We start from the raw sequence: 139,844 nt of genomic DNA, 5'->3' as shown, positions 1-139,844 counted from the left end.
AATTGTAAAAGTGGATGTTATTTTCTTAATTAATATCATCATGGCCCACCATATGAGGTTGTACAAAATTAATTGGATAATTTTACACTTGGTGAAAAATCTTATTGAATTAGCTTAATTAGAAGACCCAAAACTAAGTTGCTAAATTCATTGAATGTTTAAGAGATGCTTTGTTAATGTAGCCCTTTCCTGTTCTGATACTTACCGTCTCTTTCCCTAATTTTTAGAGAAAGGTACTGCTTATTCTTCTGGGCGAGTTAATTTTCTTTGCTGCGGTCGTTCTTACAATCTTGATGGCAGTGCATGGCACTCACCTAAGGTCATTAGTGGTTGGAATTATCTGTGACATCTTCAATATTTTGATGTATGTCTCTCCTCTTACAGTCATGGTAAGTCAATATTAATTAATTCCTATCCCATACATATTCATATGAATTGTTGAATTCATATAAAAAAATCACAACAACTTGCATGAACAGGCAGAAGTGATCAGAACTAAGAGTGTCAAATACATGCCCTTCTCCCTCTCTTTAGCAAACTTACTCAATGGTGTGTGCTGGACAATATACTCCCTCATCCACCCCTTTGACCTGTTTATTCTGGTATTACATCTTTACTTTTTCTTCTATTTCCTTGTTAACTAGTCATTGTAGTTCCTGAATGAAATTCTTTTTACTCATTGTTACCTTTTTTTCTTGCAGATAAGCAACAGTGTGGGAGTATTTTCTGGAGTTGTTCAGCTCATCCTATATGCTTGGTACAGCTCCTGCAAGGGAGAGCAAGATGGTGGTGATGATAATCATGTCCAGGACCAGCAGCCAAAGAGGATTGTAGTCTGATTGCAGCCCTGATATCAGAGTTTTCTTCCTTCTTTTTGCCTTTATTCCTTGTTTGCTCTTACACAAAAGATGTTGGCAAAAAATTTACATAGATGTCTGATGTGATTACACAAAGTTGAGAAGGAGCGTTTAGATTTTCATTTTCAGCTTCATTGCAAACTCGATTTTATAGTGTTAGAATATTGATACGAATTTCTAGAAGTTACTGATCACTGATGCAAGAAGGATCTTGAAAATTGTAAAGCAATATCATAATCTGCTCTGACCCCGTGACAATATCTGGCTTTTGATGCCTTCTTTGATTGTGTTCTTCACTATAAATAGTACCATTACATTTAATAGGAAGATTCTTGCTCTATTTCCTAATTTGCATGACCTAAATTGTGAATTCTAGTAAGTACATTTAATAGGAAGATTCTTGCCCCTAATACTACAACAGGAAGTAAGGAAATACAAAGATTTGGTTCTATTAATTCATATTTCCTCGTTAACACTCATTCTCAATCAATCACTAAAAAGTAAAAAGTGAAGTAGTTATCTAAACGCATGAACTTATTTGCAATTTTACTCTACTGAGAAATGAAAACTAAATTTTGCTACATCTACATGGACCAAAAACTTAATAAACCTAAAACAAATGTAGAAGTTGTTTTGATAATTTAAGAGTCTAGGGTAACCTATGTTTAGTCCACCTTTAACATAAAAGTAGTTTATAAGCTCAAAAAAGTTGAGTCAAACGCTACCGTACAATCAATACTTAAACATTGAAGTCTTAATACTAAAATATTAAGGTAATTAACACCAATTAAAAAGTAGTAAGTCAAGATATTCAAAAGTACTAAGTCATAAAAATAAACATCTAGCTCCGCTTTGAAAGCAAGTCTTTCAAAAGTTGTATCACATCCGGTCCGTCAATGTTCTTCTTCTCCTCCTTGATAATCTTCCTCCGATCCGCCACATTATCCTACAAACATTGAAACACAATACACAAAAATTAGTACAATGGAAGGAATAAAACATAATAATATTAATGCCTTGCCCTTATCATTCAAGTGTATAATCAAAAAGTGGCAGCAAAGTAGGACTCACAGTGATTCCATTTCATACCATAGTGACAAAAATGGGCATATACACAGGTTGGAATGAACAAAGATGAAGTGGCGATTAGGGTCAGGTTGGAAGAATAAGATCGATTGATGTGTCCTACCCATTTTGCATATGTTCAATGGGAAAAAAATGGGAAAGTTTAATAAGGAAAAAGTAGCTTCTTTGACATCCAAAATCTAGTTTGATGAATGGAGATAACCACTACCAGCCTATTCTCTTCCATTGGATGATTCTGAAGCAAGCAGGGAATTATGTAATATATAATATTACCCTGTAAGACTATAACAACTAAATGATTGATAAACATTGAATTGAGTGATAAAATTAATTAGGAATTGATATATGAAACTGCTAACTTTTTGTAATCACAACTATACCTTCATCTTTAAATCTTATAACTCTTACAAAGAAAAAAATTATTCAAGTGTCCAATCACAACCAAGATTTGCAAATGACACCACTGAAAGCAGAATTTTCACACCCTTCTCACTCACTGGATTATGACACTCATCATCAATTTGAATGCTTTCAAATAGCATCAAAAAGCTCATAAAAAACACTTTTCTAAAAACCCAATTTGAATTAACTTATGGGAAAATTATCTCAGATGAAAAACACTGCTAGAGTTATAAACAACAACAACAACAACAAAAAATATGCAATTCCAAAGATAAAGTAGTAACAACTACCACAAACATAAAATCTCAATAATTTAATATTTTGGTATGGAAGCTGCATTTTTGAATCTACATCCACCTACATCCAAGCCACTACCGGATTGTGGCACCAAGACCTCCAACCTAGTTCTCACAACCACACACTCTGTTTTAGGAAACAAAGCATCTAAAGAGAGTCGGTTTTCCTCAAAACCATCACAACCAGCCTTCAAACACATACCCAACTCCAGTTCAGGGAACAAATCAGTATCCGCAAGCCTTTGAAACTCCTCGTAGCACCTCCACGATCCTGAAAACATGCACTCTTTAGCCTAGGAAAGAGAACGACCACGCTGCTCTTTGAACCTACCCACAACGACATCGCGCCACGAACGAGAGGAAACCAGAGCCTCATCTCCTCTGCCATCTCTTTTATGTGAACCCGTAGTAGCCCTTCTCTAAAGAGGAGGAAAACCCGTAAAATGGGGTGGCGACCCACTCTTCAGAGGAAACTTCGCCTCCTTCACCGATAAGAAGGCTCCGCCGACCATGGTCCCATTGAGGAGAGCCACCCCTGCCTCGGCATGAGACCTGGAAAGAAAATGGACGAACCCGAAACAAAATTGTCTACCCACCTTGCGAAAACGCTGCACAAAGACCTTCCCCACTCTTCCAATTTGGACGAAAAGCTCCTTGATTTGAGAATAGCCCACCAAATCTATAATACCATCAATGAACAGGGTAGGACTCTCCGAAAACGACGAACCCCACGATACGAAGCAGCCTCTTCCCCTTGCGACGAAAAACGACCTACCTTCGAACCACAACACTTGGTAGCAGACGACGCAGATAAGTAATGGCCTCCCTCTATGACCTTGAACGGAGGCCCATTCTCCCGTCTCAGAACTGGAACACCGCCTGTGTTTCCTGGTCGCTGGTCGTTGTTGGTCGTCGGTCCTCCGTCACCGTCCTTCGAAGTGGCTTCAAGGTCTGCATCGTCACTAGGGAGCACAGCCCTGACAGAAAGGGTTTCTGGGGAAGAGCAAGACATAAATCCAGTTAGACGAATTGATTTCTGAAACAAGTTTATGGGTTGGAATTTGGTTGAAGAAGGAAAGGGAATCGAAGAAGAGGATGTTGAATAACGCTTAAATCTTATAATTCTTACAAAGAAAAAATCATTCAAGTGTACGTATAATCACAACCAAGATTTGCAAGCTCATATTAAGAACTTTCCTATAAACCCAATTTGAATTAACTTGTGGGGAAATTATCTCAAATGAAAAACACTGCCAGAGTTATAAACAACAACAACAAAAAAATCTACAATTCCAAAACTAAAGTAGTAACAACTACCACAAACATAAAAATCTCAATAATTTAATATTTTGGCATGGAAGCTGCATTTTGTATCCGATTAAAATTTAGGTTCGATGAATGTAGATAACGACTACCAGCCTATTCTCAATCTGAAGCAGGGGATTATGTAGTATTTAATATTCCTATGTAACAAATAAATGATTGATAAACATTGAGTGACACAATTAACTAAGAATTCATATTCGAAACTAGTAATTTTGTGTAATCACAACTATACCTTCATCTTTAAATCTTATAATTCTTACAAAGAAAAAAATCACTCAAATGTAAGTATAATCACAACCAAGATTTGCAAATGACACCATAAAGGGAAGTAACTGAAAGCATAGTTCTCACACTCTTCTCACTCTCTGAATTATGACACTCATCATCAATTTGAATGCTTTCAAATAGCATCAAACTTACAAGGACCAGAAAACTCAACCATTACCTCATAACAAAAAGTTCATATTAAGCACGTTCCTATAAACCCAATTTGAATTAACTTGTGGGAAAATTATCTGAAATGAAAACACTGCCAGAGTTATAAACAACAATAACAACAACAATAACAAAAAATCTGCAATTCCAAAAATAAAGTAGTAACAACTACCACAAACATAAATATCTCAAGCTGCATTTTGTATCAGGTCAAAACTCAGAAAATAAGAAAATAAAATGAAACAAAACAAAACAAGTTTGATTGGGATAAAACGAAGATGGTATGAAATTAGCAATAAACAAAGATTGGGGTTCATTTACTTACCCTGTCCTGTTTCATTTGCAAAAGGTCTTTGAAGATTTCAAGGCGTGGCTTTGGCTCTGTTACATGTTTGAAGTAATAAGTTAAACCGTTGAGCAATCTTGACTGATGAATATAAGGACAGTAAGCTTGATGACCATGGCATGAACTTGTTCACGCATTTCAATATTTTCTCTCCTGATTTAGAAGATGTATTTCCTAGCATATTCTTGCTTCATGCGTAAAATTTTCTTCTGCTGATTTATTTTGGAGAACTCTGTGACCTTCATCAAGAAACCATCCCGAGCTATTATAAGCTACCATGTTCTACCCTTTACTAGAAGCTACCATGTTCTATCCTATACCCGAGTATGGTGAAAGTTAAGAATCACTCAAAGATTACGTCCCTAAGGATCCTTATGAGTTTGAACAATTAATTTTAACAACTATGATTGACACCCATTAGGTAGAATGTTTTATGGTAAATTGCGTATATGAAATTTTACAATTTTTTATTATTTTCTATGAAATTATAATGTTTATATTGAATAAGTAAATTATTATCTTGATGCATTTATCAATTAATTAATTTTACAAAATATACTTTTGCAAACTGCATACTAATTAAATGTTCATTATACAATTAACGAGTGGTTGATTCAAGTAGTACATGCTTGATTCTTCTTAAGCAAGGTCTCAGATTCGAGTCTTGTGGATGGAAGGAAATCCCGTTGCGTGAAAGAAATCTCGCTGCGTGAGTTAGCCCAACCATGATTTAGATATTCTCGATTGAAAAAAATCTCAATTGAATGCTTTCAAATCATCAAACTTACGAGTACCAGAAAACTCAACCATTACCCCATAACAAAAAGTTCATATTAAGCATTTTTCCTATAAACCCAATTTGAATTAACTTGTGGGAAAATTATCTCATATGAAACACTACCAGAGTTATAAACAACAACAACAACATCAAAAAATATGCAATTCCAAAAATAAAGTAGTATCAACTACCACAAACATAAATATCTCAAGCTGCATTTTGTATGAGATCAAAACTCAAAAAGTAAGAAAATAAAATGAAACAAAACAAAACAAGTTTGATTGGGATAAAACAGAGATGATATGAAATTAGCAATAAACAAAGATTGGGGTTCATTTACTTATCCCGTCATGTTTCATCTGCAAAAGGTCTTTGAGGATTTCCATACGTGGATTTGGCTCTGTTGCATGTTTGAGGTAATAAGCTAAATCGTTGAGCAATCTTGACTGATGAAGATAAGGACAGTCCAGATCAGTAAGCTTGATGACCATGGCATGAACTTGTTTACGCATTTCAATATTTTCTCTCATAATTTGGAAGATGTATTTCCTAGCATATTCTTGCTTCATGCGTAAAATTTTCCTCTGTTGTTTTATTTTGGAGAACTCTGTGACCTTCATCAAGAAATCACCCCGAGCTATTAAAAGCTATCATGTTTTACCCTCTACTAGAAGCTACCATGTTCTACCCTTTACCCGAGTGTGGTGAAAGTTAAGAATCTCTCAAAGAGTACGTCCCTAAGGATTCTTATGGGTTTGAACAATTAATTTTAACCACTATGATTAACATCCATTAGGTAGAACGTTTATGGTAAATTGCGCATATGAAATTTTACAATTTTTTTATTACTGTCTACGAAACTATAATGTTTATATTGAATAAGATAAATTTTTATCTTGATTCATTTATCAACTAATTAATTTTACAAAATATACTTTTGCAAAATGCATACTAATTAAATGCTCATTATAAAATTAACGAGTGGTTGATTCAAGTGGTACATGCTTGATTCTTCTTAAGCAAAGTCTCATATTCGAGTCTTGTGGATGGAAGGAAATCCTGATGCGTGAAAGAAATCTCGTTGCGTGAGTTAGCCCCACCATGATGTAGATATTCTCGACTCAAACAGTATTACCTCCTAAGGAGGATACCTATAAGTAGGGGTGCACATGGGTTGGGTTGGATGGATTTTTGTCAAAATAAAATCCGAACTGATCAAAATTGTTTGGGTTGGGTTGGGTTGGATTTCACGAATTTCTTCTTCGGACCCGATCCGAACCAACCCGACGAACCCGATCCGAACCAACCCGACGAAGTTCGGGTTGAGTTGGATGGATTGATTGGGTCACTATATTAAAATAATAATATATCTAAAATATTAAAAAATCTTGCAAATATTATTATAAATTCAGAAAAAGTTATAAAAAACACTAAATATGTTATAATACTAAATAACATGAAAATGACAAAAAAAGTTATACCAAATAGCATGAAATAATATCACATAAATGACATATAACAAAATATCATGAAAACATAAAACTTAATTACCAAATGACATGAAACAATCTAACATAAATAGTACCTAAAAAGTGAAAAGCAACACTAAATGTCATGTCATGACACTTAGAACTTAGATGTCTCCAACATGCCAAATAATATATATAGACAAATACTCTAAGTTCAAATATGATAAATAACTACAAATACTTAAGTCTCAAAGTTTCAAAAAGTCATCACTCCAACACTAGCACTCCAAGTATGAGTAAAATTATAAAAAAAAATTATTATTATATGTATGGATTCTGGGTTGGGTTGGATGGATTTGAACTGAATCCGAAATCCGATCCGAACTTGGTTGGGTTGTAGTAAAATCCATCCGATTAACCCGATTACCCGATCTAACCCGCATTTTTTCTATTGGATAGGATTAGGTTGGACTGGTTCATTGGATCTACCCGGCCATGTTCACCCCTACCTATAAGCACCAAATACTACTCTAAAAGCCAAAATAGTATTGACCCGCGAGTTGGCCAACTAAAGCTTGTTAATAAATATAAAAATACATTTAAAAATTCAATAAACATAAAAATACATTTAAAAATTCAATAAACATAAAAAATACATTTAAAAATTCAATTTTTAAAGTTGGTTCGACGAGTTTGTGGGTTGGTACATTCGCAATTTGGAATATCTAACTCACCTCGCCTAGCAGTTTAAGAGGGTTGCAGCTCGGGAGATCAAACTCATGTTGCCACTCCTAGTGAATGTTTGACACCCCAAATCAAACTCCACATTGTTAGAGAAATTAAGAGAAGAAAGAGAAATCCAAGATCTGAAATGTGAAAGGAAAAATGAGAGAGATGAAAATGAGAAGTTTATGAAAATGAGATAAAAAGAAAATGATGTGTGAATTAGTGTTTATGTTTTATTCACACTCTAAATCAAACTACATCTCATAATAAATAGACATAAAAGATGTTGATATGATGATTATGTTTAACATTTCAGCTAACTTATAAATTATTTGACTAGCTTAAAAGCTCTATAAAAGTGTTTGGTGAATGAGCTTATTTTAGTAGCTTAAAGCTTTAAGCTAGAAGCTATCTCAGGTAGCTTAAAGTTTAAAGCTTATAGTTTTTTTTTTTGGTATATAAGCTTATAGTTTATTAAGTATATTCTATTTTTATCCTTATTATTTTATTAAAATTTCACCTTTAGCCTTATATGGTTTTTACTAAACCTATTTAATATTTACTTATCAATTATCACACTTGTCTCGTATGCACACCGTTCCCGCACACAAATAATTACTACTTTGGAATAAAACAAATAAATTTATATTACAATTAAATTATGAATTATTTATTTTATTCTATTTAATTTGATAAAAATATAGAAAATTAAATAAGTAAAAATTAATATTACATTTTTAAGATGATAAATAACTTGAATGAAATTAAAATATTTATAATAACTTTAATATTAATATCATATTAATGTGAAAATAAAGTAATGTTAAATATAAAAAGAATTATATAAGTATGTCCTTTTATGTTATTTTACAATTTCAGATTGTTCAACAGCTAATTTTACCAAACATTTTTGTTCCAATTACGTAGCTTTTCAGCTTTCAACTATCAACTTTCAGTTAGCTTATCAGCTTTTAGCTAGATTTTTCGCTATCAGCTAACTTTTCAGCTTTCAGCTAGCTTATCAGCTAACTTATCAGCTAGGCGTGTCAAACATAGTCGATATGTGAAAAATAAATAGAAATAGAAAGAAAAATGAAATTGAGATGGAAAAGAAAGTGATATATTAATGAATAATAATATGTAAATAAATCAAAATCCCTAAGATTAATAAGGAAAAAAAAAGAGTGTATCCTTTACGTGGGCCCAATGTTATGTTATCTTATCTGCAGCATCAAGATGAATGGATGAAGATGTTCTTCTCATTTTGCTGCAGGTTTCTCTTTTACTACATAACACAATCTTCTCAAAACCTTATCTATGTAATCTAAGCTCAACTTCCATTTCCACTGTCTCTTTCTCTGTCTCACATGAGCTTTCTTCTCTGATTTCAATGGCAGCCATCACCCCCTGTCACTACTTCAATACCCACTCTACACGTCTAACCTACCCTCTTCCTCATACCAATGCTAGACTTCGTGGTTTCACTGCTCGTTGCTCTTACCAACCACCCCAACATTCTCAGTTTCAGAACAAACATGTAAGTCTCTTCAAAATTTGTTTTTTCTTAAAGATGCTGTTTGTTTCATATGAATGAATATTATACTATCTGGGGTTTAGATATGATACCCCATTAGCATTCTTTTAGTTTAATCTGCTTCAAAATGAAAATTTTGGGATAGAAAGAAAAATTGCATTTTAATTTAAACTTGTTATAAGCAAAGTAATAGTTTAGCACTATTACTAATGACTTATGCCCTGCTTAGTTTATGATTAGTTGTTATAAGCAAACTAATAGTATAGCACTCCTAACTAATAACTTGTGAATGCTGAATAGTTAGGAATCATATGCATTGCTAATACTAAATACTGTTCTGTTTTTCTTTTTCTTTTTTCTTTTTCGGGAAGGCCTAATACTTTTCTGTTGTTTTATATAGAAACATTTTATGAACTCTTAGAATGTAACTTGAGATTTTTTAAATGTATGATTCGAGTCCCATAAGTTATTGTGTTATGTTTTGGTACAGGAAGGGAGGTCATTTTCTTTAAAGCATTGTGCGGTATCAATAGCATTAGCAGTTGGATTAGTAACTGGAGTTCCTACATTGGGGTGGCCTACCGATGCCAATGCAGCTAGCCCGGTGTTATCTGATTTGTCTGTATTGATATCCGGACCCCCAATCAAGGACCCTGGGGCTCTGTTGAGATATGCTCTTCCTATTGACAATAAGGCAGTTAGAGAAGTGCAGAAACCACTTGAAGATATTACAGATAGTCTCAAGATTGCTGGAGTCAAGGCACTTGACTCTGTGGAAAGGGTAAGACATAAGATTCTTATTCTTTGTAGAGGTGTATTGCCCTTGGCTCCATGCGGATTGTGTATGAGCTTTTGTGTTTCTTTTTTTTTACCTTAAGGATAGAAACTGAGTTACTTTACATGGAATGTAGAATACAAGACAGGCTTCTCGAGCCCTCACGCAAGGGAAGACTCTAATTATATCAGGTTTAGCAGAATCTAAGAAAGAACATGGAGTTGAGCTGCTTAATAAGCTGGAAGCTGGTATGGATGAGCTTGAACTGATAATTCAGGATAGAAATCGAGATGCTGTTGGACCAAAACAAAAAGAGCTTCTTCAATATGTTGGAGGGTGAGTATCTTGATTACTAAGTATCTTACATGAACCATCTAAAGACCCCATCATTCTTAGATGTGCTAACCGAGAAAATAGGGTGGCTTTTTTCAAGAAGTAATAGGAAATAGGTTTGTGCATGTCATAAATCTTTTCACTGTATCTCGAGTACTATAAGTCAGTTATTTAGAATATGAGACTATTACTAGGAATAGCATTTTCATTAAGGAAAATTGTGTAGGTGCCTTATGATGATATAAAGCACTTTATGTTCCTTTTCTTACCATAGGAACTTCCAGAAAGAGGTCTGGTCTAGTGTTGGTTGCTTCAAGGATATAAGCAGGCTTTAAACCTGTTGGGAAAATCAATTAAACCACTCCCTTACATCAACTCTGTTAGGGAGCTGGGCCATTGGTACAGCAACTTGATCACCAATGAATAGAGCTGTCCGTGTTATATAAACTGTGCCTCAATTCTGAATATCTGACTTATTTTGCTGCAAGAGTATCAATTACACCATTAAAAACATTCATTTGTCTAAAATTTTACAAACCAAATGGCAAACGATTTAGCATGATTTCTCTAGATTGATTTAGTGGTTAAAAACCTTCTAAGTTTGATCTGCCTTGACTGCAGTTAATCCAATCCCAGTCCAGTTAGTGAACGGCTTTCCTTGGCCACTGATAACCCGGTTCATCAGTCTTAATTGCCTAGCTAGGTTTTGTGACTATGCTATTCATGCATATTTGATGAAAATCAAATCAACTTGAATCTTGATTGCTTTTGTCTGGATTGTGTGCAATCATAGTCCAATTAGAGGTCAAAATCTCCCTGGCCTTTGGATCACCGGTCTAAGAGACCGGGTTGGGCTGCGTTTTATAGCAATGCTAATGAGGGAAATAAACAGGATTTAAGATGTAAACAAAAAGAAGCGTACTCCTTTTAGCAATTAAAAAAAATAAGGAGGACTTTGAAAATTAATCTCCGTGAGAAAGATTTTCCTCATAGATAACCTTTCATTGACTGCAGCTGAGATGTTCCTGGGGCATTGCATTTCTGCAGTGTTGAAGAAGACATGGTTGATGGCTTCCCATATGAGGTGCCCGAGGAATACCAAAATATGCCTTTGTTGAAGGGGAGAGCAGAAGTGGATATGAAGGTCAAGGTTAAAGACAATCCAAACTTGGATGAATGTGTTTTCCACATAGTTCTTGATGGTTATAATGCCCCTGTAACTGCTGGAAATTTTGTTGACTTGGTAGAAAGGCACTTCTATGATGGCATGGAAATCCAAAGAGGTAAGAAATCTGATATTTATTGCCTTATTGGACATGGTTTGTAATTTTGTTTGATTATTGAAAGGTGTACTGTTTTTATGGGTATCCAAAATGGTATCTTTGTCTTTTTTCCCTCCCTAGTTAGTCTTTCACCTAGATAGTTTTGACCTTTTTGTATTGTTTATGCAGCGGATGGGTTTGTTGTCCAAACTGGCGATCCTGAAGGTCCTGCTGAGGGTTTTATCGATCCAAGCACAGAGAAAACGAGGACAATACCATTAGAAATTATGGCCGATGGAGAAAAGGCACCTTTTTATGGAGCAACTCTGGAGGTAATCTTCAATTATTTGTCACTTGGGGGTATGTTATGTATCATTATTCGTATTGATAGTGTTAGCAAGCTGACCCAAGAGTGAGCTTAGTGTGTGTGGGTCTAAGAATTACAAGAAAGATGTACGTTTGAATTTAAAATTCAAATTTGTGTGAAGTTTATGCATGCTTAAAGTTCAATGTTGAAGTAAACAGATAAAACCAATCAAACGAGGGGTTCATATATATAAACATCATGCAGAACTAGAATGTATTCAAATAAGCAAACTTTATTAGGAAAGAAGAAAAAGTACAGAAAGAAGATAGTGCTAAGATATTATTCTTAATAATTGCTACATAGCAAAGCTAAGTTACAGTGTTAAAAATCAATACCAAGGGGCTTTTCAACCTACCTGCTTTTCTGTAAGAGATTACCTAAAAAAAATGGGCTGAGCCCCAAAGTCAGACCCGTAAACAGTTATATCCTATAACAAATTTAATGACTGGGTCAGTGAGTGGGTCTTGAGAATAGGAGAATTTAATTGAAAAAATATACTATAAATAGTTGCCCTAGAGCATCTCCTTTAGTCCTCTCAAAGCCCTACATAATTATTCAGTGAAAACTGTCTCAAGCCAAGCTGACACGCCTATGTGTCACAACAAATTCCAAACCTATTCTGAATGGGATTGGCAGGCGTACAGTGGAAGAATAAGTCGGCATCTATTTTGAAGCTTTTATCATGCATAATGCATATATCATTGGAGAAACCAGATGTCTTGAATGGGCATTTCTGTGAAAATTGTATTTCCTTGGTGTTAGACTATGAATACCATAGCAACTTATAACCCCAAATGCAATAGGAAAAAAAAACACAGTGACTTGCTTAATGAGAGGTCCTTTACCTTGCTTCATTTATAGGCTAGCAGAGAACCTCATGGTGAAAGAAAAGGAAAGAAAGTAGCTATATATGGTTTATCTAATTGCTGTTGATAAGGAAAGGGTTTTATTCTAGAACTGATATGGGAAAATCAAGTAAAATAAGCTTGTCTAGGTCCGCATTGATTTTTAAGGCGATATCTTTTGCATAATTATGATTTGCTTAAAGTGAATACGTGATTTCAGCTTTTTACAATCTTTGTCACGTCTATTGAGGTGTCAATCACAAACTTCATTATATTATGAGAAGAATCAAGTTTCACTTTATACATATTTAACTGTATTTTATATATTCAAACCTATTCTTCATATGTTCTCAAAGTTGGATACTTTCTCATTTGTGCCAATACAGGAGCTTGGTTTATACAAGGCTCAAACAAAGCTTCCGTTTAATGCATTTGGAACAATGGCCATGGCAAGAGAGGTGAGAATCACTTCTTTGGACAGCCTTTCTCTAAGCATGATAATATTTTATCTTGTTTTCTTTTCTTTTCTTTTATTTATTTCTTGTGCTGTTGAATAGGAATTTGAGGACAACTCTGGCTCTAGCCAAGTATTTTGGCTATTGAAAGAAAGTGAGCTAACTCCCAGTAATGCCAATATATTGGACGGTCGATATGCAGTCTTTGGATATGTAACAAAAAATGAGGATTACTTGGCAGACCTCAAGGTTGGTGATGTCATAGAATCCATTCAAGTGGTCTCTGGCTTGGATAATCTAGTTAATCCAAGCTACAAGATTGCTGGCTAGTGATCTCTCTGTGCTTTTGCTATTAAATACTGCACATGAGTGTTTTTTGGCACTTGCTTCAAGAGGCTGTTACATTGCAAAGTTCACTTCCCCAAGCTTGTTTCCATTGTTCTCAGAAGCCAGTATTTATTTTACTTCCAGAACCTAGCATTCAGTTAAACTGCTTGAGATTATATTCTATTTAAAGACTGAATTGACAACGGCTTGTAACTTTAATTCCATCGATACAATTGTGATTGTTTAGTGAGGAAATTGCAGGTATAGCAGTTTCTGACATTCATGTACTGGAGCTATTTCATATGAGAAGAGAAAATGCATTTTATTTTATTGTCTACTTAGAACACAAACTCAAACCGGGAAAAGGAAACAATACTTTTGAGCATCATATCAAAAGCCCTGATAACAGTTATCTTCACCGTAAGAAATGTTACACAAATCTACATAGAATAATGTTTTGTTTACTCAACATAGTAATGAAGTCAACTATGTATGCTGTTGAAGCACTGCTTAGTGTGATGCATAGCTGAATCAAAAGTAGCGGCCAAATTGTTTCTGTTCATGTTGCTAATGTCTTATTAGTTGGAATTTCTTCTGAAGCTGTAATTGAAAAGGTGGCAAATAAGTTGAAGATATCATTAACAGACCAGAAACCATTTTTTGAATACCAATAGACTTCTCATGGCCAGCTCAACCAGAACCTCTAATAAAAGGATTTCATATACATGTAGTTAAAAACAAAGTTGCCCTAATAATGAACTTCTTAGATGACAAAAGTGAAAGATAATTTGAAGCAGAAAAACGATTCAAAACATGGTTTGTTTTAAAATGATGCTTGGAATCAAAAGTGCTACATGGCGGATATTTGATAACACTGATTGGAGGATGTAGCGTGAGCTCCGAAAGCTATGAAGAGTAGCTCTACTCTTCAATTTGAACCACGTGGATTTTATATTAAACCTAGATGCTTCATGTGTTTCACTCTGTGGTTACCATATGCAATTCATTCAGTCTAGTGGATTTTATGTTTTAGTTAAGTAAAAACACTGGATTCTTGGAATAGACTGTAGAAACCCCTTGTGGAATGTCTATTTTCTTAAAATAAATTTGTAGAGTTCCTATACGAAGTTCTTTTAAAGCAATTTGTATAATGAAGACTTTAAAAAACAAAGCAACAAGTATCATCTTTAAAAGCCAAATTCTGTATTTATGCCAAATATTATAGGTCATGTGTTTCTGTGCAGCAGCAAATCTAGCCCAAACAGATCACTACTACGATCAAAAGACATCAAATGAACCATCAGGATTCAGAACCTTGATATTAGTGTTGGAACAATCCATGCTACTACTATCAAGTGGATAACTTACATAGAAATATCATAGAAATGGGTGGAGTGAGGAACACAATTAGCTTTACAAAAATTATAGTCCAACAAAGTAACAAGTAATCTCAGAGCTCTTCATTGACTATGGCTTTCACACTTACTGTGTATTCCATCTTGAGTTCTTACCTATTCCTCCAATGAAATTAAATACAAACAGGTTTCCAGAATACTGTATAAGATCCTTCCATAATCGATTTCCTTGACAGTGAAAAATGTTTTCAAGGTCCTCGGTACCTGCGGAAACAAAGACAACCCTGAGGCTGATCATGAGGGATCATTCCTCCACCCTTTGAAGTGTCAATTGCTTCCAACATGGGCACCACTTCATCCATCTCTGGCCTCTTGTCAGGATTTGCATCCCAGCATCTTTTCATCACATTTGCCAGAGAGCTTGGACAACAACGCGGAATCTCTGGTCTCAGATTCTGCAGTTCCATAGAAATTTTTTAATTACAATAAGAACAGTATGTTGGGAGGTATCAGTGTCAAATAATGCTGGTAAAGCCACTTAATACATTTCATATACCTGTCGCACGACGGCTGATGTTACTTCTGAGAAGCTAAGGTCAGGATATGGCATGTCACAGCAGTATATCTCCCATAAGCATATGCCAAAACTGTACACATCACATTTTCTATTGTACGGATTACCATTTAGTACCTGCTCAATTTCTTCAGATAAGGTTAATATACCAATATCTAAAATCTGAAACCATTTAAACAAAACATGAACTACTATGCAAAGCCAAGCTACCTATAATTGATTCTATCATTCTAAAATACGCAGAGTAGATGAGAGTGAATGGAAGTATGGAACCTGCCCAGTTCTTCCAGTAATTATGTACCAAAACCAACACGGATGGAAATAATGTGATGATTATGTGGAAACAGTTTCTTGCTTTCCTTTCTCCACATAGTATAAATTCTATCTATATTCATCTTTTTTGGTAAATTTCCCCTGTATTTTTAAGAGCATAATATTCATCCTAGTTCTTTTACAATCAGGTAGGCTATAGAGCATGCCATGTGACAAGAAAGTGAAGAAGAAAGAGTGGTTACTAACATAGCCATAGGCTAGCGGTTTCAAGATCTTATGCGAGTAGAGGAAATGACTAGATATTAATAGGTGCTTGAAAAAAACCCAGAATATGAATACACAAGAAATGTACTTTTAATGGAATTGAAGCATGCACCTCAGGAGCCATGTAACCGAGGGTTCCGGTTTCCCCAGTCATGTCATGAGGATTGGATGCCTCAATACGAGCTACACCAAAATCGGCTATTTTCAACATTCGTGTCTTGTCGAGAAGCATATTTTCTGTTTTAACATCTCTGTGAACAATCTTCTTCATGTGGAGATAACTCAACCTATAAAGTAAATAATAAAAGTTCTCAGGCTAAGAAAGAATGATAATCAAATTAAAACTTGTGACACAGATTAGGGCATATGGATTGGACCCTCTTGCAAGGTCAAGAGCCAGTTGAACCACCACTTTAAAAGCCAGCTTCCTTCTCCGGTTTTTAATGAGATAAGACTTCAGTGCACCCCCAGGACAATATTCAACAACTACACAACAAACATTACTCGGCATGCCTATATGACCATTTTCCGTTTGTATCTGTAGATCTGATGTTCCGATTGTTGCCCCAAGAAACTGCATAATAGACATAGTAGGTGTGAATAAGAAAATTATGACATAAATACCAGAAGGTTATCCTAATGCTAGAAATTTCCTTCCGCCCCAAGTGCTTTAAACTTGCCTAAGATAGTTCAAATACATGTAATAATTTCCCCTTTCCTTGTTTGTTTATTTATGTACTTTGTGTTATAATCTTATTTGATTCATAGTAGAAAATGACGGGACGTGACACTGTCATTGTAGGCCAGTGTTGTTAATTGCATTGCGGAAAATAGCGGAAAGCCGAAAATCCGCTATATCAAACCCTATGAGCGGAAAATAGCGGTGAGCCCTCAGAGTGTTACGCTAAAGCGCCGGAATATCTGCTATTTCACAACACTGCCTAAGCTATTTGAATGTTCCACAATACAAGGTAAAGGGGTGACATGGTTAACAAGAAGAAAAGAATGAAGACCTAAGCATAAGAAAAGAATGAAGACCTAAATATTACCTTGGTTACATTAGGATGGTCAAGCTTGTGCCAAACAGCAACTTCTTGTGTAAAAGCTGCTCTCAGTGACGCTATTTCAGCATCTGATCGGTGGCCCTCTTCCCCCCAATCAAGGAGCTTAACTGAGAAAACAAAATGAAAGATAAATTGCTTGGAATTGAATCAGCTGGAGAGCATGTATTCACAAGTTACTTTAACCTGCTCATTCATTAGAAGTTCAGTAGAAAGGCTGCAGAGTTAAAAAGTGTACAATCCAGGAACTGTTAATCTAATCATGTTCAACACGTCATGATTGCATAGAAAACAAAAAAGGGAACTACTATCATTGATCACTTTAAGAAGAACATTTAATGAATTACGAATGTAGGCAGGAAACATAATAACCACACATTGCAAGTCAACAACTTCAATTAATTTTATTTTTATTTTGAATTGTTATACCATTAGTAAGATCAGGTGCACATCAGTCACAAACAAGAAACACATGAAAGTTCAAAAAAGAAAAGAAAATAATATTAAAGTTCATGCAATTAACTGTCAAGTCAACTGGATCTTGTGAAGTCTAGAAAAAAGAAAAGAATGAGAAGCAAAGTAACTCAATCTTGTGAATCACGGATTTTGTAAATCTCAGATCTGCAAAGTTACAATGCTGCTCCGGCCAATAAACAATCAATAAAATAACCAAAAGCTATCAACTTAGATGGTTTGTTTAAGAACTCAAGGAGATAAAAGACAGTATAATGTAGACTCTTGTCCAACTCTATTTACTTATAAAAAGAGCAGAAATTGTTGTTTTGACTGCAAAGCTATAAGTTGAAGAACCAGCAAAAGCAGCAGATCTGTTAGCCAAGAAAGACATATGTAACATGTTACACTAAAACATCTGTTTTAACAAACTCCTTATAACACCTAGTTGTACTTCCGTTGAAAGTTAAGACCTCAAATGAATAGGGATAACACATAAATTTGAGATAAGGTACTTCTTGTCTTTGAAATATTGGCATTTGCAAGAAAGAAGGCTTAGCAACCCATGAAACATGTTTCCCATTTCAGGAAGAGGAGACAAGTAGGAAACATTTTCACATTATGCAACAGTCTCAGTTGAAAACACCAACCAGTACATGAGCTTCCCCAAGTGAACAAAACTGCCTCTAGCATAAGTTGCATAAGTATATAGTACTAAACAAAAGAGGTAATGATAAAACTGTGCATACTCTATCTAAAAACAGTTAAAACACTCCAACAGTAGATTAATCCAAAGAGAGAGAGTGTGAGTGTGTACCTGCAACATCTTGGCCATCATAAATCCCACGGTGAACAGTGCCAAAAGTGCCACGAGCAATGACAGACTTGATGATGAGCTTAGAAGGATCAATCTCCCATTCTTGCCTGCTCCTTGCAGACCTTCCTCCTCCACCACCTCCTCCAACCTCATCATCTTCCTTCTCCTTGTTCTTCTCCATGGTCCATGCTCTACTCAGATGCCTCTGAAGCTGCTCATCCAAGCTCTTCAGATCTATCTGATCCGCTCTCACATACCCACCACCACCTCCACTCTCACTCTTCCTCATTTTTCCACCAAACTCAAAACTCACCAAACCCCACTATGGATTTTGACTCAGAAGAACCATGAAATGATGAAAAGAGATTAACTTTGGGTTCAAGTTAATGTTTTGAGCAGTTTTTCTTAAGTGGGTCTTCTCTGTCTGTCTTCTTCTAGTACTGCTGCTACTGCAGGTGGTGAAGCTAGTGTGGGTCATAAATGTAATGGAAAATGGTGGCTGTGTCTGTCTACAAGAACATGTATATATTATTATCACTCTCAGAACCTCTCTCTCTCTCTCTCTCTCTCTCTCTCAATCATCCATGTGGGCACATGGATTTTGCCTGAACACGACGTGTGTTTCTGACCACTTTGGTCTCCTACTTTGAAGTCCTTCATCACCTTCTAATTTATTGAAACCAAAGATCTCTTTTCTGCATCTGTGGCTGTACCTGATTGGCTGTTGTTTGGTGGTTTTTATTTTTTTTCCCTCCCTTTTTTCAACTTCCTTTATGGCAGTCACGCCCATTGTAAACTTTGCCATCTCTTTCAGGCTTTGGCCTGGTTGGGCTTTATCAATAGGTGATCATGCAAACAGTTAAAGGGTGTCAAACCATGATTAAAGAATTGGATAAACAGCCTCACTCAGATGACTCAAACACTTCATAGGATCATAGATTTTATTGGGTGAATTCATAAGATTATAATTGGAAGTATGTTTGACCTTCATATGTACCGACAACATTTTTGTGTTGTTGCATTGTTCTTTAAGTGGTGATTCAAGGATAACTTTTCGGTGTTCAGTCATTTATGGTAGTATTAGACCGTCACAAAATAGAAAATTAAAAAAAAAGGTTTAGAGGTAGTGTAAAATCGCCACAAACACTCAATGTCGTAAAGTTTACATACTTGTAGTGTGTGTGTGTGTTTTTTTTTTCTAGTTACTAGTTGCAATCTATAAGTAATTTTAATGACTTAAGCTGAATCTAACTAATAATAATCACATGTATTGTGATTTGTGAGGAGTGTAAAAGTTGTGTTTCTATACACACATGCTCAGGTTTACGTTGCGGTTGTAATCACGGTCACGGTCGCTAACTCGCTATTGTGTCATGAAATTGCAGTTAAAATACAGGTTGATATGATTGTAATTGTCATCACAATGTAGATGTAAAGATTCCAAAACTCGTTATGCTACAATAGCAAATTATTCCAACATACAATTTTGACACTCGTATACATTTCAATAACAGATAATTATATTTTAAGATTTATTATAGAATTGAAAACTACTACCATATAAATTATAGGGTTAAATATGTTTTTAGTCCCTATAAAATAGGGGTGAACTGAATTTGATTCCTCCAAAAAAAAATTTCAAAGCTTTTAGTCCTCAACAATTACAATAAGTGAAGTTAGTCTTTATCATACTTTTTGTGGCGGGTTTCATGCATTAGCGGCAATTTTACCGCTTATTCTTGGTTTTAGTGGCGGTTTAAAAAGACACAAAATGAACCGAGCACTAATTTCACTCATTTCATTAATGTTGGAGACTAAAAGCTATGAAATTTGTTTAGAGGAATCAAATCCAATTCACTTTATTTTATTGGGACTAAAAAGATATTTAAACCTAAATTATACATAAATATATTATTGATTTGATTTTTTTAATATGTTTTTTATGCCTCAAAATTAATGCTAGAATACTTTTGAAATTTATAAAAATGGGAATTATTTTATTATAAATTTACTACTATTTAATAATAATAATAATTCAACAATTGGATTAATAAAAATCATATTCTATCTTGTATTATTAAGGGCTGTTCACCATTGTTACTTCATCCCTCACACATATGTATAAACTTCACAGGTAGACTTATTTTTTAATTGGAATTATTGCATTCCCTTTGAAATTATTGATATTTATTTTAGGGATGAGATTATTTTGAGGAAACTATGAGTGTGGAATACTAATTGAGGCAAGACTAGCTAATTAGAGGAGCCTCCCTTGGATGTTGTTCCTCTTCTCGCGGATGACTACCGTGACACTCTTTTCTTGAGGCGCTAGTATTGTAGTCTTTTTGTTTTTCTTTAAGCCGTTTTGTACCAAAAAAAAATGATCAAGGAAACAAAACAGCAATAAAATATCAATGATATTCAAATGGATAATAAAACAGAGAGTAACATAGTGGTGCATTTGCAATAATCTTTATTTGCTGGCTAATATAAAAAGTCCTACTTAGACAATAATAATGTATGCATTCAGGTGACAACAAGCAAATTGATTATTACTTCTTCCTCTTGCACTCATCATTCAAAATGTCAAATGTATTCTCATAGTTTGTTTTCCCTTATGGTCTTTTTTCTTACTGTGTTTAGCCATCAATGCCATAATAAAGGAAGAAGAGTTCTTTTTGCCGAAAGAGAATTTCACTAAGAAGCTTTAATAGGTTATGAATCTGGGGAAGGTTACATCTGAAGTACTTTGATGTATATAAAGCAAGGGAAAAAAAAAATTAAAGAAGCAAACTGAGAATTTTAGCCACTGAATGTGTTCATTAATTCTATGTTACTTATTCTTCTCGATTGGGGAGAAAGGTTGCTCTTTACAATTTAGCATTCTATATATAGCTCAAGGACGTCTCAAAAAAAAAAGTATGTCTCAACTCTCAAAAGAACTTGGTGGTGCAATGCAGAATCAAACTAATTTATGGATTAGTGACCATAGTTGTTTACATAAGCTAGAGCCATCATATTTGATTGAAAACTAGAATATATAGATGGATGAACTAAAACCAATGATTTAATTTGAAATCATTTCCCCTTATAGATGCCTTTAATTTATAAATGATCGATTAAGTTTGGTTAGTCGGTGTGTAACACTTTGGAATCGTGGAATAAAAAACATAACAGATCAGATTGGTATAATTCAGAATACAACCTTCCCTTGATATGTCTTCAAAAAAACATTAGAATATCTTACTCAATTAGTGATAGCCATTTTAAATCCCCGAAGAAAATAAAGAAAATGCTTGTTGATTGGTGCTGTTGAGCACTATTCTCAAGTGCAAATGTCAAGTTTGGTGTGATTTCAAAAAAGGTTTATAAAATTCATCCTTTTAAATTAGAAATTTGGTTACTTAAAAAATGTTAGGCCACTGAAGTTTTTGGTCTATATTTGAAAATCTAATGTACCACCGTTTAAACCACTATGATGATGATCTAGTGGGAGGCAAGCTAAACCCCCGTAAGAATGAGAAACAAGTTCAAACCCCGGAAAAGACATTAGTTGGAAGGGACTATCACAGGAAATTGAAGGATTGACACCCATTAAAAACAAAATAATGTACCACCATTTGAAGCATGATAATAAGCCGTAAATATGATAATCACTAATATCAAATATGATCAACATCACAAATTGTAATTACAATTTGTAAATTTGAAAAACTCAACATTCATATTCATGTGACAAGCCTCATGTCTATCAATTTCTATACAAATCAAATTTTAAAAAAAAAGTTAAAAGGAAACTTGCAGTTTTAGGCATTAACTTTGCAATGAATTAAAGTGTAAGTAGCATGGTTGTTTCCATGTTGATATGCACAATGCTTGCCCGTGAAAGCCTACTTTCTCACTTCAATGTGACACAGAAAGATGTCTCAACCGACTCAAAAATCACGAGGCCAAGTTTCAGCTGAATCGCAAAATACTAGATATTTCATCAAGTGCTATCAGTAGTAATAACTAGTAAACCCGTGATCTCAAACAGGCACGACTATCAGAAACAAAAACAAAACAACAAAGACCCATCCCGACACACACAATGCAACAAAAAAAAAGGGTGCGAGAAAAAAGAAAAAGTATATATCATTGAAAAAAAATTCATCATCGGTGATGTAGTTATGAAAGATGTTAAGATCTTAAGATAAGCACTGCAGTCTATGGCTTCTATGCCCTCAGAACCACAAACTTTCATGGTCACAAGACACACATGCAGTAAGATTTTCAACCACAAGGAAGGAGTCAATAATGTAATCCAACAATATTTCCTTACGCTGTGTTCATAGAAATCCCGGAATCAGTTTTATCCAATAATTTTGAGTCGTAAACTAGCTGAAGTAAAAGGACATTCATAACTATAAACCAAACTTAGTAGTAATGGTAGAGATGCACAACTAATCAGACCTATGGCGCATCATTTTCACCCATGCAAACTTGAGCAGGTTTCAGGAATCATCAAATCAAACAAAATTTGGGAGCATTTGCAAAGTAAAAACTGCAAATTAGCAATGACAAAAAAAAGATTGCACCCGCTGACAATTACAGCTAACCACCGAAACAATTAATTGCTATACATGTAATAGGTTGTTCTTGTATAGTAAACACTATAGTCTATTACAGACTCCAGAGTTGTGGCATTCGTTTCTGGTGTGGAATTAACACCACCTTTAATACAAAACAGCTGCTATTGACTCAAACTATATTCAACTGTGTAAAATATATGTACTTGTATACTTCGATAAGAAGGAAAAGAAGTCTCTTACGAACAAAAAGAGAGCCCAGAAAAGTAGCAATACAGCTCTTATGTACAGCTTACTTATTGTATCGACGCTTCTTCTTGTCTGGTGTTGCATGCACCTGAGCCTTGATCCCGTACATTTTTAATTGAAAATTTTCAAAAGCCTCTGAAATTGCTTCAACCTATAGGATTTTCAAAGCAGAAGGTTAGCAAGCTTGTTCTGAACGAATAAAGACAAGAAAATTGGGATTAGATTTAAGTCCACTAACCAGTTCTGGCTTTTTGGAGTACACCCTAACTATCATATCTTGATAATATGTAGGCAGCAAGTGGCTTATGCGATCATCAGGTATTGTAAATTTTTCGTCACTATCATAGTCCTGAATAGATTATTGAACCCATTAGAGAAATATAGTAAACATCAAAGTATAAATCTTCATTTTTTCCTACCACGCTGTAGAACTGATAAACTGGCTCACTCATCATCAACATAGCCCTCAAAATCAGGATTGACATACAGAAAATTTTCTTACCATTTTTGTTAATGAAGTGATATTATTTCTCACATATTGCCAAACTATATTGCACTATTGTTCCCAGGGCATAATTTTGATAGAAATTTCGTTCTCAATTAGATAAAACCAAACACCAATTAAGAGCAACCAAAACGCACCCACAGAGACACAAACATTAATTTTTCCTGTAATTTTCAACAAAGGCAGCCAAGTACTAGCTGGATAACCAAATTTCAAATTAATGTATATACTGACAGAAGTACAAAAAAAAGGGAATGAACACGATCTAATTATCTAGGAAGAATCATTTAAAAACTACAACAGGTCAAACTGCTCATCATTAGAGGTTTTGCTAGTTCAGAAAGAAGACATAATCCCCTAATACAATATAGACACCGCAAAACCAATTAAAATATAAGAAGCTTATTAATCAGATATTATGATATAAGGTTCATAGTTGTACCTTGAAAAAGTGGATGCTGCCACAAAAACATGCACCAGAAGAGAGAAGAAAAGAATATTTTAATATATGATATTAGGAAGTTAAAACAAACAGAAAGTATTAGTCAGCATGTATAGCCATTCTTTATTGAATACCTCTGCAGAGGATTATCCTTTCCACGAGTCAAATCAATTTTAACATTACAAACCGCTACATCCTCCTCTTTCAGAGTAACTCCGCCACTCTTCTGTAAATAGTATTACATGGAAAACAATATGGAGTTCCTGATTGAACCTTGGCAATAATCAAAAGTAAATGCAAATACGAAGGTTTAAAAAGATTAAGGACCTGGGAACAAACAATATCCTGGGCGGTGACTTTCTTAAAATTGTCCATTATATCCCTTGGTACAGCATACTCGTTACAAAACTGCAAGACAATATAAAATAGAACCTCCTGAGCATCGGCAACACTAAATAATAACAATTGAGTAGACAAGAAAAAACTCGGCTATGTTGTGGCATAGCCAGTCCTAAGCTCGGATAAAGGAGAAGGGTTCTGTTAGGCCTATGGCAGGCAACGTAAAAATGACCGTATTTTTAATATGGATCAAGTGAACCATATAGCCGACCTCACTTAGTGACATAAGGCTTTTGTTAAGTATTACGAGTAGACAAGAAAAATGTTAGTTACACAAATTTCGAAAGTTGTAGGTAAATTTAGATGCAGCCAGATGACATTTTGAGCTTAACAGATTTCGAAATTATCACTACCCAATAGATAATTACTGCATGCAACTATTATTCATACAAAATAACTAGTGAGAACATGCCTGGTACAGATCCCTCCTTCGAATGCGGAGGATCAAATCCCTAGCTTCCTTTAGTTCTGGACATGGAGCTGTCTCAATGGTTTTAACTATTGTGTCATCCAGCTGCATTTTTCAGAGAAAAAAATATTTATGATTCGAGAGAGCATTTTAAAATGTTTTTAATACAAGTTTATTTGGATGAAGCCCTCAGAACCTTCCAATATTCAGAAGGATTATGAATGTGAGATGAAATCTCCAAATAATCATTTGCTTGAACAAGTGCATCAACCACCATAAGCTCTATTGCCTGGAAACATCAAGATGACATTAGAAACAATAAAAGCCAAGAAAGGATTGTTTGCATATGTTAAAGAGATGAAAAAGGAAAATAAAAGAAAAGGCAAGGATAACTACTCCATACCTTCACTTTTGGATGCATATAAACTGTTCTATACAGATCAGCACGAGTGGCAAATAACTTGTGGACGGTGAGATCTAGTAAATTACACAGCCAGACACAAGAGACAATCAGAAACATAAAATTGAAGAAGAAAAGCATCAAAATATGTTTGACACAAACACTAACAGTCTTTAGCACGATAGCAAATCTCATCATCCAAAACCCGCATGGTCTCCAGTAACCTGTAAGTATATTACAATTTAAGATGTTAAGAGTGATATATAACCTCTATGTATACCTTTAGTTGCTAGGAAAAATTCTTCAAAGTGACATTGATAAGAAAAAATTATTTTGGAGAAATTCATGCAACCTTTGAAATTCAAAGTTGCATCCCAGACCACAAGCTCGACAGTCACGAGCTATATAATCAAATCTGTAAATCAATAGTTTCCGCAAAGCATTACAATATAGCATAAACTCAGATGCACAAACACCTAAAGAATACATTAAAGAGACAGGATAGAAAAGCAGTACAAACCAGATTTGACTGTTCAAATTTTATCTATTTACTTACTTGTCAACATCAATTCCATTTCGTCCATTTGCAACAATATCATACAAGAAACCTTTCTCACTTGAGCTCTAAATAACCAACAAATGGAAAAAAAGAGAGAAAGAGAGAGAGTAAGAGACAGAGGTTGGTAATAAATACCTATGATAAGAATAAACAAAACTGGTTGACAATTCAAAAAAAGAACCAATCTTACCCTGGGAAGAGCAATTTCAGAGCTCGCTAGTATCATCTCCTGCCAAATAATCACCCATTAGGATAAAGATGCAAACCTATTCCTCAGTTTTGTTTATCTGAGTGATGCAACATGCTAATATGCTTACTTTTACATGCAAAAGTAGAAGCTCTTTCAATATAGAATATCATAACTAGCACAGCGAATGTACGGGTAAATGTATCTAGACGACCTTCTATTGAACAGAGAGCTACCATGGCTATCTGCATCAGTTTTCAACATTTTACATATCCAATGTATTAATTCAAAAAACCTCAAATGCTTCTAAACCTAATAGTTTTTTAAAAGTTCACTTCAACTAAGCACTCAGTCTCTTATACTGACAACTTTATCAACTAATTTACATCAAAGTTAATGCAAATGATGCTTGAGAAGTGATATTTAGGAATTTAAGATACTTGATATAAAACAGGCAAAGTTAATTGGAAATAGTATTTTTACCTTGACTCTTTTTAACATCTGAGAGTCAATATCAATATGGTGTTCATCAACTATATAATCAACCATATTGACTGACATTGGTTCATGTGACCTACAAAGTACAAAATAAGAGACATTGTATTATAAAGATCACAATACATTTTAAGGAAAAACATATAAAACATACATATCTCTTTAAGGATTTTAGAAACAGAAGAAAAATGTCTCTATAACATGACGAGAAAAAAATGCAGACAAAAATTAAATGATTTACATCATTAAAGTCAAGAGTATATAAAAATAAAAAAATAAATACCAATGACAATTGCTGACAACTTGTGGAAGAAACTCTCTTTCAAACAAGTGACTGAAAGGGCCATGTCCCACATCATGCAGAAGTCCTAAAAAAGAAATGACGACATCAGTAATAATTAAAAAAATTAATTGAATTAAAATCATGAGTACTTCTAAGAAAAAAATTGTACCTGCAAGTTTCACTGTTTGAATATCAAATCTATCAATATCAAGCTCTCCCTGTTAGATCGGAGACACGCATATGAGGATCCCATAAAAACACATTATTATTTCAAAGGGTAATAAATTGATAACATCTAAAATGTGTATACTTGATAACTTTTAAGCTTTTCAACACATTGACCAGCAAGCCAATACACTCCAAGAGAATGCTCAAATCTTGAATGCACAGCACCTGGGTAAACCATGTGTGTAATACCTGATACATGAAACAAAATGATCTATAGGAATAGGAGAGATCATACAACTAAAAATTCAAAAGTCATATCAAGCCATGCGTGCATTAGAGGCATAATGGTGTCTGAGGCAGTTTTAAATATTAGAGTATATACAAACAATCCTCCTTCCAAACTTCATAGGTAACATAAAAAATAGATATAAACAACTTAAAAATCAAAATAAGCCTAGTATTTTCTGAGTGATCTGGCATAAATGCATAAAATGGTATTTCATTTAAGTTTCTATAAAACTCAATTATGTGTGCTTCCGCTCATCTTACAAAACAGGTATATAATAATAATAATAATTACCAAGCAAATACATGAACATACAATTTTACATCATGTAATTATACTTAAAAAAACACGCGCACACACAAATAATAATTTAAACTATGTAATAATAACCGAAACGCACATGACTGTATGGCCATATTTGTGCAATTAGAAGCTTGTGGTAAAGTAAGCACAGTTTCACTAAATTGTGAAGCTATACTCTTGAACTTCAGTTGCACTTTATTTGCTAAAAACGAAAGGACTATACAAGATTATATTAGTTCAATGTTTGATTTCAAAAATGATATTAATAAACTAAGATATTAGATATAACATAAAAAATCATTAGTTACTTAATAAACCAAGGGAAAACTTTTTGACCAACAGCAGAACACAATCCAAAGGTAAAGCATAACATTTTTTTCCTCTCCCTCCCATGCAACAAGTCCCAAATTTCAATTATCTCTTTCTGATATTAGTTCATCCTTTACTTTCAAATTTGTCTCTTTCACAACAAATATCGAACTGCAATCTGTCATATTTTCACCAGCATATGTACTTTTATTCTGGCAAGAAATACTGCATGGCTTCAGTTCTGCTAAGATACATTTGACAAACCCAAATAAGCATCACCATGCACAATAGTTTATTCTTCAGTTCTCAATCTGCCACAAATGTCAGACTGGGAAACACAGTGAAGTTTGCAAGATCTGTGGCAGCTTTGAGGACTAAAGAATAAACTATTGTGTAATGGTGATGCTTATTTGGGTTTGTCAAATGTATCTTAGCAGAACTGACATCTGACCTTGCATCACCATTGCAAACTTCCATCTCTTTTGCGCTTGTTGTCTAGTCAAACAAAGCTTCAAAGAGAATTTCCAGTGACATAATTAATGAACGACTTTAAAATGTGAAAAACTTGCGCTGTGTCTTTTTAACGCAAAAACAAACACTGCATAGTACAAAAGGTATTTTCGTAAATTTCACATTATTTTAAAGTACTTATGCATAACAAACAACATAATGACAAAGAGCTGTGTTATGACTTGTGACTCAATTACTTCTCCTGTGCTACTCTACTTAATATGTTCATCAAGGTGCATCAAATGCATCCTTAGGTTGTAGGCAGGTTAGAACAAGAAAGAAATAAATAGCTTCAATTCTATGTTCAGTACATATTAAAAGCAGAACAAAGATGGACATAAAATATATAAAGTGGAGAGGGTGGTGGAACCAAAGAGAACAAAACATAATAGGTTGTTTCATTCCATTCTATCTTTGTGCCAAATTCAACCTTAGTGTCATTTCAATATCAAAGCTAACCATAAAATGAGTTCAAATAAAGCATTCAAAACAAAAAAAAACACCACTCTAACAAACTGCAAATCTTGTTTTACATCACAAATGCAGATTACTCTTTTTCCTGCCAGTATAACTCATTATTAGTATGTCCAGAAAGGAGTGTAAGATTTCCATGAGACATGACAAATTCATGCGTACAAATAAAAAACTTTTAATTAATGATGAATATTTAATGATCATTAAAAGTATCTTCTTCTGGTGTCTCTTAGATTGAACTTCAACATCAAATTCTTATACTTCTTAAATATTTGAAATCTCAAAGGAGAAAATATATTTCCATGCACCAGTTGAGGAATTTACAAAGCCAAACAAAATCTTCAAGCCTAAAGGAGAAACACAGGTCTGATTAAAACAAAATGACAAAGTTGTATTCAAACTGTCTTTTAGGAATGATCTATATAGGTAAGTATAAGTAGTATAGTAATTATTCTAATTATTATATGAAATTTTTATCATAATATCTTGAAATTATATAATGATCACTGATTAGTGATTGACTTATTTAAAGATTTAGAAATGTTAGTCTTTTTATAAGATTTAGGCTTATATGTCTATTAAAATAGATCTATGACTTGTACAAAAAAAGAAAGATAGATCTATGGCCTATTTAAATACATTATTATGAGGTAGACTTTAAGCTTTCAAGTCATTAAAAACAATTTGTCCTCAGGTTTGAAAAGCAAGTCATGCTAAGACCTTAGAAAGCCTAACCTATATAGTTCAACCAATTTCCATCCCTACATATAAATCACAAGATAAATAAAAATGCAAAATGCTATAAAACGTAATTAACAATAACTCTTCAAGTGCATTTCAATTCCATAGTAGCTTCAAAAGGACTTGCAGACATTCATTGAACTAATAGCACATTTGGATGAGTTATGAAGCTCTCAAATCAAAATTGAATTTGTGTTCATACTTGAGCAGAAGTAATGACAAGTAACCTATGCATTTGTACTGAAAATTCAAAATAAAAGTTTCCAGACATACATCACTTTGCTTCAAACTCAATTTTAACCTAAATCAATCTCAAAAAGTAAAGTTCATCCAAGCACAATTTCACAAACGCTAAGTCGAATCCAAACAGAGACTAAACGAATATTAACTCACCGAGTTGTTTCAACTCGCGAAGCCTGCAAATGCAATAAACCAAAACCAAAACCAAAATCAACAAATCAACTAACAGGAAAAGATTGACGAAGTGACCTAACAAGTAGAGTAACAAAAAGTTTCTTCACCTCTGAAACTGCTCAGTATCTATGAACTTCAAGCTCAACTGCAAAACCGAACAATCAAAACGAGAAACAAAGAAATGAAATTAGCATTGTGACATAGTAGAAACTTTCTTTCAAACTGTAGAATTCAATGCATGAAGAGAAGCACGAAATTCGAAAAATGAATCGATTTATGGTTGATGAAATTACAGGATCGAGGAAAATGTTGCCGTGGACGTTGTCGTGAACATGCTTGCAGAGCCGCGGGTCTCGGACGGAAGCGGCGTCGCGCGGTGGCGGAGGAAGAGAACCGTCGCCGTTGGCACACGCTACCATGCTTTCTTTCTCTCTGGATAGCGGTTACTCGGAGAAGAAACGATTCAGTTCAGGTTTGGGTACTTGCTTTTTCTCTTGTGCAGTCCCTATTTATAAGCTTCAAATTTAAAAATAATAAGTACGCATTTTTTATAATTGATATTTATTTTGGAAAAATAGCACATTCTTTAGAAAATAAATATGAAAAATAGCACATTCTCTAGAAAATAAATATGTGCAGTGCTATATGGTACGACAGGATGTGAGATGAAAGTGCACGAGCAGCAGTTAGTGGCGGTTTAAGTTGTGGTGCCAAAAAAAACCCAAGGTTTACACATTTCTGGCGGTTTAAAACCGCCAGAAACGGCCTTGTGCTCCAATCGTGCTTAGATCCTCGTGCTCTCCATCATTATCCAAAATATATTTTGGGCATGCACTGTGTTTTCCAATAAACTCAATAAACATTTATGAGATAAGTGTGTATTCTTTAATTTATTGTTAAAGTGCAAGAAAAAAGAGTGTTTGGTTGTATCAAGTATCCAACAGCGACACATTAGGTGAGTAGATCTCTCTCAACAAACTTTTTTCTATACATATCAATTAGTGATCACCGCCTAAGGATCAAATTCTGAACGAAATGCTTAAGGAGTCCAACTATTTATTGAAAAAAATAGAGTTTTATATTTTAAAAAGAATTTCGTTATTTATTATAGTGATAAAAATTATGGTTATTCCAAGTAAATAGGAATATACCATACTAATGGTTTTGGCGAGACCATAATTACTATTTACTAACCAGGATTCAACTGAAACTAATCATTATTACTACTACAATTTGTGTGGTTACATAATTTTCATTCACACCATGTAACCTCTTGAGTCTAGCTGTTACTTATAACAAACAATGGTTTTAATTAATTGAGTATTATTCATCATTCATGTTTTCATTTCACTTGCATTCGCTTACATCCTTTTTTATTTTCATTTCATTATTTATCATATCTTTCACTTATTTTCCTACATCATAATTCACACATAATATGTTTCATATGTGAACGAAACTTTATAACTTGCTCCTTTTTTTCTCTAAATTTTAACCGTCTATTAAATTTACTCTATTTCTCAATTTTCAGGTCTCGTTTTTGTCCTATTTTTTGTTTACTTTTATTCGTTTTGAAATTTATTGGGTTATAAAATGCCATTTAATTTCGATGAAATTTTCATTTGGCCGGAGAGTTGTCGAAACAGAGAAGTGGGATATCTGGAATATTCTTACAATTATTGAATGTTTTTCTAACACATCACAATTATTGAATGTGGTGTACTCATGACGTAACTGCTTTTTTTTTGGACAAGTAACGTAACTGTAGAAAATGATAAAGTTGAAGCAATTCATAGGGCTCAAAGCCTCAAACATGTGACCTTTCAGGTGCCAGATTCTAATTCTGTTTTACTTCACTTGACTATGGTTGTGAGTTGTGACTGTGATTTATTTGGTACTTACTTTGAAGTGTTATAAAAAACAAAACAAAAAATTATAGTAAAATGAAAAAGGGCAACAAGTATCTCTCACTCTCGATCAGTTTTGTTTGTTTAATTAATCCATATACTTCTGACCTTTCGTATAGTTAAAAGAAAAATATTGAGTTGAAAACATTAAGATAAACGAATTATTTTTTTTTTTGTCAAAGATAAACGAATTTAAATATTATGTGTGAGCCGGTAGTGGGCTACCTCAACGTTTAGAAATAAGCCCAGAAGAGCTATTATCAGACCCAAGTGGATGAATAATTTTACATTTAAGTATTTCTTTTACTTTTTAGAATATTCTAAGTCGTGGGATTGTGCTACTTGTGCCATATGTATTAGTGTCCTTAGTCTATGCTAATTTTCCCTAAAACTCCTGTATTGGACCGTTGGATGAATTAATCATAAAATTGAAGTTGTTTTTCTTTCCTTTTTCATTCCAGTCCTATCAATTTAGAGCTTTCATCACTCTCACTTTTCTTTATTTATGCCTCCTACAGAAGAATCAGCTTTTTCACTTGAAGTGGTGTGGCTGCTGCCTGCTGCCATTGAGAAGTCGTCATCCTTGGCTTCCTGTTCTAGGAATGAACATTGAAGAAAGGTATAGTACCAAAGGGTAGAGAGATTGAGCTAGAGAGAGAGAGAATTAGAGAGTGAATGCTGAATTTCAAGTGTGTATTTCTCCAAATGAGCCAAAAGTCCCTTACAATTGATGACTACCTCCTATTTATAGGGCTTGGGCACTACCTATTGGGCTGGTTGGGCCTCCGGAGTTGAGGCCCAACCCAAGGCCAAGCTCTCGCTCTTTGGCGAGCTAACCCCTGGGCGTTGCCCCTCTAAGGGCTCGCCCAGTCCACAAGTCCACAAGACACCGAGCGCGAAGTATGAGAGCTGAGTGTGTCTTTTAAATGTCTTTACATGTATCCCATAATACACCGGGATCTAAGCTGCCAACATGGCTTGAGAAAGAATAAGTAAACTATATCGCCAACATGGCGTAAATGAAAGGAAACAAGCATTTTTGGTCTTGGTGATCAACCCAAACCGGCGAGTCTACAAGTCCACAAGCGGCGAGAGCGATCGCTTCATACCGGCGAGTCCACAAGCCCACAAACGGCGAGAGCGATCACTCCGTACCGGCAATTGGTTGGAGTAGGTGAGCGATCATTCCCCGATGAGAAAGGTGGCGAGTATTGACCAGGTACTGATCACCCCAGTGTCGGCTGGCGATGTCCCTGGCGAGCGACTAAACTTTAATGCTAGTATTACTTGTTAGGCGGTGGCGTTTCCTTCAAATCCTTAACTGCTCCACGTGACTCGTCAGTTACATCAGTTTTCCTCTTTCTCCGGAACCGTCACTTCACTTTTCATAACTGTCCCATCGTGCACAGTAAACCCCATCACACGCGCTCCACTTCCCCAAAAACCATCATGACTTCCAACCTTCCCCACGTGTCCAACACGCGTCACCCTTCCAACTTCTCCCCCCTGCCTATAAAAACCCTTCTTCCCTACAATCACCCCTTTCCGAGACCGCTTTTTACCTCCCTTATTGCCTACCAAGCTCCTTCTTCCAACTTCCGCTCCGGTGCCGTTGCCTACCACCCCTTCCGCTACCCACTCTACACATCCTTCTCCGGTGAGTCCTCCTTCCCTTACTTCTGCATTATATCTCAACTCATCCTTTTCCCCTTTCCTCATTTGGCCATAGAAGATGGCTTCAAACCCTAACTCCCCTAATCACTTTTCCTCTTCTTCCGGGAGTGATCCCGACTCTACCGCGGCCGGCGGTCTCCGCTTAGAGGTCTCAGAGATCCCTCAATATAGATTAAAAACTTTCTCAACCCTGCCCCCTCCAGTCCAAATAGCGCCCTCACACGAGGCCATTGACCAACCTTCCGTCTTCCAGGATAGGGAAACTATCGTGGAATTGTTAAGTAGCCTTGGTGGTTTATCTGATGATGACGAGATAAACGCCAAGCTCCGGATTTGGCCCTGTAGCCCTGAAGTTCGCCCCTGGCTTCACCGGGCCGACGGCGATGTAAAGGGATCTCATTTCTTTTTTACTTATGAGTATATGTTCAGCGAGCTTGGAGTCAGACTTCCTTTTTCGCCCTTTGTACAAACCGTTCTCCGTGATATCAACGCGGTTCCTTGCCAACTTCACCTCAATGCCTGGGCCTTCATCCGGTGTTTTGAGATTGATAAGCGCATAATTGATGCACTTTATGTGTGTCTTTCTAAGCTTCATTATATACATTCTTGTGCTTAATTGTTATAACTTAGCCATGTTTTGACCATTAGTGTTTATTTGGATTATTCATGGAAAAGTGCTTAATTCTACACTTTTAGTTTCTGTGACTGTTTTGCTAGAACAGGTTGAATCGGGAGCTACAAATATCCAAATTATGTCATTGGAAAGATAACTCGAAGCCCTACAACTTTCATGTTCAGCATAATTCAAGAATCAGCCTCAAACTTGGTCAGAATGTCCTTGCAAAGTTGCTGTCGCTAATCCTGCGAGTCTGGAACAGTCTGCACTAAAATGATCATATCGCTACAGAACTCCGAATTAGGATCCGATTGAAGGCCTGCGAAGCTGACTTAAAGAGCTACAACTCTCATGTTTACCTCAATTGAAGATTCAGACTTCTTGTGTGACCCGCGAATGCCTGATTGTTCAGCAGCTTACTCCTTTATGTGGGCCCGATTTTGTGAAGATTTAGAAAAGATTTAGATAACAAAGATTGTTACTTGATGAACAAGTTTATTTATTAGTATAAATAAGTGAGTTTAGGCTTTTGTTAGACACCACCACCTCACCACATCTCACCATCACCTCCTCCACCTTCTCCTAATATCTCTCTCCATCTTTTCTACTATGAGTTGCTAAACTCCATAGTTAGTCTTAGGATTTTTAATATTCTTGTGTTTGCAAACTTGAGGTTCTGTTCTTAATGCAAATTTCTTTCTTTATTAATTCTTTTCATCTCTATTTCTGATCTAGGGTTTGCTTAATTCCTTAGGTTTAGGAATAAGAGTTGGTGCATGTTCGCTTAGTTCATGTTAGTTCGTAACTGTTTCTTAATCGCTTAGTTTAGGAAACTGTGAATTAATTTCCGCTTAGTTAATTAGTTCTCACGAATTAGGGAATTGATAAGGAAGAATTAATCTTTTGTAACCAATGAAGGTTTGTTGCACTTGAATGTTATAATCCGATGACTAACGTTTTCTCTCTTCTGTCTAGTCTATTTAGTTATTGCTTTGTTACTTTTCAATCCAATCAATCAACCCCTTTTAGGTTTCTTGTTTTACTCTAATATCAATTAATAATTTATCAAGTCCTTGTGAGATCGATCCTGGTGTTCATCACCTTGTACTGCATTCAAAGCAGAATATTTTGGCACGCACCCGCGACAGTGCGTTCGTCAAATTGGCGCCGTTGCCGGGGACTTCGGTGATTATTAATTGTTTTTAGAGTATTTTTTTTATTTTTTTTTGTTTTATTTATTTTATTTTCGTTTTTATAAAAAAAAAACAAAAAAAAGGGCTAGCGGTTAGGATTAGATTTTTTATTTATTAGATTTTTTTTATTTAATAGATTGTTGGTTGTTTTTATTTCATATCTATATCTAATATATCTATCTCATATCTTTTATCTCTATCTCCTATCTTCTAATTCTTTTTCCTATCTTCTATTTTTAGATCACTATCCTTTTTTTTTTCTATATCTTTCCTCTCTTCTATATTAGTTTGTTATCTTTTCTATCTTCTTTCCCTTTAATATCATTCTTATTATTAATATTTGCTATTCTTTGTTTTTTTATATACGTTGCTAACATTTTTTTTTTCAGAGCAATATGAAGCACATCAAGCCCAGTTTTGCCCAGGAGTGCCAAATGCTAAGTGTGGGGGTATTTGATAAGCGCATAATTGTTATAACTTAGCCATGTTTTGACCATTAGTGTTTATTTGGATTATTCATGGAAAAGTGCTTAATTCTACACTTTTAGTTTCTGTGACTGTTTTGCTAGAACAGGTTGAATCGGGAGCTACAAATATCCAAATTGGGCGCATAATATGTCATTGGAAAGATAACTCGAAGCCCTACAACTTGCATGTTCATCATAATTCAAGAATCAGCCTCAAACTTGGTCATAATGTCCTTGCAAAGTTGCTGTCGCTAATCCTGCGAGTCTGGAACAGTCTGCACTAAAATGATCATATCTTGAGCTACAGAACTCCGAATTAGGATCCGATTGAAGGCCCGCGAAGCTGACTTAAAGAGCTACAACTCTCATGTTTACCTCAATTGAAGATTCAGACTTCTTGTGGGACCCGCGAATGCCTGATTGTTCAGCAGCTTACTCCTTTATGTGGGCCCGATTTTGTGAAGATTTAGAAAAGATTTAAATAACAAAGATTGTTACTTGATGAACAAGTTTATTTATTAGTATAAATAAGTGAGTTTAGGCTTTTGTTAGACACCACCACCTCACCACATCTCACCATCACCTCCTCCACCTTCTCCTAATATCTCTCTCCATCTTTTCTACTATGAGTTGCTAAACTCCATAGTTAGTCTTAGGATTTTTAATATTCTTGTGTTTGCAAACTTGAGGTTCTGTTCTTAATGCAAATTTCTTTCTTTATTAATTCTTTTCATCTCTATTTCTGATCTAGGGTTTGCTTAATTCCTTAGGTTTAGGAATAAGAGTTGGTGCATGTTCGCTTAATTCATGTTAGTTCGTAACTGTTTCTTAATCGCTTAGTTTAGGAAACTGTGAATTAATTTCCGCTTAGTTAATTAGTTCTCACGAATTAGGGAATTGATAAGGAAGAATTAATCTTTTGTAACCAATGAAGGTTTGTTGCACTTGAATGTTATAATCCGATGACTAACGTTTTCTCTCTTCTGTCTAGTCTATTTAGTTATTGCTTTGTTACTTTTCAATCCAATCAATCAACCCCCTTTTAGGTTTCTTGTTTTACTCTAATATCAATTAATAATTTATCAAGTCCTTGTGAGATCGATCCTGGTGTTCATCACCTTGTACTGCATTCAAAGCAGAATACTTTGGCACGCACCCGCGACAGTGCGTTCGTCAGAGATCCTGTGCGCCGCGGTTGGCACCACCCCATCTCCCACCAGTTTCTTTTACCTCTACGATGTTGACGCCAAGTCCATAAAAAATAAAGGGTGGATTTCCTTAAAGGCCCGGGCTGGCCGTAAATGCTTAAATCCCCACAAAAGCAATGCCAAGTCCTCTTTTGCCCGGAGATACTTCCGCGTGGCGGTCCACCCCGCCTACCCAGAGGCCTTCACCCTTAGGGACGGGACTGCTCTTTTTCCCCTTTACTGGACAGAGAAGCCTAATGGGATTACCGATCCTTCAGAAGAATCTTTGTCTGTCAATGACAAAGCCTTTTTAAATCTCCTCGCCCCACTTCCTGTTCTTGACTGCTCAACAGTCCTCGAGGGTGCTCGCCTCTCGAGGACACCCAAATATCTAGGTCACCTATAGTTTACTCTTATCACCTTTATTTTCTTTCCCGTTTCTTATGTTGCTACTGACCTCCCCCTTCTCCTTTTTTAATGTTGCAGAAGATATGAATTTCACCAACGCTGAGCTCCTGAAGGCTCGCGAGAGGAGAATGGCTCGTTTTTCTCCAAAGTTCAACAACGAGGGCGATGGGAAAAAACGGGGCGGTGCTGAGAACCAAGCTGAGGGCGCCAAAGCCCCCAAGAGGAGAAAATTGGTCAAAGCCTCCTCCGTCGCCGGCTCTTCCAACCCTGGCGCTCAGCCCACCACTGCTGCAGCGTCTAAAGGCAAAAATGTTGCTGAAGCCTCCGTCGCCGCGGCTACCGAGCCAACCACCGTCCCAACTTCCATTTCTGCCAACGCAGGTGCGGCCGCTGCCTCTGCCGCCGAGTCCACTGCTGGCGCCACAGCCGCCTCCGCCGGTGCCACAACCACCTCTGCTGACCAGCCACCAGCCACTGACACAACCAACAACATTTCTCAATCCTCAGCTGTTGAGAAACTTGTCGCCGCCAATGCCACAAAAACTGCTGCGTCACCCGACACTCCTGTTGGGGAGAAAGAAAAAGAAAATGAAACCCCAAAGTCTCCCTCCCGCCAAGACGCACCTCCTAGCCCGCCCCCGGGCTCCATGCCTTCTCCGCCTCAACAAGGAGAAAAATCCTGTCCTGGCGCCGCCATTACCTCCAAAGCAGCCCGGATTGAGCAAGCTCCTGCGCCCGAGGGCAGTTCTTCAAGCTATTATAATATGCTTCCCAACGCCATTGCCATTGAACCTTCAGAATTCTTACTTACTGGCCTCAACCGTGACGCTATAGAAAAAGAAGTTTTGAGTCGGGGCATTAATGAAACCAAGGAGGAGACTCTTGCTTGTCTCTTACGCGCTGGGTGCATCTTTGCCCATGCGTTTGAAAATTTCAACGCCGCCACCGCCGAAGCTGAGTGGTTGAAGGCCGAGAGTGCTCAGCATCAAGAAGCCGCCGCTGCTTGGGAAAAACGCTTCGACAAACTAGCGACGCAGGCAGGAAAAGACAAAGTCCATGCCGACAAGTTGATTGGCTCGGCGGGAATTAAAATCGGCGAACTGGAGGATCAGCTGGCGTTGATGAAGGAAGAAGCGGATGATCTTGATGCAAGTCTTCAAGCTTGCAAAAAGGAAAAAGAGCAAGCTGAGAAGGACCTGATCGCCAGCGGCGAAGCGCTGGTTGCTAAGGAGTCAGAGCTCGCAATATTGCGCGCTGAGCTGGAGTTAGTGAAGAAGGCGCTGGCGGAGCAAGAGAAAAAGTCTGCTGAGTCCCTGGCCCTGGCGAAGTCTGACATGGAGGCGGTGATGCAAGCCACGTCCGAGGAAATCAAGAAGGCGACCGAAGCTCATGCTGAGGCCCTCGCCACGAAAGATGCCGAGATTGCTTCCCAACTGGCAAAGATCAAAGTGCTAGAGGACGAGCTGGCGACGGAGAAAGCCAAAGCCACTGAGGCGAGGGAACAAGCCGCTGACATTGCCCTTGACAACCGCGAGCGCGGTTTCTACCTCGCCAAAGATCAGGCCCAACATTTGTACCCGAACTTTGACTTTAGCGCTATGGGAGTAATGAAAGAGATAACCGCTGAAGGGCTGGTTGGTCCTGACGATCCTCCCCTGATTGACCAACACCTCTGGGCGGCGACTGAAGAAGAAGAGGAAGAAGAAGAAGAAACAGGAGAAAGAGAAAGAAACAATGAATAATGTAATTTTAATGTCACTTAGCCTTTACTGTCCTCTTGTAGTGCACTTTTCCGCCATTCATATATATAAGCAACCTTTCGCCATAGTTTTTATATCGTCGTTGAATATTTTGTAAATTATGTTGGAATGCTTTCGCCAAATATTCATTCGCCGACCTTATATCTTGCGCTATTTTTCACGCGTCATGTGATTGAATTACGCCTAACGACTTCGTGCATTAGTTTTAACTAGGACTTGCTGCTTGGTATTTCCCCGCCAAGACTTTAGACGTTTTCCTCAAAGGAATAAACGGCCTCCATTCTCGAGGGCTTCGCCCGGGGCTTTGCCCGCTCGGGGCTTACAATGCTTGGGTCCCAATGGCCATTTGGGGGTCCCAAGTCTTTTGCCTAGTTTACAGTGCTCGTCGTATTCTGGCGAGACTTACCCAGCACGTCGTTTACGGGACCGGCGATCACATCAGACTTTCCGGGGGGTGATTCCCAGGCGTCAAAGGCCCTTTGTGGAATCGCTGCCGCCTTCAGGGTTCCAGCAAGCCCCTTTGGGGATCAAGCTTGTCCCACCTAGTGATCGTCGTAATTCTTTATATCGATCGGCAATTCCGATCGTCAGGGAATCCCTGGGATTTTTGGATATGAATCTCATGAACTTACGTTTTATTGATGGAGCGCCTCGTTAAAAAACTCCTTTCGGAGAAAAAGAGCGCGCTTTTGTTACAATGGTAAGTTTTTGAGGTATTCTTTAGAGAAATTGAAAATAAACTATCTTTGGCGAATTCGTTTTGCTCATCAAAAGTTCTACCCTGAAGCTTCCCGCCTGTCCTGCCCTTCTGCTCCCTGATCAGCTGTAATAATAGCGCAGACTCAAACCGTTGAATGACCTGGGTAGCCACCTTCCATCAAGCTCCTCTAAGTGATAGGCCCCTGTACCGAGAACTTTGACGATGCGATAGGGCCCTTCCCAGTTCGGAGTCAACTTGTTTCCTGGGGCTCCCGATCGCCACTTGAGGACCAGATCACCAACCTGCATGTCTCGGACGCGAACCCTGCTATTGTACTTGGCAGCCACACGCTGCTTCATCGCGGTTTCTCGAATGTGCGCTTCATCACGCGTTTCAGACAGGAGATCCAACTCCGCCGCCATATTGGCTTGATTCTCCCCTTCAAAATCTTGCTGGGTTCGCCATGTGAAGTTGTCAATCTCCACCGGCAACATAGCATCAACCCCATAGGTCATTCTAAAGGTGGTTTCTCTTGTAGTGGATTGCACAGTGGTGTTGTACGACCATAGCACCACCGGGAGTTCCTCCAGCCAGGCTCCCTTAGCCTCCTTGAGCCGTCGCCTTAATCCACGCAAAATCACCCTATTTGCGGATTCCACCTGTCCGTTCGTTTGTGGATGCTCCACAGAAGCGAACCTCATTTGTATGCCCATTTCCTTGCAAAATTCCCTCGTTTGGTTGCTTGAAAACTGGGTCCCATTATCGGATACGATCGCCCTTGGGATCCCAAACCTACAAACAATACGCTTCCAGTAAAAGTTGACTATTTTTGCAGAGGTTATTTTGGCCAGGGGCTCGGCCTCAATCCATTTTGTGAAATAGTCCACCGCCACTAATATAAACTTCATTTGCGACTTGGCGATCGGAAAAGGTCCTACCAAATCCACGCCCCACATGGCGAAAGGCCAAGGGGCGCTCATCGTTACCAGCTCTTTTGGCGGTGCCTTGGACAAATCAGCAAACACTTGACATTTTTTGCATCGCTTCACAAAGTCCATACAGTCCTTCCTGAGGGTGGGCCAATAGAAACCAGCCCTTAACACCTTGCAAGCCAAAGATCTCCCACCAATGTGGCTTGCACACACTCCCTCATGCACCTCAGACATTATTCCCTCGTATTTTTCCGGCGGTACACACTTTAGCAATGGCGCCGAAAAACCACGGCGATACAAGTGTCCGTCAATGAGAGTGTAGTGGCTCGCCTCTCGCCGTTGTTCCTTCGTGCATTGCTCCACTTCCGCTGGGTCCCCCGCCAAGATGGACAATATAGGTCCCATCCACGTCGCCCCTCTATTCACACATGCCATGAGCTCGCCTTCAATGCTGGGGCACGCCAGCGTTTCCTGAATCACACTTCTGTTGTTGCCGGGCTTCCGCGTGCTCGCCAATTTGGCCAACGCGTCCGCCCGCTGGTTTTCAGCTCGAGGAACATACTCTACTACAACCTCTTGAAAGAGTTTCATCAAATATCGCACTCGCTTGAGGTATTTGATCAGATTGGGATCTTTGACCTGGAAAGTGCCCTTCACTTGGTTTTCCACCAACTGCGAGTCCGTTCTTATCAACAAACTTCCGATCTTGACTTCACGTGCCAGCTTCAACCCGGCGATGAGAGCCTCATACTCTGCCTGGTTATTCGTGGCCTTGAACTCGAATTTCAGCGATTACTCCAGCACTAGATCTCCTGGTCCTTCCAATGTTACTCCCGCGCCACCGCCACTGCTATTAGAGGATCCATCTACAAAGAGAGTCCACTGAGTGTCCACCCTTTCAAACCGATCTAGGGTCAATTCCACCACAAAATCAGCCAGCGATTGTGCGCCAACCTTGCCTCGTTTATCATATTGCAACCCATATTCGGACAATTCAACCGACCAGGCGACCAATCTGCCTGACAAATCCGGTTTTTGTAACACTTGTCTCAGGGGTAAATCCGTTCGCACCTTTACTGGAAAACTCTGAAAGTAAGGTCTCAACCGCCGGGCGGTGACGAGGACCGCCAATGCTGCCTTCTCGATTTTCTGGTATCTGACCTCTGCGCCCTGGAGTGTGTGGCTAACGAAATAAATAATTCGATGCTCGCCATCCACTTCCTGCAATATCACAGAACTCAGAGCACTATCACTCACAGCAAAATACAAGTGCAGCGGGTGCCCTTGTATTGGTTTTGACAAGATCGGCGGTGATGACAGGAGTTCTTTGAGGCGAACAAAAGCTTCCTCACACTCCACTGTCCACTCGAATGCAACATTTTTTCGAAGACACTTGAAAAATGGGAAAGATCTATCGCCAGACTTAGGGAGAAACCGAGACAGAGCTGCTATTCGCCCTGTTAAACGTTGGACTTCTTTCACATTAGAGGGACTTTTCATCTGCTGAATCGCCTTGCATTTGTCTGGATTTATCTCTATTCCTCTGGATGTGATCATGAATCCCAGAAACTTGCCACCCTGAACACCAAAAGAGCATTTCTCCGGGTTGAGGCGCATATTGTGCTTCCTGATCTCGCCGAATGCTTCTTCCAGATCTTGATGATGATCCAAACCACGTACTGACTTAACGATCATATCATCAACGTAAACTTCCATGTTTCTCCCCACCTGTCCAGCAAAAACCCTATCCATCAGCCTTTGGTAGGTCGCACCAGCATTCTTCAATCCAAATGGCATCGTGCGATAACAATAATTGACTCTGGCGGTCATGAAAGCCGTTTTATCTTCGTCCGCCGGGTGCATGCGAATTTGATGATAACCAGAATAAGCGTCCATTAAGCTAAGCAGTTCGTTGCCCGAGGCACCATCGACGAGACCATCAATGCTGGGAAGGGGATACGAATCTTTTGGGCATGCTTTATTTAAGTCTGTGTAGTCTACGCACATCCGCCATTTCCCATTCGCCTTCTTCACCATCACGACGTTCGCCAACCACGTCGGATATTTCACTTCCCTGATGAATTCTGCCGTCAGCAGCTTGTCAACTTCCTGTTGCACCGCCTTCCCTTTGTCGCCACCCAAGCGCCTCCTGAGTTGTGAAACTGGCTTGACACTTGGATTCAATGCTAATCGATGGCAGATGAAGTTTGGATCGATTCCAGGCATGTCTTTGCAGCTCCAAGCAAACAAATCTAGGTTCTCCCCAAGCAGCTTTTTCAGGCGCGTCTCCTGCTCTCCCGTCAGTCTGGTCCCAATCTTCAAAGTGCGATCGCCAAACTTTAGCGCCTTTGTTTCCTCAATTGGCGTGGGCCTGTTTACCCGCCCCTCGCCACGTGGGTCAAGATTTTCATCCGAAGCTTCAATTTCATAACATCTATGACCGACCAACGCACTCTTCTTGCCGTACAAGTTAAGGCAATTATTGTAACACTCCCTCGCCATCTTCTGGTCCACCTTCAGCTTTCCAAACTTTCCACTGCTTAGCGGATACTTGACCGCCAAGTGGGCTGTTGAAATTACAGCACAAAGGCGATTCAATGTATTTCGCCCAATGATGACATTGTAAGACGCCACCACCTGGAGAACCAGATACATTACCTTCAAAACCCTGGCACACTCATCTTCCCCGAATATTGTGTCTAGATCAATGTATCCTCGCACCATTACTTGCTCCCCCGCGAAACCTACCAAGGTTCCTGCATATGGAGTCAGATCATTGTCAGTTAGTCCCAACTTGTCGAATGCATCACCATAGATAATATCAGCCAAACTACCCTGATCCAGGAGTACCCTTCTAATGTTGAAACTGTTCATCCTTAACTGCACTACGATCGGGTCATCCTTATGAGGCTTTATCCCCTCAAAGTCTGCCATCGAGATTGTTATGTCAGGGTGTACGAATCCAAAAGCGACCTCATGAACGGAATTAACTGCACGAACATGGCGTTTCCGCGCTGCATGGGTGTCGCCACCGCCGCCAAATCCTCCAGCGATGGTGTTTATGGTCCCGACGGGCGGTCCTGAGTGTTGAGCGAACATGTCATCAGCCCCTTTTTTGGCGATAGCCGCTGATTCTTGCTTTTTCTTGCCCTTAGTGTCCGCTCGCTCCTCTTCTCGCTTATGCGTTTTGTTGTGGTCGCCGTTGTTGCGCCACTGGCCTTGGCGATTCCCTTGATATCCCGCCCGAATCAATTTATCAATTTCCCGCTGCAAAGTCCAGCAGTCGTCCGTGTCGTGCCCGACGGACCGATGGTATTCACACCACTTCTTGGGATTGGCGTCCCGTGATTGATACTTCGGGGCCTCTGACTCATCCACTAGATTCGCGCCCCTCGCTTCGCGGAGTATGTCTGTCAATTCAGTATTCATCACCATGTCAGCTTCCTCCCGCTGGCGATGGGACTTGGATTGCCAAGGCCGGTGTTGTTCATAATCATCACGCCGTGGATACAACTGCTCCTTGGTCGGCCTCAATGCCGCCTTCCCTTTATCTTGCCTTTGCTGCTTCTCATCCCCCTTATCTTCGCCATTCTTATCTTTTTTCGCGCGCTTGGGCGACGTGTCGCCTTTTTCCAACTTCGCGCGCTTTCTTTTGAAAGCGTCGTCCTCCTCGTCAAGAATATAAGTGCGGGCGCGAGCACGCATCTCTTCCATCGAACGCGCCGGCTTACGCGTCAATTTGTTGTTCAACCCTCCCGGTAGCAAACCGTTTTTAAATGCTAGAGCACAAGCTCGAGGCTCCTCGTCCTCTACCTTGACCGACGCAGCGCTGTACCTTGCCATGTACTCCTTCAGTGACTCTCCTTCTTCTTGGCGAATATTGTATAGGTCATTGATCGTCACCGGCTGATTCTTATTCGCCGAGAATTGCACTAGAAACTTGGATGAGAAGTCTCTGAAATTCGAAATCGATCCGCGCGGCAAAGTTGTGAACCACGCCATCGCCGTCGATTTGAACGTCGATGGAAACATCCTGCACTTCACCGCATCTGACGCCGCAATTATCACCATCTTCGTATTGAAATACAGAAGATGATCCTTCGGATCGGAATCTCCGCTGTAAGAATCCAGAACTAACGTTTTCATATTATCTGGAATCGCCACACTCTCAACATCCTCCGAGAACGGACGGAACTCAGCTACGGAATCTGCTTCTCTGCTTCCATCGTCCTGTTGCTCGCGACGGTAGAAATTCAACTGAGCCTGTAGATGCTCATTCCGCTGCTGGATGCTGCCAATGCTGCGCATCAGATGGCGCCATTGCTCCTGTGTCACCGCCGGTTGTTGCTCCGGAGCAGGTGAATTCTCTGGTGAGCGCTCCAGAGATCCGACCTGCGAAGGCGATGGAGGAGGTGGTGATGGAGGAGGAGAAAGCGGCACAGAAGTGCGTGTAGCCTGTACTCCTGCCGTTCGTATCGGAGAATCCAAGACAACTCGATGAGGCCGTCGAGGCGGCGAGATTCGCTGTCGCACTGGTGAATGATGCTGCTTCCTGCGTCGAGTCTCCATCTAAACAGGAACAACGCAGACTCGATCGAAAGACGAATGCCGGTCACGGAATCAGAATCGGAAAATTAGAGAATTGCCTGATCGTGATCAGAGATAGCTTCTTGCACAATCAATCCACGTGAATGGGTGTAGAAAGTTTATCGTCCCCACAGACGGCGCCAAATGTTCTAGGAATGAACATTGAAGAAAGGTATAGTACCAAAGGGTAGAGAGATTGAGCTAGAGAGAGAGAATTAGAGAGTGAATGCTGAATTTCAAGTGTGTATTTCTCCAAATGAGCCAAAAGTCCCTTACAATTGATGACTACCTCCTATTTATAGGGCTTGGGCACTACCTATTGGGCTGGTTGGGCCTCCGGAGTTGAGGCCCAACCCAAGGCCAAGCCTCGCTCTTTGGCGAGCTAACCCCTGGGCGTTGCCCCTCTAGGGGCTCGCCCAGTCCACTTCCTATCTTCAGACAAACATAGATCTTGCTCTTTCTAGCATGTTAGAAAATTATCAAAATAAACTTTTTGAATTTATCGTATAACATAAACGCATATATGTAAGTTTTAAGAGAAGTTATGTGAATAGTTTATAATTATTTAGGACTAAGTAGGTAATTTAACACAAACTTTATTTATATAATCCTTTTTAGATACAGAGTAGAGACTATAGAGAACTTACTTATTGCATTGGAATTGGAAGTATTTACTACAAAAAGCATTTGATACATTATCAAAAAAAAAAAAAAGCATTTGATAGAAGACATAGTCATGGGCAAGTTAATAAAAATATAAAATATAATATATATAGGGCAAAAACTGCAAAACTGTGCTACATTCTGATCATGTGTACAGATAATCACACAAAGAATCTAAATGATTATCATCTAAAATAGAAAGCACGTTACCTCTATGAGTGGACTGATTTGATTTCTCTCTTGTCTTGTTCGAAACTATTATGTAAATTGTAAAATATGTTAAAGCTCCAAGCTATTGTTTAATAATAATTTAAGGTGAAAAAAAAAGTATATATATATATATATATATTGTTTAATAATAATTTAAGGTGAAAAAAAAAGTATATATATATATATATTTAGAGCTCCAAGCCCCAACCTTATTTTCTCTCAGTTTTGACGACAATTTCAATCTTTCAAATTATTAACGACTTTGGTTGTCTCTAACAATTTCAAAAGCCCACCAAGTAATCATCCAATGATAATTTCAATTTTTCATCGCTATTCGTAAAGTTGTCAGTAACTAATGTCTAAATTTTCAAAAGTCTCTCAAATTATCTGTTGGTGGTTAGTTAAACTTTTTTAAATTAGTGACAACTTTAAAAAATTTCAAAAGCATGTCAAGTTATCGGTAATTCGACAGTAACTAATCCCGCTAAATTACTGACGTTCGTTGCCATCAACAATTTTTTTTTTGGAAAACACGTTGCTGATGGTCAAACGGCTTAACCGTCGGTAACAACAGGATTTTACGACGATTTATAAGTCAACGGTAAAAATTCATGAATAATTACATGTTTTGTTGTAGTGATGACTTGGTGTGTAAGGTGATTTTGTGCACATTGAAGATACCGACTAGTGGTGAAAGACCTTTGGGTTCGTAGGGCCTAGAACTTAATGTGCTCGCTACTTCCCTTTCCCATCATATCTGTCTCAACATCTTCTTGATATTCTTAGGGCGCAGAACTCTGACATGAAGGATACTTGGTGTTGGAAGGGCAATAGTGTGATGCCTCGTTTATGGAGGTTTGACGCCTCAAACTGGCAAAAAATCTAAATTTTCCTTTGGTTACTGCTTCATGAATATATTTTCCTACCAATAATCTTAGGCATTCGCGAAGCCTTGTCATTTCACCGCATTGCACTCGTTGCTTAGGCCTTCATGACACATCCAACCATTGTTTTGGGGTTTGTTGCCATGCCCATGAAATATGGAACCAAGTGCACTATCCTCCACTCTGTTGTTTTTTTGCACAAACATCATCATGAGCATTGTAGGTTTGTTTTTAACATTTGGTGGATTTGGCGTTGGTGGAACAATGCAACTTTTGATGATAATCCTTAGACAATTGATGTCGTATTGCACCATCGTTAAAAGATTGTGATATTTTCTTGGACAACATCGCCATTTCTTACCGGGATCAACTTCCTCACTTGGTCTGTCTTATTGTCCGGTTCACAGGTTAAGCTTAATATGAATGGTTGTTTTCGCTCGAGTAGCAGTGCGATCAAGGCTGGACGAATCATTCAAAATGCGTTCTATGAGTTGGTAGAAGCCAGAAGGTTTCTCAATGATATTTCATGGTTCTTGTGCTCTACATGTCAAATACTTACACCTTCCCACATAATAGTTATAATAGTTATTATTGTAAAAATTTTATTATGTTAATTAAGCAATTGAGTGTAAATGAATCAAAAACCTCTAGATTTTTTATTTATTTTAAATCTTCAATCCAAAGACCAAAAAAAGAACAACCCGGATAACATATATAAACGAGAGGCCAGGAAACAAACTCAACGAGATTAACCTCCAAAACCCTCTCCCTCCTCTGTTTTCCAAACATGGTGGTGTTAAAATCCACTTCTCCACTATCCCCATCTTCATCTCTCCAACCCCATCATTTCTCCAAACTCACCTCTCCATCTTCTCTCCTCTTCCTCCGCCACCATGTTCACCCTCAACGCTCCGCCACAGCTTCCAGAGCTGCAGCTCACTTCACCATCAGAGCTTACATGGAGAAACCGAACTCGTTTGCCAGCTTCGCTAACAAGGTCATCGGTGCGCTTCCAGTAGTTGGCCTCCTCGCTAGGATCATGGCTGATGAAGGTGGTGTTGGTGATGACCTCGTTGATTTTGCTGAGTTTCGAAGACGGGTTGGCAAGAAGTGTAGTATTGCTGATTCCAAAGCTTTTTATCAGTTCCAAAAGCGACGAGGAAAGGTATTGGATTATTTAGCTTGCACCCCGTTAACAAACTCTCATCTGGGTTTCTCTAGTTTTAACTCATGATGTTGAAAGTATGCTCAAAATTCTATCTTTGTGTACTTAAAGACAAGGTTGACAATGAATTATTTAAATTCGCCTCGTAATCGAATTTGGACCTTGGGTGTTATATTTGAACTTAAAAGAAGTTGATTTCATGGTCAGAAGTCAAAACTTGAACTGTATAAGCTTAAATTTGATGATGCCCCGTTTGGAGGAGCTTGAGTTTAGCTTATATAGCATAAGCGCTTATGCAAATGTTTGAGAGAGCTTATGAATAAGCGGCTAAGCGCTTATGCTTATCCATAACTTATTTTCAGCTTTATTTCAATAAGTTCCTCGAATTAGCTTAGTTTATGAATAAGCGCTTCTGCGATAAGAGCTGACCATCCTAAGCTGTTTACCCAAACACACCCGAAGAATGGTAATGAATTGTTTAAGCCCCAGTCCATAATCAAATTTTGACTTTTGGGTTTTGAAGTCAAACTTAATGAGGCTGGTTTCATGATTTAAAATCAATCTAGCACCCTACAAACGATGAAGGTTAATCCATTTTTTTTCCCTTTTTATTCTGCACATTGTTTTGTGGTATCAGTTGGTTTTGGTTTTGGTGTGCTAAAACTGGAATGGGTGAATGATTGTGTGTCTGACTTGGTGTTATTTTGTTGTGTCTAGGAAGGGGAGCCTCTCTATGTTCTGTTATGCTGTTGGCTAGCAGCCATTGGTGCAGGTCTTCTCAAAACTGAGGAGATTTTGGAAGGTGCGGCGAGGCTCCGCGTCTCGGATGACATTGAATTTGAGGAGCAGACGTTCATAGCCTTGATGAATGAGGCAAGAGAGGTTGGTCTCCATCTCCCGATGAATATCACTGTGACCAGTTGTTGTGTATCCATCTTTGAAAGCCATTCCATTTTAAATCATGCTGCATTTGAAGGGAACTACTCGTATGTCAGTTTGCATTAACTGACTGAGTCACTCTGAATATCTTGTCTGAAGTCTAAACTCTAAACAGTTAACACAATAGTCCGAAGACATGTTGGCTTTAAAGGGTTTCTGCAAAGCTTATCATTATTCTCTTGTTTGATACGATCATTAGCATGGTTCTAACACCATCTTAGATTTGGGTTAGGTAGTACGCTACCCTAAAAGTTAGCTTAGGTGTGAGGGTTGCTCTACCATTTTTAAGGATTTAGTTTATCACATCTCTAGTCAATGTGATACTTTTCGACACACCCCTTCATGACTAGAGCTGGGCATTTGCAGGTGGCCTATATATGGATGGCCTCCGATAAATTGATCCAAGATTGACTCTAATACCATCTTACAATTTGAGTTAGACTTAACTCTACCCCCAAAAACTGGCTTAGAGGTGATGAACTGATGATTGCTTTACCCTATATAAGGACTTATTTGGCCATATCTCTAGTCAATATGAGAGTTTAACAGGTTAATGTTTTACTCCAGCCTAAATAAATCCTCTATGTAATGAAAATAAATTTGTACAATAGCTTACCACAATGGCAAAAAAACTGCTAATGGAACATTCTTTTCTTGGCATCGTCAAATAGTTACTATAAAAAACTTACTTTTCTAGTAGCTCTTGCACTGTGATTCATTGTGTCATATGTATCAACATCATTTCCATCATTTGTGAAATGGGCCTTCCAATAAAACATAAAATTACGTAGATGTCCATTCATTCTGTATTCAGGGAGTGCTGTAAATGGTAAATGGTCCAGCTATTTATGTCACTAATGCTCCACCTGTATGCTTGATGCTTTGATTTCACTGAAGCTGAAAGTTATAATTATATGCTACTGCCCCAACGACTGAAAAAAATTATGTTCAACACTGTAGAGACGGGCAAAGCTAAAGACTGCACCTCCGGCTTTACCAATGGAGATTCGAGTCCAGAAGGCTCTTGATGCTATCTATGTTTGTTCTTTTTGGAAGGACCCTGTAGAGCAAGAAGACGAGTTATTGCTGACTACTATGCTTAGTACTGTTTTTCCATCAGTTCAGGGACAAGAGATCGAGCGCCTTGTCAAAGAAAAGGCAGAGAAAGTAGCAGCAGGAGTTATTGATTATGATGTTCCAGATTTCAAGCTCCCATCAAAAGAAGCTGTTGAACTGCAGATGAAAGATCTCCAGTTCCTTAGACAAAATAGTGAGACTTAACCAGGTGAAGCCTGTGATTTTTAACACTCGTGTATTGAATGAAATTATACCTCGGAAACTTGGCTGTTTTAGCCTTTCTGGATACTCACAGAGAAAATTACAGTGATCCCCCCTGATCCTAGATCTTATTCTATTATTTTTCAGATCCATATTGAAACCTGGGGTATTACTTTTTTTGAAGATGCAGATATTCCGTGTAATTATTTTACAATGTTAGTAAAAGAACAAAATAATAAGTTGTTTCTCAAATCCCCCCCCCCCCCCCCCCAACTTTCAAGTGATCCAGTTCTTTCCTTCATCATCCTGCTTGTTAGTTGTTACAAATTGACAACATGTATTGTGGCAATTAATAGACACCAGAAGGTGTTAAAAATAATTAGCTAATCAAAAGTGAAAGGGTACATTAATAGAGAAAATGTAAAATTATAATCATTAATTGGAAGATTAATCAAGTGAGAATACAGTAAGATACATATTTAGAGATTGCCATAACTTATTACTGGTACAACTTCTTCTAAGATTAATCTTTAAATCTTCCAAGTTATGGAGTATATGTACTCAAAAAGTAAAATGAGTAACACTTGTAACACCTCTATCTTTTCCAATTATAGCTAGAAATACATTCTTTAATATTATTGTATGAAATTAATGTGAATCTCACTTAGATTATATGTTCTTCACTCCTTATTTGGTAGAACCCACAACTTGAGTGATGAGACTCACATAAATTTCATTCAGTAACAAGGAATATGTTGAAGGGAAGGGGGTGTTTAGAGAGTGTATCATTAGCATCATCATTATTTATTATTGGTCTTCGAAAAAAGAATAGTGACATAATGCGTGAGTGAATATATTCTTTTCTATTTAGAGTGACGAGACTCACATAAATTTCATTTTATAATAGAGATTATAGAATATGTTGAAACTTGAAAGGGAGTGATTTGAGAGTGGATCAGGATTATCAACATCATCATCATTTATTTTTTATCTAATCAATTGAAATCTTAAACTAATCAATGATAAGAATATTATTTCTTCAATACCTTTTGGAACAAATTCTATCCTTTAGATTTTATGAACAATATTAGTTTAAGATTTCAATTTCAATAGTTTATTACTTTAAGATAATATATTCAACTTCATCTTCAAGATAATGTATTCAAATTGTGGATAACTTATCCAACTGTGTCAATCTTTAACAAGAACATGAAAGTCTAACATTTTATTAATTCATCGATTAATTCGCTTATTTTGACTCTTCCATCCGATAAAAGCAAGTACATCAGTAAAATGCCCTACATATCTTTATTTAGTCTGGCCTTAAAAATGGAAGATTGGAACCACTCTGATACACACTACTTCAACGATATTGGCTTGCTAGTTGACCCTCCTTGACAATGTAGTTTTGTTCAGGGAAGTCTTCACCCTTAAAGTGCCTCTCCAGCATATCTTTGACCCCAGCAGCATAACGTAACTGAGAAAGATTCATTGATAATTGTAAGTACTCACCAAGAACAGAACAAATGTATTGAAAAAACTCAGTCATACTCATAAGTAAAGCATGTTAATATCTAAAAATTTAAATTACCTGTGCATCAATGGTGGTACCAGAAATGTGAGGAGTCATAGCATGGTTAGGCATGTAGCGCCATGGATGATCTTTTGGAGCTGGTTGCGGGAACCAAACATCGCCACTATAACCTATAGACAAAATTCAGTGTGTTAGGTTACTTCAAAGATAGTTTCATGTTTGGCTGGAAACACACATATTTTGTCATCTGTTTTAGAATTACCTGCAATGTGCCCACTAGAGCAAGCATCAGCAACTGCTTGGGTGTCCATAATTGCCCCTCGAGCATTGTTAACAATCAAGACACCCTTCTTCAACTTAGCAATTCTATTTTTGTCGAACAATCCTCTGAATCACAGAAAACATTAGTTCATACCACTCATTAAAGGGAAATTATCAAAGAGTTCGAATATTCATGTATAACCCCTTGTTTCACCAATAAAACAAAAAGCCTGGAATAATGGAATATAATACATGATTTCACATTCCAATAGTAAAAAATAATTTTAGTAGATTGATGTTAAATTATACCTTGTCTTATCAGTGAGAGGGGTGTTGATAACAATAACATCACACTTTGGAAGCATTGCATCTAGGTCCTCCTCAAACTTCGCTCCAATTTCCTTCTCCAATTCGGGTTCCATCTTAAGGCGATCATGATATAGAAGATTACAGTTAAAAGGTTTCAACCTTTGGAGTAAAAGCTTCCCAATTCGTCCGGCACCAACCGTTCCTATGGTCTTTCCTTCAAGATCATAAGCTCTATGAGCAATGCCAGCAACATTCCATTCTCCAGTAATGGCCTGATGGTACCCAGGCAAGAAATTCCTCACTAGAATGAGGATTCTCATGAGTTCATCCTCTGCAACGGACACGGTGTTGCTTCCCGTGACCTCAGCCACAGTTAAACCAGCAGCAGCGGCAGCATTGAGGTCAATGTGATCAGAACCAATGCCAGCAGTCAAAAGCAGCTCTAAATTTTTCGCTTTCTTGATTCTCTCAGCAGTCACATAGGCCGGGTGAAATGGGGTAGATATGAGGACATGGAGATCAGGAATGTGTTTCTCAAGTTCTGCCAACAGGACAACCAATAATCATATAAGTTCAAGCAATCATAAAAACTTCAGAGATAATAGCACTAACCTCCCTTGAGGCAAACATTAATACAATGACACTTTTCTTGTTTAGAAATTTACACTTTGCTCTCTTGTTTTATTATTTTCAAAGAAGAGGGTGAGTGTAGCTGGTGGTAATTTCAAAATGCATGAGCCTAAAGCAGATAATTCATTCAGTATTTGTGAGAAGAAATTAACAATCTTGAAAAGACTTAACCTCTATATGACTGATTCATGCTTTCTCAATTGCAAGTTTTTTAATTCAGGTAAATTTACAGAACTGTGTAAGATCAAAAAGAAGATAATAAATTGTTTAAAAAAATCTTAAAATGACACCTATCATATTGGATTAAACTACTTTTCACTTTCAAGATAATGTTGTTATATGAAGGTGAATAAATGATTTGGCAAAATTTGACAAAATGCGAACCAGAATCAAGTCCTTCTTTGTCATCAGTGACGATATATTCATGACCCTGTGCTTCGAGCCACTCGCGAATTCCCAGTGCTCCTTCAACACAACCCACAAAATTGGGATTGAGGGCAGCATACTCATTAGCCTTGTAGAACACCCCCACAATCTTCTTCTTTCCACCAGAGGCCTATAAACATGGGAGAAAAACACACAATTAACCAAAGTACATGTATAATTATAAAATAAAATTATTCCCTAACATATATTTATTCCAATGCAAAAGCAAATAAAAAAACCTAATAAAAATTAACAAAGACATAGTTGAGAAAATTTCAACGCAAGCATCGCGTGAATGTCACGGATCACGCATGCAAGAGAAGAAAAGCAATCACAACTTGAGAAATAGCACAATCTATATTACAAGCTGAAGAATGATAGGTTAATTTGAAGGAAAAGACAAGTAAAACAGAGACAGGGTTTGAAAGCAAATACATACATGAAGGTTCCTAGAGAAAATGGAAGAAGAAGGGTTTGGTGTTGGAGCAGTGAGAAGGGAACGAACAGCAGAGGAAGCAGCACGTTTCATGGCCATAGCGATGGTAGTTTTCACTGAAATTGGAAAATTGAGAGTGAGTGAGTTGCATTGAAGTGTGAGAGTAGAAAGGGGTTTATATAGTGAAAGAGAAAAGAGAATCAAATTAGATCAGCAGACATTACAGTAAACGGAGGCTGAGAGAGAAAGAAAGAGAGCGTACCTGAGGAAGGGGCGAACTGAAGAAGAGTACTGTACAATACAACAGTTGAAGACGAGTACTCGCTCTGTTCTTTGTACTTGTCGCGTTTCAACTAATAAGTTCAATTTATGTTACTGTTGTTGCTTTCGTTGCCTATGTTCAACTTACGTGTCACTATTATCTACTTTTTTATCTTATTTAATTAATACCACCACAATTTTATCTTTTAATTTTTTTTGAAACATATTTTATCTTAATTTTAATAAATGAGAAATTGAAAATTTTTAAAATTATTTGTAGATATAAAAAGTTATTGATGACTAATTCATATTATTATTAATGTAAAGGTCATGTCAATTTTACTTATTACTATTACTATTGAATTTTTTTTCCTGAATTTGTGATTAGTAATTAAAATTTAAATAATACTAATGTTTAAATTTAAATATGAGAAATTAAAATATTTGTTAATTATAATTAATATGATGAATAATATAAAAGGTTATTGATAATTAATTAATATTATTATTAATGTGGAGGTCAAGTCAATTTCACTTTTACTACTTACTATTATGAATATTATTATTTATGAAAAATTTCTTAAGTTGTGATAATAATTGTAATTCAAATTAATAGTAATTTTTTTAATTAATATGAGAAAATGGATATTTTTACAATTAATAAATAAAATAATAAAATATTATTAATTATTAACTACAATTATTATTAATGGATAGGTCAAGTCAAATTTTCTAGAATTATCTTCACAATTTTCTAGAATTATTAATGGATAAGAAATGAATGATCATTCCATTCATTTCTTGTTTTTAGAACAAGAATTAATTATCAATGTGATTTTCGGAAAAGATTTTGAAACAATGGTTATATTCTCAACAACCATGATCATTTCTTGTTTCATTCCAAGTTGTGCTAACAATAATTCACCAACTGGGCAATTCGGTAGGTCCTCCATATAACTTGACTGATCCATTTTTGGAAATTTGAAATTAACTTGATTGATACTTGGGTACATGGAACTTGGCGAATTATAATTGAAAACGTGATGGATAGTATACATATTTGAGGGTTATTTTAGTAATGTCGTATTATAAAGTTTTAAAAGTTGTACAAATGTCTTTATTTATGAACTCATTGAAAACACTTTCGGCAATAGTAGCTTCGTCACCTCTACCAATTGGATTACTTGGATGCACGAGTAGGGATGATAATGGGTATCGGACCCATAGGGTACCCGCTAAAAATACCCACAATGAATAGGGTAAAAACCTGTTAGATGGGTATGAGGTTGGGTATGAGTAACTACCCGCAAAAAAATAGTGGGTACGGGTGCGGATATGGGTATTATAGTACCCAACCCGCCCCATACCCACACACACTTTATTAATTAATTTTATTATATATTACACACTTAGAAGTATATATATAACAACAAACTTAATTAAAGTCATAACTTTCTAACTTACTCTTTTAAAAATGAATTATTTTAGTTATTAAATATTTGGATAGACTTTTGTATTTTTAATGAATACTCTTTTTTTGCTACCCAGAGGGTACGGGGACGGGTACGGGCATTCAAATTGCTACCCACGCGGGTATGAGGGCGGATACGGGTATCTTTTGAAAACGCGGGTACGGGGATGAGTACTATAGTACCCTACCCACTGCCATCCCTATGCACAAGCCCCTCAAAATTAAAATATAAAATCATGTGACTTTTTCATAACTTTTAAATTATTTTAATATAAATGTTTCTTAATTAAATTTAACCGTCGTAATTTATTCTCATATTTTTATATTACCTTCGGCTGCACATTAGAAAGGCTAGATGCTAATATTTTCATGGCTTTGACAAATTCTTCTGACCATAAAGAGTTAAGACTACAACATAAAATCAAATAATAATTTTGTTAAAAAGTGAATGTTAAATATATAACTTTCAATATGTACCATTCATGTATGAAAATGTGATCATAATTTAATATTCTCACAATAGTCACAAGCTCACAATAGAACCTCTATAAACCTAATATCACTTCGAACATAATGGTAATTTAGACCAAATATTTCACTTTCGATCATAAGCATTCAAATTATTTATTATTATATATTATAAGAGTTTAATGAATATGCACTGACAGTGTAAAATAGTTTTACACAGACATCCAATTGAATTCCGCCAAATCAGAAAATATCTTATTCTTTTAATTAAAATTAAAGTCAAATGTAATTAGCTCTCTTATGTGGCATGTTTTGATTGGATGACTGTGTAAAACTATTTTATACTGTCAGTGCATATCCATTAAAGTCATATTATATATAGGATCTAAATATGTTAATTCATCATTCACAACCTATTTGACTTACCTGACCTCCCCTTTACTCTTTGTTTTAGCTTTTAGGTGTAATAATATAATATCACATATTTTTGTCACAACAATAATAATATTACTTAGGGAACAAAATAAAAATCATCCAAGTGGTTTGGGCCTGGACAAAGGGTCATTCACAGGCCTAGGCCCGCCCATTCCCCAAGGTGAGAAAAAAAAAAACGAGACGCTTCTTCTCGCAGTTTCTACTGACAAGCCACTTCACAAATCAATACAGTGACGGACACTTCACCACGAACGGAGAGCGAGATGGAAGAAGCGGCGGCGACGGCGACGGCGACGGCGACGGTGAGTCAGCGCGATCAGTGGATGGTGGAGTCGCAGGTGTTTCAGATTTACCAACTCTTCGCCACCATTCCTCCCAACGCACAATCCCTCATGTCAGTCCCTCTCTCTCTCTTCACAATCTCTCCATCCTCCATCTCCTCCGTCACAGGTTTCTCATCTCTTCTCTGGTTGTCTTTGCAGGGTGGAGCTGCAACGTGATAAACACGCTGAGTATCTCTCCAAAGGCCTCCGCCACCTCGGTCCCGCGTTTTCCGTCTTGGACGCCAAGTCTCTCTCACACTCTCTGCTACTGTTTGCAATTTTCTGTTATTCTGAAATTAATTGTGTGTTTTGGTTTTACAGTCGACCATGGCTCTGCTATTGGATTCTCCACTCCATTGCTCTCTTGGGTGAATCCATCGATGATGAACTCGAAGATCACACCATTGATTTTCTTAACCGTTGCCAGGTTTCCTTTTTTGCTTCTCAATCATTATTTTTTCTGTTTTTGGCAAAGGAAAATCATGGGTGAAATTTTATTATTACCATGTTACAATGTCTAGAATGCATGTTTTAACAATCCAGAAATAGGCTTGGACTGTTTGCAGTGTAACAATTTTGATCTTTTCCTTCTTACCCCATTGTATAGCCCTTCATGAATCTTGTTTTTTTGTATACTGACAGGATCCAAATGGTGGATATGCTGGGGGACCAGGCCAGGCAAGCAACTACTCTTTATTTTTGCCCTATGGTCTAGTTTAATTTGATTATAAGCTTCTCTTTGATTGCATTTTATTTTCTCTAGTTATCAACTCTTTTGTATAAGAATAAAATATTAGCTGATACTGTGACTGTGCTTAGTTGTAAAGTAAACTATGCTTCCATAATAGCTTCTTATTTTACAAAGACTAAGGAGAATATGTCCAAAAAAAAGGAGAATATGTCTAAGGGATGTTTAACAGCATTGTTGAATTTGATTGGTTTGAGGTGGAACCAGTTCTGTTTAATTAGTTTTGACTGTATTTTTATCCATTTTTTTCTTTATTGTTGAATGTTGATTGAGTTCTAGTCAATTAGTACCTTTTAATTATGGCTTGTAATTTTGGGGTTAGTTTTCTTTTTGCTGTAACTAAAGTCTTGGAAAGTGCATTAAACTTCTCAAGATTTTAAGTTGCATTTGTTTTCTTTGCACTTTTTCATTGTTCAAAAAGCATAATGATGATATCATTGATGTTTTCTTCAGATGCCTCATCTTGCTACTACTTATGCTGCGGTCAATACACTCATTACTTTGGGTGGTCAGAAATCTTTGGCATCAATTAATAGGTGGTCAGTTTTTGCTCTTCCAATCAAAGATTTTACAGTAGCTGTATATTTTTTATGTGCTGGAGTTAGCTCTCATTCATTTAGAATTGATTTTTTTGATACTTTGAATATATGATCCTCAGAGATAAATTGTACGGGTTTCTGCAGCGGATGAAACAACCAAATGGGGGATTCAGGTTTGATATCACATTGACCTCTGTAGCTTCATTTAACAATATATATGAAGTTATTTCAATCATTCAATGTCCTATATCCATTTTTAGTTGTATCTGGTGGCTTGATGCGGTAATGGTTAAAGTGCATATATTTTGCACACATGGATTGGACACACACTATTCACCTTGAATGTTGACAGATTTTGATTTGCTTGTGTCTATGGAGCTAAATCTGCAGAAATTAAAATCTGCCACCATGCACAAGTTTGAATAGTGTGTTTAGAACCTTTCTTAATGCTAATTATCGGCCTTTTTGACACATGTAGAATTTATTTGGGAAACCATCTTTTTAACTCTTTTTTTTTTTCAATTGTGAACTACTTTATTCAGGATGCACAATGAAGGAGAAATTGATGTTCGAGCTTGCTACACTGCCATTTCTGTAAGTTGATTTATCTCTTTATCTGTCGTCGGTGCGTACATGCTTATGTGTAGATACATATATATGCTCAGACATTTCTGTTTGTGGATCATCATCATGCATAAATCTCATTATTAGAAAGATTATTTCCTTGTATTAGGCATGACTCAGATAGCATGTTAGGAATGAAGATGTAAAAGTTGAGGCTTACTAAGACCTTTTTCTATCATTATCCTCTATTATTTTCATTGTGGTAGGGGAGCTTTTTATGCTATATCTGGTATAAAAAAGTATCTAATACATAACATAGAGAATTTTGTTGGATTCAGTTTACAAGTATTTTGAACATTTTTATCTGGTATAAAAAGGTATCTATTACATAACATAGAGAATCTTCTTGGATCCAGGTTGCAAGTATTTTGAACATTTTGGATGATGAGCTGATCCAGAACGTTGGGGACTACATTTTAAGGTTAGTTCAATTTTGTCAGTAAATCTGGATGTATGTTTCCATCTTGGAGAGCATTGTTTAGATCAAAATCTTCATACAACTTAAATTCATTATTTTTGTTTCTTCAATTCTACTGCTTTGATTGTTTACTAGTTTTCCTTAAGATCAATTTGTTAGCATAGCTGGCATTAAGAAAACATAATTGTGATCTCTTCATCAACTATGTGGAGCTTCACATTGGTCCTTTATGTAAAGACCCTGGTAACAATTAAACGCTGCATTACTCACAACAGCGGTGGTATGGCATATTGTGCCACTGAATTCTCTCTATTCTTATTTATTTATTTGCTCTTTTGGGGTGCTTAAATATTTCTTTGGCGTCAAAACAAAATGTTTTATAATACAACCCTTTCATGAACTGTTTTTGGCCTTAAATGGGGCTTTTAAGTATAGTCACCGGTAGTAATTGAGATTCCAAATAACCTCGGTTTTGGTGGCACCGTGGCATTGTTATTACTGAATTCTCTCCATATTTTTTTTGTTTCTTTAAAATGCTCTTGGATTATTTTGTTTGACGGTGTTATTTTGGGTCGTTATTGTCTGGCTATTTGACGGTTTTGCAGCACTTTGGGTTTCTAGCTGTGTAATAGCTTGTTTGTTTTTACATTTGCACATTGCAAAGTTCAGTAAACCGAGCTTTATAGTTCCTTTGCAAAAACTTAGTTTTCAGGTGCATAGAAAACCATGCACTGTACAATTTCTATGCAACACTAATAATCCAAACACACTATAAATCAATTCTGTAGTCAACTGAAAAAAGTAATACTTGCTTTATATACTCTATGCAGCTGTCAAACGTATGAGGGTGGCATTGCTGGTGAGCCTGGTTCTGAGGCTCATGGTGGGTATGTATCATCATATGCCCCCCTCCCCCAACTCTATCTTTTCAGTTTCCACTGATATTATGTGGAATTCAAGCCAGGACGTATAAGAAGTCTTCTTATATTTTCACTGTTTTTTTTATCAGGTATACCTTTTGCGGATTAGCTGCAATGATTTTGATTGGTGAGGTTAATCGCTTGGATCTGCCTCGTTTAGTTGTAAGAGAATCGTTCCTGTCATAGTGGCTTCCAATTAATTATAAGAACTTCTTTTGACGTAGTCCACACTTTATGTAATGTGAATGATTTAATCATCTGTTGCCTTGCACCTTGCATTAGGAGTGGGTGGTATTCCGTCAAGGTAAGGAGTGTGGATTCCAGGGAAGAACGAATAAATTGGTGGATGGATGTTACTCCTTTTGGCAGGTGATTGAAGTTTCCTATTTTTTTCATCAGCTTCTTTGTGATATAGTTGGCTTATCGTAGCTTCATACTAATCAGGGAGGTGCTGTTGCACTATTGCAAAGATTGCATACCATTGTAAATAAACAAATGGTAGAGGCCTCACAGTTTTGTACGATATCTGGCGAATCTGAAGAAAAAGAAAGTTTGGATGGAACCTCTAGTCATGCAACTTCCCATATTGGGCATGATGGTAGGTTGATTCGAAGTAGATGTTTGAAAATTTATACCACCACGTTATTAAATTTTTCGTTCACTACCTTCATTTATTTCTAATTTCATTTGTCATGTCCTTGCAGGCTCATATGATTTTAAAAATATTGGTTATGATTTCATCAATGAGTGGAGAGCAAGTGATCCACTTTTTCATAGCATTGCCTTACAACAATATATTCTTTTATGTTCACAGGTATGCATTTAATGTATTAGTTTCATGTCTTGATCCATGTTTATCCAAGATTTGAACATTTTAAGTTTTGATTTATCTAGCACTATATTCAGTAAACATGCATATGGATGAAGGTATAGATTTTAAATTGGGTTAAATATGTTTTTAATCCCTGACATATAGGGGTAAATCTAAATTGGTCCCTGAATTTCTTTTATTTGATAAGGACTTGACGTCATAAAGCGTGTGTTATTTTTCGCCCAGTCACTAGGCTATGTGGTAATCCTAGTCCACGAGGACTTTTTCAAATCAGTTTTAGTCCCTGCAAAATTTGTCAAATCTGTTTTGGTCCATTCTCTTCCTCTTCCCCCAAACCTAAATATCTCCTCCGGCGGCGGCGGTGGCCATGGCTCCACCGTTATCTGGCGGTTTCTTTGACCTTCACCTCCACCTCCCCTTTCCCCACCCACCCCCTGTCTCTCCCAAACGTAAAACTTCATCCACTTTATTAGGGCTTCCTATTAATTCGTAACTCTTAGAATCAAGCCCTGCGATCTGTGTTTCAAATTCCAATCTTCCTCAAGGTCTTTTTTACATTTCTGTTTTACGAGCATCAATGATGGGCAATGCCAATTCGTTATCCTTGCACTTTGATTGTCAGTGAAGAAGCTTATGGGGGATTATTAGTCTGAGGTGCTCTTTCTACAATCTCTCGTATGAATTTTTTCTAATAAAGTCCTAGCTTCTCAATCCGTTTTTTCTAAAATTTATTTTTTATGTGGTTAGATATATGGATCAGTGATGTTACTGTTAAACTGCGTTATCTATCTGAAACTTCCTTATGGAATTGAAGATAACCATAATCTGCTGAGATCCAACGAGATTTGAATCTATAAGGTGGGAGCTTAAAGCTACCGGAAGGGAAAAATAAATTCCGGCTGTTACTTTGCTTCTGCTTGCTTGATTTGGGTGGGTTTTTAATTTTTTTTTTCCACGGGTAGAGTTTCAGGTCTTAAATGGGAATCGAATGTCTTGGTTTTTTTAAGCTTTAAGAATCATGTGAATATGTTCTACCTATTTGTTTGAGCATGCTATGCACCGTTGCCTAAATTTTCCCTTACCCTAAATAGGCCTTGCCAATAAGGTGCAACATTCCAACCAAGCAATCTCTTGTTTTTCTTTTTAAAACTAAGTTACCTTGCTTCATCTTCCTATTGAGTCAGATCTTCTAGGTGCAATTAGTTTAGCCGTGTACTCCTTGATGTGTGCTGCTACCTCTCTGATTTCTTCTATTGAATCCAGGTTCATTTGTAACCCTCCATTCTAAATCGGATTGTTTTACTTTCTCCTGCAAATTTATATTCTAGAGCGAGGGAACATGTAGGGGAAATTGGGGTAGGTGGGGAAAGGGGAGGAGAGATGAGAGGTTGAAGAAGCCGCTGGAAAATGGTGGAGCCATAGCCACCTCCGCCGGAGGTGGTGTTAGGGTTTGGGAAAGGGAAAAAGAGGAAGAGAAGAGACCAAAACAGACTCAGAAAAATTTGCAAGCACTAAAACTGATGTGAAAAAGTCCACATGGACAACCTTCACCTGACTAGGATTACCACGTGGGGTTAATGAGTGATAAAAAATTAAGCCACATGTGTCATGCCGTCACATGTCCTTATTTCAATTTTCTTTGGCTTAATTGCACTTTTGGTCCCCCAACTTTGTCCTTCATGCGAAAATCGTCCCCCAACTAAAAAATTAGCAAAAACTATCCTCAACGTTTATACTCTGTTGCAAAACTGGTCCGCCGTTACAATTCCGTCTGAAAACTAACGTTTTCAGGGTAAAAAATAAAAAAATAATAAAAGACACATGAACTTCATCATCTTCATCTTCTTCCTCTCAGTTATCTTCATACCTTCAAACACAAAATTCCAGAAAAAACAAAAAAAAATCTAAATTCAAGAATCTCATTTACAATTTTTTTGAAAGCAATTTGAACCATTGAATTGCACATATCAGATGTATCCAAGTACATCAACACCAATGCCACACAACCCTCAAGTGTGTCCCCAAGCCGTGGCCTCAAAGCAGCTGAATCCTCATCATAAGAGCAAAAGTTAGCACCATATTAGCACCCCCAAATTGAACACCCTTTATCCCCCAAATGTAGAACTCTCAAATTTCATGCACCCAAGATGAGAATTCCAACCAAAACAAGAATGAGAAACATGAATTTGTCAATTCACACACCAAACAAATCTATCCCAATGCAAATTGCAAAGTTCTTGATTTATTGCACACCCAGAATTCGAATTGGCCTCTGAACTTGTCCAAACGGTAAGCAATTGCATTTGCAATGGGTTCTTTGATGATTTAGAGAACATTCAAAACCAAATAAAAAAATCCCAAATCCAAATCCTACCCCAGAATCCCCAAATCCAGATCTGATTGGTTCCTTTGTTTCCCCCTCGAGATTCGACCTTGCAGTTCCTCTTAGAAAGCAAAAACACCCAGATCTGAATGCATCGATAGTCAGCAACACTCTTCTACACTTCTCTTTTGCCTTTATTTGGGTTCGATGGTGGTTGGGGTGGTGGGTCAGTGTGGGTTGGCTGGGTTACGATCTAGGGGTGGGGGCAGATGAGGTTGCGATTAAGGGGTCGAGGTTGTGGGCTGCGATTTAGGGGTGGGGATAATGGAGGTTGTGGATTTTGATTTTTGGGTGGGGGCGGTGGAGGGTGTGTGGGATGAAGATTTCGTTTTTTATTTTTTCTGGAATTTTGGGTTTGAAGGTATGAAGATAACTGAGAGGAAGAAGATGAAGGAAGAGATGAAGATGATGAAGTTCATATGTTTTTTATTATTTTTTTATTTTTTACCCAGAAAACGTTAGTTTTTAGACAGAAGTGTAACGGCGGACCAGTTTTGCAACGGAGTGTAAACGTTGAGGATGGTTTTTGCTAATTTTTTAGTTGGGGGACGATTTTCACAGAAAGGGCAAAGTTGGGGGACCAAAATTGCAATTAAGTCATTTTCTTTTTGGCGGAACCAAAAGCTATGCGAGAAGTTTTTAGGGACCAATTTAGATTCACCCTTATATGTGATAGCCTAAAAACATATTTAACCCTATCAAGTTTATGTAATTGTGACCTTTGGGCTGAATCAATTGGCTCTGCACCGAAGAGAGGGTTGACTCAGTTTCCTGCTATTTGTAGTAATTGAAAAACAAAGCCTAACCTTTTGGTAATTGGTTTCTTTTTCCCGTTGAAACCAACCTCCTTTTTTGACATTTGACTGATTACTTCAATCAATCCTAACTTAACTGTACTTGCATGCTAGTTACAAGTTATTGAAATTTGCGTTATTTTGTTTGTCTATTCTAGTAATCATATAAAATGCTTTCAAGTTTCATCCATTTGGTTGTTAGTGATTGGGTTAATGCCATCCAGTATCGGCACGGTCTTTGGCTATCTTGCAGGCCGGAGTTCATTATAATTGCTCTGTTTTTAATTTTTAATTTTGGTTAACCATTAATTAATCTGTGCTTAATGCAGGATCAAGACGGTGGACTGAGAGATAAACCGGGTAAACGTAGAGATCACTATCATACATGTTACTGTTTAAGTGGTCTCTCAGTGTGCCAATATAGCTGGTCAAAGCATCCAGACTCTCCACCACTGCCTAAGGTAGTATTGGGCCCCTATTCCAATCTTTTAGAACCTATCCACCCCCTCTTTAACGTTGTTTTGGAACGATATCGCGAAGCTCATGAGTTCTTCTTTGCTGGGTCGTAACCGGTGACCAGATTATAGCTACTTGTAGCTTTATCTGTAGAATGTAAAATTAATTTATTGGAACCATTACTTAGAAATATCATAAAAAAAACATTATTGGATTACTCCGTTCATTTATCTGTGTTTTTGACATTGTTGATATAGATAAGGACTTCCATAAAACAGAAGTTGATTGCTATGTGATTATTTTTTTCTTTTCTTTTGGGTCAATATGTCTGTTGTGACTTTTGAAGTGTTGTATGCGCGCTCTAATTTGGCCCTTGATGGCTATTGCCTTCTTCTGATTTAACTAATGGCGCAGAAATTGAGTGTGAACTCTACTTTGGAATGACAAAATTACCTATGCCTGCCGGCACCAGCAGTTAAAACCTGCGGTGGGTAAAAATACCGCATCCCCATAAATGTATTTAATAATTATTTTCTCTACTCGTTTACTAATTTGATGGGTATGGATATTGATCCATTCATTGACTAGTAGGAACGGTTTTTCCTACTCACTTTGATAGGGTTAAGAACTAGTGTTGGAATAAGGTTCCTTTGTTTTGAAGTTTGGGATGATCAAGTTTAATAGAATTAAATTTGGTAGGATTATGTTGGAGAGAATGATTTGTGTTTAGTAATGAGATATACAAGTAAGTTTGAAAGAATAATTTTTCTTTGAATAGAATAAAATAAATTATTTTTAATATTTAAATTTACCAAAGTATGAAATTGTGAAGTTAAGAAATAACTTTCCATAAATTATCTTTTCTTGGACTGATTAATTTTTTCTAATGTAGCTGTTATCCAAATATGAGAGGATTTGCATAAATTAATTATTCCCACACGCTAACGGAAGGTGGGTTGAGCCTACTAAGAGTATCTCCAATGCTAGTTCTTATTTCTTAGTTCTTAACACTATTTATGTGGGCCCGTATTGTCACATGTGTTTAAGCAACTCTCAAGCAATTTTGCTCCAACCATAAGTTCTTAGTTCTTACCACTATTCATTTGATCTCACCAACCACATTATTTATACTTTTTATTTTCATAAAATAATAAAACAAAACTCATAAAGTAATAAAGTAATTTGAATGAGAGAGAAATAATTAATATTTTAAGCTAATAACTCAAAAAGCAAAACTCTTTATATAAGAACCGAGTTCTTATTTTTAAGAACTAAGGAGTCCATGTCAGCACCTCCAATGGTAAAGTTCTTAATTCTTAACTCCAAAATAAGAACTAAGAACCTTGCATTGAAGATGCTGTAAATGGCTAATTGGAATGATGTTTTCATTGGTTTAGAAGTTGAAAAAAGAGAGTAAAAACTAAAAACACATTCTCTCAATCCACCCCTATGGTTTCATTGGTTTTTTCCCCATTAGAAGTATGCAAAATGGGCTTTTAGTGGGAAACCAACTCATTTATTACTATTGCTTCAAATTGATTGAAATTATCATTTCATTGTAACTTTGTAAATTAAAACATTTAAACTTTGAAACTAGTCAGTATCCAAAATATTTATGTAATTCTTACATTTCAACTTTGTTGACAGGCCCCTGCATGTCTCATATGCTTGAATTTTGATAGAGTCATTAGTCAACAAACGTTAATTGTTAAATTAATCATCTCACACATAAACCAAAAGAGAAAAATGTGTTTTTGTAATTCAACAATAGCCACCATCCAAAAGACAGTTAAAGACTTTTCATTTTACAAAGACAAATTAAAGTACACCGTTAAAACATCATTTTCATCACAAAACCAGTTAGAAAAAAACAATGTCATCACATAAAAGAAAAACAATTCATCTTTTGTATATGGGGGAAGGGTCATACCAGCTTAAAGATCAAATCCTTATCTTGAGTCTAGGTACAAGATATAGAAATAGATGTATTAACAGATTAATACATATATAGTAAGAGGGTTTTTTTTCCTTATCTTTTATTTTAATATTTTTTTGGTTTCTTCAAGTAGTATTTATTACGTACTAATTGTTGAAGCAGAGCATGCATTTTTAGCATTGTTCTTCATTTTGCTCAAAGTGGAAATTAAACTGCTTGAGTGCTTCTAGTTCCAAAAGTTTTGAATATGAGTATTGAAAGTGTAGCTCAATACATGGAAGAGGAGTCAGAAGAAAAAGTCATGGATGTTGCAGAGGAGACACAAGTAGAAGAAGGCACGGAGATGAAAGAGGAGAAGACAAGTGTGGCGGTGACGGTAATGGTGACAGATCCTGAAAAAGGCACAGGAGGGAATGGTGGTGGCGGCAACGGTGGTGGTGGTGGATCAGGTGCCTTGATGTCGAAGAAAGAGAAGTGGTGGTGCAAGGTTTTGTTGGGGATGAGGATTTCTGCTTTAATTTTGTGTTTGAAAGCTTTTGCAGTGTTGGCTGCAGATAATCAAAATGTTGTTGTTCCGCGGTCAGTGCACTTGTACTACGTAATGGTTGTGGAAGCATTCCGCTGGAAGGACTACAATGAATTCAAGTATGTTGCTCTGCCTCCTTCTTTCTCCTTCCTTTGCTCTCTTGGATTTGTTTCTGTAAATTTAGTTTTTTAGTCTTTCGATCATTTGATATATGAAATGCTCAAAATTTATAGTTTTCATGAAAATGTATCTCTTAAATTGTTCTTCCCGGGCATGAGTAAACCTGAAAGTTCTCATTGTTCTCTACGGCGTTGTGTGGCCTAGAATGGCTCAGTGAGCGCGTTGGAGCTTCTTGGACACGGTGGAGGTGTACCTGCAGAAGACATTTCAATGCTTGAGTTAGTGAGAGAGTTATAAGAGAATCTCAGAGTTCTAGAAGTACTCAAAGATTGTAAGAATGAAAGGACACATGTTTTTATAGGCTCGGGATCTGATGTTGTTACTTCTGCAGATCCTTGGCAAGCCTTTATGAAGGAAGGGTCTACTGAGAGCGTAAGGTTGTTGTAGGCCGACTTGCTTTAATGTCATAATCTTGGTCGTTGCATGGTTGCTCGACCTCTAGTGGGGTCATGCGTCCCTTTACTAAATCGTCCAATTTGCCCTTATGGTATTATTTTCTTTATATGCAAATGTTAGTTGTTAATAATATTTAAAAATTAGTGTTTTCACCAAGGTTTGAACCCTAACTCCTTCACCCTTCATTTCCCTCAACTCTTATGTTCTCTAACTCTTACAATTTGAGCTATAGTATATATTTATTTAATTGCAAGTCCCTTAGACCAACTGAAATGCTATTGAATATTTTAGCCTTTTGAGCCGGCACACCACAAATAATGGTTAATTATTGTAGGCAAGAAGATGAAATGAACGAAAAAGTCTTTTGATAGCAAGCTAAAAAGGGTTTGTGTTGGATTGTGCAGATATATCGTTGCAGTAAATGTGATCGGGTTTCTGTATTCTGGGCTGCAAATAAGTGAGTTGGTGAAGTACTTAATCACTAAAAAACACACAGTAAACCCTAGGATAAGGGGTTACTTCAGTGTAATAATGGACCAGGTAACCCTACTCTTCAGCAACTCAGACTTTTGTGTTGTTGACAGAACTTGTTTTAATCTCACTATTAATTATCATATCATTGCATACATAAAAAATAATTGTTAATTATTTATGTCTTTAGTTGTGAAGTTAAATAATCTATTGATCAAATTATATTCAGTCAAGTAATTAATTATCTCAAAAGCTTAAGCTCATAGGGTAAGGATCACATGAATGATTTCATATTATATTCCAACATGCTTTCCTATACAAGAATCTTTTGGATTTGAAGCGTGGACAATAATCGAGAACGTCAATGATCGAATGTCGGACCACTTAATCATAGAGGTTCTGATACCATATAATATAACAACTAATTATCCTAAAGGGCATAAGGTTTTATCTTATATTCTAGCAAATTGAAATCATTCATGACATTGTTGCCGTTCATCCACCTCTATTAATTTTCCATTGGACTAATTGCAGGGCTTGGCATATCTTCTAATGTCAGCATCATCATCAGCCGCCAGTACAATCCATATTTACAGAAGCTATTGGACTGGAGAAGGTGCACACACATTCACAGACATGGCGAGTGCAGCCGTTGCTTTGTCCTTCCTGGCATTCCTGGCTTTTGCCTCAGCATCTATTGTCTCTGGTCTCATCCTTTGTAGGTTTTCTGGCCGACCTGAATGACCATAAGTGATAAGACACTACCACCTTGGTCAGCTTAGAGGATTCACAGCCAAGTGAACATTGTGCGAGTGACGACCGAAACGAGTTTCTATCTCATCCAACCACTAGTTGTGCGGAGGATAGCACTCGTTATGCATTACAATAAGTAATTTGAAACTTTTGCACTAATGTTTAGGATGCAACTAAATTTCTCTTTCTTGTCTTTTCGTGATTTCTAGTTTCTCTGTTCTAACATATTCAGACAATTATCAACTTGTCTAGTTTTAAATATCATAATTCATGCAGCGTACTTGGTCTTAATGAGTGAGATTGGAAATGAATTAATCATTGATGAATTTCATCATTTCCGGAGTAGCAAGTGCTCAAGTTTACAGAAAAAAGATTGGTTTCTGAAGGAAAATTATGTTTTTGATCAGTGGCGCTACACAATTTAAAGCATGATAACTCTAGAAGCTACCCTTTGTAATCTATCACCAGAAGTGTTTATTATGGAACATCTGCAAAACCAAACACACTATTACACAAATCTATATACACACAAAAACTATTTATAAACTGTTGGGAAATGCAACATGTTTTTGCATATTCTGTAGCTAGAACATAAACCATATCTAGGGTAATCATTAAGAAGTACCCAACATATTAAGAGATTTATTACAATTTATGCAGGCACACAAACATTTTCTCTCAAATACCATAAAATAAGGCCACAGAAACTGACATGCTTATTTGGTAAATCAGTAAATGATTATGATCATGAGATGGGATATGACATTGACTATGACTACTTTCCAAGTGGCTTTATTAGTATTAACTATTGAGGTGAGCAAATGCTTCCACAGCCTGAGAAAATGGAAAGGGGGCTCTTAGGATCCAGGATTGGCTTTACCTTGCCACTTTCTAAGTAAGGTTGCGGTTTCTCCAACACAGCACCATCTGAAGTGAGTATGAAAGGAGCTGGTGGAGTTCCAGGTGGCAATATTGTCACAACCTTGCCCCCTTCTTTAATTGCCTTCAATGCCCTCTCACTCCCCCTGTATATGAAACCAGAAATATTTGACTTTAGTGTTAAGCATAACTATTACATACACGTTTAAACTACGGTAAAACTAAAATTATGGTGGAAAACAACTTTTATTAACTTTTGTTTCTAAAGTATAACTCAAGTAGTAAGAGCTAGGAGACATATGAGTTAGTATGGGGAGGTCCAGGAATCAATCCCTGAACGAGTGTAATTTATCTTTTCGATGTACAATTTTTTTTTCTTAGCTTTTGCTGCGACAGCCAACCATTATTCTGATTTTACTTTTGCACCTTGTATCCACTTATATTTCTTCAGAATCAATTCTAATACTCAAAAGCTCTTTATAGAAGCAAATTGTCTCAAGAATTGATTTTAACTTCTGAATCACAAATGTTCACAACTAATTTTATCCATCTCCTTTTTAATTTTAATTTAAACTTCTTTTAATTTAATTCCATGTGAATACTTTCTTACTTATTATTATTATTATTTTCTTTTTCATTTATTTATTAAAACATGAACAAAAGCAAGAAAAGAAAAGAAAAACAAGACAAATTCATTAACCAAATGAATTTATCCTTTCATGGTAATTTACTAATTTTGTTAATTAAAAGTTAAAACATTTGAAGTTGAAGAGTCTGATATCCAAAATATTTATATAATTCTAATATTGCAACTTTGTTGGCTTTTCGAACTAATTGATTGATTTGGGCCCTTCCATGAAGTGTCATTAAACCCAACTCGGATTGGCTGGTCCAATCAGTTAAACCGGGACTTGGTCACCTGATCGGTCCGAGCCGTTGAACGAATCGGCTATGCAATTGAACCGGTTCGACTCAGCCGATTTTAGTTGAACCGAAAAGTCACATTATTTTCCGCACTTATTTATTTTGATTTTTTTTTGAAAAAGCTCTTGACAAAGATTCGAACACACTCCCTGTAGGCTTAATACAAGAAGCTTTACTATATACATATATAAAAAAATAATCACTAATAATAGCATCATAAAGTTCCATATAAAGTATTGTTTATCACATGAAATAATTTAAACCACAATCCCAAAGTGATAATAATTACTTGTGCCATTTATTTTAATATATATCATATTTGACAATAATTTAAATAAGTTTTTTGTGCACTTTTTATTATGATTAAAGTATAAAACCTATGTTTTTTTTATGACATTTTAACTTATTTGTAATTTTTTGTGATAGTAAAACTTTTCATAATTTTCTGTTGTGGTAAAACATTCCTTATTGCTTTTGTGTTATAATATTTGTAACATTTTGCTACGGTATTATGAATTTTTTATTTTTTTTTTCTGTGTCAATCAAGTCAAACGGTCCAACCAGTGACACTGTGGTCAGACCAGTGACTCATTAACCCAGTGCCCTGACCGAATCGATCACCGGGCCGAGTTTAATAACGCTGCTTCCATGTATCATATGGTAGAATTTTAGGAAAAACTTATGTTGACATTCTTAACCCATCTCCACTTTGAAATGCAAAGAAGAAGAAGAAATAAGAGAGAAATGAAAGTTATAATATGCGATATAAATAATAAGAAAATAAGAGAGTTGATGAGTCTCACATTAACTAGATATATATCAATATGAACTTTATTTATGAGAAGACAATCATCACTTTTTGAGCTAACTTTAGGAGAGTTAGGTCTATCCAAATTCTAATAGAGAGTGATAAGGAGACAAAGTAAGTAAAAATGAGATGAGAGCAAAGAGGATTATGATGATCAAAACCCAATAATAGCCACCATCCAAAAGACAGTTACAGACTTCTGATTTTACAAAGAAACCACCGATACACATCATTTTCATCACACAACCAGAACCATTTAGAAAACAAAAAAACATCATCACATAAAAGAAACAAACTTCATCTTTTGTACATGGGCATGGGTCATGTTTCACCTCATCATGGCCAAACGGCGAATGATTCTTTTCCAGCTAGAAGAAAATGTGACTTCTGTCTGAGTAAAATAGGAAAAAATAGTTTTGCACACCACTTAATACAAACCAAACATCAAGAGGTAAAACAGTTCAACTAAATAAGATCATTTGATTCTAGCTAAGATACATAACTAAAATAAATTTATTATCAGAACATATAGCAACTAGCAAGAGTGTTTTTTTAATCTTTTATTTTAATATTATTTTGGTCTCTTCAAGTAGTATATATAAAACTAACTAATTGATAAAGCAGCATGCATTTTTAGCAGTGTTGATTTTGCTCAAAGTGGAAATCAAACAAACTGCTTGAGTGCTTCTAGTTCCAAAAAATTTGAATATGAGTAATAATGATCAAAGCCTAGCTCAAGCCATGAAAGAGGAGTCAGAAGAAAAAGCCAAGGATGCTGCAGAGGAGACAAAAGTAGAAGAAGGCTTGAAGAAAAAAGAGGACACGGATCCTGAAACGGGCACAGAAGGTGGGGATGGTGGTGGCGGCGATGATGGCAGTGTATCGGGTTTCTTGATGTCGAAGAAAGAGGAGAAGTGGTGCAGGGCTTTGTTGGGGGTGAGGATTTCTGCTTTTGTTTTGTGTCTGATTTCTTTCACAGTGATGGCTGCAGATAAGGTAGAGGGTGTTGTTATAGAGTCAATGGACTTGTTCGGCAACTTTTTTTCCACTGAAGAGCCATACTCATTCCGCTGGTATGATTACAAAGAATTCAAGTATGTTGCTCTCTACCTCCTTCTTTTTTAAGCTTTACACAGTTGGTAGATAGCTCGATCTTTTAAGCATGCTAATAAGAGTTTGGGTTGGATTATGCAGATATAGCCTCGCAGTAAATGTGATTGGGTTTGTGTATTCTGGGCTGCAAATATGTGATCTGGTGAAGTACTTGATCACCAAAAAACACACCCTAAACCTCAGGATAAGGGGTTACTTCAGTGTTGCTATGGATCAGGTAAAGAAAAAGAGTGACTAGCTGAATTTGTCCCTGAAAGTGTAAGCGTCACATAAGTTAGTCCATAGAAGAATGAAATATCCCTTGCAGTCACTGAATGTGTAAATTGTCAGTGAAGTTAGTCCTTAAATCACTGGACCAACTTGACTGACATTCAACACCATCAGTTACTTCCGATGATATTTTCTACTTCTAGGGACTAACTTGTCTAACACCTGATCTTTCAGAGACGAATTTAATGATTCACTCAGAGAAAAAAGAACATGTATCAACATCATCATTGTTAATAGTGATTAATGTCTTCAGTTTTGAAGTTAAATAAATCTCCTATATGGATCATAGATGTTTTAACTGCAGGGCTTTGCATATCTACTAATGTCAGCATCATCCTCAGCCGCAAGTACAATCCATATTTCCAGAAGCTATTGGGTTGGTGAAGGTGTACACAAATTCACAGACATGGCAAGTGCATCCATTGCTTTGTCCTTCCTTGCATTCCTGGCTTTTGCCTCAGCCTCTATTGTCTCCGGTTTAATGCTTAGGTTCAACTAGTTTATGCAGCTAGGATAACACTCATTAGTATAATAAGCAATTTGAAACTTTTGCACCGATGTATAGGATGCAACTAAGTTTCCCTCCCTCTATCTTGTCTTTTTGTGATTTCTAGTCTTCTTTCTCTTCTCACATATTCAGACAATTAACAAGTTGTCTTGTTTTAAATATCACAATTCATGCAGCACACTTGGTCTTTATGCCTGAGATGGATAATGAATTAATCAATTAATGATTGGTGAAATTTTATCATTTCCGGTGTAGCAAGTGCTCAAGTTTTCAGAAACTGGATTGGTTTCTAAAGGGATTGCCAACTTTTTCAAAGCTTAAAAAAGGGGAAACTACCACGTTTAATTTTACATGATATTAATATTAACATTATACAAATCTAAACACACAGAAAATTTTGTAAGCTTTTGAACAACATAACATGTCATTGCATATTAAGTAGCCAGTACATAAACTATATACTAAAGGGTAATTATTAAAAAAATAAGAAACATATCTCTTAAGAGATTTATTATAATTTATGCAAGGCTAGCACACATACACACATTCCCTCAAATAGCATATTTGCTCAATTGATTATGCTCATGGGATGGGATAAATGACTACTTTTCCAGTGGCCCTGTTAGTGTTGAGGTAGGCAAATGCTTCCACAGCCTGAGAAAATGGAAAGGGGCTCTTAGGATCCAAAATTGGCTTCACCTTCCCACTTTCTAAGTAAGGTTGCAGTTTCTCCAACACAGCACCATCTGAAGTGAGTATGAAAGGAATAGCTGGTGGAGTTCCAGGTGGCAATATTGTCACTACCTTGCCCCCTTCTTTAATAGCCTTCAATGCCCTCTCACTCTGCCCTGTATATGGAACAAGACATGTCTAACTTTAGTGTTAAACAGTACTAATATTAGTATGTTGATCCGCTCCTCTTTCTTCAAAATCAATTTTGACACAAATCATAGAAGCAGATTTTCCGCTAAATTGATTTTGACTTCAGAATCAATTGTCGAGGATTCATAAACATGCATTATATTTTATATAACATTGAATAAATTCATGCAAAGCATATAAATATTAACATATTGGCTCAATCCAAATATCTGACCTACTGCATCGTACACCACATCAAACTTTTCTGAAAGTTCTTCAAAATTCTCTTTTGTATAATCAATAGGCAAGTCTGCTCCCAATTTCTTCAACAATTCTAGTTTGGCAGTACTAGCAGTAGCTGCAACCTTAGATGCCCCAAAAACATGCTTGGCGAGCTATTACATCAAACAGTCACAGGTCAAATTGTTACCCACATTAGAGTATGAAAAATTATGCAAAAAATTTTGTGTAAATTGAAGAGGTGCAATAGAGATCAATGTGGTCTGAAGATAACCAATTAAAATAGCAGAAGTGAAATAGCTAAAAAAATTGTACAAGACTGTCTATAATTTAATTGTTAGCACTTGACTTGACAGTTGACACTGAAATGGTGATTGAAGATGTTATGCTATCAAACCTGAATAGCAAGTGTTCCAACTCCTCCAGCACCACCCAGAACAAGTATAGATTTGCCAGCAGAAAATTCAGCAGTTTCAAGTCCTTGATAAGCAGTGATGATGGCTAAAGGGAGGCTAGCAGCTTCAATAAAGTTCAAGTTGGAGGGTTTGTGAGCCAACACTTTCTCTTCAGCAGCCGTGTATTCTACCAAAGTACCACTAGTTTTTGGGTCCAAGGCTTTCTCATTAATATCACCATAGACCTCATCCCCAACCTTAAATTTTTTCACCTGGCTTCCCACTCTGACCACCACACCAGCAACATCATACCCTGGCACAGTCTTTTTGACACCAAACAAAAAAATATATTTAAGAATTATAAAACGATATGTAAAGAAGGAAAAACTTATATTGTATATTATGTGCTAAGATGGAAATGGCCTTTAGAACATTAGTAGGAGAGGGTAAAGAGATTGTTACGGGTAAAGGAGACTCAAAGTCCTTGAAATACCCCAGAGCTCTCTTGTAATCCACAGGATTAAGGGCTGCAGCCACAACCTTGATGAGCACCTGGTTTTCTTTGATGTCTGGTGTAGGGACATTAGGATCAAATTTGAGAATGTGCTCTATATTCCCATACTCTGAGTACACCCAAGCTTTTGTATGAGATGGAATATTAGGAGTGCTTGCCATGATTGATGAATGAGTATGTCTAGGAGAATAAAAATTTGAGAGTTTAATCTTCAAAGTTGAAAGGGAAAGTGAAGGCTGGTGATGAATACAGATTAAATGGCAATATATAGTGCTTACTTGTATGTTAGTGACGCAATGCATGAAGCAATCTTTTTTAAATCAATCCCAATTTTTAAAACCCTAATTTCTTACTAACTTTTAGTTTCCCATGCATGCGGATGGTTTTTGTGGGTAAGTTCTTGATGTGATGTTACGTCCCGTTTCTTGTACCACGGTCCATTGTTGTCTTGAAATTTTAAAATCAAACAGTTTAGTTACAACAAATGAGTGTCTGACCATAAAAAAAAACAATTGAGTGTCTGGATATGCTTTAATACTCATTATTTTTTTTATGTACATGAAAGATAAATTGTATCCGTCAGAAATTGATCTCTAAATCTTCTCCTACCCAACTCAATGAACTCATATGTCCCCCAGCTCCTATCACTTGAGCTATCCTACAAAGACACACTAGTACTCATGAATGTTAGCACACATTTTAAAGAAAAAAAGTGAATTAATAGTGTTTTTACAAATTGAGATAAATGAGTTTTTACGTTAACTCGTATCTAAACAAACATACAATAAATTGAGGTCATTGTATACATGGAGAGGACGAGAAAGATCAAGTTTGTTGGACATGATGGTAATTCTTTCAATGAAGTGTCGCGGACGAATAAAACAATAATATAAGGGAGTCTAATGTGTGTCATTAAGAAAATTGTAGCATAGTACGCCCCAAACAGTTTAGAACTTCAATTAGTTAGAAAGTTTTTAAAATTTCAAACAAATTCTTGATCTTGCCACATATAATAACCTCTTATGTGGATCACCACCACCAATCTTCAACAGCGACAAAGTCACCATTGACGACAAGGCCACCGTTATCAGAAAAGGATGAGCGGCGAGGGAGGGAGGGAGAGAGAGAGAGAGAGGAATATGGAATCGATAAAGGGGAGGGAGAGAGAGAAAGAGAAAGAGCACAAGGAATTGATAAATCACATGCAAACGAGAGGAGAGAGGAACATGAAATCGTTTCCTCGAACTTTCCAAACAACTTAACCTAAATCCGAACTAACAACACCTCGTCTCCAAAACTCAAGTCACTAAAGGGGAGAGAAAGAGAGAAATAGCACAAGGAATAGATAAATCACAAACGAGAGGAGAGAGGAACATGGAATCGTTTCCTCGAACCTTCCAAACAACTTAACCTAAATCCCCCTAAATCCGAACTAACAACACCCCTTCCCCAAAACTCAAGTCACTACCCCCAAAGGGGAGGGAGAGAGAGAAAGAGAACAAGGAATAGATAAATCACAAACGAGAGAGAAGACACAATGGTGCAGGGGTGACATCGGCCATGGAGGCGACCAATGACTCGATTTCCTGAGAGGTTCCAGTTCCCGTGAGTGGGTCTCAACGATTCCACGATAAGAGCTTGGATGGGCTCATTGCAATGACATGACGACATACAACAACAACTAGTCAAGATAGTGATACGACGTGTAGTCGCATGGTAGGGTTGATGATGTTTGTCCTTAGAATGACAAAACTATATGGGGCTCAACTTTTGGCTTGGTGGAACCTTGGTTTGGTTTGAGCTTCGTTATGGTTCAATGGATAGAACAAGCGGTTGTTTTAGGTGGTTTTTGGAATCTTGGTCGGGGATTGGGTAATGATTGCTAGAGTTGCCAATAGAGCCCTAGCATGACCAAATATGGGTCAGTTGGTCACAGATTGTCAGAAAAATAAGTTGGGTCAACCCAACTTATATTTTAAAGTGCTAGAAAAAAGTTGAACCTAACTCTACCCGCCACGGGTTGGCTCGCGGGTTTTAGAAAAATGGAGTTTACATTAATAAATAAATCAACAATGCTTAATCTCGCATTGATAGACTTCTTATACTGTATTAATGTGAAAGAACCTAACTTTCGAAGATGCGTGATTCATAAACAGTATGATGTGTAATTGCACAATTGTGGTGTGCATAACAATTTTATCTTATAACATGTGAGACTCTTATCAGTCATTGCAACTTGATATGCAGGTTAGCTTGTGCATCAACTCACAAGTCAAGCATTTTGAGTGGTTCTATACTTACTACTAATAGTTTTATTTGTAGGAGGATGCCAACTTTCTGTCTCTTATTGTCATATATATGCAAGTCACGCTTGCATCCTCCTCTTTTAGGTTTTCTGCCTTAATTCTCTAATCATGCAGGCTGTGGTTGAATTCATGTCTCAAGTTTTGGAAAAGTTAGTTTTCTTCAACCTCTCACAAATGGTACTTTTGCAGGTGCCGGAGCTCAAGAAGCGTTCTTCGCAGCTGCCATCGCGACGGCGAAACCGAAAACACAAGAAGCGCTTGTTACAGTCTTTGAGGAGATGCTCGTGTTGTAGGATATATATATAGTTCGCCAGTACTGTCAAGACTACTACAATCACTGTAGCAATGACTAAGACAATCAATGGTATTTGTGTTTTCGCGGCTAGCTGCGACGCAAATGTGAACGCTGAGGCAAGAATATCAGTTTTCTTGCAACTACTAGCACTACTAGGTACACAAATATCCCAAGATGGTAAGATATCAGATTCAATCATTTAATACTTCCAGGAGTTCTTCCCACTTCCACGGATAATGTTCCTATTGCTATGGTCAGTGCAATCCATTCAAAAAAGAAATAAGCCTTGACTCCTAGTCGGATAATGGTGTTTTCCATGTATGCTATGAATATGTTTGGCCTGGAAAAAATTCCCATGTCCAAGCCAAAACAATCAAGGACATTGTTGCATTTTCTAAGAACCAAACATATGGAGTAGGAGGAGAATGAGTCTCCTTGGTCGGCAGCTTCTTGTGCTTGTGATCATATGAATTGATATAGGCAGGTAGATAGATGATGGAGTCTAGATTTAGAAGGAATAGAAAGTAATAGGAAGCATTGTAAATTCCTGCGAACCAGGTAATAGTTTTAGTAATTCCAACATCTATTTTTGTCCTTAGAGCCATTGCAAGTATGTGAAGGAAAATGGAGGTTGGTTATGTGTTTGATAGAAGAGAAGATAGATGGTGGTGAGTGTAGTGATGGTGTTTTCTTTATGTGGGGAGAAATTGTGATGGGTTTTCAATGGTTGTTTGCGCTGAGATTCTAGAGAGTCATGAATGAGTTGTGTCTGTAAGTGAGAGTGAGATTAGCTTAGCTAGCCTTGTAATAAAGTGGAGCACAAATGTTAAGGGACATATGTATATATTTATAAAAATAATTGAGGAATTCATGTGAAAGATACTTAATTTAATTGAGTATTTATTTATTTGTTTTCCGCACAAGATATATATGACCTAGATAGAACATGAATAAGAACCAGCAACACAAGAAGCGCTTTTTGTAGTTGTCCTTGCGGTGGAAAAACAAGCAAATAGACCACTTCATCCCTTCCCAAAAGAACAACTTTTGAATATACAACCTCATCTCTTCCCAATAAAACAAAGTAGAGATCCTCTTCATTGTTCTGATATATCCATCATGTCCCTCAATTATTAAAACATGGAATTCTTTTAATATGAGTTGCACCCGTGGTGAAGATTTTAGAATCACCAACCTCCCCTTGTAATACAATCTACCTTTCTACAACTGAAAATCATGGTGTAAATCAGGCTAAGTGACATTGCACTGTGGAAATTTTTAAGAATTGAAATTTCATAGACAAGCCTACAACCTTATTTTCTTGTCCGAGTTTGTACTTTTATCTCAAAGTCATACCCCATTAATTTGGAAATTCATTTATGCTATTCTTCCCCTATAAGCTTCTGGTCATTAAGGAACCTGAGACTTTTCTAGTCAGTATTTCCTTCTTAGAAGATATGGTCTCCATTTCTGAATTGCCAAGGCTATAGCCATGATTTTTCTCTCATATAGTGACTTGTTTTGGGCTATTTCAGACAAGGACTTACTCATGTATGGTATAGGTTTTCCCTTTTGTATCAGTACTGCTTCTACTCCCTTGCTAGATGCATCTATTTCCAGATTTTGTGACTTGTGAAGAAGATGATAGCAACTCTCAATCAATCCTGAAACTCTTCTATAGCCAGAATGAGAAATTTGTCTTGGATGGTCAACTTGTTCAAAGCCATATAATCCACAACAAACCTTCATCCTCCATTTTTTTTTACCAAAATAATTGGGCTGCTGTAGGGGGTGGTGTTGGGTCTAATAATCCCTGTAGCTAAAAGATCCCTCACCGATTTCTCCAATTCATTAAAGCTCCCTCTTTCAATATAATTGTGTGATATGGTAACCTGCTTGGAGGTAACCCCTGTGGTTCTTGGAAAACTAAAGGAAATCCAGCTATGACTCCTTGGAAAGCACCTTGATTAGTTTTCCCCTGGTCCTCCTCTTCTTGTAGGTCATTATAAGATATATAGTACCCTTCTCCTTTATCTTGTAGTGCCTTGACCATGGTCTTCCAAGAGGCTTGAGTTCTACATAGAGAGGGATCTCCAAGCAGTATCATTTTCTGCCCCGTCTCATTCCATTGTAAGGTGAGGTTCTTGAAGTTAGCTTCGATATTTCCTAAGCTTGCTAGCCAGTCTATGCCTAAAACCAAAGTCTATTCCCCAAGTTCAAGCAAAAAAACATGTTGTTCGATATCAACCCATGTGCTTGCAACCTTATACTCTTGCATACCCCTATATTCTTCTCCATAGCTCCATTACCAACCTGACCACTTCTTGTCTTGTGTGTTACCCTCCCCTGATTTTTGTTTTGTATTGGTCCTAATAGGAACTCTTGGAGTAGCATTTGAGGCTCTCCATTTGTTGCCAATACCCAAGCTTGGGTTCGACCCCTTGTTCCCCCTTCCTTCCACCCCTTTTATCTTCCTCTAAAAATCTCCCCCCACGCAATGCAAATTTCTTTTTTTCCAGAAGGAGCACCATATATTAGCTCTGCGAGACTCTCTAGAGTGTACAATTTTAGCTCATCCAAGATTTCTTGCTTGAGCCCATTAAGGAAGATCCCCTTCAACATAGCTCGATTTGTATTCCTCAAAGGTATGAGCTACCATCTTAAATTGCTCTCTATACTCCATCGCACTCCTCTTCAGCTTGATACTCAACATGGGCTCAAAGGGATTTTGGACTAACCTTTAAATTAGCGCCTCCTTGAAAGGTCCCCAATCCTTCCCACCATTGAAACCAGTTCAATCCTATGTCCTCCATGGCCAACATCATCATGTCCATTTTCTCACAATTATTCCTTGCTCTTCCCACCATTGAATCCAGTTCAATCCTCTGTCCTCCATGGCCAACATCATTGAAGGAAATCAATTCCGTGAGTATTATTGATAATGAAATACCCTATATATACAACTTACCTAGTTGACTAACAATAAATATTAAACCCTAATTACAGGCGTAATTACAAAGAGAATAAATAATATCCTATTCTATCACACCCCCGCAGTCGAAGCGGGAGGTTCACCGACGCTGAGACTGGAACGAAAATCATCAAAAAGAACCCGTGGTATGCCCTTGGTAAAAATGTCCGCAATCTGATGACGGGAAGGAACATGAAGGACGCGAGCCTGGCCACGCGCGACCTTTTCCCGAACAAAGTGGATATCCATCTCAATATGTTTGGTACGCTGATGATGCACTGGATTCCCAGAGAGGTAGATGGCACTAACATTGTCACAGTGGACCAATGTTGCCTGAGAGAGAGGAAAATGAAGCTCCAGAAGTAAATTGCGGATCCAGCAGGACTCGGAGACAACATTAGCAACACCTCGATATTCAGCTTCAGCACTAGAGCGAGAGAGAGTGGGTTGCCGCTTGGAGGACCAAGATATGAGGTTGTCACCGAGGAAAACACAGTAACCAGAAGTGGAGCGTCTGGTGTCAGGACAGCCCCCCTAGTCAGCATCAGTGTAAGAAACAAGCTTTTCAACCGGGGAGGGATACAAATGTAGCCCATAAGTCAATGTGCCACGAACATAGCGGAGAACCCGCTTGAGGGCAAGCATGTGCTCGGTGTGGGGTGCATGCATATGTAAGCAAACCTGCTGAACAGCATAGGAAATGTAAGGACGAGTAAATGTGAGGTACTGTAGGGCACCAGCAAGACTCCGATATAGGGTGGCATCCTCACAAGGAGTCCCAGAGGAAGAACTGAGCTTCTGCTTGGTGTCAACCGGTGTAGCAGAAGGGTTGCATGAGGCCATGCCGGCGCGAGCAATAATCTCAGTAGCATAAGTGCTCTGACTGAGGAAAAGGCCACCTGCATGTCTAGTGACAGCGATGCCAAGAAAGTAACTCAGAGGACCAAGATCCTTCATAGCAAACTCGGATGCAAGAAGTGCCATAAAGGATTTGCGGAGATCATGCGATGATGCAACCAGGATGATGTCATCAACATAAAGAAGTATGTAGGCAATATCAGAACCCTGCCGGAAGATGAAAAGAGAATGATCGGAAGTGCTGTGCCGGAATCCAATAGAGGAAACATAATCAGCAAATCGCTGATACCAAGCACGAGGCGCCTGTTTCAGACCATAAAGGGACTTCTTCAGACGGCAGACATAGTCCGGGTGGTGAGGGTCGCGGAAACCCAAAGGCTGATGCATGTAGACAGTCTCATGGAGATCACCATGCAGGAAAGCATTCTGGACATCCAACTGATGTATGGGCTAGGATCTGGAGAGAGCAATGCTGAGAACTGTCCGGATGGTAGCCGGTTTCACCACGGGGCTGAATGTCTCGTCACAATCCACACCTGCAATCTGAGACCTGCCATCATCTACAAGACGAGCCTTATAACGCTCAAACAAACCATTAGACTGCTTTTTATGGCGAAAAATCCACATACAGCGAATAACATTAACATCATCACAAGGACGGGGAACCAACTCCCACGTATTATTTCTAATAAGGGCTCGTTTGGCATGCCGTATTAGGCATGATAGTATAAGCTTATACAATACATTATGAGTTTATCCATTGTTTGGTGATGACATTGTATTGTATAAGCTTATCCATCAAAGTCCCCTTATACGTTAAAATGACGTATTATTTAATCCATCATGTGAGTGATGGATAAGGCATGATAAGGTTGTGACGTATAAGTCACCATCACCACCACCCTCTATTGCTGCCAACTTACACCACCATTGGCACCACCACCACCACCACCACCATCCGATCACCGCCGCCGCCGCCACCACCGCCCTACCGTCACCACTGGTGTTGCCACCGCCGCCGCCGCCGCCCTACCGCCACCACCACCATAATCGCCGCCACCACAACCCTATCGCCAACACCACCATAATCGCCGCCACCACCGACACCACAACCACCACCCTATCGCCACCACCACCACCACCACCATTGCCTCCACCCTCCACCGTCACCACCACCCTACTAAGCCGCCACCGCCTTACTACCACCACCACACCCTATCGTCGCCAACACCACAACCACCATCGCTGCCACCACCGCCACCACCGATGTTACCGCCACCACCACCGCCGCCCCCTACCGCCACCACAACCACCACCACCACCATTGCCTCCACCCTCCACTGTAGCCGCCACCGCCTTACCACCACCACCACCACCCTATCATCACCACCCCCACAACCACCATTGCTGCCACCACCACCACCAACCTATCTCCACTGTCACCACCACCGCCACCAACACCAACCTACCACCATTGCCACCACCACCACCAACCTACCACTACTTCCATCACCACCGCCACCACCGTTATAATCACCTCCATATTTGATTTTTATTTTATATCATTATTCAATACTTTATTAAACATAAAATTGCATTAATTTAAACGATATGGTAAATTATACAGTGTATGTCCAAACGCTGGATAGTATAAGAAAGTTATCAGGGCTTATACTATCAGGCCTAATACTATCAGGTCTTATACTATCAGGTCTTATACTATACGTCGCACCAAACGGGCCCTAAGTGCATTAAATTCAGACTGCATAGCGGACTTCCAATTGGGATCGGATAAGGCTTGTTTTGGGTTACGAGGCAAGGGTGAGATGGACGGGTCATCAATAGAGACCGAAAGGCTAAAAGGCTTTTTAGGTTTGGAGATGCCGTGCATGCTACGGGTAGTCATGGTCCGTATGGGTGGTGCAGGTGGGACCGGAGGCAAAGGCAAAGGCGAGGGAGAAGCAGGAGGAGAGACGGGAGCCGGTAAGGGAGGCGAAGAGTCAGTGGGACTCGACGGCGGGACCGGAGGGTCAGGTGGTCGGGATGATACGGTTTGCCAATGGTGGATCAAATAAGGAGGAAGGTCCTCGGTGAAGCACTCATAAGAAGGGGCAGGAGTCAAGGATGGGTCAGCAAAGGGGAATCGGGTTTCATAAAAAATGACATGCCGCGATATTATAATTTTTCTGTGTGACAAATCATAACATTTATAACCTCTGTGATTCATCGGATACCCCAGAAAAACACACGGAGTCGATCGTGGTTGCAGTTTGTTTATTGTAGCGGAAGGAAATAGAGGAAAACATAGACAACCAAAGACACGTAAGTGTGAGTAGGAAGGGTCGCGATGATACAACAGCTGAGTAGGAGAATCATTCTGAAGAGTCTTGCGGGGCAAAATGTTCAGAAGGTACGTTGCCATTTGAAGGGCATGATGCCAAAATGAAGGAGGAACGGACGAATGAGCGAGGAGGGTGCGGATCATGTTGTTAATGGTGCGAATCTTCCGTTCTGCTTTGCCGTTTTGAGAAGAAGTGTGAGGGCAAGAGAAGCGAAAAATAAGGCCATTAGCATCACAATACCGATGAAAGGATTCATTGTCATATTCACGTCCATTATCACATTGAAGACATTCAATATTTGCTGAAAATTGTGTTTTAATAAGTGTAGCAAGAGTAGTAAACATTTCATAAACCTGAGATTTCTTGCTAATCGGAAACGTCCATAAAAAATCAGTGTGATCATCCAAAAACAAAACGTAATAACGATGACCAGCAGTACTTAAAACAGGAGACGTCCATAAATCACTATGCAAAATATCAAATGGTCTCAAAGTAATAGTTTCAGATGAACTAAAAGGCAACCGGACATGTTTGCCTAAAACACAAGAATCACAAACAGAACTAGAACACGAAGGTTCACAAAAAATAAGTTTAGTATTCCTAAGATGGTTTAAAGCTGAGGAAGCTGGATGACCAAGTCGATTGTGCCAGACACTAGAAGCAAGACCAGCAAAGGGAGAGGAACGAGTGACTGGGTAGAGGTCGCCGAGGCTGTTACATCTCAGGAGAGGCATCCCCGTCTGGAAGTCAGACACCGAGAATCCAAATGGATCAAAAGAAACAGAAACATTATTGTCAGTAGTGAGTTGTCGCACAGAAATTAAGTTTTTAATAATTCGCGGAGTGTGCAAGACATGATTGAGTGCTAAAGGTTTGTGACAGGTAGGAATAAAAGTGTATCCCGAACCCTGAATTGGAATGCCCTGACCACTACCAACTATCAGTTTCTGATTTAAATGACTTAAATTAGAATAAGACGTGAGAGTACCTTGAGATGCCGCAGTATGGGACGAGGCGCCGGTGTCCATGTACCACGTGGTGTCTGGAGGAGTCAAAGACATGGTGTGCATGGCAGCAGCGATATCAGTGGGTGCTGGAGAAGCAGTAGCGGTGTAGGCCTGAGGACGCGGACCTAAAACGCTGGGTTGCTGCGGAGCACTCATGGGACGCGACCACTGAGATGTGGGGTAAGGACAAGGAGGCATGCCCCAAGGGGAAGGAGCCCAACCAGGGGGAGGAGCCCAACCCCAGGGATTCCAGGATGCCTGCGGTGGTGGGCGCCAGGGTGGAGGAGATGCAGCAGAGGAACCAGAGGAGCCAGATGATCCAGGATAACGGGAGCCACCTTTCTTCTTAGGTTTACCAGAACCACCCTGATAATTGCGATTGTGCCCTGACCCATAACGATGGTTGGAGTAGCCCTGATCGCTGCGGTAGGTGGGGCGCTGCTGAGAGGAGTCAACGGAGGCCTGTGGACGGGAAGCAGAGGTGTGCAAAGCAGTCTGAGAGGCCGGACCTGACATCCTGGCGAGACCAGATTCCTCTAGAATCAACATGGAGCGGACCTTGAGGAAAGGTGGCAAAGGCTCGCTCTGACGGATCAGGGTGGCAACACCACGAAAGGGCTCAGTGAGACCAGAGACCAACTGAAGAACAAGACGATGGTCACTGACTGGGGCACCAACATTCCGCAACTGATCAGAGATATGTTTCAGACGCTGACAATAGGCTGAAACATTAGGAAAATCCTCCATGCGAGTGGAGATGAAATCCTGGTCGAGAGCGACTGCACGAGAGTTCTGATTGTCCTCAAACATAGAAGCTATACGGTTCCAAGTAGCCATAGCAGTAGAACCTTTCTCCATAACAGTGGAGAGAAGGTCGAAGGAGATGGTGGAATAAATCCACTGTTTGACGGTAGAGTCAAGAGTGGCCCACCGAGCATAGGAAGCATCGGTGCGCGCAGGAGGCTCCATGTCAGCTTGAGGAATGATGTGGTGGAGCACCTGAGTGGCGTGAGCATGAGTCTCAAACAATTCAGCCCACATAGCATAATGATCCTTGTCTATCTCGAGTTTAAAAGGAATGTTGTTTTTGATATTGGTGACAGCAAGGGCCGGATGGAAATCCGACTTGGCAGGGGAGGACGTCGGCGGCGCCGTCGGCGGGGGAACCATAGTGGTGTCGCCAATTGGAGAACCCGTGGTAGAATCAGTATCAGCCATTGAGCCTGCTGCAAATAAAGAAGATGGGAATAATAATAAAATTATGGGGTTTTGTTTTGTTTTGTTTTTTTTTTTTTTGAAGGTTTGGGTGGCAACCGGTCTGGGGAGAACCGGTCTGGGCGAACCGGATTGGGCCGGTCCGGTTCGCTGAAGTGGGGCTTGGAAAACGGGTCAGACGGGTTTGATGGACCCGGATCTGAAGCTGTCGGGTAGGAGAAGACAGCGGGCAAGGGGCGAAGCGGCAGGCTTGGGCGCGACGGGCAGGGGTCGCGGCGGCAAGGACGGCTGTCGGCGGCGGCGATCCCGGAGCGGTGTGGCCTTAGAGAGTGGCGGCGTGACGGAGGCGCTGGAAGAGGGACAGAAACGCGAGAGTGAAGATGCTCTCCAAGGGACGACGGCGCTGCGGGCAGAGGCAGGGAGGAGGCACGCGGTGGTGCAGAGCGGCGGCGCGAGGGAGGGCGCAGCGGCTGGAGAAAGGGGCGGCGGCGGCAGCACAATGGAAGAAGTGGTGCGGCGGCGGGTAGGAGTGAAGGGGCGGAAGCAGTTAAGGGTGAAAGAAAGAAGAAGGAAATTAGAAAAAAAATTAGGTCAGAAAAGTGGATCTGAACCTGCTCAATGATACCATGAAGGAAATCAATTCCGTGAGTATTATTGATAATGAAATACCCTATATATACAACTTACCTAGTTGACTAACAATAAATATTAAACCCTAATTACAGGCGTAATTACAAAGAGAATAAATAATATCCTATTCTATCAATCATCATGTCCATTTTCTCATGCTCAGCTACATTGTTCAAAACTGATCTCATTTCAGTTATTGAACGCTCCATATTTCAAAGCTCCCTTGAATTCGGAGCTCTGGAAAGACGCGTTGGGCCAACGAGCGATACAAATCTCATGCACGCAAGATCAACTCCTTACTGCGATCTTTACCACCTCCATCACATAGACAATGTGGGCTTTTTAAATACACATAGTTTTTCTAACACTTTACAGAAGCTATTGGGTTGGACCAGGTTAACAGATATGGTGAATGCATCTGTTATGGTGAATGCATCTGTTGCTTTTACCTTCCTTGCGTTCGTGGTCTTTGCCTTTGTAGGTTCACCTAGTTTATGCATTTAGGATAAGACTCCTTAGTGTGATAAGTAATTTAAAACTTTTGCACCAATGTTTAGGATGCAAATAAATCGCTAGTATCTATTTTTCTTTCTCTTCTAACATATTCAGAGTAAAAAAAACAAACTGTCTTGTTTTAAATATCACAACTCATGCAGCACACTTGGTCTGTATGTGTGAGATGGATAATGAGTTAATGAATGATGAAAATTTATCATGTCCGGAGTAGCAAGTGCTCAAGTTTTCAGAAATAAATTGATTGGTTTTTTAAGGGATTGTTTTCTTTTTTCAAGCTTAAAAAAGGGGGAGATAAATTACAACAATTCAGTTACATATATTAATATTATACCATGTAGAGATTGGTGGTGACACACAGTTTAAAATTTAAAGCATGTTAACCCTAGAAGCTACTTCTCCTCATTAGTGATTATAAAACTTCCCTCCCCCCCCCCCCACATAACCTAACACAATAATATACAAATTTAAATACACAAGGCAATTTATAATCTGTTGAACAACGAAACATGTCATTGATTGCATATTCTGTAGCCAGAAGATAAACCATATACTGATACACAAGGTAATTATTAAAAAAAAATAACAAACAAGCATATCTCTAAGAGATTTAATTATTACAATTTATGCAGGCATGCAAACACACACATTCCTTCAAGTAGCCAAAATAGCATAAGTTAAGGCCACAGGTTTATTTGCTTATAGCATGTTCGGTTACATGGTGAAATGCTCTAGACTCACTTATAGTTAGAACTTAGAAGCTACAAGTCTTAGCGTTTGACTAAACATAACCAAACATGCTATTAATTGATTATGCTCATGGGATGGGATATATGACTACTTCCCCAGTAGCCCTGCTAGTGTTGAGGTAGGAAAATGCTTCCACAGTCTGAGAAAATGGAAAGGGGCTCTTAGGATCCAGTATTGGCTTCACCTTGCCACTCTCCAAGTAAGGTTGCAGTTTCTCCAACACTGCCCCATCTGAAGTGAGTAAGAAGGGGATAGCTGGTGGAGTTCCAGGTGGCAGAATTGTCACAACCTTGCCCCCTTCTTTAACAGCTTTCAGTGCCCTGTCACTCTGCCCTGTATATTGAATCAAGTATTTGAGTTTAGTGTTAAACAGTAATATATACTCAAGGTTTAATCCATATAAAATAACTGACCTACTGCATCGTACACCACATCAAACTTTTCTGAAACTTCTTCAAAATTCTCCTTTGTATAGTCAATAGGCAAGTCTGCTCCCAATTTCCTCAAAAATTCCAGTTTGCCAGTACTAGCAGTTGCTGCAATCTTTGATGCTTCAAAAACATGCTTGGCGAGCTATAACATCAAACAGTCACATAGAAGATTGTTAACTACATTAGAACATAAAATATTATATATTGTGTAAAAAATATGCAACAAAGTTTGTGTAAATGGAAGAGGAACTTAAAGATCCCAGAATTGGTGCGTGTTTTGATTGGCGTTGTCAAAATTGATTTTGGATAGAACATAGAATTGATTTTGGTAAAAGTGAGTTGGTGAGTTGAAAGTCAAGTGGATTATAGTTGGATACATTCTTGGGAAAATTGATTTCTATAGAGTAATGTAGTGAAATTCAGTCATGAAATTCCATAGTTGATTATGTCCACGGTAGAAGCTGTAATAAATTCTCTAAGTCGATTGTCAGCATCTATATAGCCATCTAAAAGTGATTATGGTCAATTAGAACTGATTCTAAGACTCTCAAACAAGGAACCAAACAATTAAAATAGCTAAACAGACACTTAGTGTTATTTGAAGAAAACAACAAAAATAATCAATTAAAATTGCTAAACTGAAATGGCTAAACAATGTGTATAAGTTAGCACTTGACTTGACATTGCAATGGCGATGAGAAGATGTTACCAAACCTGAATAACAAGGGATCCAACTCCTCCAGCACCTCCCAGAACAAGTATAGATTTGCCAGCAGAAAACTGAGCTGTTTCAAGTCCTTGATAAGCAGTGATGATTGCTAAGGGGAGGCTAGCAGCTTCAATAAAGCTCAAGTTGGAGGGTTTGTGAGCAAGAACTTTTTCTTCAGCAGCAGTGTACTCTGCCAAAGAACCAACAGTTTTTGGATGGTCCAAAGTGATCTCATTAACATCACCATAAACTTCATCCCCCACCTTTAGTTTCTTCACCTGGCTTCCCACTTTGACCACCACACCTGCAACATCGTACCCCGGAACAGTCTTTTTGACACAAAACACAAAATTGAACAATTGTAAGATGAAAAGAAAAGAAGAACGAAACATAATGTGCTAAAATGTAATGGCCTTTAAAACTAACTTTGGTAGAAGAACAAGGTTAAGAGAATGTTACAGGTAAAGGAGAGTCAATGTCCTTGAAATGGCCAAGAGCTCTCTTGGAATCTACAGGATTAAGGGCTGCAGCCTCAACCTTGATGAGAACCTGGTCTTACTTGAGGTGTGGTGTAGGTACATTTGGATCAAACTTGAGAATCTCTTCTATGTCTCCATATTGAGAGTAGACCCAAGCTTTTGTTTGAGATGGAATATTACTATAAGGAGTGCTTGCCATGATTTATGAATGAATCACTTCCTGTTAATAGATTAAAGTGTATAAGAGGATATATGTGAGAGTTCAAAGTTGAAAGGAAAGGTAATTGATAGTGCACACTTGTATGTTTGTGACGCAATGCATGAAGTAATTTTTAAAAATTTCTTTTGTACTTTCTTCTAGACTCCTAGATTTTAGGCCTAAGATGAGCATGCATGCGGATGATTTTGCAGCAAAGTTCTTATTCAACAACAAAAGCCATTTCACATTTCATTTCAAAGTGGCTAACAATAATTCATCAAGTGGCCAAAATTGGTAGGTCCTCAATGTAACTTGATTGATCCTTGGGTACATCGAACATAGCTTTTTCCTTTGCTTTCTACTTATTAGATCTTGATGGTTCTATTAACGAGTTTATATCACCCTCCACGAAAACGTTAACTGAAATTAGAAAGAAAAAAAAATCATCGGTATATGCAACGGGGTGAAAGAGGAAGAGGAAAAAGAGAAAATGGAGAACGACTAAATTTGATTAAAGAGATTTTTGAAGCACTAAAACTGATATAAAAATTACACGTATATTTGTTAAGGGATTGTTCTATGAGCTGGTGATTAGGTAACAAATATTTTATAACGTTATGAGAACTATATTCAATCACAATCAAAAGCAAATTTTTTCAGGATTAAAAACTAGATTTTATTTTATAAAACTATTTTAGATTAGAATGTATAAGTTAGAGAGAAGAAGATATTTAACCCTATTAAAATGTATTCTTATATTTTTTGTGGAAGGTTAAGGTTGTTTTTGCTATGGGCCCATTAAAGCACGTGGACTTGATGGCATGCAGTCGTTCTTTCAGCCTCAGTGAGGTAGGGATGGCAGAGAAGCCCGAACCCATGGGCACCCGACCCGACCCGACCCGATTTCTTGGGTGAAAACCCGAGTTAAATGGGTTCGGGTTCGGGTTTTACCCGATCACTTTCGGGTTCGGGTTTGGGTTTGGCCAAACCCGCACCCGAACCCTACCCGAACCCGGATCTGTATAAGTGAAACCTAAGTATTTTGCTTGTGCAGTACAATATATGCAGCATCTTGCATATTAATTTAACAGTAACATGACAATTACAATGTTACATTACATAATATAGCTCTCTTCACAGTCTTTTTCAGGTCGGGTTTCCGAGTTCAACTGTTTGTTTGAGGTTGTGTGCGGGTGTGGGTACGGGTCGGGTGAACCCGAAACCCAATGGGTTCGGGTGTGGGTTTAAGTTCACCACCCATTTCGGGTTCGGGTGCGGGTGCGGGTGTGGATTTTTGATTTCGGGTTTGGGTTTGGGTTTGGCAAAACCCGCACCCTACCCGACCCATTGCCATCCCTACAGTGAGGTACTACTAGTACTATTATTGGTAAATGTTGTGGAACGTGTTCAGAGCTGCTTTATTAATCATAGTACAATTTCTCCCGTGAATGAAAATTGTCTTTATTCCTAATTAGGGTAGACAGACCAGAGAAAATTAAGCAATTTAAACCTATCATATGTAATGAGTTGTTTTGCTCTTTCGGTTTTTATTTGTTCGGAAATTGAAGGTATGATTAATAAGTTTTATTCATCACGCTGCTTTTGGTAATTTGGGGTCGTAGAACTTGTGGTTGTTCGAGGGTCGTATGTTGTCAATCGAACAAGCTCTTTGCTGGGCGACATCTATCACGAGTTCCATTGGCTATGGATTGGTGGTTCATGATTTTCCGAGCAATAGTACAATTACTGGTGCACAGAAGGATGGGGTTTCCTCCAAAGACAAATCCATTTACATGGTTAGGGCACTAAATAATGCTCCAACAGGTAACTTATCTGAGTACTTGAAAAAAATGCCCCCTAGCCCTAAGTATTCTACATAATCTTTTGACTTAGTATGAAAATATTTATTGGCTCTTATAAAAAATGCTTAGTGTCTAATCACATTATCATTCTCTTAAGTAACAAATTTATTTCTTTTAATCTAATTTTTTTATTTCTATCAATCTTACATTTTATTTCTTTTATAGATCATTTCTCTTTTGCTTTAAAAAAAATTGATCATTTCTCTTTTCTATAACTACATCCAATTTCTTATTCATATATATACAAGAGGAAGGCTCTAATTCATATCTTTATATACAGTTACAATTTTTTTTGCTTAGAAAGTTATTAATTAATTTCATTAGTAAAATTATATTAATTTTAGAAATTTTAACATTTAGTTTTGGCGCCTAATTTTTAAGATATCATATTTTGGTGTTCATTTTTTTTAAAATAGTCTGACTTTTTAGTCAATAACAATAACAAAATGGTGAGCTTAACTATATGTATATTCATATATACTTTTATTAATAGTATATTATATTTTTAATACTATAAGTTTATGGGATCATGGGCCTTTGTAGTTGGTTTCCTAACCCTAGAGGATCCAAATCTATATGTATTTGTATTATATTGCCCCAAATTTAGTTTATAATTTCATGGATTCATCACCGGTTCCCTCGACATTGCAATGTCAAAAGCTATTGCACTCCAGTCCAGTGGGATATTCATGTGGCTTTGGACCATGGTTTCCAGCATGTCCACTTCGAGGCAATTTGGTTATCTTTAATTCTTAGAAACACTATCGCACTAGTTCATCCTATTTGGCCAGAGTGACACCTGATTGTCTTTTGATTTGATGCATGTTCATAAAGAGAGTAATTTGGCAGTAGACAATATGGTCAAATTAGCCTTTTATTGTGGATTTTATTTGGGTTAAGGATGCGCCGCTCAGTTTGATGTCTATCACTTCTACGATGTATGAACATCAAAAAAAAATTATCTATTGATAACTCGTTCCCTAGTCAAACATAGGACCCAAGATATGTGAAATCGTTCAGCCTTTCTTTCGCATCGCGCTACAAGCATAGCGCACAATTTTTTTGTCACAATTTAAGTTAATTTATCACTTTTCTTCAACTTAAAACTCGGAATTCTCATATTGTTTTAACTCAAACTTTTTTATAAGCTAAAAATGTGTTGAATAAGAAGTACAAGAGTTATTTCAATCCAATATAAAAAGCTACAAAACTGAATAGAGTATAAGAACTAGTAAATTTAGCGCAGACACAACTATAGAACAAAATAACGACTACATACCAAATTCTGCAGCATAAACCAACAAGAAAAATAAGACATTCCATTATAATTATAGCCAAACAATGACAGTCTTCCCTTTTATTAATCTGCCACACTCAAAATCTTGATAAATTGAATCGACCAAATCATTTTAAACTTTCTATTGATTAAAGTTTTACCAACCGAAAAAAGTATTAATTAAATTTTCATAAAAAAATCAACTTTTCACTCTCTTCAAACATTGTGTTAGTAGTCCCTCATTAACTAGAGATATGATCAAACAAATGTTTATAAATAGCAGAGCAACCCTCAACTCTTGATCTAACTTTTGAATTGAGTTAAGCCTCCATAATTCTAATATGATATCAGAGTTTATCCAAGATTCATTTGTTGTGGAGACCTCTCATATTTGGGTCACTCATTGATGTTCATTTCACGCTCCAGATGTTCAGTCCTGAGCGTGCAAGGGTGTGTTAGAAGTCTCACATTAACTAGAGCTATGGTCAAACAAGTGTTTTTAAAGAGTAGAGCAACCCTAACGTACTCTTGAGCTAACTTTTGAGTTGAGTTAGATCTTCCTAATTCTAATAAACATTGATCTCACGTCCTATAAAATTCAATTTTATCAATTTTTTGCTAAATTTCTTATTTTAAACCTCTAAAATTGTTTTTTTTTTATCAAATCTATTCACCTAAACATTTGAATAAAAAATAAGATCTGGCGGGAGTTTTTAGAAGAAAAATAATATTTTCTTAACTTAAAAAGAAAGACATTGACATTACTATATAAAAAAAAAACTTGAGAAACCACAATTACATATCACCCAAACTAATAAAAACCAAAAAATGTAATGAAATTAAATATACTTTTTATTAAAACGGGTTCAGTTTCTTTTCAAAACAATTAGTCGGGAAAGCAATTGTTGTTGACTAGTGGTTAGGGATGAGACATCCCATTAAATCCAAGATAAGTTGTAGGTTAGTATGCACAAAAAATGAAATTGTTGGGTGGTGTATCCTTTTTAAGATTCCCTATCATGGAATTGGTGGATTGTCTGCTTCCCTATGAAAGATTATACTTCACCGGCAGAAGATATATAGTGTCTCCTTCTTTATAGCCTTTGCTTATATTTCTTTAAGATCACAACTCATCAAAAGAGAATATTAAATATAAAAAAGTTGCTTCAGATTCCTTTCAAGTATGGTATATAGTATGTGTTTTCATTAGTCTCATAGCAAACTTCAATTAACATTAATATTTGTGCCATAAAGCAAATGAGGCTACTTAATTAATTGAAGTTCTACCTTAATTAGCCTGGGATATTCTTGCTCACCTACTAATTACTAATTTTTCCTAGTTAACCACTAGTACGTGGAGAGTTTCCTTCGTGTGTGTATAATATGATTAAGGGGAAAATGAAAAAGAAATAATGTCAAGTTTGTCTTGAAGTCCAGGTCACAAATTAAGTTCTTGTTTCCCCAACAGCACTAATGATTTGATTTTGTCTTGATTTGTTTCCTTTGACTCGATATGGAGATTTTTTATTTTTTTCCATCTTTTCCTAACCAATATTGATTTACTGAAATAAGAATTGAAATTGGTCTCTGGCTTTCTATAATTGAGACAAGAAGCTGTTATGTTTGGGTTTTGATGAGAAGTTCAGAGAGCATGCAGTAAATTAATATTACGATTTAGGTCCTTTGTCCCAAGATTTCGAGATGAACTTCTAAACAACTACAATTAGGGTGGAAATAGGCCGAGCCGAGCCAAGCTTTGCGTGGCCTAGGCCTGGCCTGCATTTTTTTTTCGTGGCCCAAGCCTGGCCTGTGGCCTATCAATAGGCCAAATTTTATGGCTTGGCCTGGCCTTTTCTAGGGCCTGGCCTGGCCTACAAGCCTTCTTAAAAACCTATTTAACAGACAATTTTATCAAAAGAAGGTCATTAGGCTTGCGGGCTAATAAGCCTTTTATATATCATTGCACTTTCTTTTCAAATAAAAAAACCTGTATCATTGTATTTCAAAAACCAAACCTATATCATTGGAGGAGAGGTGGACTTGGCAGCGGTAGATCGGTAGTGGCGGCTGGCTGCAGCCTGCGTCCTGTGTGGTTGAGGATGTGTTATGCTGAATATGTTTGGAACGTTTCTAATCTAGGTTAGGGTAGAGACTTAGGGTTTTCTTTTATACTAAAGTATACATCAGTTTAAAAAAAATTATATTATATATAATTAAATTATATTTATTTATATTATTAATAAAAACAATATATAAGTAGGCCGGCCTATCAGGCTAAATAGGTTTTTTAAATTGTTTGGGCCTGACCTTTTTAGTTAAATAGACCTTTTAAAAAGCCTAAGCCTGACCTTTTTAATAAACGAGCCAGGCCGGGCCGAGCCTCAGACGAGCCGAGTCATAGGCCCCTGACGAGCCGGCTGGCCTATTTCCACCCCTAACTACAATAAGAAAAAAAAATCTTTACTTTAAAATATGATTTCAGGCTATAGTAAATCCAACATGATAAAACTTATTTCCATCCCTACATACAATAATTCTATAATCTTAATGTTGTTAGTTTACTTCTTGAGAGATTTATTTTAGTATAATTTAACATGTTAGTCTATAACTAAGTTATGATCTCTTTATTCATAGATTTGCCAGCCTCCTTAAAGTCTTATTATCAAACATGTCTTTAACTTATTCCTGCCATTATCTCCTCATGTTCTTCCAGAAAATCAAAGGGTTGAACCTCTATTTAAGATTTGGTGGTGCATGTTGGTACTGAAGATCCACGACGGAGGATGTATTTACAAAATGCATTCTGACGCTCAGTTATCTTTAGATTAAAGAGAATGTCCTCAAAGTCAAGAAGAGAAACATGTGGACAAATGAAGAAAACCTAAGGCATGAAATTGTCAAACCTGTATTTAATGAGTTAGATACGACTGCCAAGGAAGATGTTCAACATTTGTCTAGTTATCATAAGTAGCTTCTAAATGACAACTCTATTTTTGTATTCTTGAATTATTCACTCTAACAATTTAACCTTTCAATTAAATGAGTTAAGACTTTATTTTCGTCGTTTTAATTAACTGAAAAACACGACTTTCACTTGATTGAGATTCTTCTTAATCCACTAAAATAATACTAAATCAAGTGGTCATTTGAGCCGGTCATAACAGTTCCTTTTCCCTCCAAAACCATATCAAAGTTTTTATGCACCTAAAGTTTTTATGGCTTGTCCATTTTAAACAACATTTCATTTCATTTCTTATCTACTTGTCAATCGAACTCTGTCTCATCACTTAGTTGGGAGTAATGATACATACACACTTCACTTTCTCTTTTATTATTTCATTTTCATTTATTTTTCTTGATATCTCTCTCTGCATTTCTTATCACATCACAAATCATATCATTCATTTCTCTCTCATTTTTACCTAATCTCCCAAGGTGGAGGTGAAATTAGTATGTTAAGTAAACATTATTCCTTACTTGATGGTTTCCAGAACAATTCTCCCAAATATATTAACATTAGTTTTTGCCCCTTATCTTCATTTTCAAATAGAGAATCACACTTATATCACAAGAGAATATGTAATTTATGGAAAGTGGGTCCGGGCCCGGCCCACATCAGCAGCTTGGTATGAGGGGTCCATCATGGTGCTGCTAACCCGTTACCAGCTTCATAGCAGCTGGATGTGGTCCACGTGGATGCCCACATTCTTTGAAACCAACCAATCATTGCACTCAATTCTTGCCACGTGGTAACTTTCTACTCGAGCTTTCACCTCCTCCAAAGAAACCGGTCGGTGATCTTACCATGTCCACTGTCTTTTGGCGTCAAAAAGCCGTTAATCCCGCCACCCTATGAATTCTTACATCTCAACTGCAAAAATTTATGTAACCCAAAAATATACTTAAAATTTTATTTTTTCTTTTGACTTTGGATGCTGCTAATTAAACTATTTCTGGATTTTCTTTTGATTTTTTTTTTCTTTTATACAGTTTTTAATTATTTAACTATTAGGACTTAGGAGTGACAATTATGTTGTTGTTGGTCTAACTAAGACTTTCTCATCCAGGATGATGTTCTCGCCTTCATGACTTCTTCTTAATTTGAATGAAACTAAATTTAAAAAACAAAACTAAGACTTTCTCTATTCTTAATTCTTCTGAATTGAGGAGATTCCTCATAACCTCTTCACGAGGACTTACTAAATTCTTAACCTCTATCTTATAATTAATTGATTTCGTATTTCCATCAAAGAAAAGGTTCATCTAACTCACTCAATAAGGTTAACTTCATTCCGAGTAGATAAATAATATTTGAGATAAGTAAGTTAATACTTGCACATTTTTTTACTTGAATTTTGTACATAAAAATAAGTGATTTCGATGGTACCCATTTAACTTTTCACCTTGTTTTAATATGGTTTCCTCTATAATAAACTATTAAAGTTTTTAAGTGTATTGTATATTCAAAACAATGAGCTGAATAATATTTAACCATTTTGAATAGTACTGGAGTAACATCCATAATAATATTGGAACAGTATATTAAAATCTTAGGTTAAAAACTCGTTTTCTCATCAGAAAAGAGGTTTAAATCAATTTCTTATTGTTTTGAATCAACTATGTCAGCAAGAAGCTACTCTTCCCATAATTAATTTTTAGACTTCATAATCAACAAAATTTTCTAATTATGCACTCAATTATTAATTAAAAAATATGGAATTGATAAAGGTGTTTTTTTTTTTTTGGAAAGATAGAGAATGATATGTGAGTTGAAGTTGAAGTGAAAAAGAAAGAGTAGGAGAGAGGTCACCTTCCTGGTTTTGCTTCAACATTCCAACTCCATGCTGCAAGCACAACTCTCACACATGCACATTATCTAGAAAATATCAATAATTCCATTTCACTTTCCCATTCTGCCCTCCACATTTCTCCAAAACCCCCATCACATGCCATGAACTAGTCTTCTTGCACACCCCACATGTCTGTGTATATATATAAATGCATACCTATACAAATGCTACAGCTATATTGTCCCTCATATCTATTCATCTGTACATAACAACACCCTTACAAAACAGAACAACAACAACAACCTTGGCAAAGTTTTTGATTTTGTTCTTCTGAAAGTACTAAACCAAGGTAACCCCATTCATTGTCTCCTAGTTTTATTTTACTTCAGTTTCAGTTCCTATCTTTAATGCATTTAAACACACCTGTTTTGTACCTGTTATCAATGAGTTACTGCATTTTTATTGCCATAAACGAATTTTTGATTGCTATTATATATCCTTGTTGTGTTATGTTGTGTTGCACATTAGAAGAAGCATCAGGGAAGAACCAGTTTCAAGCAATTAAACAGATGGAATATTTTTAGCTACTTTTGGTTTCTCTTTTTCTTTTTTTGGGATTGCTGTGTTGGATTATAAAGTTTGATTCATTTCCCTTTTACTTTTTGTTTCTTCTTTGATAAATTTTTATTGGTTTTCAATGAAATTTACATAACACCTGTTAAGTCATCAATGGATTTGAGGCTTGTCTCTGCTGCACAGTGAAAGTAGGTAGCTATTGTTTTTGTGATTGAGAATGAGACCCAAATCATTAATATATACTGTGTTCTCAATTCTTCTGCAGGGTTTGTTTTTGTTTTTTCCTAGTTTGAAGAATTTGACAGGTTTTCTTTTCCTCTAATTTTAGGTGAACAATTGAATATATATACTGTTTGATTCAATGCCTGAGAGAGCTATGGATGAGTTGAACATGAATATTGCAGGAGAGGGGCCTAGTGGGAGTTATACACCCCATAAGGATAACTTCAATCAACAAGCATCTCCAAGGAGTACACTGAGTCCAAGAAGCATTCAGAGTAGTGACTCAATTGATTTGGCTATTGATGGTGTGGTGGATACCTCAATTGAGCAATTGTATTACAATGTGTGTGAAATGCGAAGCTCTGATCAATCACCCTCCAGGGCTAGCTTTTACTCATATGGTGAAGAGTCAAGAATTGATTCAGAATTGGGCCATCTTGTTGGAGGTATCTTGGAGATTACAAAGGAGGTGGTTACAGAGAATAAAGAAGAGTCCAACGGCAATGCTGCTGAGAAAGATATTGTGTCATGTGGCAAGGAAGCTACAAAGAAGGATAATAACCAATCACATTCACCAAGCTCAAGGATCATTGAAGGATCAGCCAAGTCAACCCCCAAAAGCAGAAATTTGCGTGAGAGACCATCAACTGACAAGAGGAGTGAAAGGAGCAGCAGAAAAGGAAGTCTTTACCCTATGAGGAAGCATAGGAGCCTTGCTTTGAGGGGGATCATTGAGGAACGTATTGCCACTGGGTTAGATAATCCAGATTTGGGACCATTTTTGCTCAAGCAAACAAGAGATATGATCTCTTCAGGTGAGAATCCACAGAAAGCTCTTGATTTGGCTCTTAGAGCTCTGAAATCATTTGAGATGTGTGCAGATGGGAAACCCAGTTTAGAATTGGTCATGTGTCTGCATGTCTTGGCAACAATTTACTGTAATTTAGGACAATATAATGAGGCTATTCCCATTCTTGAGCGCTCCATTGATATTCCTGTGTTAGAGGATGGCCAAGATCATGCATTGGCCAAGTTTGCAGGATGCATGCAGTTGGGTGATACTTATGCAATGATGGGGAACATTGAGAATTCTATACTGTTTTACACAGCAGGACTTGAGATTCAAGGGCAGGTCTTGGGGGAAACTGACCCGAGATTTGGCGAGACGTGTCGGTATGTGGCTGAGGCTCATGTTCAGGCTCTGCAATTTGACGAGGCTGAGAGGCTGTGTCAGATGGCTCTTGAAATTCACAGGGGAAATGGAAATGGATCTTCTGCTTCTGTTGAAGAATCTGCAGATAGGAGACTAATGGGGCTTATCTATGACTCAAAGGGTGATTATGAAGCTGCATTAGAGCACTACGTTCTGGCAAGCATGGCCATGTCAGCAAATGGCCAAGAACAAGATGTGGCTTCAGTTGATTCCAGCATAGGTGATGCCTATCTAGCATTGGCACGCTACGATGAGGCGGTGTTCTCTTATCAGAAAGCACTCACTGTGTTCAAATCAACCAAAGGAGAGAACCATCCAAATGTTGCTTCAGTCTATGTAAGGTTAGCTGATTTGTACAACAAAATAGGAAAATTCAAGGATTCAAAATCCTACTGTGAGAATGCACTCAGAATTTTCGGAAAGAGCAAACCAGGAATCCCCCCAGAAGAGATTGCTAATGGTTTAATAGATGTTGCTGCTATCTATCAATCCATGAATGATTTGGAGAAGGGGTTGAAGTTACTCAAAAAGGCCTTGAAGATATATGGCCATGCTCCTGGTCAACAAAGTACTATTGCAGGGATTGAGGCACAAATGGGGGTTATGTATTACATGCTAGGGAACTATTCTGATTCTTACAACATCTTCAAAAGCGCCGTTGCCAAGTTTCGTGCCAGTGGAGAGAAAAAATCTGCTTTGTTTGGGATTGCTTTGAACCAAATGGGTCTTGCATGTGTGCAACGTTATGCTATAAATGAAGCAGCAGATTTGTTTGAAGAGGCCAGGACTATATTGGAGAAAGAGTATGGTCAATATCACCCAGACACCTTAGGGGTTTATAGCAATCTAGCAGGAACCTATGATGCAATGGGAAGGTAATATTTTCATTGATGACTAACTCTCCGTAGTCCTTATTGTTCTGGCTTATAATTATGGTATTTATGAGTGCTACTTTCTTCATCTCTTTTGTTTACAACTTTATGCAGTATAAGAATACTTGGAAATTTCAGATTTTAATTGCTGATATTTCTTGTGATAATTTTGCAGAGTGGATGATGCCATTGAGATTTTGGAATTTGTGGTTGGAATGAGAGAAGAGAAGCTCGGAACAGCGAACCCCGATGTGGATGACGAGAAACGTAGATTGGCAGAATTGCTGAAAGAAGCAGGCAGGGGTCGGAATAGGAAATCGAAAAGATCATTGGAAACTCTCCTTGATGCCAATTCTCGGCTTATAAAAAACAATAGCATTAAGGTCCTATAAAGCTGTAGATGTATATAAAACACAATGAGATTAACTGGTTTGCTTATTTTGATCATTGTTTGAAAACAATAACAAAGTGGTGGAAATAGGCTCCACATCCAATTGTTCACTGGATAAGAATGCTCACAGAATTTACTTTGTTTATCTATTTTCTATAGCTCACAGGAAAGTTCTGTTTTAATACTCTTCTTTGTATAATTGAATTTATAAATGGTGGAAATTCAGTTTTCATGTACACAAATGAATGTTGAAACTTAATTTTCTCTGCTTGTACACCAAACTGAAAGCTCAGTTGTTTCTAACCATGTTGAGATGCAACCATATATTTAGGGATGGCAATGGGCAGGATTTGGGTAGGGTACTATAGTACTCATCCCCATACCCGCGTTTTAAAAACTTACCCGTACCCGTCCCATACCCGCGTGGGTAACAACTTCAGTGCCCATCCCCGTATCCTATGGGTACATATATGCCCGTACCCGTACCCAATACCCGCAATTTGCTTAAATAAAATATAATTTTCCGTATTTGCATTTTCAATGAAAAAAATATATGATTGCTATTATAAAATGGAAACACATTAATTAAAAATATAAAACATCATCCAAATACATTAAGTATAAATTCAACACCTTAGTCTCAAAATATAACTTAATAAAACACTAATCGGTCTTCAAATAGATTTAACTTGTATGGACTGTGCTGCTGCTCTCCAAAACCAGTTAAAAATAATAAATTAAGTCAAATTAGTTTTATATTGCAAAGTCAATATACATGAACAAATTTTAAAAAATTATATCATATTTACCTCATCATCAGAATCAGATTCCCCAAAAGATTGCAGTCGCTTATCTTTAAAATCTAAATATTGCTTTGGTCCAGTAATACCAATAGAAACTACAACATAAGAAAAAGATAAAAATTGTAGTTTTTTTAAGAATCATTTTGAGAATCAAAGAGGATATATTATTATATATTAAAGAGGTCCCAACATAAAACAGATACAGTACTAACTAGAAAAAGAACATAAGTTTATTAAGTTTTCTAGTTTTACCAAGTAAAACAATATAAAGAAACAGGGTAGTCATACAAAAGGGTGTCCAAGCTCTATACGGCATATAGGTTTTATTAATATACATATATATATTTTATATGTATATAATGTGTGCGGGTATGGGGCGGGGTGGGTACCATAGTACCCATACCCGCACCCGTACCCACTCAATTTTGCGGGTAATTACCCATATTCAGCCCCATACCCATATAGCGGATTTTTACCTTACCCATTGTGGATATTTTTTGCGGGTACCCACTGGGTCTCGGACCCATTGCCATCCCTACATATATTTTACCAAGTTTCCTTGCTATATTGTCAATGATCTTATGAACGTGACAAGCATGAATATGACAAGGAGTTGTTGTAAGTGACATCATAAATCAAAAGAAAAACAAAAAAAGAGAGGATATATTACATTCCCCCTTTCCCTTTTATATTTGCTTTTACACACAAGAACATAAATTATGATATATATGCTCCTAATCATGTGCACATCTTCCCAACTCTTAACACAGATTGCTTCTTCATTGAAATAACAACTTGATAATTTACATAATACTTTGTACTATTTCTTATATTAAGTGCTTAGCTAATAGCATAGCAATATGATTATGCTCAGAGACATGCCTGCCCAATTGGAACTGGTGGGTCAGATAAGGAGCCATCGCGAATGTGTTTAGCAACCCACTTGTTTGCTGCTTGGGTGTAGTGTACTCCATCCCAGCTAATATGTTGTGAAGGATTTTTGCATGGATTGCCATAAACTGTTCCATTTACTACTGCTTTCTTCCCACAATCTATGCGGTAACCATAGTAACTGCCACAGCAGACCTCCAATGGATTCACAAAACCTGCCACAAATCAAGCATAGAAGTTAGTCCTCACTGGCTAGTTTGAAGATAGCCTAAAGATTGCATTCCACTCTAAGATAACCTTGCTTGCTTGCATTGCTGATTAGTTCATATTTGGCAGTGTACACATCAACATATGTGAATTTTGCTTTTGGGAGATTCCTCCTTAGCTGAAAAACTTGGTCCTTGAGCTGTCTGTTGAATTCCTGAGCGATCTTGTTATGAGGTATCACACAGCCATTGGCATCCAAGTTACCTTTCTTGGGCTCATAGAAAATGCTACTGGTGGGCAAGCATCCAATAGGACCAGTGTTGTGAATCCAGAAAACTCTTGCCCCTACATCGTATAGCACCTGAAATTTATCCATAACAATGTTAGTTCCATATCCAAATCGCAATCTGATCATGTCAACAAGGCTTTTGGGGTTACTTACCTGCACATCGTAGGTGAAATTTCTCATCATCTCAGGAATTGACCTTAGAACCTCTTCCTCTGAAGTGTGCATTAGACCAAAGCCAAGATCATTCTGTCCAATATCAATGGTGTAAAGGGCCTTAGAGAAGTCCTCAGGCCTGGGAAGATAACTCTTAAAAGGTGGTTCTGTCCCTGGAATATCACAGGTTCAGGTTTCACTATCATCACTTATCAGCAAAAAAAAAAAGGAAACACCATTTACTACTTTTTCATGTCTCAGATATGCTATAGATTGCAGCTCTTTATTAAATTATGAGCAGGGTTTTAAATTGCGGTCGCGGTTGCTGCAAAGTTGTGAAATTTCAAACAAATGTGGGTTATTGCAGCCACAATTCCAGTGGCAATGCCAACGCGAGGCTTCAAAATGGTTTACGTTGCGGCCGCAATTGTGGTTAAGTGCCGCAATTTAAAATCCTGATTCTGAGTACTAGCAAACTAACAAAAAGGCATAAAAATGAAAGGAAGTGAAGAGGGGAAGAGAAGCTAACTGTTGCTAGAGAACTGATTGAGGAGATTCTCAATGTGTGACTGGAGCTGTATGAACTGAGCCACTTGCATCCCAAGGTAGAATGGACTAAAACCATAAACAGGACGAATAGACGCGCCTCCAGCTGCAAAGTTTGCACCATGCCTGTAATTGGACCCAATAGAGTTCAAATATGCACTGAGATATGGAATCTCCAATTCTTCAGCTGCACATGTTCCACACAAAAAAAGACACACATAAGAAATGAGTGAGTGCCCATTAGGATCAGAAAAAACCCCATTAAGGATTTGAAAAAGAGTTCAATATTTTTTTATCTGTGGATGTGAGTAAAGATGATTGTGTGCTTACTGATAAAATCTATAATGAGACGGCCATCAGAGGCTCTTCCTGAGAGGTTTCCAAAGAAGCTTATGCCACCGGGAGACTGCAACCCTGCAAATGCTGCATATACAACTCCAGTGTCTGAATTTGAGTCCCCAAAGTTGTAAACTGCTGGATAGCTGCACTTGCTAGAAGAAGAGTATGAGCCATTTCCACTTGGGATTTGAATGAATGTGCATGCCACACATAGAGCAAAACACCAAAGTGCATGAATCAGTGTCCTTGAATTCATGGTTGAGGTAACAGTTACTGTATGTTTTAGTCAGAAATTTTCTCTCACACAAGTGATCCTCTGCTTTGACACAGGACAAAGATCAATGAAGTGGTTTCCTCACTCCTCAGACTCCAGTGAGGCATTGAACGTTACAGCATTTGAGGTTTATTATATACGCGGACAATACAGTTTCTGCCTATCTGGCATGCATGACTCAAATTATAGGTAATTATTTTTCGAGCTAAGGGTGATTGCGGTGAAGGGTCAGGATTCGAATTATGAGGAGAGATAATTTGTACTAATTTACTAACAATTAACATTTATTTATGAGAAAAAAAATCAAGAATTTGTCACAATAAGATAATCCGCCTCAAATTTAGAGATACAGCCTCTGGATTTTGATAATTTCCTATCGACACGTTTTATTCTAAAAATGAAAGAAAAACACAAGTTTTGTAGTAGACAGATCCACTATTATAAGACCTATAAGCACTAATATTTGGCATTATTCATAATTAATCGAGTCATTACATTTCTACGAAAACCCTTTCTCTTATTAAACAACATTAGGGCCCGTTTGGTGGACAGGACAGGATAGGATAGGACAGGATAATAATCATATCCTGTTGTTATCTGTTGTTTGTTGCACCAGCAGGATAGGATAACACTATCATGTCTCCTATCCTATCCTGTCAATCATGTGTAAAAGTTATCCTGAGGGGGGAGTTAGGATAGAACAGGATAGGATATCAGTTATATATTTTCTTTCAGCATTCTAACTCCAAATCAATTTATTTTAATATTATATAATTTATAATCATATTAATTAATAAATATAAAATATTAATTTAAATAAAATAAAAAATAAATAAAATTATTATTCATAAATGGTAAAATAGACTACTCACTTACAAATATTAATTTATTAATAATAATAGACTAATTTAATATTTTCATCTCCTATTATTCAAAAAGTATTTATCTACTTATATAATAATTTAATTATATAATATTTTTGAAATAATAATATTTTTAATTTAGTTAACTTTATTGTTAATTATCACGTGTCACAACTAAGTGAAAATCAATTGGTTAACTGCATAATTTTATTTAAAATATAAGCTATCTTCAAAACAATAAAATAGACTAATTAATATAATTTAAATTAATTTTAGTTATTTTAAAATATAGACTCATTCATGAAAAAATAAATAAATTAAATTTAATAGAAATATCAATTTTTAAATGTATTTTTTATTCAAATATAAATCTGATACATTTTTCCTTATCATATCATGTCTTTATCATGTGCACCTCAAACACAGGATATGATAAGAGTCTATTTTGCTCTTATCATATCCTGTTGCTATCCTGTTCACATATCATATCCTATCATATCCTATCCTGACCACCAAGTAATCGTTATCCTACGTTTTACGTAAAAAGACAGAAACAGCTCATGGACATTCACGTGTACTTAAAATTAACATATTTTGTGGCACAAAATTAAAATAAACTTGAACCCAAAGGGCAAAACAAATACTATATTCGACAAGAAAACAATATTGCTATATTTTATCTACCATACACAAATGGAAAATGGAACCCAAACCCCTTCTAGTTGATGAGAATTGAAATTATAGATGCGCCAGGTACTTTTTACTTTGGAAAAGAAGAAACAAATGGAATCAATTTCTTTTGTCTTTTCTATCTAATTTAGTAAGTGGAAAACTAATTTATCAAATTTAATTATATGTATTTTTTTTGTTTACATTGCATCTTCACTTTTATTCGTATAAGATTAAAATCTCTTACTAAATTAATACATAAGTTTACTAAACATTTTTTTTCAATTAAGTAGTTTTTCAGCTTTCAACTAGCTTATAAGCTTTTAACTAGCTTATCACCTAAACATATTCAAACATAACCTGAATTAGCTGATTAGATAAAAAAAAATTAGTGAGACAGTCATTGATTGTTTGGTTCATTCAATCCACATTAATGAATGTTCATAGAATTGGTGGGAATTAGTAAAAGATCGAATCAATAAAAAAATTACTAAACCAATATTAAAAATATTACTTTTAAAAGAGTTGAAGAAATGATGGTTTTTCAATCCTTGATTTGTCTGTTTACTTACGAAAGAAGCATAACTGAGAAGTCAAGGTTTTGAACTACTATAATGAAAGTAGAGGTGCTTATAGTTATAGCTTAGCTTGTCCGGGTCCAACGTTGTGCTTCACTGATTTATTTATTTATTTTTGTCTGTCACACGGATGTCATTAACCATTTAAGAAACAGTTGCATGTTTTTCCTAACAAATGTTTTTCTTAAAATTCAAAATTGTACTCTCATCTTTAAGGGAGTCTAGCTTGTTCACTACTAAACCAACGTTTTTGGTGATTCAGTGAGGCTAATACCATGCACACAGTAGTATATACATATGTCCAAATTTTAAGTGATGCACAACCGAAGTCAAGATTTAGTATAGTAAGAATGTTTATTTGTGTATTGTCATATTCTTCATGAAATCAAACTAAAATGCTGACCCCAAAACAATTATGCTAGATCCTCTAAATGCTTTAAAATTCCATATCATCATTAATTTTGGAACATTAACCTGCACCAACCAAGTTACACAAAACCTCATGAAATCATTCTATCATAATCTATTTGTTCCGGGTAAGAACATTGAGAAAGGGTGTAACCCCTAGAAAGAGAAGTGATTGCACTCAAGAGAGAAATCTAGAAAGAGAATAACTGAATTTCATGTGAGTATTCATAAAATGAGCAAAAGTCCTTTACAATTGGTATCTGCTACCTATTTATAGAGGTAGTGTTGGGCCCCCATATGCTAGTGTCCTTAATGGGCCGTGTGGGCCTGGCTGAACGAGGCCCAACCCTACTGGCTTGGGGACCCGCCACGGGGCGGTGTGAACCCTGGGCGTTGCCCCTCTAGGGGCTCGCCCAGTCCACAAGTCCACAAGACACCGAGCTCGAAGCATGAGAGCTAAGTGTGTCTTTAAGAAAACTATAACTGCCTAATGCTTATCCATCGTGTATGCAAAAAATCCAAGTCGTCGACATGGCGTGAAAAGATGAAGGGCGAGCGCCCTTGGTCCGCAAGTCCACAAGCTCGAAGCAGGAGAGCGAAGTGTGTCTTCAAAATATGACCGCCAATCTCTGTCCCCTTGTGATCCCCTAGCAGGTCGCCCGTTGCCACTTTCCACTTGGTACGGCGTTCTTCGGCTGGCGGTTTCGACCAACGCGCAAGAACTATTCCCAAGCTTCTAGTTGCAATAGCTTCCCCGCCTAGAAGATCACCTGGCCACGCTACTTGGCGGGATCAACAAAGAATGTATAAAGCGTGTAGGTCGCCGACATGACGCAAATGAAACACAAACCGCCAATAGGCGCAAGGAAATACACAAATACATGAATCTCCGATTGACGCGGGACCTAGAAAGATGGTGTACAAACGCCTACAAGATTAAGGAGTCGTGGTGGCCCGCCACATATGACGTGACTCGCTGAATAGAAGCTGGCTCGCCTAGTGACATGGTCTCCCGCCAATCTCTCCCGCATCCACCCCTCGTTCCATCTTCACGGATCAAGTTGCTTCCTGGGCGAGTCCCCTAATATGGTGAAGGGACTCAACCAGTCCACAAGACACCGAGCTCGAAGCATGAGAGCACATTGTGTCTTCAAGCCGAAGTCGCCGCCGCATCGTCCCTAGGAGAAGATCCGCCCAGCACGCATGCTCCTTCACTCGCCATAGTCCACAAGTCCACCAGACCGTCCAAGTCATGAGGAGTAGGAGTGTTCTCACTCGCCGAATCGCCATCACCATCCTGCTTTAGCCTGTTTCCTGTTTAGAACATCTCTCAACTACAAATAATCATCAGTTGCCTCAGGAATCATAATTCAAATCTCATCATTTCCAGCAGGTTTATCAAATCATACAATTCAGTTATAAGCATGCAATCACCTAATCATCAAAGAAAAATCAACCACCAAAGATGTTCTCTAATCAAGACCATGAGTAAGGATGTTGTAAAACATCATGACCATGTGTTTATAAATAAAGTTAATAAATCTAAGTTAAAACCAATTTTGTCAAAGAATTTTGTGCCTTATAAGAAATTAGTTTGGCTTGCTCGCCACTCTCAGCGTAAGGCCGCCACCATTTTGCGGTAGGTCGCTACCCTCATTTTTTGCGGTAGGTCGCGACCCTCTTGCGATAGGTCGCGACCCTCTTGCGGTAGGTCGCCACCCTTAGCGTGAGGTCGCCACCCTTTTGGCGACTTTTGTGTGTCTAGAAACTGAGTCTTACAGGTCGCCACCCATAGCGTTTGGTCGCCACCCTTTGGCATGAGGTCACCACCCTAGCGGTAGGTCGCCACCCTTGGTGTGATCGTCCCATTTCGGGACTCAAAGTGCTTTGGGTTCCAATGGCCAGTTGGATTACCAAAGCGGTGCTCAGTAGAATGGGTAATTTGTACCCCACACATCGCCAATGAATCCGGCTGTTACGTGGGCTTTTCCGGGGCTAATTTAGTTCATCGTGAAACTTGTTTCACTTTGTAACTAAATCGCGCCATCAGGAGCTTGTCCCACCCAATAACAAACCGCTTATGGAAGAGTCTTCCAAGCTAAATCATGAGCTCATCAGAATCTGAAAACTGAAATCAATCTTCATAATGCGAAAGAATTTTGGAAAGAATTTTCATAACTTTTATATGCAACTTTCATATATCTCCACCAACTTTTGAAAGGTGTGCCTCAATTTTCAAAATGAAGTTTTACTAAAAGGAAGATAGCCAATCAACATGATAGAAAGGGCATGTGACATTCACTAAACACCCAAGCAAATAATCATCGCATCCTCCAATTCATTTAACTTCAACAAATAAAACCACTTTGCTAAGTATGAGAGTTAACATCATATAAAAACTAGCATGCTTGAATCAATTACGCCCCCAACTTTAGCTCTAGGTGCAAGCATTTATCTCAAAACAGATGCAAAGAATTTTAGAAACCACACCTTTAAACAGCTCTAGATCTCATAAATCTCTTTTACATGTTAGGCAAAGACATAAAGCAGAAACATATCAGAACTGTCCAGAAAATCACTCATCAATCAGCTCAATTTCAGCAAAGGGAGACCACATTAAACAGTTCAAAATTGGCACGCCTAAATAATCAGAATAAAAAAGGGATTTAATGAGGAGATTGTGCAAACCAGGCGTAATATCTCAGTTCCAGGCCTCAAGCGCCCTTTTTAGGAGACTACATACTTCTGGATTAGTTCCTTGACCTTGACGCATTGTTTGGTTCAAAGGAGGGGAGGGGAGGGGAGGGATTTTAATGGAGGGGAGGGAAGGGGAGGGGAAGGGAGGGGAGGGATTTTAATACTTATTACGTTTGGTTCATAGGAGGGGAGGGGAGGGAAAATAACTTATTTTTATTTGATTCATGAGGGGAGGGAAGAGCTTTTATAATTAAAATTATTTTTATACCCTGCATTTTGATACCCTGCATTTTTATAATTCAACCAGAATTTTTGAGACCTTGCATACTTACTGATAAAACATATATAAAACAAATGAAAACTTTATAATCAAAATTTATAATAAAAAATGAAAAGAAACTTTATAATCAAACTTTATAAACCTTACAGTCAAACAAATTAAAACTTTATAATCAATATTTTAAAACCGGTAAAGTTGTTTCAATCAAATGGCAATGGGAAAAAGAGGTGTTAGTGTTACCAATTTGATATATAGGTTTTAAAATATAGCATGAAACAACAGATAAAGTTGTATGATTCACGTAAGCATTTTATCAAACAGGTGGGGTACACACAGGTAAAACGAAACAGAGAGCAATTAACAAGGAGAACTGTGAAAAATCCAAAATGGGTTTGCGGTGTTCCCTTCATTGCTGATTTCGTCGATTAGAAGAGGCTCTTTCTTTTGTTGGGTATGCGGGGGAAGAGGTGGATCACTGTGAAAAAAGAAGAGAGAGAGAGGGGTGTGGGGGAGAAAGAAAATTGGAATTTTAAAATTTGTGCAGGGTTATTTTTGTCCGAAATTTATTTCCCCTCCTAATTCCCCCACTTTTGGGGGGAACAAAAAATTGAGGTTGGAGGGATTTTGCTCCCCTCCATTTCCTTCCCCTCCCCTCCTAAAGTTTGAACCAAACAAAATCAGTTTTTAAAAATCCCTCCCCTCCCCTCCATTCTCCTCCAACCAAACAATATGTGAAAGTATCTGATAGTGGTTATCCCCTATTTCTGGTTTTGCTTGTAAAATCACAAGTCACCATTGCTCATGTTTTTTATCCGTATCATTGAGGCTGCATAAAGAGGTCTTCCCTTTCCCTGCTTTCTCTCCTCTTTTGGTGGATGAACCATTTCCTCTAATAACCCGATGCTGGCACCACCAAAGCACAATTCTGCTTTGCCTGAGTCCCCAAAATTTGACCTGTACCTTGAAGCCTATGCGAAGCACACATGCATGTAAAAGAGGGTCATGCTACAAGTTAATAATCTTTAAAGCATACAAAAAAAAAAGATTTAAGGTGGGTACTCATTAAAAACAGTAGCACCCTTAATGAACATATAATGACCACCTCTCATAATCATGAATACTAAGTGGGATGTTCAAGATTAAGAAGATACAAAATAGGTCTAGAAATTGATATAAGCTGCCAATTTTCAAGTTCTTTAAATTCCCACCAAGCTAGTAAAACACTTTAAGAGAACCTTCACGCAAGTAGAACACCCAAGCACGGCATTAAAAGCAATGGAAGTTTCAACTGAGCATATTCAGAAAGTAAGTTAACTAGCTGACATAAAAACCCGGCAAAACACTCTTTTCAACTTGTGCACATATCTTGCGAATCAACATCCAAACACTTATTTATTAGAGAAGTAGTTCAGTTGAGGTCCCAAATTATTATACGTATAAGCACACAGCCACTAGAACACTACTTACTAATGTGTTGAAAGAAATTAAATATCAACTGAAGTGGCAAAACAGTGTTATGATAAGCAACAGACAATGCGATGCAGCAGTTATTAAGGAATGGAATGGACTTCCCATAGACTCACGCCGGAGGTACTATACTACTACTTCAATTTGCTAAGTGAATTAGAGTTAAATGCAGTTTAAACGATCTTCAGGGGAAGTTACCCTAGTGATAGAGAGTTCCCCTATAAAGCACGCTGCAGTTTGGCTTGAACTTAAAAAACCTCCATTTTATTTCAGAACCACATATTTAAATTGAGTGTCTTCTCATGCCTTTGATTAGTAAAGCAAAAATAGGAGCTACAGTCGACAACTCTTAAAGCAACAGCATTATGCAAGTCAGGCAGAATTAACCTAGAGCACACCTAAATAACATTTGGATACTCTTCTAACAGTTCTTTACACATTTTCCTCATACAGTATTCAAATCAAGGCAACAATGAACATCTCAGTTACTCAAACAATCTCAATCTCCAATTCAAGCATGACAAACTACACAGCCTAACAAATCACATAACAAATATTCAGCAAACACCCTAAGTCTTGTGCAACCATTCCTCAGAAACAAAAAAGATAATAGCCAGCAGCAGTGTTATCCAGCATATAAACTTCATAAGTGCAATCTTTCATAAACTAAAATGACAGATATGAATTCAGGTATTCAAAATCAGCAAATTAACCCAGTAGAAGGAGAATAACACTGCCCTGATATATGACGATGAAGCTGATTGGCACATTGCGGCGTTCAAAAAGGCAACATTCCGCTGAGACGTAACCATCGTTGTGATAGGCACTGGCGCTCTGCCACTTTTTCACGTTTCTCAGGCGCACAATCTCGCTTCCAGACGTTGTTCCATCCTCAGATGCATCATAGTTCTCTTCTCATCAAAACCTCGACAGAGACATGTAGAGAAAAATCATTCAGGCATTTCATCGAACAGCTAGCAGGCATCAAAACTTCAATGGCAATACAGAAAGAAAACTCCCTCAATCATAATAGTAGAATTAGTGAAAGAAACTTAAAACCAGCAAGAGTTCTCCATCACAGTTCGCAGCTGCGAAATCCAAACCAGCAGAGAGGACATTTTCACCGGGAACAGAATACTCGCGTGCATGCCCAAAACTCAATGAAACAACGGCGGCGACATTACGTATGTTGATCGGCGGTGTCCTTAAACATCTCGCCAGAAAGAAGCGAATCTGACAACAATGGAATGGAGCGTAAACAACAATCGACAAATTCCCAGCTTCGCAAACTTCCCTCGCCATCTCTAACTTCTTTCACCATCTCTTCTCTCGCCAAAGCCAACAAGTTCGCCGGACTTCCCTCGCCAAAGCAAACGTGCTCGCCAGAAGTCCGCCGCCATCACTTGCTCGCCGCCTAACTTCAACGCCGCCGACACTTGCTCGCCGAACTTCAACCGCCGAAGCAAAAGCGTGCCCGCCAGAATTCCAACGCCTCATCAAAAAACGTCACGAGATTGGCTCTGCTCCTCATGTATTGTGCTCTGGACAGATTCCTCGCCTCTGTTCTTTTCTTCGTCATCACCGATCTGCTCTCCCTTGCCTACATGCTTCCTTGATCTGAAGCTTCACCTCTGTTGACACTCTTCGGTCTGAACCGTGTTGCTCCGATCTGCCATCGCTGGATGCGCCTTGAAGAACTAACACACTTCTACACGCTGAATCTCGATCTGTCATTCTCTCGTGAACGCATCTTGTTCCTTCCCCTCCGTATTGCCACCGATCTACTCCTCATCAGTCTCTTTGTTGTTCTCGATCTGAAACTTCTCCTTTTATCGCTGTTTTTTCTCCCGTTCCGAAACCTTATCAGCTTTCTTGATCCGTCATTCTCCCGTCCACTATAGCCACTGAGTTTCATCGATTCCTTTCTCAGTCTCGAATTCGCTCCCGCTCCGTCGATTGACAACAGTGATCAAGCTTCCACCACGATCCGCCTGTGATGCCGCAATAATCAACAGATCCGTCCACTCTAAATCGCGAATCCCCTCCTCTCAGTAGCACAGGCGGTTCCGCCTCAGAATGCGTGGCTTGTCTTCGATGCTTCTATTCCCGAACTGCCGCCGCCATCGTTGGCGAACCTTGTGGAAGAAGATGCTGCCGAGAGAATTGTGGTGACATGGATTCTTGAAGGTCAAAGTGTATTGTATTCCTTTTCCAATCCAGAGCCCAAAAAGATCATCGAAGATCCATTTCCGTAATCAAAATCCGTCCCGCGAAATCAACGAAAATCTCAAGCAAAATCAGTTGTGCAATCAATCCACGTGATCCGGGAATCAAAAGTTTATCGGTCCCCACAGACGGCGCCAAATGTTCCGGGTAAGAACATTGAGAAAGGGTGTAACCCCTAGAGAGAGAAGTGATTGCACTCAAGAGAGAAATCTAGAAAGAGAATAACTGAATTTCATGTGAGTATTCATAAAATGAGCAAAAGTCCTTTACAATTGGTATCTGCTACCTATTTATAGAGGTAGTGTTGGGCCCCCATATGCTAGTGTCCTTAATGGGCCGTGTGGGCCTGGCTGAACGAGGCCCAACCCTACTGGCTTGGGGACCCGCCACGGGGCGGTGTGAACCCTGGGCGTTGCCCCTCTAGGGGCTCGCCCAGTCCACTATTCATTGCAATTACAGAAAATCTGCATCTTATATTATTAGAGACCTTGATTAATCTTTCAAACGAAGTTTGTTGCTCCTCAACTTTTCTTAGATTTTAAGGCATCGCCAAATTCAAAACCTAAGAGTTAAGAGTGAAGGATAAGGTTCAATGATTGGCAGTGGAGGGTCAGAGTCAGACAGTAATGATCAATACTGCTCAAAGAGAGAGTACCATCATAGATCGAAATTCAGAGGGTCTTCAAAACCTGAATTCAGGATCTCTTTTCTAAATCTGTTTAGTTTTTTTCCCTCTATATCCATTTTTCTGGTTCCCTCCCTGCCAACCTGATAACCAATCAGGTGATTGAAGCAAAATGCAGGATCATTCTGCCCAATATCCATGGTGTCCAATTGACAAGTTATCAGTGATTCCTAGTATTTGATAATTTGTTCCCATTCTTATCATTTGCTAATGCACTATTCTGAAATCGTACAATTCACGCAACAGTCAAAAGAACACAACTGGCTAACTTCTAAACAGAACTTTCACCCAGAAAAGTTTCAACAAGAAGTTGGTAAGTTGATGTGCAAACACATCATTGGATGATAACATAAAAAGTTGTACAGCACATCAAATTTACACTTTATAATGTCAGGTATGTTTTCATGATACAATAGTATATTGATTTTCCATGATTTGAGTTCCATACAGATTCCACCACTATTGCTAACGACCATTGATAAGGAAAAAAGAATGTAAGAAAGGAGCTTTTTTCAGTACCAAAAAAGAATATAAGTACCAAAATACAATCTTGAGATTTGACCACAATGTGAAACTTATACAGATGTTAGAAGGGTGATTGACCCTGAATCACCTTTGTGAATATATTTCTTGCTATATATTTAAACAATGAATCAGAAAATAGTATAAAAAAATCAGGTAACTATGAGGGAGGGAAGACATACACAATATTGGGTACTGGCCAAAAAGTATTCCATTCCCTTTCAATGTTTATTTTGCTAGCTTTCAAATAGAGTTCCCAATTCATATATAATGGCAGAAATTGATGCCTTATTGGCATATGGGCTGCTTGTGTAATTGTCGAAAACTCCTTGTGCTCTTTACACGCGAACTTGGAAAAATGATTGTTGGAAGCCTCTCACTTTCCTCAAGATAAGGAAAATCAATGGTGTAATGCAGCCCGCGGCTCTCGTGCCTTGAAAGGGCACTGCTGACAACAAGCTTAGCACAACAAAAGAGGTTCCTCATTTCACATATCTCAGGTGCCACCATTGTTGGCTTCCACCCATGCTGAAACAAGTACTCCTCCCATTTAGCCTCTAGGTTACCAATTTTCAGCTCAGCAGTCTCTAGCCGCATAGTGGACCTCACAATTCCTACATAGTACCACATGATAGATTGCAGTTCTTTCCTCAATTCCTTTGTCAGAGACAAAATTTTGTTCATGACATCACTTTCAAGTGACAAAGGCACAATGGGTCTTGGCCACAAATTTGATGCAGTAAGATCAAGACTAGAACTCTTCATTTGATCAACTGAGGGCTGAACAGCTCTTCGTGCAAAAACCAGCGCCTCAAGCAACGAGTTGCTAGCAAGTCTGTTTGCTCCATGCAAACCTGTGCAGGCTACCTCACCAGCTACATACAGGCCTTGTACATTTGTCTCTCCTTCAAGCCCAGCACGGACTCCTCCACACATGTAATGAGCGGCCGGAACAACTGGGATTGGATGACGAGTTATGTCCAAACCATACTGGAGACAAAAAGAAGCAATGTTGGGAAAATGGGAGAGAATTTCTTCCTTGGGCTTGTGACTTATATCAAGGAGCACATACTTATCATCACGTTTTTTCAGTTGGTCATCTATACTTCTTGCCACCACATCCCTTGGAGCAAGCTCTGCCCTTTCATCATACAAGGGCATAAACCTTTCCATGCCTAAATTATAGAGGATGCCCCCATCACCCCTGACAGCTTCAGTTATAAGAAATGCATTATCCCTTAGCTTGGTTGGTTTAATAGGAAGCCCTTCGTCAGCTAAGGCTGTCGGATGGAACTGCACAAACCTGGGCCAATCAAGATTTAGAAAAAAATACAACAAGAATGAAATATAATACATTAACTCCACCTCACACACTTGAGATTAAATGTGTAGCTTATAATTGAATACTTCACAGCTGATACTAACTTCCAAGCTTGGAAGACTACATTGACTATTTACATTTGTTCAAAAACTTCGGCTAACAGTCTAGTACAATTCTGCTTTTTATGTTCTGCATTAGAGGCAATTAACTTGTTCAAAAAGTTCTTCACTAAAATGAAACTAAGCTGACTATGCATGCTCTTAGATCATCAAATGTACTGCAGGACTTGCTATAGATATCTTTATTCCTTAACCAGTGACTGGTATGATAAAATCATTGAACAGTAAATAATCAGAGTTTTGAAACAATCAACTCACTCCATGTTGGAAATCACAGCTTGAGCTCTGTGTGCCATGGCAATTCCATCTCCGGTGGCTACCTGTGAGGTGATTATAAAAAGTATGTCAAATTAAAATGCAAATAAGACTAGTCATATAATGCAGGTTACGTGAAGTATACAAATCAACATATTAAGTCTGTAACCAGAATAAGATGGTTCATTTCAGTGATATCAACATTATAAAGGGAAAATTGAATCCGTTCATCTTCATAGCTCAATATTTTGGGCTTCAAGTGGACCACATTACTCATTGATTTTTACTGAAACTTTAATCATTGAATTAATAAACTTATGCATCACCCAAGTAAATTAAGAGCATGTTATGAATAAATAAATAACTATAATAGTGATTTAATAATTACCTTAAAGGCAACATTATGATATCATCAGAGTTTAGATATAATAATAAAACTGCATTCTAAACTCGTGCTAGAATATTCCTTTTTCCAACACGAATTATGTTATTAAATACTCAAAATAGAAAAATAAATGAAGCAGAAAATAGGAAAAGAGAATTCAAGCTCTAGAGAAAGAGCGCTAACCAAAGGATTTGTTGTTTTAGGATATATATGTCCAGCTCCACCTGATGCAAGTAAAGTCACCTTTGAAAGAAATCTTACCACCTAAAAAGCTAAAAAATGAAATTTTAGAGAACATAATCAAGGATGGCAGAGATTTCCTTCTAAAAAAATCACACATAATTGCTATTCCCACCTCCAGGGTTTCAGTATTCAGGATGTCAGCACCAAGACAAATTATATCAGATCCATCCTGTAACACAGTGGCATGTTTTACAGTTTTAGTTAGTGAATGTACCAAAACGTTCAAAACGCTGCAGTCAAATTTGGATAGTGACTGTTTCAAAAGAATAAAATCCATGACAACTTCAAAATTTAAACTTTTAAATATTTCACCACTAGACCTGTATACTAACACTATATATGCTACAAAACCTTCAGTATGGAAAAAGAAAAGAGAAAACAGTTCCAAAGAGAATAAACCTGAGAAGTTAGAAGATCTATTGCAAAATGGTGTTCAAAGACAAAAATATTAGGATTGTTGACAGCTGCCTTCAGTAGAGCCCGCTCAATCTCTTTTCCGGTCATATCAGCAGCATGAACGATTCTACGATGTGAATGGCCCCCCTCCCTCATTAGATGCAAGTTACCATCTTCCCCATGATCAAATGATGCACCCATAGCAATTAGTTCTCTGACCCTCTCAGGTCCTTCAGTACAGACAACCTGGAAAGAAGAATCAAAGTTAATATATGTTTAATGCAGTAGTCATAGAAACTAGCAATTCTTATATGTACCTAAAGGTGCATGAGTGATTCTTGCATGTTCAATATAATAAACCCCTGATAGTTAAAGCATAATTCTAATAGTTCCATAAACTACGGATTCACTAGATTTTTGTGCTTAGCAATTGCAAAAAGGAAGTGAGTACATGAATTGTATTTCAAATGAAAAATGCCATGTTTAGATAATTCTGTAAGTATAAAACATCACTATTAGCAAATGAAAATATACATTAAAAATAAAATGAAAGTTCAGTTCATAAAACAACTTTAAAAGAACCATTCTTCTCCGGAACTAAGCATATGCAGCTGCATTTGGTCTAATGATCTAGGGCATAGATTAATGATTTACGTGGAAAGCTTAATAGGTATAGAACATACGCGGACACTCTCCTCATCACAAAGATAAGCCCCAGCCACAATAGTGTCCTTCATGTGATTCTCCACAGAATCTGAAGGGCACAGGACAGCACTAACACCACCTTGAGCATAATTCGTGTTGCATTCATGAGACTCAGCCTTTGTTATCACCGCAACAGATCCATATTTTGCAACCTCAAGTGCATAGCGGAGGCCAGCAATTCCACTCCCAATGACAACAAAGTCAAAGTATTTTGTTGGATCATCTTTTTTGCACGAGGAGGAAATTACTTTGACGAGTTTCCGATTCTTATAAAGTGGAGTTCCAGAAAACTGACATTTGTGTATCTGCAGGACCTTGGATACCCCTTCAGACCTAATTTTTTCACCCACAAACAATAGAAAACAATTAGCTGATTAAGAAGAATGAACCGGAAAGTGAAGATCTATTATTCAAATTTTTGGATAAAGTTTCCGGAAGTTAGTTCAACACACTTCAGTATAACTAGGAAATTAATGTATGATTATTGCACAATTTAGTTTACTTTACTGATAGAGCAATTTCTAGCAATCCCCCACAATGGGTTGCTTCAAACAATTTAGCAATCACTGTGCAAGTGCTACAAAGTACAGACCACAATTATAACTTGGGCTAATTATCTAAATCAAAATTGTCACTTCTAATCCCTGAATCAAACCAGCCAGAACTGACTATGCTTCATATTTTACAAATTAAACCAAAATGAAAATCATACAATATAGTCAAAAAGCTAAAATTTCACCAGAAACCATTCTTGACTCTAGCAAAGAAAACAAGTATCATTCTTTAGGCACTTTACAATAGCAAGATACGAGATCGCTACTAACATGAATCCTAAATCAAAATCTTGTAAACATGCATTGAGAATACAATACATAAAAGTTTTAACAGCTATAATTTTACACGAACAAGTAAACAGTGAATCATGAGAAGCAAATAGAAACTGAGACATGACATCACTACTAATATGTTATTATGAGACCTGGATCAAAATCATTACCAAGAAAGATCTTTTTGTGGCAAATGAGAAACCCAAGCACTCCTTGTATAGCATTGTCCCAAGTTGTAACACTTTTTATATTGCAGAGTACCACTTCCAGTCCCAGCAGGTATACAAGTTGCCATTGCAATGCCTCTGTACCATTAATTACCAACAACCATGAGCTATGCAGAATGAATCAAGTACAAAGCAAGCTAACACTGAAATTCATATAAAACTCGGATTTGGAGAAAAATGAGGGTTTTGGATCTGTAGGGGGCGAAAATTAGGGTTTAGGATCGTTTGGGGGCGAAAATGGTGGAGGGGACCAGAGGAGTGGAAGAAGAAGAATACGGTTTGAAGAACAGCAGAAGAAGAGGAAAAAATCAGAGGAAGAAAAGGATTAGGGGAAGAACGGTAAGAGTAGCGGCTAGGGTTTTAGAGAGAAGGGAGAAAGGGAGGAAGAAGAAGAAGAAGAAGAAGAAATGAAGAGAGGAGGAAGCAGACGAGATTTCAGAGAAGGAGAGAGGCAGCGGCTAGGGTTTTGGGTGAGGAAGAGAGGAAATGATCATTATATAGTGGGTGACCTGCTGAGCAGGTCATCCAGCCGTTTTGGACCATTTCCAGACCGGTTATAGCCGGTTTTTTTACCAGTTTTCTTCCCTTTTTCAGCTTTTATTGTTTAAATATTAAGTAAAATTATTTATGTATAAAATCATAATTAATTGTTTCCAAAATATAATTTAAGGCCACTAAATAAAAGCTGAAGTAGTTTTTTTTAATCCGAAATTGGTGGGTAAATTTTGAAGTCTGTATTTGAATTTAGTTGAACAAAATCTCAGAAATACCCGTAGTAACCCAAATTAAGTGGATATGCAATATTTTCTCTCAGAGCAATCAAAGATTCCATAGTCGTAAATAAATGTTTAATTCTGGAAATGTACAAATTGTGATGATCCCATAGTATAGTCGAGTCAAGTAACAAGGATCAATAGTACTTGTCCAAACAATTATTACTTGAACAAATCAAACAACAGAGTGGATATTACAAAAGCAAGGGCAGAGGAAAAAAATGATATTTTTACATAGACTGACACGCATCCACACTAATGTGTTTATTTGGCACCGAAAATTGGTTTTTTTTTGTTATTTTAGACATAAATTGACTCACATGTTAGTGAAAATCTATCTATATATTACCCAGGCAAGATGGTTTGATCTGAGCTTCTCCTCACTTTATCCTATTCGTGTATGTTTTCTAGAGGGGGATGTTTTTAAACTTGCTAAGAAATTCTAGTATGTTTGTTCTTTAAACATGCTAAGAAATTCCTTATTGGCTTAAGTTGAAAGTAGTAAGTAAAATTGTAGTTGAGTTGTGTTGATGAGAATAAATCATGTTTCTTACTTGCAGGTATCGTGTCAGTAAATGCAGTTAGAAGGCAGACATTAAATTAGGTGCAATTATTCGAAGGACATAAGGGTCGAGAGTTGTGATATCTATACGGCATGGATTCGCCATTTAGAGGTTTGTGGTATTGTTTAATTTTTTTTTGTTAAGTATTAATTGCTTCTATTTGTTTTCTTTAGAACTTTTTATATTTGAAATTAGGTCATAACTTTCATATTTTTTTTTAATTTCATTTTGGTTCTATGATTTCCTCTCATATCAATCTTCTATGTCCCTTTTTTTTATAGTAGCTAGAAATTGTATAAGTTTTTTTTCTCTATGGTTATGTTTGACATGTCCTTTTAGGCAGCTTATTACTTTTTGTGGTAGCTAAAAATTAGTTAGAAGGTTTTTAAAATTTGGTGATAAAGGACTTTATTTTAATACCTTAAAGGTTTTTCGATAAGCCACCTCAGGTAGCTTATAGATTAAAGCGTAATGCTTATTGTATTTTTTTGTAGCATTAATATAGTCAAATCAATTCTTGAGTGTGGAAGCAACTTTAATTTTAGTTCATAGGGGAAAATGACGTTTAGTTGTGGTAATTCCTCAGATTATTGGCGGTTTCTGATCGCCATTAAAGGTGGTTTTTCCTTAGAGGAATCAAAATCAAACGTGGTTAAATACTCAGGGATTAATTTCACTACTAACCTTTTTTTATCATTATGATTTTAATAAATTCTATTATTACGCTCTTTATATTTATAACAACTCTGAAATATAATTTTTTTTTATTTTAAAATAATGCTCATTCCATTGTCAATAAATTTGTTTAGAATTACTTTATTAATTTAGACACATATAAGCTTACTTTATTAGATTAAAATATTGAGGTATTTTATTTATTTAATTTAAAAAAATAAAAAACATAAATATGTTAAAAATTAATATTATATTTGTACATGATTGTTTTAATTGAATTAAAGGGAAAAAATTAAAGTGGTTATTTTAATATGATGTATATATTGATGTGTAAATAAGTTAATATTAAATGTGAATAGTTAGATACAAGTGTATCCTTTTATGTTATGTGACAATCTTAAAATTGCTAACCGTTAGTTAATTTTGTAAAACACTTTTTTCCAGCTAGATGCTTTAATTTTATATTTAGCTCATTAGTTTGCCGCTAGCTTATTAACTTTTTATCTTAATTACCAATAAGGTCTGCCAAACATAGCCTATACATTTATGTATTTATGCATTTTTTTTATTGTAGTTGTGAGTATATATTTTCCATGATTGTGTTCTTGATTGGAGTATTTTCTCTATTTTGCAGATATTAGCAATGAAATTCCTCATTCAAGTTGTGTACAAGGGGGTAATAGTTGTGGTATTTTTTCTTAATTGAATATCTCTTTATCAGTTTTTAATGATACTCCTTATAACCAATTTTGTTTAATTTTAAAATGTCATGAGCTGTGTATAATTTCCATTTATGAATAGGTTCAAATGAGAGTAAGCGCAAAAGGATTCGTATTGTTTCAGATTCAAACGCAACAGCTCCCCTTAAAGAAGTAGATAGAAGTGAGTGTAAATTATAATTGTTATTATGTTTACTTTATTTAAATGAAATTGTACATACGTTGAATTCGATGCTATTTGTTTTGGTGTTGATGAAAAAAAAATGAGAGAATATGTTAGAGACTATATGAGAATGGAGATAAATTATTGGAAAAAATGCACTTTAAAGATCATTTTGTTTTTAAGTAAGTTTTTGATTCGCTGTAAAGATTGGCCTACATTTCTTATTATATGTGTTAGCATTTTAGAGTTAATATGATTTACAGTTGGAATTCAAATTGGAAGTGAAAGTTAGTGTTTTCTGTGAATGTTAGCCTAAGTGATAGCACAATTTTTGCGTTGGGATGGGAAGGGTTAAGTGTGAATGGACAGGGTTCGAAACTTGTGGGTGAATTGTTTATTAATTTTCTAAAACTTTTGGCGGCCCAATAGTATAAAGTGTTCGACGCATTGAAGGATTTAAGAAGTTGAGTTTTTTTTAAGTAAATTTGTGATTCGCTTTAAAGATTGGGCTATATTTCTTAGGCTAACATGTGCTATCTGGCGGCCCAATAGTATGATGTACATTTGCTATCTTAGCCTATCATATAACATTTTGTGTAGACCATATAAATTCCTTTTTTAGATATATTATAGGTAAAATAAAATGTGATAACAATATGTAATTGATCTTCTATACTAACATGTCTTTTGAAATTGTGTGTTACAGAAGTTTTGGGAAAGAGGTCGAATCGTGGACGTACAATTAGAAGACCTAATTTGCAACGTTCAAAGAAAAGGATCAATATGAGTTAGTGCATTTTTTTCCCTTTTTATTAGTTTCATAAAACTTGATAATAGGATTAGTAGATAGATATATTTTTAAACCTTAATATAAATTTCATTGGTTTTTTAATTAATTTTGTTGTTAATTTTTTTTACAATTCATCTTTAAAAGCTACTAAGGAAATTTTGTCTTTTTATTCTGTCATTTTATTCTGCGAGGAAGATCCTATCCATTTTATTATTATGTATATTAACATGTGTATTATTTTTAGTCTGTGTATATTTGCTTTAAATTTTGAAGTTGATATTTGTTTCAGTGGTGCACCTTGAAGAAGATTCAATATCTTCACAAATTACCCAGAGAGATGATACTAACAATATCCACAGAAATGCAATTTTTTATGTAGCTGAATCACAATGTATGATCTTATACCTTTAATGCCATGAATGTTATAATTTTCGTTGAAAATAAATTTTTTATTTGTAGTATATAATTTTGTAGCATATATTGATCTTGGCGAAATGAACATGCCATGCAAGTATTGTGGAGCTGTTCTTTGGTATCAAGAGAGATCTGAAAAGACAAGAGATTCTACTTCTCCAGACTTCTATATATGTTGTATGAAAGGGAAAATTATGCTACCTTATTTGGCGGACTCCCCATTATTATTGTACAACTTGCTCACAGGTATTGATCCTAGGAGTCGTCATTTTTTGGAGAACATTAGATCTTATAATAGCATGTTTGCCTTCACCTCAATTGGTGGTAAAGTTGATTGTGGTTTGAATGATGGTCGTGGACCTCCTCAATTTGTTATAAGTGGCCAAAATTATCATCGAATTGGCAGTTTACTTCCATCCGAAGGTGATAATCCAAAATTTGCTCAATTGTACATATATGATACGAGAAATGAGATCCATAACAGAATGAAGCATTTTAGGTATGTTGCCGTATTTTTACTGATGGTCGTTTAGTTTTGTATTAGTATATTTGTTGCTTATGGTTTTATTATATATTTTGGTTACAGTGATTATGATGGTAAATGCAATCTTGAGCCTGGTTTAGTGGTGGACTTGCTTAAGATGGTTGATGAGCACAATGTTTTAGCCAAGTCATTTAGAAGTGTAAGAGATCATGTTGAAGAATTTGATTCCAATGAGGTTGCTTTAAGGTTATTTAGGAATCGTGTTAATGATTCCAATACATACAATCTCCCAAGCGTAGATGAAGTTGCTGCTTTAATTGTTGGTGATTTTGATAGTTCTGACTGTGGTCGTGATGTTATTCTACGCTCAACAAGTGGTAAGTTAGAAAGAATCTTTGAGACTCATTCACATTTTTGCCCTTACAATATCCATTGTTGTTCCCATATGGGGAGGGAGGATTTTCAAATGAAATTGAGTTTGGTGGCGTTAACTTCAATAGTGAAATCTACAAGCAAGAGAACATGTCAATGCGTGAATGGGTTTCATTTAGGCTTCAGGAAAGACAATTTGAGTGCAGGAGAATAACATTGTCTCGGCGTTTGCTGCAACAATTTGTTGTTGATTGCTACTCAATGATTGAATCCAATAGGTTGCATTACATAAGGTACAATCAGGACACTATTCGTAGAGATTTTTTATCAGGGATTGAGGACGCTATTACTCGTGGTGATACTGATGCCTCAACAGTTGGCTCTAGAATATTCCTTCCTTCATCTTTTACTGGGGGTAGGCGGTATATGTTTGATAATTGCCAAGATGCTATGGTTATTTGTGGAACTTACGGATATCCTGATTTGTTTCTTACAATGACATGCAATCCTAAGTGGCCTGAGATTGATCGGCATGTTTCAAGATATTTTTTGTCAGCGTATGATCGTCCAGATATATCATGTCGAGTCTTTCGTATGAAATTGGCGCAACTAATGACAGATCTCAAGAAAGGGGAGTTTTTTGGGAAGGTCATTGCTGGTAAGATATTTTTATTTATTCATGTTATTATAGTAAATATTAGTTATTATGAATTAGTAATAATATTTAATAATACTCAGGTATGTATAGCATTGAATTTCAGAAGAGAGGTTTACCACATGCTCACATTTTGTTGTGGCTTGGTCCTGGGGACAAGCTTAAAACTACTGAAATGATAGACTCGGTTATATGTGCTGAGCTACCAGATCCTGATCTCTACCCTGAATTGTTTGATTGTGTGTCAAATTATATGGTTCATGGACCTTGTGGACTAAGTAGGAAGGAATCTCCTTGCATGAAGAATGACCGGTGTTCCAAATTTTTCCCGAAAAAATATGCAGATACTACATCATTTGACAATGATGGGTATCCTATTTATAGGAGGAGGAACACTGGGATTTCAACCAACAGAAGGGGAGTTGATTTAGACAATGGTTTTGTTGTGCCATACAATCCCAAACTGCTTATGAAATACCAAGCTCATATCAACATTGAGTATTGCAATAAGTCAAACTCTATAAAATACCTGTTCAAATATGTACACAAAGGAGTTGATAGAGTAACAATGTCTATGTCTGCTGGTAAAAATAATCATGATCAGAAAGCTGAAGTGGATGAAATCAAACAATATTTTGATTGTAGATACTTGTCTCCATGTGAAGCTGCATGGAGAATTTTCAAATTTGAAATCCACCATAAATGGCCACATGTTCAGAAACTCACGTACCATTTACCTAGGAAGCAAGTTGTTTTGTTTAAGGAAAATCAATCAATCGAAGAGGTACTTAAGAAGAACGAAGTTAAGAACAGCATGTTCCTAGCGTGAATGGAGTCCAATTCTAAGTATCCGGAGGGTAGAGAGCTAACATATGTTCAGTTTCCAGGATCATTTGTTTATGATCCGAGTAGCAGATCATGGCATCCGAGGAAACAGGGTTTGACTATTGGGCGAATAAATTTTGTGCCCCCTGGTTCAGGTGAATTATATTACTTGAGGTTGTTGTTGAATGTGCAAAGAGGTTGTACAAGCTTTGAAGATTTGAGATCAGTTAAGAGTAATGTACATGACAGTTTCCGTGATGCATGTGTCTCATTGGGGTTGTTGAAGGATGATGGTGAGTATATTAATGGTATATTGGATGTGGGAACCATATCTTCGGGATTATATTGTAGAGGCTTATTTGTTTCATTCCTATTAGCAAATTCCATGTCTAATCCCCTCAAGGTATGGAAGGAAACTTGGCATGTACTGGTTGATGGAATCCTTTATGATTTACGAAAGAAACATAATAATAAAGGTATTTTTCCACATTTGTTGAAATGTAATAAATTTTATTCTGTTATTATTTTGCTATGTATGATTGTTGTAATTTCTTTGCAGAATTGAATATTGATGAGGAAGAATTGAAGGGTTTGTGCTTAATGGAGATAGAGAAAGTGTTGATGGTAAATGGAAGATCATTGAAAGATTACTCTAACATGCCACAAGTTGATCCTAATATTCTGAACCAGTATGGTAATGTTCTATTATTCAATGAGCTTAACTTTGATATTATTGAGATGAAGAAATTGCACCTTGATTTTTTCAATAAGATGAATAGTGGGCAAGCTAAGGTATACGATGAGATTATTTCTGCGGTGAATAAGGATAATGGCGGTTTTTTCTTTGTTAATGGTCATGGTGGAACTGGCAAAACATTTTTATGGAAAACATTGACTTACAGGCTTAGATCAGAGAAAAAAGTTATATTGAATGTTGCTTCAAGTGGCATAGCTTCTTTGTTACTACCTGGTGGTCGAACCGCACATTCACTTTTTTGCATTCCGCTTAATGTTAATGAAGATTCATGTTGTGGGATTGTTCAAGGTAGTCCAAAAGCTGAGTTACTTCAGTTAACCAGTTTGATTATTTGGGATGAAGCACCAATGGTTAGTAGATATGCGTTTGAAGCATTGGACAAGTCATTGAGAGATATCATGAGAGTCATTGATCCTGTAAACTTTGATCTACCATTTGGGGGCAAAGTTGTTGTCCTAGGTGGCGATTTTAGACAAATTTTACCAGTTATTCCCAAGGGTAGTAGAGCTGAGGTTGTTATGGCTACCATCAATTCATCCCGCTTGTGGAGATTCTGCAAGGTTCTCACATTAACGGAAAACATGCGTTTGCTTGGTAACTTGAACAATCTTGAGGTTGAAGAGGTTAAGTATTTTGCCAAATGGGTTCTTGATGTTGGAGATGGTAATTTAGGAGACTATAATGATGGTGAATCTTTTATAAAAGTGCCTGAGGAAACATTTATCCAACAGTCATCCAATCCTGTGTTTGATATTGTACAAACTATGTTTCCCAATATTCTTCAGAAGATTGGATGTGCTGAGTATTATCAAGACAAGGCTATACTTGCTCCTACATTGGATGCAGTTGATATGGTTAATAAATATGTGTTGTCACTATTTCCTGGTGAGGGGACGACCTATTTAAGCTCTGATTCAGTATGGGGTATCGATGAAGAGCTTGGCATTGAAGCTGATTGGTTGACAACTGAATTTCTTAATGATATCAAGTGTTCTGGTATTCCAGATCATGAGTTGGTGTTGAAGATAGGAACTCCTGTGATGCTCATGCGAAATCTAGATATATCTATTGGATTATGCAATGGAACTAGGCTTATTGTTAACCATCTTCGTCCAAATGTTGTTGGAGGTATTGTCATCTCTGGCACACATGCTGGTAGGCAAACTTTCATTGGTAGGATGAACATGATTCCAAGTGATCAGAGTATGCCCATTAGGTTTCAAAGAAGACAATTTCCTCTTCTTGTCTCATTTGCCATGACTATTAATAAGAGCCAAGGTCAAACACTATCAGATGTTGGTGTTTATTTGCCAAGTCCTGTTTTTTCACATGGGCAGTTGTATGTTGCTGTTTCTCGTGTGAAGACGAGATCTGGTTTGAAGATCCTAATATGCAACGAGGATGTTAGGGAACGAGATGTAACAAAAAACATTGTTTATAAGGAGTTTTTTCAAAAAATCTACAATTGATTATTAAGGAAAAAGACACTGTAATTTTGTTCAAGTTATTTTGAAAAAGATAAATTGAAATATAGCTTTGTTATACATATGAATATTTATAATTTGTCCATTGACCGATATGTTTTGGCTAAGTCATATTTGGGTTGTAATTCATAAATGTTACAATAAGTGGTATGACAGTTAATTAATTGGAGTAAAATACATTGATTGAATAAATATGATAAATTTTAGATCTGCTCGTCCGTGCCATGAGGTACGGATAGCCTAATTGGTACTTGATGGATTAGAATTCTCTAAGTTCAGGGTTCAAATCCTACTGGTCTCTAGATACCAAACAAAAGTTCTAGATTTGCTTTAAATACTGTCTTTATTTGGAAGCTCATTTTAGTTGTTTCCACGATTGTCGAATAAACAAGTAATAATAATAAATGTGTTTATGGTGGAGTTTTATCAACCAGATTGTTATAGATAAATATATGTTATTATTTATAGTTTTTCTCTTCTTCCTTTGGACGAAGTTATCTTTCTGAAAGCATTATCATAATTCACCTCATTCAGTAGATTTTCAATTTAACCCTTTTGTTGGTTGGAGCAATTTTTTAAATAATCTGATGTGATAAGGTTTCATGTCACTTATTCATATTTATAAAATTTGATTAAATATGTGAAATTGTTGAAAGGTATAGTAGTGTTAGCAAAACGTTAAAGTTATATACTCTTGAAAGGTTAGATTGTTACATTGTTACAAGTAGATTTATTAAGATCAATTTTTGATTCACTTTGGAGATTGGAATATACTTCTTATTATATGTCATGGTATTTTAGAGTTGATATTATTTAGCTTTGGAATTTCATATGAAGTGAAAGTTAGTTTTTTCTTCGAATGTTAGCCGAAGTGGTTGGACTAATTTGACGTAGGGGATCGAAAGGGTTAAGTGTGAATGATACAGGGTTCGAAACTTGTGGATGAAACACTGTTACAAATAGATTTATTAAGAGTATATTTTTGATTCAATTTGAAGATTGGAATATATTTCTTAGTATATGTCATAGTATTTTAGAGTTGATATTATTTAGCTTTGAAATTCAATATAAAGTGAAAGTTAGGTTTTTCATCGAATGTTAGCCGAAGTGATAGGACTAATTTGACGTAGGGGGTCAGAAGGGTTAAGTGTGAATAGTACAGGGTTCGAAGCTTGTGGATGAATTATGTATTAACATTATTTGATAACTAGGATATTTCTAAAAAAAATTAGATAGTTGTTTTACTTGAATGTTGTGATGGTCCACTTATATCATGTGGATTGAGTGGGACATGATCTTTTTCATTTGTCCTAATTGTGTAGAGTTTTTTATGAAACTTATATTATTTTTTATTTTTTTGGGTAAGTGTGTTAACATTTTTTGGTTAACAAGAAATTAGCTTCGTGGGCCAATTAATTTTCTGAAACTCTGGGCGGTCCAATATTTTTTGTTGAATGAGGAAGTTTAATTTTTTGTTAAATGTTAGGGTAGGTCTATGATCTTTGTTTTTCTTTCCCCAAAGACGTGAATTTGTCATAATAAAATTAATTTTCTTATTCTCTCCCTTTTAGTTTGGATTCACTTTTCTCTCCTTACCTTTTCAGCCTTCCATTGTTTGTGATCTGAGCTTTGTTTCATTTCCTGTTCAACAATGGACAAACTTGTATTCGTCCCACTTTGTGCAGCAGTTAGGCTTTGCGTCACGGTCGTTGTTGCTGCTAACTGCCGAACATGGAGAAGAGACGTTCAGCTCTATCTCTTTGTATATCTTCTATCATGTGACAAGTAGGTATTTGACATATTTTATTTTCTAATCTCTTCTTCTTTGTGCATCCAGGTAAGATATTTATTTAATTAACTTATCAGTATATATAATGTACTAATTAGTAATACAAAAGTAACAGTGATCATGATTTTCATGTACCCACCCCTTACTGTTCTCAGAGGTAATCATACTTGAAAGTAGATTAAAATAATTTTTTTACTTGATCATCATTTGTTTACATGAGTAGCATGGGGCAATTTTCTTGTGTAAGTATGTCAATTGCTTGAGCCAGTTTGTACAATAAGGAAATTAGTATTTTCTGTGTTTTTTTTTTTTATGTGTATTTGACACTGAAATTTCTTTCTGAATATATGTATATTGTTGACCATACCCTGTTGTGAAGAGATTTTCATCATTTTCACTCTGAGGCTTCGTATATTTATAACAGAAACTTTAACATTGTAATTGTGTTCAAGTTATTTTGACAATGATAAATGAAAATACAACTTTTGTTATCCATATTAATGTTTATAATTAGTCATTGATGTCTATGTTTCGGTTAAGCCATATTTTGTATTGTGATTAGTAAGGGTTACAATAATTGGTATGTGATTTAAATAGATGAAGTTAAATAAATTGATTGAATAAATATGATAAATTGAAGAACTGTTCGTCCGTGCATCGCACGGAGACGTGCTAAAATCCTAGTGAGAAAGATTACAAGAGAGACACGGGTTGTCTGCAGTTGAACCAACCAACAAAAAACAAAGCACACATAGAAAAGACAACCTTAAACGAGTTTGGAAAAAACAAAGATGACCCACAATTACACATTCAGTTTTTTATCAATGAACATGAAATTGGACATAGAAAATAAGAAATGATAATCGTGAAGCGTGAAGAGAATCACCTAGGAGAAGCTCCGAATGGAAGAAACACCAGGGTCTATTGGTTCTTGTTATGGCACACCACACAAGGAAAGCGTCAAGAGAATAAAATAGAATCACGCAGGGTCGCGTTACTTCGCAGAAAATGAACCTCTCTCAACAAACAAAAAGCACTATGCCTACTTGCCCAAAATAATATGTGTTCTTGACAATTGACATTATATACAATATACAAGATATTGAAAACAAAATTTAATAGTCAATTTAATCCATAATATTATAACCGAGTTTGATTTTAGTCTTAGGCTGAAAAAATACATTTAGTGGCGGTCAAAGCGATGTTTGTAGTCTATAGACAGTTTTTTTTACCATTATTAAATATCATTTTTCTGTCGAGGGGTTAGAGATTGAAATCAAACTCAATTACAAAATCAGGACTAATTTGATTATTAAAAAAATATTAAAAGTATTCGTCTAACCAAAAGTGTGATTTTGACTAAAATTATACGGATTTTTGTTTTTTAATCAAAATTAGTAATGTTAATAAAGTGGTTGATATTGATGATGGTGACCGGTGGGTAAGGCTTTATTAGTTTATTATTATTATGTATAAAGTCAGTCATTGTTGCTTTATTAAAATAATTGTAACAACTTTTGGACGCGGCGGAGGCAGAATAGAAGTCTAGAATAAAATTATTAGAAAAAGGAATAATAGAAGAAGAATAAAGTACAAAAAGAGTGGATTTTATATGTTATTTTGGTATGATTAATTAAAAGAGAAGAAAGAAAGAAAGAAAATTGAGTTACAATATTTTAGTCTAAAGACAATTTTATCAACCTTAATAAACTATAATACTCTATTTGGTTTAAAAGAGAGATGAATAAGTGAGAAGAGATGGGTAAAGAAAAAATGTGAGAAAAGTAAAATGTGAGGTTTTTCGGTATGATAGAGATAAAAAGGAGAAAGAAAAAAAATAAAGTTACATTTTTCACTTAAAAAATATTTTTTTTGAAATGATATATATATATATATATCTATAATGTGGGGAAAACAATCTCTCTTAACATAGGTACAATTACCAAACCAACAATCTCTCTTCCTAATATTGATGGTGTCCTTATTATTGGAATATAATGGCTCATTTAAGTAATTTTGTGTTTTTGTATTTGTTCATGATTGACAATTGTATATAAAGTTGGTTAATGGTTGAAGCCTTATAGGTGTCTAGCTGAATTTTTCTTACATTAATTGTGAAGACTTATTATATTCTTACATCTGTGCTTGTTTTTAGTTGAATTGCTTGAGCCAGTTTGTACAATAAGGAAATTAGTATTTTCTGTGTTTTTTTTTATGTGTATTTGACACTGAAATTTCTTTCTGAATATATGTATATTGTTGACCATACCCTGTTGTGAAGAGATTTTCATCATTTTCACTCTGAGGCTTCGTATATTTATAACAGAAACTTTAACATTGTAATTGTGTTCAAGTTATTTTGACAATGATAAATGAAAATACAACTTTTGTTATCCATATTAATGTTTATAATTAGTCGTTGATGTCTATGTTTCGGTTAAGCCATATTTTGTATTGTGATTAGTAAGGGTTACAATAATTGGTATGTGATTTAAATAGATGAAGTTAAATAAATTGATTGAATAAATATGATAAATTGAAGAACTGTTCGTCCGTGCATCGCACGGAGACGGGCTAAAATCCTAGTGAGAAAGATTACAAGAGAGACACGGGTTGTCTGCAGTTGAACCAACCAACAAAAAACAAAGCACACATAGAAAAGACAACCTTAAACGAGTTTGGAAAAAACAAAGATGACCCACAATTACACATTCAGTTTTTTATCAATGAACATGAAATTGGACATAGAAAATAAGAAATGATAATCGTGAAGCGTGAAGAGAATCACCTAGGAGAAGCTCCGAATGGAAGAAACACCAGGGTCTATTGGTTCTTGTTATGGCACACCACACAAGGAAAGCGTCAAGAGAATAAAATAGAATCACGCAGGGTCGCGTTACTTCGCAGAAAATGAACCTCTCTCAACAAACAAAAAGCACTATGCCTACTTGCCCAAAATAATATGTGTTCTTGACAATTGACATTATATACAATATACAAGATATTGAAAACAAAATTTAATAGTCAATTTAATCCATAATATTATAACCGAGTTTGGTTTTAGTCTTAGGCTGAAAAAATACATTTAGTGGCGGTCAAAGCGATGTTTATAGTCTATAGACAGTTTTTTTTACCATTATTAAATATCATTTTTCTGTCGAGGGATTAGAGATTGAAATCAAACTCAATTACAAAATCAGGACTAATTTGATTATTAAAAAAATATTAAAAGTATTCGTCTAACCAAAAGTGTGATTTTGACTAAAATTATACGGATTTTTGTTTTTTAATCAAAATTAGTAATGTTAATAAAGTGGTTGATATTGATGATGGTGACCGGTGGGTAAGGCTTTATTAGTTTATTATTATTATGTATAAAGTCAGTCATTGTTGCTTTATTAAAATAATTGTAACAACTTTTGGACGCGGCGGAGGCAGAATAGAAGTCTAGAATAAAATTATTAGAAAAAGGAATAATAGAAGAAGAATAAAGTACAAAAAGAGTGGATTTTATATGTTATTTTGGTATGATTAATTAAAAGAGAAGAAAGAAAGAAAGAAAATTGAGTTACAATATTTTAGTCTAAAGACAATTTTATCAACCTTAATAAACTATAATACTCTATTTGGTTTAAAGAGAGATGAATAAGTGAGAAGAGATGGGTAAAGAAAAAATGTGAGAAAAGTAAAATGTGAGGTTTTTCGGTATGATAGAGATAAAAAGGAGAAAGAAAAAAAATAAAGTTACATTTTTCACTTAAAAAATATTTTTTTTGAAATGATATATATATATATATCTATAATGTGGGGAAAACAATCTCTCTTAACATAGGTACAATTACCAAACCAACAATCTCTCTTCCTAATATTGATGGTGTCCTTATTATTGGAATATAATGGCTCATTTAAGTAATTTTGTGTTTTTGTATTTGTTCATGATTGACAATTGTATATAAAGTTGGTTAATGGTTGTAGCCTTATAGGTGTCTAGCTGAATTTTTCTTACATTAATTGTGAAGACTTATTATATTCTTACATTTGTGCTTGTTTTTAGTTGAATTGCTTGAGCCAGTTTGTACAATAAGGAAATTAGTATTTTCTGTGTTTTTTTTATGTGTATTTGACACTGAAATTTCTTTCTGAATATATGTATATTGTTGACCATACCCTGTTGTGAAGAGATTTTCATCATTTTCACTCTGAGGCTTCGTATATTTATAACAGAAACTTTAACATTGTAATTGTGTTCAAGTTATTTTGACAATGATAAATGAAAATACAACTTTTGTTATCCATATTAATGTTTATAATTAGTCGTTGATGTCTATGTTTCGGTTAAGCCATATTTTGTATTGTGATTAGTAAGGGTTACAATAATTGGTATGTGATTTAAATAGATGAAGTTAAATAAATTGATTGAATAAATATGATAAATTGAAGAACTGTTCGTCCGTGCATCGCACGGAGACGGGCTAAAATCCTAGTGAGAAAGATTACAAGAGAGACACGGGTTGTCTGCAGTTGAACCAACCAACAAAAAACAAAGCACACATAGAAAAGACAACCTTAAACGAGTTTGGAAAAAACAAAGATGACCCACAATTACACATTCAGTTTTTTATCAATGAACATGAAATTGGACATAGAAAATAAGAAATGATAATCGTGAAGCGTGAAGAGAATCACCTAGGAGAAGCTCCGAATGGAAGAAACACCAGGGTCTATTGGTTCTTGTTATGGCACACCACACAAGGAAAGCGTCAAGAGAATAAAATAGAATCACGCAGGGTCGCGTTACTTCGCAGAAAATGAACCTCTCTCAACAAACAAAAAGCACTATGCCTACTTGCCCAAAATAATATGTGTTCTTGACAATTGACATTATATACAATATACAAGATATTGAAAACAAAATTTAATAGTCAATTTAATCCATAATATTATAACCGAGTTTGGTTTTAGTCTTAGGCTGAAAAAATACATTTAGTGGCGGTCAAAGCGATGTTTATAGTCTATAGACAGTTTTTTTTACCATTATTAAATATCATTTTTCTGTCGAGGGATTAGAGATTGAAATCAAACTCAATTACAAAATCAGGACTAATTTGATTATTAAAAAAATATTAAAAGTATTCGTCTAACCAAAAGTGTGATTTTGACTAAAATTATACGGATTTTTGTTTTTTAATCAAAATTAGTAATGTTAATAAAGTGGTTGATATTGATGATGGTGACCGGTGGGTAAGGCTTTATTAGTTTATTATTATTATGTATAAAGTCAGTCATTGTTGCTTTATTAAAATAATTGTAACAACTTTTGGACGCGGCGGAGGCAGAATAGAAGTCTAGAATAAAATTATTAGAAAAAGGAATAATAGAAGAAGAATAAAGTACAAAAAGAGTGGATTTTATATGTTATTTTGGTATGATTAATTAAAAGAGAAGAAAGAAAGAAAGAAAATTGAGTTACAATATTTTAGTCTAAAGACAATTTTATCAACCTTAATAAACTATAATACTCTATTTGGTTTAAAGAGAGATGAATAAGTGAGAAGAGATGGGTAAAGAAAAAATGTGAGAAAAGTAAAATGTGAGGTTTTTCGGTATGATAGAGATAAAAAGGAGAAAGAAAAAAAATAAAGTTACATTTTTCACTTAAAAAATATTTTTTTTGAAATGATATATATATATATATCTATAATGTGGGGAAAACAATCTCTCTTAACATAGGTACAATTACCAAACCAACAATCTCTCTTCCTAATATTGATGGTGTCCTTATTATTGGAATATAATGACTCATTTAAGTAATTTTGTGTTTTTGTATTTGTTCATGATTGACAATTGTATATAAAGTTGGTTAATGGTTGTAGCCTTATAGGTGTCTAGCTGAATTTTTCTTACATTAATTGTGAAGACTTATTATATTCTTACATTTGTGCTTGTTTTTAGTTGAATTGCTTGAGCCAGTTTGTACAATAAGGAAATTAGTATTTTCTGTGTTTTTTTTATGTGTATTTGACACTGAAATTTCTTTCTGAATATATGTATATTGTTGACCATACCCTGTTGTGAAGAGATTTTCATCATTTTCACTCTGAGGCTTCGTATATTTATAACAGAAACTTTAACATTGTAATTGTGTTCAAGTTATTTTGACAATGATAAATGAAAATACAACTTTTGTTATCCATATTAATGTTTATAATTAGTCGTTGATGTCTATGTTTCGGTTAAGCCATATTTTGTATTGTGATTAGTAAGGGTTACAATAATTGGTATGTGATTTAAATAGATGAAGTTAAATAAATTGATTGAATAAATATGATAAATTGAAGAACTGTTCGTCCGTGCATCGCACGGAGACGTGCTAAAATCCTAGTGAGAAAGATTACAAGAGAGACACGGGTTGTCTGCAGTTGAACCAACCAACAAAAAACAAAGCACACATAGAAAAGACAACCTTAAACGAGTTTGGAAAAAACAAAGATGACCCACAATTACACATTCAGTTTTTTATCAATGAACATGAAATTGGACATAGAAAATAAGAAATGATAATCGTGAAGCGTGAAGAGAATCACCTAGGAGAAGCTCCGAATGGAAGAAACACCAGGGTCTATTGGTTCTTGTTATGGCACACCACACAAGGAAAGCGTCAAGAGAATAAAATAGAATCACGCAGGGTCGCGTTACTTCGCAGAAAATGAACCTCTCTCAACAAACAAAAAGCACTATGCCTACTTGCCCAAAATAATATGTGTTCTTGACAATTGACATTATATACAATATACAAGATATTGAAAACAAAATTTAATAGTCAATTTAATCCATAATATTATAACCGAGTTTGGTTTTAGTCTTAGGCTGAAAAAATACATTTAGTGGCGGTCAAAGCGATGTTTATAGTCTATAGACAGTTTTTTTTACCATTATTAAATATCATTTTTCTGTCGAGGGATTAGAGATTGAAATCAAACTCAATTACAAAATCAGGACTAATTTGATTATTAAAAAAATATTAAAAGTATTCGTCTAACCAAAAGTGTGATTTTGACTAAAATTATACGGATTTTTGTTTTTTAATCAAAATTAGTAATGTTAATAAAGTGGTTGATATTGATGATGGTGACCGGTGGGTAAGGCTTTATTAGTTTATTATTATTATGTATAAAGTCAGTCATTGTTGCTTTATTAAAATAATTGTAACAACTTTTGGACGCGGCGGAGGCAGAATAGAAGTCTAGAATAAAATTATTAGAAAAAGGAATAATAGAAGAAGAATAAAGTACAAAAAGAGTGGATTTTATATGTTATTTTGGTATGATTAATTAAAAGAGAAGAAAGAAAGAAAGAAAATTGAGTTACAATATTTTAGTCTAAAGACAATTTTATCAACCTTAATAAACTATAATACTCTATTTGGTTTAAAGAGAGATGAATAAGTGAGAAGAGATGGGTAAAGAAAAAATGTGAGAAAAGTAAAATGTGAGGTTTTTCGGTATGATAGAGATAAAAAGGAGAAAGAAAAAAAATAAAGTTACATTTTTCACTTAAAAAATATTTTTTTTGAAATGATATATATATATATATCTATAATGTGGGGAAAACAATCTCTCTTAACATAGGTACAATTACCAAACCAACAATCTCTCTTCCTAATATTGATGGTGTCCTTATTATTGGAATATAATGACTCATTTAAGTAATTTTGTGTTTTTGTATTTGTTCATGATTGACAATTGTATATAAAGTTGGTTAATGGTTGTAGCCTTATAGGTGTCTAGCTGAATTTTTCTTACATTAATTGTGAAGACTTATTATATTCTTACATTTGTGCTTGTTTTTAGTTGAATTGCTTGAGCCAGTTTGTACAATAAGGAAATTAGTATTTTCTGTGTTTTTTTTATGTGTATTTGACACTGAAATTTCTTTCTGAATATATGTATATTGTTGACCATACCCTGTTGTGAAGAGATTTTCATCATTTTCACTCTGAGGCTTCGTATATTTATAACAGAAACTTTAACATTGTAATTGTGTTCAAGTTATTTTGACAATGATAAATGAAAATACAACTTTTGTTATCCATATTAATGTTTATAATTAGTCGTTGATGTCTATGTTTCGGTTAAGCCATATTTTGTATTGTGATTAGTAAGGGTTACAATAATTGGTATGTGATTTAAATAGATGAAGTTAAATAAATTGATTGAATAAATATGATAAATTGAAGAACTGTTCGTCCGTGCATCGCACGGAGACGTGCTAAAATCCTAGTGAGAAAGATTACAAGAGAGACACGGGTTGTCTGCAGTTGAACCAACCAACAAAAAACAAAGCACACATAGAAAAGACAACCTTAAACGAGTTTGGAAAAAACAAAGATGACCCACAATTACACATTCAGTTTTTTATCAATGAACATGAAATTGGACATAGAAAATAAGAAATGATAATCGTGAAGCGTGAAGAGAATCACCTAGGAGAAGCTCCGAATGGAAGAAACACCAGGGTCTATTGGTTCTTGTTATGGCACACCACACAAGGAAAGCGTCAAGAGAATAAAATAGAATCACGCAGGGTCGCGTTACTTCGCAGAAAATGAACCTCTCTCAACAAACAAAAAGCACTATGCCTACTTGCCCAAAATAATATGTGTTCTTGACAATTGACATTATATACAATATACAAGATATTGAAAACAAAATTTAATAGTCAATTTAATCCATAATATTATAACCGAGTTTGGTTTTAGTCTGAGGCTGAAAAAATACATTTAGTGGCGGTCAAAGCGATGTTTATAGTCTATAGACAGTTTTTTTTACCATTATTAAATATCATTTTTCTGTCGAGGGATTAGAGATTGAAATCAAACTCAATTACAAAATCAGGACTAATTTGATTATTAAAAAAATATTAAAAGTATTCGTCTAACCAAAAGTGTGATTTTGACTAAAATTATACGGATTTTTGTTTTTTAATCAAAATTAGTAATGTTAATAAAGTGGTTGATATTGATGATGGTGACCGGTGGGTAAGGCTTTATTAGTTTATTATTATTATGTATAAAGTCAGTCATTGTTGCTTTATTAAAATAATTGTAACAACTTTTGGACGCGGCGGAGGCAGAATAGAAGTCTAGAATAAAATTATTAGAAAAAGGAATAATAGAAGAAGAATAAAGTACAAAAAGAGTGGATTTTATATGTTATTTTGGTATGATTAATTAAAAGAGAAGAAAGAAAGAAAGAAAATTGAGTTACAATATTTTAGTCTAAAGACAATTTTATCAACCTTAATAAACTATAATACTCTATTTGGTTTAAAGAGAGATGAATAAGTGAGAAGAGATGGGTAAAGAAAAAAT

General features: G+C 36.8%; 17 protein-coding genes and 2 non-coding genes across 23 annotated transcripts in view; 11 read left to right on the top strand and 8 right to left on the bottom strand.

Annotated features, from left to right (window-relative positions):
* Positions 1-1,023, top strand: part of LOC130735634 (bidirectional sugar transporter SWEET6b-like) — an 11,654-nt gene extending 10,631 nt beyond the window's left edge. Inside the window, exons 4-6 of the mRNA XM_057587560.1 lie at positions 228-389; positions 480-602; positions 702-1,023. Coding sequence (XP_057443543.1) covers positions 228-389; positions 480-602; positions 702-839 — 423 coding nt within the window. The 3' untranslated portion in view covers positions 840-1,023. The remainder of the gene's footprint in view (positions 1-227; positions 390-479; positions 603-701) is intronic.
* A 7,957-nt stretch (positions 1,024-8,980) lies between these two features.
* LOC130739235 (peptidyl-prolyl cis-trans isomerase CYP38, chloroplastic) lies at positions 8,981-13,957 on the top strand. The gene is made up of 7 exons (XM_057591489.1): positions 8,981-9,258; positions 9,746-10,036; positions 10,167-10,366; positions 11,411-11,646; positions 11,815-11,957; positions 13,224-13,295; positions 13,395-13,957. The coding sequence occupies exons 1-7, from the start codon at positions 9,112-9,114 to the stop codon at positions 13,620-13,622; spliced, it is 1,317 nt and encodes a 438-aa protein (XP_057447472.1). The 5' UTR covers positions 8,981-9,111; the 3' UTR covers positions 13,623-13,957.
* An 841-nt stretch (positions 13,958-14,798) lies between these two features.
* On the bottom strand, positions 14,799-19,064 carry LOC130739234 (serine/threonine-protein kinase STY13). 2 transcript variants are annotated; one of them, XM_057591487.1, is made up of 6 exons: positions 18,417-19,064; positions 17,135-17,256; positions 16,463-16,659; positions 16,174-16,372; positions 15,531-15,665; positions 14,799-15,429 (listed from the first exon to the last, which is right to left on the bottom strand). In XM_057591487.1, the coding sequence occupies exons 1-6, from the start codon at positions 18,703-18,705 to the stop codon at positions 15,223-15,225; spliced, it is 1,149 nt and encodes a 382-aa protein (XP_057447470.1). In that variant the 5' UTR covers positions 18,706-19,064; the 3' UTR covers positions 14,799-15,222. The 2 variants fall into 2 exon arrangements, with proteins under 2 accessions (XP_057447470.1, XP_057447471.1); XM_057591488.1 differs by having other exon boundaries at positions 16,198-16,372; positions 18,417-19,062.
* Positions 19,065-22,973: 3,909 nt separating this feature from the next.
* LOC130739233 (uncharacterized) lies at positions 22,974-30,611 on the bottom strand. Of its 2 annotated transcripts, none has more exons than XM_057591485.1 (19): positions 30,411-30,611; positions 30,225-30,262; positions 30,097-30,119; positions 27,223-27,329; positions 27,082-27,130; positions 26,913-26,997; positions 26,618-26,708; positions 26,138-26,176; positions 25,945-26,012; positions 25,741-25,803; positions 25,557-25,612; positions 25,392-25,465; positions 25,185-25,277; positions 24,992-25,093; positions 24,508-24,588; positions 24,315-24,406; positions 24,181-24,196; positions 23,472-23,582; positions 22,974-23,384 (listed from the first exon to the last, which is right to left on the bottom strand). In XM_057591485.1, the coding sequence occupies exons 1-19, from the start codon at positions 30,534-30,536 to the stop codon at positions 23,277-23,279; spliced, it is 1,422 nt and encodes a 473-aa protein (XP_057447468.1). In that variant the 5' UTR covers positions 30,537-30,611; the 3' UTR covers positions 22,974-23,276. The 2 variants fall into 2 exon arrangements, with proteins under 2 accessions (XP_057447468.1, XP_057447469.1); XM_057591486.1 differs by having other exon boundaries at positions 27,223-27,305.
* A 17,425-nt stretch (positions 30,612-48,036) lies between these two features.
* LOC130739232 (photosystem I assembly factor PSA3, chloroplastic) lies at positions 48,037-50,939 on the top strand. The gene is made up of 3 exons (XM_057591484.1): positions 48,037-48,470; positions 49,188-49,352; positions 50,370-50,939. The coding sequence occupies exons 1-3, from the start codon at positions 48,093-48,095 to the stop codon at positions 50,688-50,690; spliced, it is 864 nt and encodes a 287-aa protein (XP_057447467.1). The 5' UTR covers positions 48,037-48,092; the 3' UTR covers positions 50,691-50,939.
* A 945-nt stretch (positions 50,940-51,884) lies between these two features.
* LOC130739231 (formate dehydrogenase, mitochondrial) lies at positions 51,885-54,681 on the bottom strand. 2 transcript variants are annotated; one of them, XM_057591483.1, is made up of 7 exons: positions 54,546-54,681; positions 54,287-54,399; positions 53,806-53,977; positions 52,792-53,332; positions 52,484-52,608; positions 52,279-52,391; positions 51,885-52,164 (listed from the first exon to the last, which is right to left on the bottom strand). In XM_057591483.1, the coding sequence occupies exons 2-7, from the start codon at positions 54,380-54,382 to the stop codon at positions 52,051-52,053; spliced, it is 1,161 nt and encodes a 386-aa protein (XP_057447466.1). In that variant the 5' UTR covers positions 54,383-54,399; positions 54,546-54,681; the 3' UTR covers positions 51,885-52,050. The 2 variants fall into 2 exon arrangements, with proteins under 2 accessions (XP_057447466.1, XP_057447465.1); XM_057591482.1 differs by lacking the exon at positions 54,546-54,681 and having other exon boundaries at positions 54,287-54,457.
* A 2,447-nt stretch (positions 54,682-57,128) lies between these two features.
* LOC130739230 (protein farnesyltransferase subunit beta) lies at positions 57,129-65,246 on the top strand. The gene is made up of 14 exons (XM_057591481.1): positions 57,129-57,312; positions 57,401-57,487; positions 57,563-57,668; positions 57,884-57,919; positions 58,443-58,525; positions 58,648-58,701; positions 59,071-59,122; positions 59,509-59,573; positions 60,401-60,457; positions 60,580-60,652; positions 60,773-60,859; positions 60,935-61,088; positions 61,195-61,304; positions 64,829-65,246. Exons 1-14 carry the CDS (start codon positions 57,182-57,184, stop codon positions 65,066-65,068), a joined length of 1,335 nt encoding a protein of 444 aa, XP_057447464.1. The 5' UTR covers positions 57,129-57,181; the 3' UTR covers positions 65,069-65,246.
* On the top strand, positions 61,891-61,982 carry LOC130741663 (small nucleolar RNA snoR26). Its single transcript, XR_009020549.1, has one exon. It is a non-coding gene; the product is annotated as a small nucleolar RNA snoR26 (small nucleolar RNA).
* Positions 62,073-62,162, top strand: LOC130741664 (small nucleolar RNA snoR27). The gene has a single exon (XR_009020550.1). It is a non-coding gene; the product is annotated as a small nucleolar RNA snoR27 (small nucleolar RNA).
* Positions 65,247-67,044: 1,798 nt separating the features above from the next.
* LOC130739229 (CASP-like protein N24) lies at positions 67,045-69,701 on the top strand. The gene is made up of 3 exons (XM_057591480.1): positions 67,045-67,536; positions 68,398-68,533; positions 68,999-69,701. The coding sequence occupies exons 1-3, from the start codon at positions 67,139-67,141 to the stop codon at positions 69,206-69,208; spliced, it is 744 nt and encodes a 247-aa protein (XP_057447463.1). The 5' UTR covers positions 67,045-67,138; the 3' UTR covers positions 69,209-69,701.
* A 2,750-nt stretch (positions 69,702-72,451) lies between these two features.
* LOC130739228 (CASP-like protein N24) lies at positions 72,452-73,962 on the top strand. Its single transcript, XM_057591479.1, has 3 exons — positions 72,452-72,922; positions 73,023-73,158; positions 73,516-73,962. The coding sequence occupies exons 1-3, from the start codon at positions 72,537-72,539 to the stop codon at positions 73,708-73,710; spliced, it is 717 nt and encodes a 238-aa protein (XP_057447462.1). The 5' UTR covers positions 72,452-72,536; the 3' UTR covers positions 73,711-73,962.
* Positions 73,963-74,114: 152 nt separating this feature from the next.
* Positions 74,115-75,981, bottom strand: LOC130739227 (2-methylene-furan-3-one reductase-like). Its single transcript, XM_057591477.1, has 4 exons — positions 75,678-75,981; positions 75,218-75,538; positions 74,816-74,975; positions 74,115-74,567 (listed from the first exon to the last, which is right to left on the bottom strand). Exons 1-4 carry the CDS (start codon positions 75,888-75,890, stop codon positions 74,302-74,304), a joined length of 960 nt encoding a protein of 319 aa, XP_057447460.1. The 5' UTR covers positions 75,891-75,981; the 3' UTR covers positions 74,115-74,301.
* Positions 75,982-85,109: 9,128 nt separating this feature from the next.
* LOC130736972 (uncharacterized) lies at positions 85,110-86,726 on the bottom strand. Its single transcript, XM_057588745.1, has 2 exons — positions 85,490-86,726; positions 85,110-85,241 (listed from the first exon to the last, which is right to left on the bottom strand). Exons 1-2 carry the CDS (start codon positions 86,724-86,726, stop codon positions 85,216-85,218), a joined length of 1,263 nt encoding a protein of 420 aa, XP_057444728.1. The 3' UTR covers positions 85,110-85,215.
* A 1,657-nt stretch (positions 86,727-88,383) lies between these two features.
* Positions 88,384-90,633, bottom strand: LOC130735632 (2-methylene-furan-3-one reductase-like). The gene is made up of 3 exons (XM_057587558.1): positions 89,762-90,633; positions 89,030-89,189; positions 88,384-88,949 (listed from the first exon to the last, which is right to left on the bottom strand). The coding sequence occupies exons 1-3, from the start codon at positions 90,146-90,148 to the stop codon at positions 88,684-88,686; spliced, it is 813 nt and encodes a 270-aa protein (XP_057443541.1). The 5' UTR covers positions 90,149-90,633; the 3' UTR covers positions 88,384-88,683.
* A 7,932-nt stretch (positions 90,634-98,565) lies between these two features.
* On the top strand, positions 98,566-101,878 carry LOC130739226 (protein KINESIN LIGHT CHAIN-RELATED 2). Its single transcript, XM_057591476.1, has 3 exons — positions 98,566-98,711; positions 99,267-101,248; positions 101,421-101,878. The coding sequence occupies exons 2-3, from the start codon at positions 99,300-99,302 to the stop codon at positions 101,635-101,637; spliced, it is 2,166 nt and encodes a 721-aa protein (XP_057447459.1). The 5' UTR covers positions 98,566-98,711; positions 99,267-99,299; the 3' UTR covers positions 101,638-101,878.
* Positions 101,879-103,074: 1,196 nt separating this feature from the next.
* On the bottom strand, positions 103,075-105,397 carry LOC130735631 (GDSL esterase/lipase At3g27950-like). Of its 2 annotated transcripts, XM_057587557.1 has the most exons (5): positions 104,856-105,334; positions 104,509-104,712; positions 103,980-104,152; positions 103,628-103,898; positions 103,075-103,545 (listed from the first exon to the last, which is right to left on the bottom strand). In XM_057587557.1, the coding sequence occupies exons 1-5, from the start codon at positions 105,118-105,120 to the stop codon at positions 103,310-103,312; spliced, it is 1,149 nt and encodes a 382-aa protein (XP_057443540.1). In that variant the 5' UTR covers positions 105,121-105,334; the 3' UTR covers positions 103,075-103,309. The 2 variants fall into 2 exon arrangements, with proteins under 2 accessions (XP_057443540.1, XP_057443539.1); XM_057587556.1 differs by having other exon boundaries at positions 103,628-104,152; positions 104,856-105,397.
* Positions 105,398-115,504: 10,107 nt separating this feature from the next.
* Positions 115,505-120,473, bottom strand: LOC130739225 (L-aspartate oxidase 2-a, chloroplastic). Its single transcript, XM_057591475.1, has 7 exons — positions 119,955-120,473; positions 118,936-119,290; positions 118,256-118,498; positions 117,969-118,025; positions 117,797-117,877; positions 117,232-117,293; positions 115,505-116,836 (listed from the first exon to the last, which is right to left on the bottom strand). The coding sequence occupies exons 1-7, from the start codon at positions 120,077-120,079 to the stop codon at positions 115,822-115,824; spliced, it is 1,938 nt and encodes a 645-aa protein (XP_057447458.1). The 5' UTR covers positions 120,080-120,473; the 3' UTR covers positions 115,505-115,821.
* A 3,934-nt stretch (positions 120,474-124,407) lies between these two features.
* Positions 124,408-126,448, top strand: LOC130736971 (uncharacterized). Its single transcript, XM_057588744.1, has 4 exons — positions 124,408-124,607; positions 124,695-124,969; positions 125,296-125,622; positions 125,703-126,448. Exons 1-4 carry the CDS (start codon positions 124,408-124,410, stop codon positions 126,446-126,448), a joined length of 1,548 nt encoding a protein of 515 aa, XP_057444727.1.
* Positions 126,449-128,670, top strand: LOC130736970 (uncharacterized). The gene is made up of 2 exons (XM_057588743.1): positions 126,449-126,920; positions 127,004-128,670. Exons 1-2 carry the CDS (start codon positions 126,449-126,451, stop codon positions 128,668-128,670), a joined length of 2,139 nt encoding a protein of 712 aa, XP_057444726.1.
* Positions 128,671-139,844: the final 11,174 nt, after the last annotated feature.

This window comes from Lotus japonicus, chromosome 2, assembly GCF_012489685.1.
Source record: "Lotus japonicus ecotype B-129 chromosome 2, LjGifu_v1.2".
In the NCBI taxonomy this organism is placed as follows: Eukaryota; Viridiplantae; Streptophyta; class Magnoliopsida; order Fabales; family Fabaceae; genus Lotus; species Lotus japonicus.
This window is presented reverse-complemented; position numbering and strand designations above follow the sequence as displayed.

Excerpts from the sequence above, each read along its gene's own strand:
- LOC130739225 (XM_057591475.1), bottom strand. The coding sequence starts at position 120,079 with ATGGCAACTTGTATACCTGCTGGGACTGGAAGTGGTACTCTGCAATAT. Across the intron at positions 119,291-119,954 it reads CCACAAAAAGATCTTTCTTG|GTCTGAAGGGGTATCCAAGG; the intron begins GTAATGATTTTG and ends TGAAAAAATTAG. Across the intron at positions 118,499-118,935 it reads GTGATGAGGAGAGTGTCCGC|GTTGTCTGTACTGAAGGACC; the intron begins GTATGTTCTATA and ends TCTTCTTTCCAG.
- LOC130739231 (XM_057591483.1), bottom strand. The coding sequence starts at position 54,382 with ATGGCCATGAAACGTGCTGCTTCCTCTGCTGTTCGTTCCCTTCTCACT. Across the intron at positions 52,609-52,791 it reads CCTCTCACTGATAAGACAAG|AGGATTGTTCGACAAAAATA; the intron begins GTATAATTTAAC and ends TCTGTGATTCAG. Across the intron at positions 52,392-52,483 it reads CTCTAGTGGGCACATTGCAG|GTTATAGTGGCGATGTTTGG; the intron begins GTAATTCTAAAA and ends TTTTGTCTATAG.
- LOC130739234 (XM_057591487.1), bottom strand. The coding sequence starts at position 18,705 with ATGAGGAAGAGTGAGAGTGGAGGTGGTGGTGGGTATGTGAGAGCGGAT. Across the intron at positions 16,660-17,134 it reads ACCATCCTAATGTAACCAAG|TTTCTTGGGGCAACAATCGG; the intron begins GTAATATTTAGG and ends TCTATTATGCAG. Across the intron at positions 15,666-16,173 it reads ATGCTTCAATTCCATTAAAA|GTACTAAATGGTAATCCGTA; the intron begins GTACATTTCTTG and ends GAAATTGAGCAG.
- LOC130739232 (XM_057591484.1), top strand. The coding sequence starts at position 48,093 with ATGGTGGTGTTAAAATCCACTTCTCCACTATCCCCATCTTCATCTCTC. Across the intron at positions 48,471-49,187 it reads TCCAAAAGCGACGAGGAAAG|GAAGGGGAGCCTCTCTATGT; the intron begins GTATTGGATTAT and ends TGTTGTGTCTAG. Across the intron at positions 49,353-50,369 it reads TGATGAATGAGGCAAGAGAG|AGACGGGCAAAGCTAAAGAC; the intron begins GTTGGTCTCCAT and ends TCAACACTGTAG.
- LOC130739226 (XM_057591476.1), top strand. The coding sequence starts at position 99,300 with ATGCCTGAGAGAGCTATGGATGAGTTGAACATGAATATTGCAGGAGAG. Across the intron at positions 101,249-101,420 it reads ACCTATGATGCAATGGGAAG|AGTGGATGATGCCATTGAGA; the intron begins GTAATATTTTCA and ends ATAATTTTGCAG.
- LOC130739228 (XM_057591479.1), top strand. The coding sequence starts at position 72,537 with ATGAGTAATAATGATCAAAGCCTAGCTCAAGCCATGAAAGAGGAGTCA. Across the intron at positions 72,923-73,022 it reads TATGATTACAAAGAATTCAA|ATATAGCCTCGCAGTAAATG; the intron begins GTATGTTGCTCT and ends TGGATTATGCAG. Across the intron at positions 73,159-73,515 it reads TCAGTGTTGCTATGGATCAG|GGCTTTGCATATCTACTAAT; the intron begins GTAAAGAAAAAG and ends TTTTAACTGCAG.
- LOC130739233 (XM_057591485.1), bottom strand. The coding sequence starts at position 30,536 with ATGGTAGCGTGTGCCAACGGCGACGGTTCTCTTCCTCCGCCACCGCGC. Across the intron at positions 27,330-30,096 it reads TCGCGAGTTGAAACAACTCG|GTATTACACACATGGTTTAC; the intron begins GTGAGTTAATAT and ends TTCATGTATCAG. Across the intron at positions 26,709-26,912 it reads GTTGTCAGCAATTGTCATTG|GTCACATGAACCAATGTCAG; the intron begins GTATTTATTTTT and ends TGTACTTTGTAG.
- LOC130739229 (XM_057591480.1), top strand. The coding sequence starts at position 67,139 with ATGAGTATTGAAAGTGTAGCTCAATACATGGAAGAGGAGTCAGAAGAA. Across the intron at positions 67,537-68,397 it reads AAGGACTACAATGAATTCAA|ATATATCGTTGCAGTAAATG; the intron begins GTATGTTGCTCT and ends TGGATTGTGCAG. Across the intron at positions 68,534-68,998 it reads TCAGTGTAATAATGGACCAG|GGCTTGGCATATCTTCTAAT; the intron begins GTAACCCTACTC and ends GACTAATTGCAG.
- LOC130735632 (XM_057587558.1), bottom strand. The coding sequence starts at position 90,148 with ATGTTTCGTTCTTCTTTTCTTTTCATCTTACAATTGTTCAATTTTGTG. Across the intron at positions 89,190-89,761 it reads TTGGATCCCTTGTTATTCAG|CTCGCCAAGCATGTTTTTGA; the intron begins GTTTGGTAACAT and ends TTGATGTTATAG. Across the intron at positions 88,950-89,029 it reads TGTGGTGTACGATGCAGTAG|GGCAGAGTGACAGGGCACTG; the intron begins GTCAGTTATTTT and ends TTCAATATACAG.
- LOC130736970 (XM_057588743.1), top strand. The coding sequence starts at position 126,449 with ATGGAGTCCAATTCTAAGTATCCGGAGGGTAGAGAGCTAACATATGTT. Across the intron at positions 126,921-127,003 it reads AAAGAAACATAATAATAAAG|AATTGAATATTGATGAGGAA; the intron begins GTATTTTTCCAC and ends ATTTCTTTGCAG.
- LOC130736971 (XM_057588744.1), top strand. The coding sequence starts at position 124,408 with ATGTTTGCCTTCACCTCAATTGGTGGTAAAGTTGATTGTGGTTTGAAT. Across the intron at positions 124,608-124,694 it reads AACAGAATGAAGCATTTTAG|TGATTATGATGGTAAATGCA; the intron begins GTATGTTGCCGT and ends TTTTGGTTACAG. Across the intron at positions 124,970-125,295 it reads TATTCTACGCTCAACAAGTG|GGATTGAGGACGCTATTACT; the intron begins GTAAGTTAGAAA and ends ATTTTTTATCAG.
- LOC130736972 (XM_057588745.1), bottom strand. The coding sequence starts at position 86,726 with ATGGCTGATACTGATTCTACCACGGGTTCTCCAATTGGCGACACCACT. Across the intron at positions 85,242-85,489 it reads CCATACTGCGGCATCTCAAG|ACGGGGATGCCTCTCCTGAG; the intron begins GTACTCTCACGT and ends TCTGACTTCCAG.
- LOC130739235 (XM_057591489.1), top strand. The coding sequence starts at position 9,112 with ATGGCAGCCATCACCCCCTGTCACTACTTCAATACCCACTCTACACGT. Across the intron at positions 10,037-10,166 it reads CACTTGACTCTGTGGAAAGG|AATACAAGACAGGCTTCTCG; the intron begins GTAAGACATAAG and ends CATGGAATGTAG. Across the intron at positions 13,296-13,394 it reads CAATGGCCATGGCAAGAGAG|GAATTTGAGGACAACTCTGG; the intron begins GTGAGAATCACT and ends GCTGTTGAATAG.
- LOC130739230 (XM_057591481.1), top strand. The coding sequence starts at position 57,182 with ATGGAAGAAGCGGCGGCGACGGCGACGGCGACGGCGACGGTGAGTCAG. Across the intron at positions 57,313-57,400 it reads CCCAACGCACAATCCCTCAT|GGTGGAGCTGCAACGTGATA; the intron begins GTCAGTCCCTCT and ends TTGTCTTTGCAG. Across the intron at positions 60,860-60,934 it reads GATGTTACTCCTTTTGGCAG|GGAGGTGCTGTTGCACTATT; the intron begins GTGATTGAAGTT and ends CATACTAATCAG.
- LOC130735631 (XM_057587556.1), bottom strand. The coding sequence starts at position 105,120 with ATGAATTCAAGGACACTGATTCATGCACTTTGGTGTTTTGCTCTATGT. Across the intron at positions 104,153-104,508 it reads CAATCAGTTCTCTAGCAACA|GGACAGAACCACCTTTTAAG; the intron begins GTTAGCTTCTCT and ends GTGATATTCCAG. Across the intron at positions 103,546-103,627 it reads CAGCAATGCAAGCAAGCAAG|GTTTTGTGAATCCATTGGAG; the intron begins GTTATCTTAGAG and ends GATTTGTGGCAG.
- LOC130739227 (XM_057591477.1), bottom strand. The coding sequence starts at position 75,890 with ATGGCAAGCACTCCTAATATTCCATCTCATACAAAAGCTTGGGTGTAC. Across the intron at positions 75,539-75,677 it reads ACTTTGAGTCTCCTTTACCC|ACTGTGCCAGGGTATGATGT; the intron begins GTAACAATCTCT and ends GGTGTCAAAAAG. Across the intron at positions 74,976-75,217 it reads TTGGAACACTTGCTATTCAG|CTCGCCAAGCATGTTTTTGG; the intron begins GTTTGATAGCAT and ends TTGATGTAATAG.